This window comes from Macrotis lagotis, chromosome X (assembly GCF_037893015.1).
Source record: "Macrotis lagotis isolate mMagLag1 chromosome X, bilby.v1.9.chrom.fasta, whole genome shotgun sequence".
Taxonomy (NCBI): Eukaryota; Metazoa; Chordata; class Mammalia; order Peramelemorphia; family Peramelidae; genus Macrotis; species Macrotis lagotis.
Window position 1 is genome coordinate 85354195 of NC_133666.1, and position 144179 is coordinate 85498373.

Here is a 144179-nt window from a genome sequence, read left to right on the forward strand (position 1 = left end):
CTTTAAAAATTTGACTTTCAGTTTCTTTTTACTTATACCTTAGCCTTCCCTTTTATCAGTTCCTTCTTCCCTTTTCTTTCCTTTCCCCTGACCCATTTTCCCTGTAAAGTAGGATAAATTTCTAAATCCAAGTGGTAATGCATCTTATTCCCTCTCTGTGTCAAATCTATTGAATAAAATTTACTTAATGTTCACAGCTTCCCTTCCTTCCCTCTAAAATTATAGATCTTTGTGCTTCTTCACCTGATATTTATCAATCAAGTACTATTAATCAAGTACCATCAATCACAGCTAAATTAATTGATTGCTTGATAAACTCAAAGCTCTATGGAAGTACAATCACAGATCGATTGCTTGATTGTTTGATAAGCAGCATTGCCTCAAAGTCACTAAGTAAGCTCCCATTTTCTGTCTTCTTAGAAATATACTTCTCAAGAGTATTGAATTATAACAAATTATAATCATTTTTACCTTAACCCCTTTTCAAATACCCTCCACTGGCACACAATCCTCATGAACTCAAGTATCATCCAAAGTGAATCATTTCAAGAACCTTTGTACCCTTCTCCCCAAGCATACTTTCTCCCACAATCCTCCCTTTAGCTCCCCACTCAGAGTACTTAACCCCTTGTTAAATAAATTGTGGATTAAGTCCAACCCTGATTTAATTAACTATAGAGACTTAAGGTGCCCTAAGTACTGGTAAAATCTGAAGGTCCCTACTAAGAACTTTGCAATTGATTGTAAGATATGGGAGACACTGACTCAGGGCCACTCAACATATGATGCCCTCATCAGAGAAAATGTTAAGCTTTGTGAGCAAAGCATAATTAAAGTAGGTCAAAGGAAACTGAGACACTTACATTTAGAGTAAACACCCCTGCTTTTCATCAGGGATTTTTGTCCCAATCATAGTGATGAGGTTTCATTTAACTTTGGTAGGTAAAAACTTCTTGGAGCATGTTAGCTTCATGCCACCATCTTGGCAGCCCAGACTTCTTAATCTTCAACAAACCCTATCTATACATCTTGCCCAAAGGAGTGTGCACTTGAGCACAGTGATGTCCATCTGTCCTCCCTGCTCCTAAGGAAATAGATCCTCTCCTTTACAAGTTTTGAGCCACATTAGTATAAGCATTTTGGTGTTCATACCAAGTCTACCAGTAAGATAAAGTCCACTGGAGGTCCTGGTCACCAATTTCCTTAAAGATTCAAACCTCAGAAATATCTGTGTGGTGCAGTGGATAGAACACAGTCCCTGGAGTCAGTTAGACCTGAGTTTATATCCGGTCTAAGGCACTTACTATTTACTTAGCTGTTTGATCTTGGGCAAGTTAATTAATCCCATTTCCTTGCCAAAAACTAGATGAAAGCCCCAGCCCAAGTGGGGAATGGATCATGTAAAAATTCCCTTGTTGATCAACAATAGCACTGAGCCCATGAGTGGTGACTATACCTCAGCCTGGTTGAGTGAAAGAGCTTCAGACAAAACAAAGAACCAAAAAAGATGTGACCATTAGGTATGAAGTCTCATGCCTTAATACACTCTTCTGAAACACTAGGTTGTTTCATAATGATTTTTGGTATTTCTTTACCACCTTCATATTTTCACATTTTCCTCACAATTACTCTGTTATTATTGACTTTATCATTATTATTTTATACATAAGGGCACCCTCAAGTTGCTTAGCTACAGCTGCAAAGCTTGTGTCAGAGCCAAGATTTCTATACCCATTTCCCATTTCCACACCCATTTCTACAACCACCTTGCTACTTCTACCAGAGACCCAGCAAAAGGTGAATAAGTATTTATCAAGTGCCTACCAAGCACTAAGCACTGTAATAAGAGCTTCATACATATTATCTCATTGGATCTCCAGGACCAGCCAAGCTCAGTTAGTTTTTCCTTGACCATAGAAGGCTTTTCATTTCTAGAGCCACAATGAAACCAGTACTGCCATTATTTCCTGGAAGGATGTACTAATCAACTCATCTCGTAATATATTCATCATTTCTGTAATTTCCAAAACAAAATACCCTTCAACTTCATGCATGTTTTCTACCCTTATCACAATATAAACTTCTTGAAAATAACAACTGGGTTCCTTCTCTTTGTTTCCCCAGCTGCTCAGCTCAGTGCTTAGCCCATAGTAGATTCATTAATTGATCTCAGCATCAAACCCCCTCCTGGATCCTGTGACTGACTTTGCTTGATCCTCTTTCAAAGTCTTTTAGGCAATCTCACATTCGACATTCAAATAATGTGTCCAGAGCTGAGCTCTCTGCAGAAGAATCTGAATCCTTGACAGTTCAGTTTGGTAAAGAAACTCAATGTTTTGGTAACTTATCTTGCTGCCAACAACTCCAGGAAGAATGCCAGGAGCAGAGCAGATGTCTATTTGTAGACAACATTTGTAAATCTGGCCAAGTACTTTGATACTATCAGTTGTGAGGGTTTATAGAAAACTATGTCAAAATTTGGTTGCTAGGGCAAGTTTATCAGTACAGTATATCACTTTCATGATGGCATGCTTGCCTAAGTTTTAGATAGTGGATGATGCTCTCAACATTTACCAGTCGCCAATGGAGTAAAACAATTAGGTGTCCTTGCTCCTATGCTTTATATCATGATGTTTTCAGCCATGTTATCAAATGTGTTCACTGAGGATGAAGACAGCATCAAGATCAACTACAGCACTGATGGTAAATTCTTCAATTTGAAAAGACTGCAAGCCAAGTTCAAAGTAGAGGGATTGTTGGTGTATGATCTTCTGGTTGCAGATGATTGTGCTCTCAATGCAACCTCTGAAGCTGAGATGCAATAAAGTATGGATGAATTCTGTTGCTAGTGCTAATTTAGGTCTAACGATTAACACCAAGAAAACCCAGGTGTTCCATCATCCAGCACAACAGCATGCATATGTGGAACTATAGGTTACAGCAAATGGAGAAGTTTTGATCAATGTGGTCAAGTTCACTTACCTTGGCAGTGTCCTTTCCTTGGAGATATACATTGACAATGAACTTGTCACTCACATTGCCAGAGCTAGCTCAGTATTTTGGAGGTTTTAAAGTGTGGGAGAGAAGAGATAGTAGACTGTTTACCAAACTAAAGATCTACAGAGCTGTTGTATTGACCTCATTGCTACATGCCTGTAAAACCTGGACAGCCTACGAGCTCCATGTCAGGAAACTGAATCACTTCCATTTAAATTGTCTTAGGGAGATTCTGAAGATCACCTAACAGGAGAAGATATCAGACACTGAGTTCCATTCTCGGGATGAACTGCCAAACATCCAAATTCTGCTAAAGAGAGCACAATTCAAATCAACTAGCCTCATTCTCAAATGCCAACCTTATGCTTCCTTAAAAGACAATTTTATGGAGAATTTGCACAAATAAAGAACTCATGGGGGTGCAGAAAAAGGGCTACAGGGACAGTCTCTAGATCTACCCTATTAACTTTAGAATTGAATGTACAGCAGGACATACTGGCACAGGACTGCCAAGAAAGGCATGTCGTCATCAATGAGAGTGTTACACTCTGTGAGAAGGGCAGGATGAAAGCAGCTCAAAGGGAACATGAGATGCTTAAGTTTAGAGTACCCATCCCAATGCTTCACATGGATCATTTGTGCCCAACCTGTGGTAGAGTATTCTGAGTTCATATTGTTTTGATCACCCACAATGGAAATTTATTCTAACATAGTGATATCATTTTGCTGAAACAGCAGAAATGTTTGAGGAATCAGACTTCTGATGTGGACAGGGAGAGTGAGGAAACCTCTGCTGACAAGGGACACCTACCTCAGCTAGGCTGCACAGATGTATTTCAGCCAAGAAGAAATGAACACAAACCTGGTGAGTTTAGAATCAATGTCAGGTGACACTGTTGGTTATGGACACTTACAGAACAACTCAGTTCTAGCTTATAGTTTCAGGTCTGAAGCAAGAACTGAAGGTTATATAGGTCTTCAGGACTTTTCAGAGAACAAGAGAATTTCCAGTATAATGTGTCAAGGGACCCTGTCTATGCCTTAGAAGGAAAAAAGGAGTACAGAAATTGCACCCTAGATAAAGCTCAAAAAATGTTCATTGCATATCACTTGGCATGACTTCATGTAGGTCTTCTTAGGCTTCTCTGAATCTATTTCCTCCAATATTTCATTTTGGTAAAACAATATTCTATTATATTCATATGTTACATTTTGTCCAACCATTTTTTAAATTGATGGAAACTACTTTAAATACTGCAGGGCATATGGGTCCCTTTCTACTCTCTTTGATCTTCTTAGGGAAGATTCCTGTGTCAAAGGCACTTTGGTGCTTTTTGAAGCATTGTTTCAAATTAACTTCCAGAATGACTGAATCAATTTGCAGCCCCAGCAAACATAAGTAGTGTGTTTATTTTCCTGAGGCTTCTTCCAGCAACTATTATTCAACTTTGACCAATCTGATTATTTTGATGTTAAAACTATGACTTTATTTAATTTTTAATTAATTATTAGTGATTTTAAATTTTTTTAAAATTACAATTAATAGTTTGAATTTATTCATTTTGTAACTGCCTGTTTTTATTCACCAATTTCTATCGACTTATTTGTTTCATTTTATTCTTTTTTCTATTTTTTGTAAGTTTTTATTCATTTTAAAACTAAATATAAAGTGAAAAATATATAATGAACATTTCCAGTACAAAGAAGAACAAAAGAGAAAATTCAATATGAAACAATGAATTTCCATTTCATGAAAACCAAATAATAAATACTTCACAATGCTTTCAAAGCTACGCAACTTTGTTTCCTTCGGGATTTTCTTTGTTCTCTAACTGTGCACTTTTTCCTTTATTTTTTTCCTCTCCTTCCCTCTCCTCATCTCCTCAATAAGGATGTAATAATTAAATGCAGATATGTATACCTCTACCCAGAAACCTATAAACATATACTTATATACACTCATACCTATATATGCAAAACTTTACTATGTATATTCCCACCTATCATCTCTTTCTCTGGAGGTAAATACTATCTTTCTTCAAGACCTTCCTAGGCCATTCTTTGAGATAATGCCCTTTCAATAACTAAGAACTTAGTAAGAATTGAGTCAAATGGTGGCCCCATGAAAACTTCATAAATAATGATTATTGAATCAAGAACCTGATTAAGTAACTAGAAGTTCTGAGGTGAGTGACACCTGAAGGATTGTGGGTAGAGAGGGAACCATTTTTGTTGGAGGTATCAAGGAAGGTTTCATGGAGAAGATAGCACTGTTGTGCCAAACAAAGAAACAGGGTCATCAGTTTCACTCTCTCTTCCATAGTTAGTGGAATGCAATAGCAATAAAGAAGTCCCAATGAGTGACAATGGTCCACCTGGGATGCAGAGGGAAATGCTGTTTTTTCCTAAATAATGATCTTTCACAGATTTTAGTCACATTGTGAGATGATCAGTTATGATGGACCTGCTCATCTCAGCAGTTTAGTGATCAAGGACAATGCTGAAAGACCTGCTATGAAAAATGCTTCCCATATCCAGTGAAAAAATTATGGCTTCTGAATGCAGACAAAAGCATACTATGATCACTTTTAAAATTTTATGATTTTTCTTTCTTATGTTTTCCCTTTTAGTTCTAATTCTTCTTGTACAACATGACTAGTATGAAAATATGTTAAACATGACTGTACATGTACAATTTATTTCAGATTGCATGCAGTCATTGAGAGAGGAGATGAAAGATAAGGTGTTAGAAAAATGTGAAACTCAAAAGCTTTTAAAAGAATGAATATTGAGGGGCGGCTAGGTGGCACAGTGGATAAAGCACTGGCCCTGGAGTCAGGAGTACCTGGGTTCAAATCTGGTTTCAGACACTTAATAATTACCTAGCTGTGTGGCCTTGGGCAAGCCACTTAACCCCATTTGCCTTGCAAAAACTTAAAAATAAAGAATGAATGTTGAAATCTATCTTTGCATATAAAATTTTTAAATGCAATAATGTGAAGAATTAGTGTGAAATCATGTATATGTCACAGAATTGTTCACCATTATTTTTCATGTCTGGGAAATGGGTCTTTTCCTACCCTCAAAATACAAGGTAACACAATATGACAATAATTAGCTCATTTAAAATCTATTGAACTATTCATATGATGGTCACCAAGGAAGATTGCTGGGGAATTGAGTCACAAAAGAGGCACTGGTTACACTTGGTTACAACAAGGTTTCTCTTCCTCCACCATCTTTCAGGTTCTACATTCTCTTCTGTGATGGACCTATATTAGGGAACATCTTAGTTCCAATTAAAAATTGATGATTCCATCAGTGTGATTCTGGGCATGTCATTTAATCACTGATTACCTCAGTTATCTCAAGTGTAAAATTGGAATAATAATAATAACACCCACATCACAGGAATGAGTTAATATTTGCAGAGTGCTTAGCATAGGCTCTGGCATGTACAGACCCTTCCTAGAGGCTTGTTCCCTTTTCCTCTTCTCAATCACTCACAAGAGAGTCTGTTAATTACCAAGTTCCCAAATTCATCATTTGTTACAACTGAATTTAGTGGTGGTTGCTATTTAGTCATTTTTCAGTTGTCTCTGATGCTGTGATCTTTTGTATCTTTTTGTATCTTTGCCAAGAAGATACTATAGTGGTTTGTCAATTCCTTCTACGATTAATTTTTACAGATAAGAAAACAAAGGCAAGCAGGGTAAAATAATTTGCCTAGAGTCACACAGCTAGTAATTGTTTGAGGCCACATTTGAGTCTTCCTGCCTCCAGGCCCAACACTCTATCCATCAAATCACAGAGGAGCTCACCAAACCTAAGCTAAACCTGTCCAAAGGTAGGCAGTTTACTGGTTAGATAATATCCATGGACAATACATCAATCAGTCTCATGTCAGGTTTAACTGGTTTTCTCTTTCCAAGTATTGGAATTTAATAAATACTGGTTGCTTTAGTTGGTTGTTGCTCGTTTTCGACAAGGACCAATGATGTCAGAAGCTACTGAATTGACATAAAAATTAATTGGATTTAAGTGATGGAGGGCTATGCAAAGTGTGCAACCTTACTGTATTCTGCAATGTGAGCTTAGTCCACTGGCAAGACATAGATCAGGACCACTGCAGATGACCCTGAATGCAATTGGAAAGTTCTGTTCAAGGTTGCAATTTGTCTCAGGCAACAACCATTTAATGATTAAGTGTATTTAAGAATTGAGGCAAAAAAATGACTATTTATCTAGTCAAAAAAAATCAGGCTTAGAGTATATATCTGCTACTCTAGCTTTTCTTTAAGGCCCAGGTAGGCAGCTAGATGATATAATAGATAGAACACTGCCTTGGAATCAGGAGGATGGGAGTTAGAATCTGGTCTCACACATTTGTCACTTACTTGATCTTGGACAAGTCACTTCACCCTTATTGCCTCATATCCAGAGCTATCTCCAGTCATCGTGATTCATATCTGACCACTGGACCCAGATGACTCTGGAGGAGAAAGTGAGGCTGGTGACTTAGTACAGCCCCCTCACTCAAATCCAATCCATGTGCTTGTCATGGCATCACCTCCCTGATGCCATGGTCTCCTTCGAGAATTTAGGACAAATATCAAAAGACCCAAGTCATGAGCAAGCCAATTTCCATATGCTGTTTTAGGAGATAGCTGATGAATTGAATTGCATGAAATAGTACTGTTTGGGGAGACTAAGGCCCTGACTTGGGGTTTCAGTCCTACTGTTTACAAGCTATATCTTCTTGCATATCAGTCCAGGAGACCCTTTCAAACTTTGAGCAAGTTATCTATTTGAAAGACTCACTATCATGACTACAGTGAAGATCATAGGGAATGGATGCACAGGTGTCCAAGTCCCACAAACTAAAGAGCTACCTACAGGGCCCCGGAGAGAGCAATAATAGACTTTTTCTATCACCTTCTTGAGCAAAGTCCCTTTAAATCTGGCTAGCTTTGTTTGTTGATAATATATTTTCTGGTTTTATTAGAGAAAGACACAAGCATCAGCTCACGCCACAACCACTAGTTGCTATGGTGACTCATCAGTATCCAAGGGGTGTCCAATCCTGACTTGTTTATCTGCAAGTTAACCCTTGATCAGGATTGTGTGATGCTCCCTAGACCAATGGGAGGCGTGGCTTTTTTCCTCTCTTGTCGTTTACCAGCCAAGTGTACTAATACAAAGTAATAGGACAGGTACAAAGGATTTTTCCATAGACATATTTCCTTAAACATATTTTAACTGTGACTTGCTGTGCCCGGGCTTGTGATTTCATAAATATAGCATATCTTCAGCTGCGAAAATGTTCTTCCTTTTACTGCAACTCATAAGTGTTGGCATCTAATGCCTCAGGGCACTGAGAGGTCAAGTATCTTCGCAAGGTCACATTGGCAGAAAATGATAGAGACAGAATTTGATCCCAGATATTCTTGGTTCCAAGATTAGCTGTTGCAATTCCAATCCAAGAGCACTAGGACTAGAGCAGAAAGGGACCCCAGAGGTCATAAAATCCTTCCTCCTCATCTTACAGAGAGGGAAACTGAGGCACAGAGAATTTCATGACCCTCACACAATTAATGAGAAATATGTTAAATATATATATATATGGATATGTGCAGGTGTTAACATATATATATATATATATATATATATACATACGTATACATTATGTATTAGGCATATTACAGTTCCAAGATCAGCTGTTGCAATTCCAATCCAAGAGGACTAAGACTAGAGCAGAAAGGTACCTCAGAGGTCATAAAATCCTTCCTCCTTATCTTACAGAGAGGGAAACTGAGGCACAGTGAATTTAATGACTCTTACACAATTAATGAGAATATGAGGAAAGATTTGAATCTAGAGTTTTCTAACTCTAACCTCAGTGACCAAACATAGCCTCATGCATCTCTGACATAAACAGAAGGTACTTAGCAAGATATGAGAGTAGTGATCTCATCATTGCTTGTTTTACCAGTACCATATGCTATGCACTTGTGTGGGCTCTGGAGTAAAAAAAAGCTATGAAGTGGAGACTCAATACCCCCGGTTAGCACTACTCTATTTGCCCCTCCTCCCCCACAAAAATAAGACAAGAAATGGAAACCTATGACCAATACCATGGACAATTATTATACCAAATATTAATATAGATCTCTTTCCAACACACACTGACCTATATCAAACAAAGTTAATCATTAGATTTAACTAGATTAGACTGGATCAAGCTTTACCAATCCCCTCTCATTCACTCAATGAATATTGCCTCACCATAGCAGTATTACAGTGGAAGACTAAGGGAATAAAGTTATCACCAGAATGGAGAAATTATAATAATAACAGTAACAATAACAATGATAATAATAATAATAATAAATAACTGGTGTTTATATAGTGCTTTAAGTTTTGCAAAGTGTTTGATTTTTATTATCTCATCTTTTTCTTTATCTCATCTGAGTCTCACAAGAGCTATGATCATGGGTGTACACAAAAGACCTATTTTAAATTCAGCAGCAATCGATATATGAATAAACACTTTGAGATCCAAACCTGTTTCATAAGATTAACTCTTCTGCTTATTAATTTGTGGGAACTTGAATAACTTACCTCCCTCTTCTGGGCCTCAATTTCCTCATCCTAAAAATTGCCATTTTAAACAAGAAATAATCACATTAAAGAGACAAAAATAGAATCCATTATATATACAAATATATAGGAACCTGCTGAGTTACACAGCTATCTGGTTAAAAATGACAACTATACATCTCATTTTATCTCATAATAAATTCCAACTGGATAAATAATCTACTTATTTTTAAAATAAAAACAAAAAGAAAAAGAACAATAAATTTGCCTTTGTTATATAAAAGAAAAACATTTGTATTAATCAAATGAACATATGAAATTGTTTACATGAATTTGATCACTTTGATTATGGAATACAATAGAATAATCATTAATTAAACACCTAGGATTGCCAGGCAGTATGCTGAGCACTTTTCTTATCTCATTCGATCTTCATAACAATTCAGTTTTACAGTTAAGGAAACTCTGATGGAAAGATTAAATGACTTCCCCAGGGTCACACAATTGGTAAGTGTTTGTGGATGGATTTGAACTCAGGTCTTCCTGAATCTAGGCCCAGCTTCATTGTACCATTAGCCTTCTGTAATTGTTTTGATTATGACAAGATTAAAGTAAAAATTTGACAGAACAAAAAGCAATCTCTGTAAAAGAAAAGAAGTAGATCGAGAGAAGAGGCTTGAAGTAAGTAAATGTACTTCAAAGTCATGAACCAGAAGAAACTGAGGTAGCACAGGTATAGAGCACAAACCTTGAAATCAAGAGGATCTGAGTTCAGATCCAACCTCAGACACTTAATTATTACTAAATGTGTGACCTTGGACAAGCCACTTAACCCCATTGCCTTGCAAAATAGAAAGTTGATAGATAGTAGGGTAAGGTGACTGAGGATTTGCCTGTGTCCTGTATCTCCAACTGTATTCTGCAATTACCTAGTTTTGAAATCTCATTTAGCACTAAAATCATGAAAGCTGTTATTGTTGTTATTCATCCTTGTTTCTCAGAGATAATCAATGTCATCATTGGGGTGCCATCTTGATATTCAAGAAAACTGAATTTCAGTGAGACAGGGCCCTGCCAAGTTTTCAGCTCCACTATCTCCTTCGGAGTCATTGAAATTCATTTTTAATTATTAAGTCATTATATGTGGCAATGATCCAGTTGGGATGTAGTAGGTAACATTACTCTTTCTAAATTATGGTCTTTCCTGGGACTCTCTTTGTCTGAAGCAATGTCCTTTCAATGACTAAGGACTACATAAGAATGAGAGAAAAGTTGGTGCCATGGAAACTATGTAAATAAAGAATGATTATAGAAGCATGATCCTGTGAAGACCATGGCAAGTCATTGACACCTAAGGGATTGGGGGGCAAAAGCTGACCCTTCACATTAAATATGTGCAATCATGTTTGACACATTTCCATGCTAGTCATATTGTGAAAGAAGAATCAGAACAAAAGCAAAAAACATGAGAAAGAATAAAACATAAAAACACTTATAAAAAGTGAAAATAACATACTTTGGTCTACAGTCAGAATCCATAATTTTTACCTGGATGTGGATGGCATTTTCCATAATAAGTCTTTAAGAATTGAGGGAAGTTTCATGGAGAAGAAAGCATTGTATTGCCAAGCAAGAAAACACCTGGTCCCTTGGTTTCCTCAATATCTGTGAGACATTGAATAAATACTTTCCCATCATTAGTGCCTGGTTTCTTCACCTGTGAATTAAGTTAATTTCACAAGCATCCAGCTATTCTGCAAATTTAACAGACATGTAGGTAATGTCTATCTAAAATGCCAAATATGAAGAATTAGCATGAAATAATATGCATGTCACACAACTTTTCATAATCATTGTTCACCACTGGAAATTGGGGCATTAGCCACCATTTAATAGTTCATTAGGGCACCAAATCATAGAGTGGGCACTTATTATACCAAGGCTTCTCTTTCCCCACCATATTCCAAGTTCTACATTCTATTCTGTGATAGGTCTATATTAGCGAACATCTAAGTTCAAATCTATCCTCAATGTCTCCAGTCAGCGTGACTCCAGGCAAGTCACTTAATCTCTGACTGTCTAAGTTTTCTGCACTGTATAATGGAAATAATAAGATCCCTACAACCCAGGGTTGAGATAATATTTATACAGTATTTATCATAGGGCCTGGCATGTGTGGGCCATCATAGCTTGTTCCCTTTTCTCCTTCCCAAAAACTAAGAGGGAGACTTTGTTAATTGCCAGGTACCCAAATCCATTATCTGTCACAAACCAGTTATTACTGTTCAGTAATTTAACCATTGATTTATAGGGAAAAAATTTGCCTCAGAAAAGTACAATAAAGATAAGTAGAGAAACTAACCAGTTGTGTCTCCAAAGAAATGCAGGGAATTTGTTGGGGAGAGGGTCAAGGAAGATATATATTATTTTTGTACTTCTTTTGATAAATATTATTTAAAAATTCAAATTTGATCAATAAGACAGTCCAGAATTTTCTCCCACATCTAAGAAGACAGAAAAGACAACACCCTCTCAATGGAATTATTATCTTAGCAACTGACCTCATCATCAGTCACTTGTCTATTCCTTGGTCAACCATGGAATCCTGGGAAATATAATATAGGCCTAAGCATAATTCACAATCTGTATCCTTTGGGAGATTTAGCTGACTATTTGAGGGGGTGCAAGGCAGGGAGATAATGGAATGTGTGAATATATGCGTGTGATTTCGAACATTTTTATGATTATTACTAGTTTATATAACAAAGACCACTAGTTCCCTATTATAATTGTAATTATTTTTTTTTGAGAAAGGTTTATTTCTCTCTCAGTTTGTTTGTGTGTGTGTGTGTGTGTTGGTGTGTTTGTGTTTTGTGCGTGTATGTATGAGTGTGTGAAGGGGATAGAAAATCAACTAGGTTCGAGTTTATCTCTGAGGATGATTTTACAACCATGATTCTCTCTCCTGGGCTCTAATTTCACACCACAAACTACCTATTTAGAGACTTCTAATGGAAGGTCCTGTAGATATCTCTACTTTGAAATGTTTAAAATAGAACTCATTCTCTTCACATTTAACCCCTGAAACTACCCTTCCTTCAAGCTTTTTATTTTTCTGTAAGGGGCAACTTTCAATCACTTGGGTTTATAGCCTCCACAAAAATTTCTTACATTTGTCCTCTTCTCTCCAGTCACATGACCACTATCCTAGTTCAGATCATCCACACTTCTAACTTGGATTATTGCTAACTCACATTGGTCTCTCTGTTCAAATGTTTTCCTTCTATATTCCATCCTCCACAGTTGTCAAAGTTATATTCTTAAAGCATATGTTTCACCATATGACTTCTCTATGCAAGAAACTCTAATTTTTTTTTACCTTTAGGATAAAATATGAACTATTCAACTGGTATTTACATTTCTTTGCTATCTGGCTCCAGCACATCTTTCTAGGCTTATGGTATATTTCTACCCTCTTTGGTACATCCAAATAGTTATAGTTACTTATTCTTCACTCAAGGCAATAAACAGGACATTAAATTCTCTATTGAAGTGCCTTTGTCATGATTTTTCTTCATGTTTAAAATGTATCCCTTCTTTATCTTTGCTTCATTGGATTCTTAGATTTTTTAAAGGTCAGTTTAAATACCATCTCCTAGCAAATGGCTTTCTTGACACTCGCAGCTGTTAGTTTAGTGGACAACTTCTACTCCCCAAAATCTTACATTTATTTCATTTATATTTCATGTCTACTGATATAAGTACATTTCAAACTGGATGTTTCAAAGACATCTTAAAATCAACATGTCCAGAAGATAAGTCATGATCTTTCCCTCCCAAAACTTCCACTTTCTTAACTTCCACTTTGGTTTTTGTCCTTCATGATCAAAAAAGACCAAAATGACTTCACTATATTAGAGACAAATTACAGTGTGTCCTATCATGACTGATAATATCAATGCAAGCTTTGAAGGCTCTATAACAGGTTGGGCACAAATAGTCCTTGTGAACACCTGGGATATTTATTCTAAATTTAAGCATCTTATGTTTCCTTTGAGCTGCTTCAATTCCATCTTAATGCGGAGGGTACAACCCTTCTATCTCATTCACTCAGACTCATACATTTAGGTATCATCTTCAGCTCTTCATTCCCTTTCCCTAACCAATCTCATCTGCCACTGCCATCACCCAGTCGGAGTCCTTATCACCTCCAATCAGCACTATTCCAATATCCGGCATATTGATTTCTCTGCTACAAGCCCCTCTCCACTATGATCCATACTCTATAGCTCTTAAAGTTATCTTCTGAAAGAAAAGGTATGAATTACCATATCACTCATCTACTCAACAAACTAGTGGCCTCCACTTGCCTCCAGGAGCCCATATAAAATCATTTGTCTTTTAAAGCCCTTTATAACCTGACTCCTTATATTTCTATTCTTTTATTCATTTTAGACCCGCCTTCCCCCAACCTCACTGGCTCTCATTATGATGGTGATGATGATGATGATGATGATGATGATGATGATAATGATGATAATGTTTGTCTTTCATTCTAAAAGAAGACATGGCAATCAGGAAGGAGATGCCAGGACAAGGATATGGATTGGATTTGAGTGAGGAGGAACTGTGCTGTCACCAAACACACTTTCTCCTCTAGAATCATCTGCTTCCAGTGACCAGATATAAATCAGGATGTGAGGTAGTCATGGTTAAGTGACTTGTCTGAGGTCACACAGCTAATAAAAATCAAGTGTCTGAAGATGGATTTGAACTCCCTATCTTTTGACTCCAAGGCCAGTGCTCTATCTACCATCTATGTGCCATTTAGCTGCCCCAAACACCTTTTTCCTGACCAAGTATCTACCCCAGGCTGTAACCCTGAGAGTACTGAATCCTAGCCATCAGATCACGAGGGTTTGTCAATATATTCTGCAATCCAGAGACACTGTTTTCCCTACTTTTCCTTTTAGAAGAAAATTCATCTCCTGGAAAATAAGCATTTTCATTGACTAACACCCCATCCCTTGTATTCTCTCCTCATCTCCACTTCCTAGCTTACCTGTATTCTTTCAATTCTCAGTCAAGTTCCCACCATCCCAGTCCTCTTTAATCAAAGTTTTTCCTTTGAGACTAAACCCTTCCCCATTCACCCTGGTTATGCACTGGTCTTGGAGTCAGAAGGACAAGAGTCTGAATCTGGTCTCAGACACTGGAAACTTACTAGCTGTGTGATCTTAGATAAGTCACTTAAATTTGACTGCCTCATATCCAGGATCATCTCCAATCATCCTGATCATATCTAGCCAGTGAACTCAGATGGCTCCAGGAGAGAAAGTGAGGCTGTGACTTAGCACAGCCCCCTCACTCAAATCCAGTTCATGTGATTGTCATGGCATAACCTCATCTGATGTCATGGTCTTCTTTGAGAATGAAGGACAAACATCATCATTACCTCATTTGTAAAAAAAAAAAAATTGCTCACCTACTTTCTCCCTTATTCAACAATGAGCTTATTGAGAGTGCTGATTGTCTTTCATCTTTCTTCGTATAAACAGGGTTTAGCCCTCCTGCCACATGCTAGGCATTGAATACATGTTATTTGAAATGAAGATAGAAGTGATATGATTAATAAATGATTAAAAATGAAGTGTATAAGAGAGGAAAGAGTTGAATATTATTCTGTTTAAGAACCTTGATGACTGAGCAATGGTGTCAAACTCAAATAGAAATCCAGGCTGCTAAATGATACATACAGATCCCTGAGGTTGCAGATGAACTTTGTTTTTTTTTAATGTGAGATCATGTTTTGTTGTATTTTATTAATTTATTAAAATACTTCTAGTTTTTTTATGTAATTCTAGCTGCTTGGGAATATTATGGGTTGCATTCAACAATGGGCTGTGGGTTTGACAGCTCTGATTTGTAGAAGGGTAGTATCTTAACAAAAATCGGATAGTTTGGAGGGAGGAGATATATTAGGAAGATGATGAATTCTTTCTGTGCCATGTCAAATTTCATATAGTTATGGGCCCTACAGGAAATGGTGTGAACAGCTAGGTGCTCTATGGTAATGGATTCAAGAGAGTGATCAGTATTACATATTTTGTTTTGGAAAATATCTTTCTCGATTTTTGATCCCATTTCTCTTGATCTAGTACTACCATCTGTTTGAAGACTCGCCACATTTTGTCATGATTCACACAGTCAAAAGCTTTAATGTTGTCAATGAAGCAGTAGATATTTTTCTGGAACTCCCTTGGTTTCTCCATAATGCAGAAAATGTTAACATTTTGGTCTCTAGTTCTTCTGCCTCGACAAAAACCAGACTATTCTTCTGGTAATTCTCACTGACACCCAAGATGTAGATGTTTAATTTTTCCATCTTCTTTTTGATTGAATACAATTCATCCAACTTGTTCTCAAATACCAGATTCCTATGCAATACTGACCTTCTTTTCATTACATCTGCAGCTGAGCTTCCTTTTGGTTTTGGCTCAGTTGCTTCATTAACAGGAAATGCTTGTGGTTGTACTCTATTCTTACCTAGTAATGTATTGGACACTGTCCTAGTAGAGAGACTCATCTTATGATGCCATCTTTCTTTGCCATTTTAATACTGTTCATGGAGTTTCCCTGGAAAAGATACTAGGGTGATTTGCCATTTCCTTCTCCATTGGATCACCTTTTGTCAGAATGTTCCTCTCTGACCCATCTGTCTTAGGTAACCTTCATGGCATAACTCATTGTTTCAGTGAACTATACAAGCCCCTCTCTACCATAGCAAGGCATAGATGGGATGAGGGGAGGGTTGTATCTCTCTTACTATTTAGTCAGTTCTGATTTTTAGAAGTTATTTTAACATCTTCCAGCAAAGTGTGTCTTGGAGGGAATTGTAGCCATATCGAGAGCAGAAAATAGAGAACCAGCATACTAGCAGCAAGGAAAGGTGGAGGGACTAAGCTAAGACCTGGACTGGTGGAATAAAAGTCTTTGTGCTGGTACAGGTGGGGGAAGGGGGAGGCAACTTCACTGAGACTGGCAAGAATGCTTATTAGGCCAGTGGGGTTGGTCTGAACAACTAGACGCATGGTACCTGATGTTCCAGTCGGAAGACTTCACATTTCCCAGTGCAAACTGCACAGAAATAGCTTCAAGTGTTCTTTGCTGAGTCCTCTACTGTGGGCAGCCAACTTCTCCAGTACTGACTGTCCAAAGAGAACCTAAGTATTTCCAGATCTGGTAACCTTTCCCAGCAATTGGGTTCCTGGGAGTGTGGACAGTTCAGACACAGTCTCAAGTGTTCCAAGAGTTCCTAACAGCCCAGGGAGTGGACAGCTGACATCCCAGTGCAGATTGTCCAGGAAAATCTTTAGCATTTCCAGCCCTGATGGCCTAGTCCAACAACTAGTTTACCTGACTGGACAGCCTGGATATAGCCCTAGATATAGTAAGTGGGCAGGGCAGCTGATGTTCCCAGTTCAAACATTCCAGCGGGAGCCTCTGGTGTTCCTTACTGGTCCACAAAGTAAATTTCCACCCCTTCCACCTCCCTCCCCCAGAGTTCCTACCCTCTATGGCCTCAGAACAATGCAAAAGCCTCTAAGATTCACAACATGGAAAGTCTGTGAGCAAGAGCCTTGGGATAGACAACAAATCCTAAAATGAATAAAAAAGGCTACTCAAAGGAGGGTCTACTTAAAGTTACCTTAGAGATGAGGATACTATTTCAGAAAAGGAGAATCTGTTGCTATATGTGAAGTTTCAGATGATAGTATGAATTGGTCTCCAGCCCAGAAAGAATTCTCAGAAGAGATCAGAAATGCTTTTAAAAATAAATGGAAAAATTGGGAAAAGAAATGCTAGATAAAATTAACATCTTGCAACCAAAAATAACAGAAGAGAGTAAATCCTTTAAAAATACAATTGAACAAATAAAAATAATTCCCTCAAAAACACAATTGGGCAAATGGAAAAATATAACTTCTTTAAAAATAGAATTGATAAAATATAAAAGGAGATGGAGAAATTAAATGGAAAAAATACTTCCCTGAAAAATAGATCATGATGACATGAGACTATGACTACACTAATGACTACATGAGACACCAAGCATCTTTAAAACAAAATCAAAAAATGAAAAACTAGGAAAAATGTAAAATACCTCATTGGTAAAGCAGCTCACTTGGAAAATAGATCCAGGAAAGGTGATATAAGAATTATAACACTACTTGAAAATCTTGGTCAAAAAAAGAGCTTGAATAACACCCTTTAGGAAATAATTAAGGAGAACTGCCCTGATAGCTTGGAACCAGAGGACCAAAAACTGAAAGAATCCATCGTTCATCTCCTAAAGGGATCCCAAAAGGAAAATACTAAAGAATATTGAGGTCAACCTTCAAAATTATTAAAGCAAGGAGAAAAATCATACAGGAGGTCAGAAAGAAGCAACTCAAATACCATGGAGTCACAGTTAGGATTACACAAGACCTGGCTGTAACAGCTTTAAAAGGCCTGGGATATGATATTCTAGAGCGCAAGAAAGCTTGCATTGCATCTAAGAAGCAACTGTTCAGCAAAACTGAAGCTTCTCTTTTGGGAAAGATGCACATTTAATGGCATAGGCAACTTTCAAACTTTCCTGATGAAAAGACCAGAACTGAACAGAAAATTTGATCTTTAAACAGGAGATTTAGGAGATACATGAAAAGTAAAGAGAAGAAAAGAAAAAGATTGCTATTCAATAAAATTAAACTGATCATATCCCTACTTCAGAGGAAAATTTTCATAATTCTTGAGAATTGTAATTCTATTATAGGGAATATACTTGGCTGAAAGTATGGACATCTATTCTAATTCCATGACTAGGATGGAATGATTTAAAAAAAAATATATATTGACATTAAAAAGTGTGCAGATGGATTGTAAAAAAGATGGGAGGGAGACGGAATTAAAATAAGGTAAATTACATCAAATGAAGAGGCACAAAGGACAAATTGCAATAGAGGGAAAGAAAGGAGCGGGTGAGAACCACCTGAATATTACATTGGATGTGTCTCAAAGAGGGATCAACACACACACTCAGTTGGGTTTAGAAATTTATCTTACCCTTCAAGTATGAGGAGGGGAATGGGAGAGGATGAAGGGAAGGATGAGCTCTATGAAGGGAAGGAAGGAAGAAATGGAAAAAGGAAAGGGCATAAAAGACAAGGTATCAGAGGGGGACAGATTGAGGGAAGTGGCATTCAGAAGCAAAGCACTGGGGAAGAGGGATAAAATGAAAGTAGTGGACAAAGTTCAAATTAAGGGGAGATGGCATGGAGTGTAATAAAGAGTTAGTGATTATAATTGTGAATGGGATGAATTCCCCCATAAAACAGAAGCAGTTAGCAGAGTGGATTAAAATTATAATCCTACAACATCCAGCTTCCAAGAAACACATTTGAAGCAGAGAGACACACATGGAGTAAAGGTAAAAGGCTGGAGTAGAATATTATGCTTACTGAAGTGAAAAAAGTAGGGGTAGCAATCCTTATCTCAGACAAAGCAATTGCAAAACTAGATATCATTAAAAAAGATAAGGAAGGAAACTGCATCCTCCCAAAAGGTACTATAGACAATGATGTAATTTCGATACTAAACATGTATGCACCAAGTGCTATAGCATCCAACTTCTTAGAGGAGAAGCTAAATGAGTTACAGGAAGACATAGACAGGAAAACTCTACTGGTGGGGACCTCAACTTCTTCTGGCAGAATTAGATAACTCTAAACATAAAATAAACAAGAAGGAAGTTAAGGAGGTGATTAGAATATTATAAAACTTAGATATGATAGACTTCTGGAGAAAACTGAGTGGGGAGAGAAAGGAGTATACTTTTTTTCTGCACAAAAATTGGCCATGCATTTGTGCTTTAAAAAACTCATATTCAAATGCAGAAAGGCAGAAATATAGAATGAATCCTTTTCAGGTCATGATGCAATAAAAATCACATGGAATAAAGATAGACTTAAATTAATTTGAAACTAAATAACCTAATTTTAAAGAATGAGTTGATCAAACAATAAATCATAGAAATAATAAATAATTCATCCAAGATAATGACAATAATGAGACAACATATCAAAACTTATGGAATACAGCCAAATTAATTATTAGGGGAAATATTTTATATCTAAATGCTTACATGAATAGAATAGGGAAAGAGAACAATGAATTGAGCATGCAACTAAAAATGTTAGACAAAGAACAAATTAAAAAATTCCCAATTTAGGGGGCAGCTAGGTGGCACAGTGGAAAGAGCACCAGCCCTGGAGTAAGAGGGACCTGAGTTCAAATCCAGCCTCAGACACCAGCTGTCTTGCCTTGGGCAAGCCACTTTACCCCACTGCCTTGCCAAAACCTAAAAATAAAAGCCCAATTAAAAACCAAATTAGAAATTTGAAAATAAAAGGTGAAATTATTAAAATTGAAAGCAAGAAAATCATTGAACTAATAAAAAATAAGTGTTAATTTTATGAAAAAACAAATAAAATATGTAAACATTTGGTTAATTTGATTTTAAAAAAAGAATGAAGAAAACCAAATTAGCAGTATCAAAAATGAAAAAGCTGAGTTCACCACCAATAAGTAGTAATAATTTGGAGTTATTTTGCCCAACTGTATGCCAATAAATTTGACAATCTAAGTGAAATGAATGAATATTGACAAAAACTATAAATTGCCAATGTTAAAAGAAGAGGAAATTAAATACTTAAATAATCCCATCTCGGAAAAATAAATTGTACAAGCCATAAATGAACGCCTTAAGCAAAAATGTCTGGGGTCAGATGAATTCACAAGTGAATTCTACCAAACATTCAAGGAACAATTAGTTCTAATACTATATAAACTTTTTGAAAAAATAGTGAAGAGGTAGTTCTGCCAAATTCCTTTGATGACACCAATATGGTGTTGATACGTAAATCAGATGAATATGGATGCAAAATTATTTTTTCTTTTCAATTGATTTTTATTTTATTTTTCCAATTATATGTTATGAAAGTTTTTCAACCATAATCGATGTGCTTAAACATATTTTTTAAATTGCATAATTTTCTTCTACTCTCCTTTCCCAGCCCCCTTCCTTCAGCAGCATGCAGTCAGGTTTGCAGCATTGTACATACACATTTATGTTTAATACTTTTGCAGATTAGTCGTTTTTGGTGTGAGGAATTAGGATTAAGGGAAAAGAAGACATACATGAGACAGGAAAGAAATATATAAGGGAATGCAGATTATGTAGGCTTTTTGTTTTGTTTTGTTTTGTTTTGTTTTGTTTTTATTCCTCTGAATGTGGATAGAAAATTGTCCATAACAGGTCTCCCCAGGTTATTCTAAATCTCTGAATTGCTGAGAGGAGCTACATCTATCAAGGTTGATGAACTCAATATTGTTGTTATTGTGTACAATGTTCACTTCATTCTGCTCCCTTTGCTCAGCATCAGTTCCTGCAATTCATCTAATACTTTTCTAGAGTCTGACCATTCATGACTTCTTATAGAAGAATAGTATTACATAACATTAATATACTACAATTTGTTCAGCCATTCCACAATTGGTGTACATCCCCTCAATTTCCAATTCTTTGCCACCACAAAAAGATGTGCTATGAATATTTTTGAACATGTGGAACCTTTCCCATTTTTTTCTGATTTCTTCTGAATTTAATATAGTATTGGAATTGCTGGGTCAAGGGGTATGAACAGTTTTATTACTCTTTGAACATAGTTCAATATTGCTCTCCAGAATGGTTGAATCAGTTCACAAATCTACCAACAATGCATTAATGTCCCAGTACTCTTACAACATCTCCAACATTGAGAGTTTTCCTTTTTTTGTCATCTAAGCCCTTCTGATAGGTGTGAGGTGGAACCTCCTAACAGTTTTAATTTGAATTTCTCTAATCGGTAATGATTTGGAGCATTTTTTCACATGAATATTTACAGTTTTAATTTCTTCAGGATGCAAAATTTTTAAATAAAATAATAGCAAAGTGCTTACATCAAGTTATCACTTGAACAATATACTATTATCGATCAAGTTTTATACCAGCATTGCATGGTTAATTCAATATTAGGAATATTATCATTTTCAGATAATGTGAGTGATGAAGAGTAGGGATTGAATTAGGATGGAGACCATATTTTATGTAGAGAAAGAATGAAGGAATGACAGGTAAAAGTAACATGATTTGAAATTGAGTCATTATTTGGAAGGAGTGAGAATAAAAAGGAGAGGATGACACGAGGGTACAATTTCTGGAACCAGAAAGAGTGTGCCCTCTACAGAAAAAGGAAAGTTTGAAAGATGAAAAGGTTTGAAGGGGCAGACAGGAATAATGATAATGAGTTTTTTGTTAAACATTTTGAATTTGGAAGTTTTCCAACAGGTAGTTGATAATGTGGAACAGGAGTTCAGGAAGATCTGGAGTGCACCACTAGATCTGAGAGTTGTCTTCAAAGAGATGGTTATTGAACTCATAGGAGTTAATGAGGTAAATAAAAAGACTGTGGAGAGAAAATTGAACCCAGAACTAGATCTAGGAGTCTTTTGTGTAGAGAGGATTATTAAATCCATGGCAGTTGATGAGGTCAAAGAAAGAGAGTGTATAATGAAAGGAGAGAGCCCAGGAATGTGTTGCTATTATTGTTCAGTCCTGTTCAACTCTTCATGATCTGATGGATCATAGGCACATAAGGTCCTTCTATCCACTACTATCCCCTGAAGTCTGTCCAAGTTTATATTCATTGTTTCCATGACATGCTCCATCCCATCCTCAGCCATATCCTTTTTCTTTTGCCTTCAGTCTTTTCCAATCTCATTCTTTACCCAAGAATACCATCTTCTTATGTAGTCAAAGTATTTAAGCTTCTACTTCAATGGAGATCAAATACCTCCCTGAACAGCCTGAATTAATTTCTTTAAATATTGTTAAATTTGATCTTGCTCTCTATTAGACTCTCAAAAGTCTTCTCCAATACCACAATTTGAAAGCATCTATTTTGCAGAACTCAGTTCCCTTATAGACCACTTTTTACAACCATATGTTGCTACTCGAAAAAGCCATAGCTTTGACTTATGATGGACCTTTGTCAGCCAAAGTGATGTCTCTTCTTTTTAATATCCTATTCATATTTGCCATAGCTTTCCTTCCAAAAAGGAAGCATCTTTTAATTTCCTGGCTGCAATCACTATCTGCAATGATCTTTAAGCCCAAGAATATAAAATCTGATACTAATCCATTTCTTCTCCTATTTGCTAGAAAGTGATGTGACCAGTGATTGCCAAGAGCTTAGTTTTTTATGTTAAATTTCAAGTAAACTTTTGCCTTCTCCTTTCTCATCCTTATCAATAGGTGTCTTAACTCTTCTTCACTTACTGTCTTCAGAGTGATCTCATATAGATATAGATATAGATATAGATAAAGATAAAGATATAGATATAGATAAAGATATAGATAAAGAAATAGTTATAAATATAGATATAGATATAGATATAGATATAGATATAGATATAGATATAGATATAGATATGTGTGTGTGTATATATACATATATACCTTAACTTGTATCATAGATTCAAAGATTTAGAGTTTGAAAGTTCAGGAGGTACAACCGCCTCATACACACACACATGTATGTGTGTATATATATTATAGATTGTTGTCATCTCTCCCAGCAACCTTAATTCTGGTTTTTGATGAGGGATTGGGGTTGCAGAGTGTAAGTTGAAAAGAGCTGTGGGATGCTTGAGGAGAGTTGGGAAGTTTTAGAACACACCTCATGGAAAGCATAATAATTAGTCAAAAATGACAAAATGAAAGGAGTGCCTTGCATCTCTGAGAGTTCAAGTGAGTTTAGGTGACATTATTTGTATGACTTCCATCAACCGTCCATAAGAGTTCCCTAGTATGTGGTGTTTGGCAGGATTAGATTGAGATGATACAGGGTGGATATAATTGGAAATAAATAGGAAATGATGGGCAAGAGAGTGAGAAACTAAAAGAGAAAAAGACAGAAGATTGTTCAACTCTGTTAATTTATAATTTCAAGCCTGGGAAGGGAAGAACGTGAGGCCAGAGTAAGATAACTGAGATTAGGTAATGAATTCCCTTTCTTTTGACTTTTCCAGTTAGAGACAAAGTGGCTATTTTTCAGGTCGTCTGAATTCTCATTTCAAGTGGGTAAAGGAGATTATGTATGATACTAGTAATTAAGGATTTCTGAGTAGAAGTTCAAGACTTTTTCTTTCCTCTCTCCCAGGTGGGGGATTTAAATCTGCTCACCAGGTCTCCCCCCCCCCCCCAATCTTCCTTTAAAGGTGGAGTTCAGCAAGCAGAAGGTTAGCTAAGAATGCAGGGACAAATACAGAGTAGGTAAGATGGGGGCAGAAAGAGGGCCTAGTGATTCTTCTAGAATTCAGAAACTATTTGTAGAAGTGACTATCAAAGGTTAATCTATGGCTAGTACCCCAATGGAAGGGAACAGGAAGGGAAGGAAGCTCCACCTTGGATTACCAGGGTCAGCATATATTTATTGAATGGATGGCATGGATTCAGAATTGTGGTCCAGATGTGATCAAACTTGTATCACAGGTTCAAAGATCTAGAGTTTGAAAGGACATGATGAGATTCAACCCCCTCATATTATAAAGAAGGAAATAAGTCTAAGGAGGTAAAATGACTTGTCCAAGTTTCACCCACAAAATTTTGCATCCAGAACTGAAAAGGACTTTAGAATCTTTGAAATCCAAATTTTCCATTTTAAATTTGTAATTAGAATTTTTAAAAAGAATAAATTTAAAAGTGCTTAATATATAATTTTATTTACATATAAACAAATCTTAAAACATGAAAATGTAGCATGCATAGATGTTTTATAGCAATTATTATTAGGTTTTGCAAAGCATTATGCATATGTTAATTAATTTGAATTTTCTGTCAAACTTGTGAGAAACTTGCTGTTATTATCTCCATTTAGAAATGAAGAAACTGAGGCACAGAGAGATTAAGTGCCTTGCCCAGTATCATAAAGGTAGGCAGTGTTTGAGGCAGGATTTGAATCCACATCCTTCTAATTCCAAATTCTGTTTTCTAAATACTGTACCAACCATTTATCAGACAATCATAATAACATTAATGTTTTGGGAAGACATGTTTTTAGGTGTAAAATTTCTCAAGTTGTGATGTCATTGATGACATGGCTACTCATAATTGTTTTTCAATTACTTAATGTTTTAACTTTTATTAATTTGTCTGAGCCCAACAACCCCTACCCCAAATGAACAAACTAAAAAAAAAAACACAAAGGTATGGTTCAGCAATTAAAATTCCCACATTAGGCTTGTTCAAAATTGATTTTATAACCTTCTACTTTCTAAGGTCATCACCTCTCTGACAGGAGATGGGTATCATGTTTCATTGTCAATTTTTTAGATTTGTTGTTGGTTTGTCATTGTATTAAATGGAGTTCTAAAGGCTTTCAAAGTTGTTTTTATTTATAATGATGTTATCATTGTAGATTCGTGTCCTATTCTGCTCAATTCATAGAATTCTTCCCTTTTGAAACTATCCATAAATTTATGGCATAACAATATTCCACTGCATCAACAGAATGAAACTTAGTTTTGAATTTTTGTCACCACAGAAGGAACTGCTATAAATATTTTAATATTTTTATACATAGAGATTCTCTTCTACTTTTCTTTATTTCTTTGGGGGCACAAGCTGAACAGTAGTATAACTGGGGCTAAATTGATGCCCAAAATTTAATAGCTTTTGCAGCATAATTCCAAATTGCTTTTCAAAACAACTAGACATGCTTTTCAGCTGTGCAGAATGTTGTTGACTTTTTGACTTTCTCCTAATGGGAGAATTATTTTTTTAATTGCTTGAAGGGTGTTTTTTTTTTTTTATCAGAACTCTAAATGATAAGTGTTGCTGGCCAAAAGTACAAGAGTTGTGTATAGGGCTCAGAACATTGCCCAGGATATTTAACACCAAATCATATGCCATTCCTTATGGGTTGGTATTAAAAAGCCCCTTCACATTAACTGTAGAGAAAAAAGGAGGGAAAGGAAGTGGGTAATAAGGAGATTTTCCATCATATTTCCCATGATATTTCAACATAAAGGGGGGAACATCTTCATTGGAAATAAAAAAAATCAATATTCCATACACTGATGGGGAATAGTTGGTCCCAGAATTCTTCCTTAGTCTGTTGGGGCAGGTCCAAGTTTATGGCCTTTTCATAGGAAAGAAGTGGCCAAAGTGGAGAAGAATCTGTTTAGTTTATTAGAACAACAAAATAAGAGAATTGGCACAATTTCTTAGTTAGCCTGTGAAACAAGTAAGGCACTGCCTTCCCTCACAGTGATATTTCATGATTTCATGTCTATGTAGCGCTTAGGAAATACTTAGGAAAAAGATAAGTGAAGTGCAGCCTGTGCAAAGTCACTTCGCAAATAAGAGAACATCTGCTAGTCTTAGACTAAGCTGTAGAAATCTGCCTCAAAATGACTTCCACTCTGGTGGATGTCAGTGAATGAAGAGGATTACTGAATGACAAGTTTTATCATTTGTTTGGGGTAGAACCATCAATACCACTCTAATGGAGTATAGGGAAAACATGGAGATATTCAATCTACCAATAATCCACAAACCTCATTAAGCAGTGTTTTTATGGTCTTCACCTTAATAAAAAGGAATTACTACCAAGTCACAGAATGATTTATACTTCTCCTTACCCCATCACCTCTTGAAATAGGTGCTAATAAGCAGTGAAATACCTAAAAGCTAAGCAGTGGCGGGGGGGGGGGGGGGAGGGACAAGAATCAAAGAACCTGGAAAATCCATAATTAGGTAATCATATTTTGAACAAGACTAATAGTATGTTTAATCTTGTTCTCTGTCTATTGCAACTTTTCCCTACCTCATCAGAAAGATGACTATAACATTGCCAAGACAGCAAGTCACCTCAGTAACAGCCTCATCTTTTCTATGTGCCTATAGGTAAAATGTGCCTGAACAAATTCCTGAAATCTCATAATATAAGGTTTACTTTTGGAATCTATGCTATTTAAAGTCTATGTACTTTGTTTTTACTTTGTAGAAAACATTTAAGAATCAGTGATAATAAACAAAAATAATGATGAATAAAAAAAAGACTAGACAGGAATGGATATTCAACTTCATTTATATAGTGCATTAGTCTACTAGTTTTTGCACAGTCACTCTTGCATTTATTATTTTCCTCTTTTGTCTTTTTTACCAGTAGATAGTATGAAATGAAACCTTTAACATGCATTTCTTTGATTATTACAAATTTAGACCATTTTCTTTCATATGGTTGTTGATAACTTGAACTTCTTCCTTTGGAAACTACCTGCTAAATGTTCTTTGACCATTTATTTATTGGTTCTTAATCTTATGAATTTGAATCAGTTCCTACATATCTTGGATATGAAACCTTTGCAAGAGAAACTTGCTGCAAAGATTTTCTCCTTCCCCAAGTTATCTCTTTCCTTTCTAAATTTAACTACAATGAATTGTTTCTGAAAAAATAGAAAAATAATCTAAATTATCCACTTTATCTTATGTAATCTTTTTATTGCTTGTTTTGTCACAAACTCTTAACCAAATGGAAAATATAATATCTTCCTTGTTCCTCTAATTAATTTATGATATGATTTTTTAAAAAGAATCTAGTCATTTATCTGTTTAGAATTTATCTTGCTAAATGGTGTGAGATGTTTCTTTAAATTTAATCTATTCCTGACTGCTGTCCAGTTTCTCAGCAGTTTTATGTCAGATTGTGAGTACTTTCTTTAGCAACTAGTGTGCCTAAGTTTGTCAAAAATTACACCACTATATTTCTTTGTTTCTAGAATTAAGGGGGATTAGGAAAGACTTCCTGTAGAAGGCAAGATTTAAGCTGATCTTCAAGGAAGCTTGTAAAGTCAAGGAATTGGCTCAGATGAAGAGGGACAGAATTCTAGGCATGGGGAACAACCAGTGAAAATTCCTAGAGTTGGGAGACGGAATATCTTGTTTAAGGAATAGTGCTGGTTGATTGCAGAGCATGTGGGGAAGCATAAACTATAATTAAACTGGAATGAGGAGGTAGTGTATGAAAGTATTTAAACATCAAACAGGGATTTTACATACAATTTTGGAGGAGACAGGGAGCAATTGGATTGTATTGAGTGATAGTGGTAGCATAGATAGTTGGGTGATATTGTTGGGTTGAAAAAGATACCTTTGGTAGGTTATTGGAAGATGGACTGGAGTGGGGAGAGCCTTGTGACAGGCAGCTATTAAAATATTTCAAGTGTGAGGTAATGAGGGCTTGCACCAGAGTTGGAGCAGTGACAAAGGAGAGAAGGGATCATATTGAAGAGATGTTAGAGATGTTACCAAGCTAAAAACTCTGTAGTTTGACTACAATTTGAGCCAGGGTGAATAAAAAATGTAATTGGGGAGTTTGGAAGTGGAGAGGGCTTTGGGGAAAAGATAATGATTTAAATTTTGACCATTTTCAGTACAAGATATATACAGAAAGAGACAGAGTCATAATGGTGGAATAAAGGCAGGGACTCGTTTGAGTTCTCCCGCAAACCTCTCCAAATACCTTTAAATAATTGCTCTATAAAAATTGTAGTATAGAAGAACTCACAGAGTGAAACATTTTTCTACTACAAAACAGTTTTAAAGGTCAACAGGAAAGATGTTTTGCTTCAAAGAGAGGAGTACAATACATCCCAGGCAAGCACAGATCCCACTTCAGCAAACCAAGAACAGGAAGCAGGATGACTGAATCAGTGGCAGCAATGGCAGTTTCAAGACCTCCCAAGTCATGGATGCCAAAGACAACTCAGAAGTTTGGCAGGAAAGGGCTGGGAGCTTAGTCTAGTGCAGGCATCGGGAATCATCGAATCAGTGAAGCAACAGCTGCTTCCAGAGCTCTCAGCCCACCGAAAATAAGGGTATTGGAAGGATATTTCAGGGGACTCTTTTCTATTGCTTTGTCCATACTCGGATCTGGATCACTGCCCTGAATTGCAGCCACCGGAAGAAGAAGAGCAGTTGTACACTAGAGCTTACTGCTAAAGGGAAGTGGAAACACTCCTCACAATTTCAGGGTAGAAAGGAGTGCTTGTGGTCTCCCAGAGTTCAGAACACAGACCAGGAGAGTAGTAAAAAACCTCTCCTTTGATCATACTGCTTTAGAAGAACTGAAAACTTTTAGCTACCAGAAGTAACTCTGAAAACAGCTGCACAAAATCTCAGATACATGGGACAGGGCACACTCTATCCTCAAAGTAGAGCCCTACTTTAACAAAGACTTAAAATCAAGTCATAGTCAGAAAAAATGAGCAAATAACAGAAAAATATCTAACCATAGATTATTTCTATTGTAACATGGAAGATCATAACACACACTCAGAAGAGATAAGAAAGTCAAAAGTCTTATATTCAAAACCTCCAAGAATAATACGAATTTCCATGAAACAATTCAAAATAGATTTTGAAAATTAAGCAAGACAGGCAGAGTAAATATCAGGCAGAGAAATAAGAGTGATGCAAAAAAAAAATCATGAAAAATGAGTCAGCAGCTTGGAAAAGGAGATACTAACAAAACTGAAGAAAACAGCACATTCAAAACAGATTAGACCAAATTGTAAAAGTGGTCCTAAAAGCCAATGAGTTGAAGAATGCTGTACAAAGCCAAATTGGTCAATAGATAAAGAGATACAAAAATTCATTAAAGTAAAAAAAAACTTGAAAACAGAATTAGTCAAATGGAAAAGGAGGTAAAAGAGCTCATCAAAGAAAACAATTATTTACAAATTAGAACTGAGCAAATGGAAGCTATTGACTTTATGTGGAATCAAGAAACAATAAAACAAAACCAAAAGAATGAAAAAATAGAAGACAATGTAGAATATCTCATTGGAAAAACAACTAATTTGGAAAATAGATCCAGAAGAGACAATTTCAATATTATTGAACTATCCGAAAGACATGAGCAGAAAAAGAACTTAATATCATCTTTCATGACATTAGCAAGGGGCAGCCAGGTGGCACAGTAGATAGAGTACCAGCCCTGGAATCAGGAGGACCTGAATTCAAATCCAGCTCAGACACTTAATACTTACCTGGCTGTGTGACCTTGGGCAAATCACTTAACCCTGTTGGCTTGTAAAAACAAAAAAAAATTATCAAGGAAAATTGTCCTGATATTCTAGAACCAGATGATAAAATAGAAATTGAAATAATTCACTGATCGCCTCCTAAAAAGATTCCCAAATGAACCTTCCAGGAATAATATAACCAATTTCCAAAAAGGCAAAATACTGCAAGCAGCTAGAAAGAAACAATTCAAGTATCATTCAGTCACAGTCAGAATAACACAAGATTTGGCAGTTTCTACATTAAAGGATTGTGGGAATTGGAATATGATATTCTGGAAGGCAAAGGGGCTTTAATTATAACCAAGAATCAAATAGCCAGCTAAATTGAGCATACTCTTTAGGAGAAAATAAGAACATTCAATGAAATTGGGGGCTTTCAAACAATCCCGATATAAAGATCAGAGTTGAACAGAAAATTTGATCTTCTAATAGGAGAATCAAGTGAAGCATTAAAAAGGTAAACAGAAAAGAGAAATCATAAAGGACTTAATGATGTTGAACTGTTTATATTCCTACATGAGAAGATATTGATAACTCAGATGAATTTTTTCATTACCAGGGAATTTAGGCATATATATATATATATATATATATATATATATATATATATATATATATATATATATATATTGACAGAGGGCACAAATGTGGGTATGAAATTTTTTAAAAAGATTTCATTTATTTTGAATTTTACAATTTTTCCCCTAATCTTATTTCCCTCCCCCCACCCCCTGCAGAAGGAAATTTGTCAATATTTACAATGGTTCCATGCTATATATTGATATATTGATACAAATTGAATGCGATGAGAGAGAAATCATATCCTTAAAGAAGAGATAGCAAGATTAGACAATAAGATATCAGTTTTTGTCTAAATTAAAGGTAATAGTCCTTGGATTTTGTTCAAACTCCACAGTACTTTCTCCGGATACAGATGGTATTCTCCAATGCAGCGAACATAAAATTAAGGGATGAGAGGAATGTGCTGGGAGAAAGAGAAAGAGAGAGGTAGAATAGTGTAAATTTTCCACATAAAAGAGGCAAGAAAAAGCTTATGTTGAAGAGTGGAAGAGAGGGAAGGTTAAGGGAAGTGAGTGAACTTTACTCTCATCAGAATTGGATCAAAGAGAGAATAACACTCAGTTGAATATAGAACTCTGTCTATCCCTACAGCAAAGTAGGGATGTAAATGGGTAAGAGAAGAGATGGTGGTGAAGGATAGGAGAGCAGATTGGGGGAGGGTCTAGTCAAAAACAAAACACTTTTGAGGAGGGATAGGGTGGAAGGTAATGGAGAATAGAATAAACAGGGAGCAGGGGAATAGTATGGAGGGAAATAGAGTTATAGTAACTGGAAAAAAACTTTGAAGCAAGTTTCTCTGACAAAGACCTCATTTCTCAAACATATAGAACTTACTCAAATTGATAAAAAGGATCCATTCATTAATTCATAAATGATCAACAGACAAGAAATTTTCAGATGGCATTATCAATGCTATCTATAACCGTATTTTAAAAAAATGTTCTTTCTAATTATACATATATTAAAGAAACAAATTAAAGCAATGCTGAAGTACTATCTTATTCCTATTAGATTGGCTAATAGGACAGAAGAGGAAAATGACAACTGTTGAAGGGGATGTAGGGAAAATAAAATATGAATGCTTTGTTGGTGGAGCTGTAAACTGATTCAATCATTATGCAGATCAATTTGGAGTTATTCCCAAAGGGCTATAAAAACCATGTCTCCCCTTGACTTATCAATCCCATTACTAGTTCTGTTTTTCAATAGAGATGGAAAACAAAGAAGAAAAGAATATATAAGTACAAGAATATTTATAGCAACTCTTTTCTGATGTTACAGAACTGGATATTGAGGGGATGCCCATTAGTTGGGGTACAACTAAACAAATTGTGGTATGTGATTATGATGGAATGCAATATTGCTCTAAGAAATGATGAGCAGAATGCTCTCAGAATAACCTGGACAGTCTTACATGAGCTTTAGCAAAGTGAAATAAAGTGGGTACAAAGTAACAGCTATATTGTAGATCACTTGTCAATGACTTGGCTTTGCTCAGCAATATTTTAATCAAGACAACTTGCCCAGAGAAAGAACTGAAAATGTCTGAATACAGATTGAAGCATATTTTTAAGCTGTATTTTTCTTGAGCTTTCTTTTTATTGGGAGGAGGGAGGTTATGTTTTCTTTCATAGCATGACTATTATGGAAATGTTTTACATGACTAGATATTTATACCCTATAACAAATTGCCTGCTTTCTCAATGGGAGGTGGGGTGGGATGGGAGGAATGGGAAACATTTGGAATTCAATGTTTTAAAAACAAATATTGAAATTTTTGCATGTAATTGGGAAAAATAAAGTACTAAATAAATTATTTATTTATTTATTGTATTAGAATTTATTAAAATTTCATTTAATTTTTCCAATTACATGCAAAAGCAGTTTTCAACATACATCCATTTGAAAGTTTATGAGTTCTGCATTTTTCTACCAACCCCCATTTCCTTCACTTTCCCTAAGGTGGTGAACATTCTGGTAAAAAGTTGTCCATGTAAACTGGTATTTAATATATTTGCATATTAGTTATATTGTAAAAGCGGAATAAGAACTAAGGGGAATAAAAAAATCACAAGAAAGAAAGGGAAAACATAAATGAAGTTTTTAAAAAAGTGACTAGACTATTCTTCATTCTGCATTCAGACTCCATAGTTACTTTTTTCCTCTGCATGTCCATAGTAGGTCTCTCATAATTGTCCTTGATCTCTGCACTGATAAATGGAGCTATATCCATCACAATTGATCACTTCATAATGTTGCATTTAATATGGTTCTCTTGGTTCTACTCCCTTCACACAGCATCAGCTCATACACATCTTTCCATGCTCCAAGTTCATATGCTCATGATTTCTTAAGGAATAATGTGCTATATATAACATTTATATACTACAACTTGCTCAGCCATTCCCTAGTTCAGGGCTGTCAAAAATGTGATGCACAGGGTGATTTTTTGCAGTTGCCTATGGGTTTAATAAATGTTTTAGTAAATGAAGCTGAGCTGCCACAGAGCACTCAGTAAAATGAAAAAGCAAAATGTATTGTTTCAATAAAAACTTTTAAAAGTATGGTTGAACAGCCCTGCCCCAATTGTTATGCATCCTCTCAATTTCCAATTTTTGACACCACAAAATGCAGTTATAAATATTTTTGAACATGTGAATTTTTCCCTTTGTTATAATCTTTTTTGAATATAGAGTTGCTAGTGATATTGCAGAATCAAAGGATATGAACAGTTTTATTGTCTTTTTGGCATAGTTCCAAGCAGCACTCCGGAACAGCTGTATCAATTCACAACTCCACCAGCATTAGTGTCCCAGTTATCTATCCTCTCCAATACTGATCATTTGATTGTTTTGTCATAGCTGTTTTAATTTGCATTTCTCTAATCAATAATGATTTGGAGCATTTTGTCATATGACTATAGATAATATATTCTTTCACATGAAAACTTCCTGTTTATATCCTTTGCTCATTTATCAATTGTGAAATGACTTGTCATCTTATAAATTTGATTCAATTCTCTATGAGAAATGAGTCTCATTTCTAAAATATAGAGAGAACTGAGTCAAATTTTTTTAAAAAACTGCCATTCCCCAATTGACAAATGGTCAAAGGATATGCAAAGTCAATTTACAGATGAGGAGATCAAAGCAATCCATAGTCATTATGAAAAATTGCTCTAAATCATTACTTTTCAGAGAAATGCAAATTAAAGCTTCTCTGAGGTACCACCTCATACCTATCAGACTAATCAATATGATGAGAAAGGACAATGATAATTGTTAGAAGGCTTGTGGGAAATCTGGGACACTATTACATTGTTGGTGGAGCTGTGAACTCATCCGACATTTCTGGAGAGTAATTTGGAACTATGCCCAAATGGCAACAAAAATGTACATATCCTTTGATCCAGCAATACCACTACTGGGTCTATACTTTGAAGAGATAATGACAAAGGGTAAAAGCATCACTTGTAAAAAATATTCATAACAGGCCTGTTTGTGTGGTAAAGAATTGGAAATCAAGTAAATGCCCTTCAATTGGGGAATGAATTAGCAAGCTGTGGTATATGTATGTCATGGAAAACTATTGTTGTATTAGAAACCAGGAGGGCTAGGTATTCAGGGAAGCCTGGAGTGAACTTCATGAACTGATGCTGAGTGAGATGAGCAGAACGAGAAAAACACTGTACACCCTAACAGCAACATGGGAGTGATGTTCAACCTTGAAGGATTTGCTCATTCCATCAGTGCAGCAGTTAGGGACAATTTGGGTCTGTCTTCAATGGAGAATACCATTTGTATCCAGAGAAAAATCTGTGGAGTTTGAACAAAGACCAAGGACTATTACCTTCAATTTAGAAAAAAAAAACCTGATATCTTATTGTCTGATCTTGCTATTTCTTATACTTTATATTTCTTCCTTAAGGTTATGATTTCTCTCTCATTACATTCAATTTGCATCAATGTATACTATGGAACCAATGTAAAGACTGGCAAATTGCCTTCTGTGGGGGGGGTGGGGGAGGGAAGTAAGATTATGGGGAAAATTGTAAAACTCAAAATAAATAAAAACGTTTATAATTAAAAAAAAAACAGAAATGAGTTGTTTATCAGAAACACTAATGGTGAAAATCTTTTCCCAGCTTTCTACCTCCCTTCTAGTCTTGGTTACATTGGTTTTATTTGTGCAGAAACATTTTAATTAATATAGTCAAAATCATCTATTTTGTAATTTATAATGTTCTCTGTTTCTTGTTTGATCATAGATTTCTCCCCTTTCCATAGATTTGACAGATAGAGTATTTTTTTATCTTTTAATTGATCTATGGTATCACCCTTTATGTCTAAATGCTATACCCATTTTACTTGATTTTGATCTAGCTTGAGAGATGTAGATCTATACCTAGATTTGTCATACTAATTTCCAATTTTCCCAGCAGATATTTTTTAATAGTGACTTCTATCCCAGAACCTAATATCTTTGGGCTTGTCAAACAGTAGATTACTATAATCATTCATTTTCTTTTGGACTTAATGAAATCTACTGATGCATTACTCTTTTTCTAAGCCAGTACCAAGCAGTTTTGATGACTGATGGTTTATAATATAGTTTTAGATTTGTTAGAGCTAGTCCAGCTTCCATTGTATATTTCTCATCCATTCCCTTGACATTCTTGATTTTTATGTTGCTCCATATAAATTTTGTTGTTGATTTTTCTATTTCTATAAAATAGTTTTTTGGTACTTTGATTAGTATGGCATTAAATAAGTAATTTGATTTTGATTGAATTGTCATTTTTATTATATTTCCATGAGCAGTTGACATTTTTCCACTTATTTAGATCTGATTTTTTTGTGTAAAATATATTGTGTTCATATAGTTTCTAGGTTTGTCTTGGGAGACAGATCCCCAACAGGGTAGTTAGTTGGTACAATGGATAGAGCACTGACCTCAGTCAGGAGGACAGGAGTTAAAATTCAGTCTCAGACACTTGTCACTTGCTAGCTGTATGACCTTGGGCAAGTCATTTAACCCTAACTGCCTTGCATCCAGAGCATCTCCATTCATACTGATGATTTATGTGAGTTTATTTTATAATCCTGCTAGTTTGTTAAGTTGCTATTTGTTAGTTGGTTTTCTTGGGTTCTCCAAGTTTACTATCATATCATCTGCAAAGAGTGAAAGGTTTTTCCCCCTCATTGTATTCTAATTCCTTCAATTTCTTTTTCTTCTCTTATTGAAAAAGTTAAAATTTCTAATACAATACTGAATAGTAGTGATGATAATTGGCATTCTTGTTCATATATAATGCTTGCTGATGGTTTTACATAGCTACTTCTTATCATTTTCAAGAACAATTTCATTTATTCCTATGTTCTTTGGTGTTTTTAATAGGAATGAATACTGTATGTTGTTAAAGGTTTCTTCCAGAATTTATTGCGATTATCATATGATAATCAAATCCCACCTGATCCTGGTAATAATTCTAGTGATAACTTGCTGTAATATCTTTGTGTCTCACCTGACCATGTGTCTTCCATCTCACATTATACTTGTCTCCAGCATTGTCTGGGAAGAATAGAGGTGTCTTTCACTATATGATGAACATTTTCAAATCTGTTCATATGCTAATCACTTCAGGAATTTTGAATTCCTGTTGGTCGCCATCCAAACTCTATTTCCCAGTCCCTATCTCCGTATTCCTCATTCCCATTCCCTCCCACCCCAAAGTTCCAACTGAACAACTATGACCCTTTCACTGTACCCTCTGGAATTCCTGTTCCACAGACAACAACCTTCCCTTTTCTAGTCTTACCTTCATCTTCACTTATTCCTTTTAGCAGGGGAGTTGGAATATTCCTTGCTCCTCATTGCCCTTTTTAGGTTCTTCCCTACCTCTGTCACTCAGTAATCTCTCTCCTTCTTTGAGGTTTTTGAGGTTTATTTCTACCACTTATTCAAAATTTTGATAGTTATAAAAGTTATAAACCTCCTGGTCATCCTCCTTCTTTCCTTAGTGAATTTCCTTAGTAACTAGTTCACAATTTTTTTCTCCTCTCCAACTCCTGCCCTTATACTTGGGGACTTCAACATACTCTCCTTCAAATACCCTATCCACTCAACCTATTCACTGTCTGACCTTGATCTTACCATCATCCACAAATACCATTTCCAGGTTTGAGAATTCCAAAATTCTGTTATCCAACCACAGTCTATTACCTTCTACCTTCTGCCTTCCTTTTCCAAATTCTACTCTTTCTTCACACTGTGACTTCTAATCCCAAATGGTTTCTTTCCAGACCATCTCCTCTGCATTAGCCACTGTCTCTTTTCTTTATGGCTAGATCCCTCCTCCAGATCATGCCCTCTACCTTTAGACATCCCTTAGGGTCCTGGGCCAATTTTGCTTTTCCCTCTAAACTACTTCACTTGGTGATTTCATCAGCTTGCATGAAGTTAATTACCATCTCTATGCTAATGATTCTCAAATCTATGTATTCTAACACAACTTCTCAGCTAACTACAAATCTTGCATCTCTAATTACCCTTTTTTAGATATCTCAAACTGGATGCCCTAAAGATACTTTAAATTTCGACATGTCCATAAAGGATCTCATTTTTAAAAATTATTCATTTTGGACTAAACACAAAAACTCCCTTCTTCCTTGTAAAGAACATTTCCATGTACATAGCACAACATAAAAGATTCAATATAAAATCACATATTTCAATTTCAGACTGATTTTTTTTGAAAAATGATGCAATAAATATTGTATGTTGTTTTCAAAGCTACCTTGCTTTTCTGTGTCTCCTTCTAAGTTTTCTTTTATTCTCTGTAGTGTATACTTTATTTTTTTCTTCCTCTCTGCTCAACTTGTGATGGAGAATGCTACAATTGAATATAAAAGTGTATATATATATATATATATATATATATATGCATATATTGTAAAATCATATTATATATTTATCAGTGATTTCTTTGAAGGTGTATAGCATCTTCCTTCATAGGTCCTTTGTAATTAATTTGAATATTTATACTACTCAAGATGAATCAGTCATTCAAAATTCTTAAGACAAAATATAAATTACTGTGTATAACATTCTCTTGGTACAGTTCATTTCACTTTTCCTAATTGCATGCTAATATTTCCATATTTTTCTAAAATCAAACAGCTTATCACTCTTTACAATAAATTAGTATTAATTCAAAATTATAAGCCACCAGTTCTTTAATCATTCCCCATTTGAAGGGTATCTAATATTTTATTCAATCTTCTAGGTGTAAGATGATATCTCGAAGTTGTTTAAATTTACATTTCCCTAATTACTAAGGATTTAGAGTATTTTTATATGACTATATGTAACTCTGATTTCTTCATCCCACAACAATCTGTTTCTGTCATTTGAACATTTATCAGTAATTTTTCATCACACACCAGAGCCATCGGTAATAAAGTAGTTGTAATAAATAAATAAATATGTAATAAATAAATTAGACACAATGGGGATTGACTCATATTCTTATAAATTTGACAAAATTATTTATAAATTTGAGAAATGAAAACTTTATCTGGGAGATTGTCAATAAAGTTTTCCCCCAATTTTCTTCTTTCCTTCTGATCTTGGTTGCATTGGTTTTATTTGTGCAAACCCTTTTTAATTTAATGTAATCAAATTCATCTATTTTTATCCTATAATATTATGTTTATTCATAAAATATTTTCCTATCATAAGCAATATATTCCATGTTCTTCTAATTTTCTTGTGCCATCTCCTTTTTTATCTGGAGCATTTTGATCTTGTCTTGATAAATGGTTGGTTATATTAGTCTATGCCCAAAGCTTTCTAGCTTTCTCAACAACTGTTACCCAAAAAATGAATTATTCTAAAAACGTAAATGTTTACATTTGTCAAAGATTACTATCATAGTTTACTACTATGTATTTATATATTTACTCTGATATACTGATATACTTTTCTATTTCTTATATAGTACCAGATAGCTTTAATAATTTCTGCCTTATAATATAGTTTGGGATATGATATTAATAAACATCCTTCCTTTATATTTTTTCACTTGTTTCATTGAAATTCTTGGATTTTTCTTCTTTCTTCCAAATGAATTTTGTTATTATCTTTTAACTCAGTAAAATAAGTTCTTGATAATTTAATTGGGCTGGCATTGGATAAATAGATTAGTTAGGAAAATTGTCATTTGTATTATATTGACTTTGCCTACCTATAAATAATTAATATATTTCACCAATTATTTAAGCCTGACTTTGTATAAAAATAAGATTATGTGAATCTAATCCCTGGATCTGTTCTAGGAGGTATACTCTCAAGTATTTTATACTGTCTAAAATTATTTTAAATTCAGTATCTCTTATTTTATCTTCTTGTACGATTTTGTTGGTGGTATATATAAATATATGAATGCTAATGATTTATACAGATTTATTATTCTCCTCCCTATACCTTTCTACCCTTAATACGTTTCCTATTATTTTAGATGGCAACATCATCCTTCCAGTATTCAGGAACACAACCTGGAAGTTATCTAGGACTCCTTAGATACTCTCTCATCCTCCATATCCAAACTGCTGGCAAGGCTTATTGATTTCACATTTGTGACATCTTTCAAATCCAACCTCCACTTCTTTGACCCTGCCCCAATCCTGGTATGAACTCCTATCAGATCATATGTGAACTATCCCAATAGCTGCTGAGGGATCCTTCTACCTCAATTATCTCCCTATGCCAATCCATCCTTTTTTCAACGACCAATTTCCTAAAGCACAGGCCCAACCTCTATTCAATACACTCCACTTACTCTCTATTGCCTGCAGGATCCAAAACAAAATTCTCTATCTGGCCTCAAGGCCTTTTTTTAACTTAGCCCCTTCCTATATTTCCTGTATTTTTATATGTTGCTCACCCATTCTATACTCTTTTATCCAATTACACTGGCCTCCTTGTTGTTCCTTGAACAATACACTCCATCTCTTGACTAATTCTTCAGGTTGGATCTCATGCCTAGATAGCCCTCTCTCCTCATCTCTGCCTACTGACTTTCCTGTCTTACTTTAAGACATAACTAAAATCCTACCTTCTATAGGAAGCCTTACTCAACTCCTTTTAATTAATCCTAGTGCTTTCTTTCTGTTCATTATTTTCTATTTATTTGGAATACAGATTGTTTATTCTTGTTTGTTTGTTTTGTCCTCAATTAGTTTGAGAGCTCCCTGAGAACTCTGACTTTATTCTCTTTTTGTATTCCAGTACTTAACATAATATCTGGTGCTTAATAGCTTTTTATTGATTGACTAGGGTGGCCTTCAGAAATCCACCAATCTGAATTGTCCAGACTTCATGTGTGTAAGGCATTTTATGCCCTTGGACAATGAGGAAGCTGCTTCAGGGAAGCCAGGGTCAATGAAATCACATAGTTGGCTTTCTCCTAGGTCTACCCCATGCTGTCTGGGGTTTGAAGGACAGGGATGAGGAATGAAGCTTCATCAGGGAGCCTGTGGCAAGTCAGTACTTGAGGTAGCTCTTTTTTCTTTTGCATAAGATCTACTATACTAAGTATGGCTCTGAGGAAAAAATGGTGTCAAGGAAAGTCTGGCTAAATGCTTATAGAATTTTTATGAGACAGTCCTTCTGGCATAGGCAGTGCTAAGTAGTAAAGTGAAAAAAAAAACAAAAAGTAAGAAAAATGTGGAATAAGACAACATTCAGATCAAATTTACCCTCCCTCCCCTTGGAAGGACCCAGTCTTGTTTCCTTGTGTGATTCATGTGGTGGATGATTCAAAATATTTGCAGGTCACAGTGGGTCTCTTAATGCAAGATGATGACAATAATCCAGAGAAGTTCCAGAAATATCAGGACCCTAGAATGGACATTTCTGACCTAGTAAGTAATTTTTCATCACACACCAGAGCCAATGGTAATAAAGTAGTTGAGAGATGAGCCTTTTGCATGCAATCCATTCTGGATCTAAATTGATATTGAATGCCTCTCTGTACAGAAACCCACTCAATATTTCCATTCCTGATTGTCAAAACCTTTCCCCTCCCTAATATCTACATCTTTGGAGTGAGGCAGAATCTTTGGCTTCATAGAGGTCTTTGTGGAGGAGTTGCCCCTTTCTTCCACAGGGGTTAATTAGACCTCTTCCTCACTGACATCTAGTGACTCCAAATTGCCAACATGTCAACTGAAGGATTTCTTTTTATCCATGTCAATACAATCCCCTCATAGTTATATATAGTTATACTTTCTACATCTCAACTTTTACATTGGGATTTTGCTATATCACCCGTTGGCATAAAATAAATGGGAGTTTTTGAAGGAGCAGAAAAATTTTTAGAAACTCAGAAATGCATAAAATTTGCATATAGTATTGTATAATATCAACCCAGATTTTACAATAAGGTATTGTGAACACCCCATAAAAGAAAAAGAAAAAAAAATTCAAATTTCTTCTCTGGTATGAAAGGAGGGCCAAAATGTTTTATGTGGACTTTCCAGATCATGGGTGTCCCATGCCCCTAACCCCCGGCAAGGTGGAAGAGATAACTATTGTGACAATTTCACCCCCTCCATGCAATTAGAAAGGAAGATACACAATGCCATGACTAGCATAAAAAACATGGGCTGGAAAAGTTGGTCTTGTTCATCACAATCTCAATATCCAAGGTGGCATTAGACACACTCTACTCTTCAACTTATTCTGTTCTCGTCATAGCACTAACCTGCTCAGTTAGCACATGGTGTCTCTGATGGGCACTAATATGCCCCCACAAACAATTATATGGAGTAGAAATCATTGCCAAAATTTCTCCATTGGTATTGACCCCAAAGAAAAGAGTTCTTCTGTGGTTGGTCCTATGTTCTCAGGGTCCCAGATCACTTGGTCAAATTCATAGCCACTTCATCCAGGAATTACATGAAGCTAGCTTTCAAGGCTCTTTCACTTGCCAGGCATAAAAGCCTGGAGCTCATCCTACTGGGAAGATTTGACAGGATTCACATTCCATAGGATATTCATTTTTACTGGATTAATATGTTCAACTGTATGTGTCTGTCTTAGAGTGGAGGGAGCCATAGATCAGTCAGACAAAATGCTATTCTTTAAGAATCAGGCCCTTATAGATAGGGACATCTTGTATCAGCAGAGGAGGCAGCCTTCCAGTCTTTGATTACATGAGTATTTCAAAAGTATTCTAATGAGTGATTGCTCTGAGAAAAAGTATTCTAAAGAGTGAATGCTCTGAGATACATGTTCCTGTGCCTACCAAAGGCTACACTGAGTCTGGTCTTTATGGAGATAAACCTTCAATAGTTTCTCATAACTTTTAAGGTCATAAGTACCCAAGCAGAGAGACTTTTGTACATATCTTCTGGGCCTCATGTGAATGATGTATTCTTACACGTGACTTTGTATGTGGGTGGCATCAGAATACTCAGATGAGGAATATAGGTTCTCTAAAATCAGAAAAGTCCAATAAAACCTCTGTGTTACCTTCTCAGATCTTGGTAGAAGGAAGGGTGATTAGGGGCTGCTAGGTGGTGTAGTGGATTGTGTCCTGGGCTTTGAATCAGAAAGATGTCAGTTCAAATACTGCATTAGATGCTTTCTAGTTCTGGGACTCTGGGGAAATCATTTGATCTCTGTCTGCATCAGTTTTTCTTCAAATGTTAAATGAGAAAAATTACTTATCTTCTAGTGTCTTTGTGAGGATTAATTGAAATGGAATATTTTTAATATTATAGATGGCTGGTGCTTATTAAACTATTGTTTCATCTTCTGTCTTCCTTCTTCTAAACTATGCCTGGAATCTACTTGATTTTCTCTAGTCCCTCTATTTTTCAGAATTTGACTAAACAAGTTATGGCCTGGATTTTTATAGTGATGATTTCCAACCCCTTGTCCCTTATATGGACCATCATCTGATCTAGTGGCTTTGCCACCATGACCTCATCCATCTCAGTAAAAATTGCATCATCAATGTGGCAATATTCATAATTGTCTTCAGAAGAAAGGAGCCCTGTTTTAGATCTCTTCCCACTATGATGTGGCAGTAAGAGAGTCAGTTTAGGTAGTCCTGGGGAAAGATGGTGCTTTGGGTAGGCTGCCAAGTGAAACAAAACTGTTCCCAAATTATCCTGGCCCCAAGGATCAGGAGAAAAAAAGCATTGGTAAGACAAATAGCCCCATACCACTCACACTCAGCTTGGGCTGTCTGTTCTTCATTATTGAGGAGCTCAGACAGGAACAGCTGCAGAGATGAGAAACTATAGAGATGACTTTGTTCAGTTCCTTTTAATGAGCTGCCAGATCCCATCTGCTTTTCTGACAGGTGACACAGGGTTGTTGGGAGAATAATAGTATAATAAAGGACTCCAGTTTCCCTCATTTTCATCATCATTAGAGAAAAAAAATGTATTTTTTTTCTGACTTGATATTGTATGAAGTTAACTACCAGAAATAGTTTGGGTAACTCTAAGGGTTTCCATTTGGACTCATCCACAGTAACACATCTAGAGGTTGGTTGTTGTTCACCCTTTGTTTTGAAAGAGGACCCTGAAAGGGTCTGATGCTGAATAGCTATTGAACCTGTAATGCTCCTCTTCCCTCACTCCTCTGCTCTCTGTATGTACCTCAAGCACACAGAGTTGGCTATACAGCGCTTATTTTGGGGGTTGGGTTTTGAGGGCTTCAAAGCCAATCATTTCATCAGTCATCATTTATTAAGCTTCTGCTATGTGTTAAGCATGGTGAACATTGAACAAACAGAATACAGAAAGGACATGCAACAAGGCTACAGAGGCAATTGGCTTCCCTCTTTCCCCCTCCCCTATCTCCTCTTTCCTCCTCCCCCCCCCCCCCTTTGGAAAGCAGTCTAGACTGGTCAGCTAGGCACAATCACTTTAAAGACACTGAGGACTTAAGGGGCCAGGGGGGTTGGGAGTTTTCAAGCTCCTAGGTAACCAGGAGTCTGCATCTGGGAATTTAGGGGGGAGGGGGAAAGGAGGGGGTAGAAAATCTGTTGCCAGGGCCAGCTTTGGTCTGGGTACCCAAGATTGGAGGAGGGGGTGGGAAATGGAAGCTGAAGCGGGGAGACTGCAACCAATGAGATCCCAGGAGTGCTTTTGTTCTCAGCCTATCTCATGTTGACTGAGAAGGCGGGCGAGGGGGGGGGAGCATCAGAGAATCGGGGGCCAATCAGGTCCCAGAGGCAGCTTTGTCCTCAGCCGAGACAGTGTTGCCAAGGAAGGGAGGGAGGAAAGGAGGAGAGCAGGGAGCTGTTAGCTGACCAGGCGGGGAGCCAATCAGAGCCCAGAGTCAGCTTTGTCTTCTTGGAGGTACCAGCATCCTCTGATTGTGGTTGGGAGACGAGAAGCTGCGCTTGGGAAGCGGAGCTCCTCCGCCTCCGAAAGGACGTTAGGCTTTCTCTCTCTCTGTCTCTCTGTCTCTCTGTCTCTCTGTCTCTCTGTCTCTCTGTCTCTCTGTCTCTCTGTCTCTCTGTCTCTCTGTCTCTCTCTTCTTTTTTGGTTTTATTTGTGTTTTTAATGTGCTCAGTAGTATTGGGAAGGACAGGTTCATTTAGTGAGCGGTGACACATTGTCTTGATTCTTCTATAGACATCATTTATTTCAGCCTATTTAGATGAGCGCAAAGACATATTCCAAACTGCAAATTTAGCTCTGGAGCCGCACAGCCAAAAAGGAAAGGAGAAAATAGTCGGAGGTGTTGAGGGGTAGAATCCGAGGCCCAGGCGGAGGCGCAGGCGCAGGCGGAAGCAGAGGCGCAGGCGGAGGCCAATTCAGGACAGAACTATTGTACAGCCGGGAGCAGGTAAGACTGGTTGATATTCATGCTACTGAGAATGAATGGGGAACTTTGATGCGGGAAACAGTAAGAGACTGTTTTACATCATTGTAATACAGAGACACGTACAGTTTAATAAACTAATAGTGATTAATTGACGAGAAAAGAAAAAAAATCGTTGGGGGAAAAAGGGGTAAGATGGGGCTTTCAAGAGAACATCAGGGCTGCGCCGTTCCGTTCGTAGGCTCTTTGGTATGTGAGATGATTTTCAAGGGAGAATGTTGGAGACTGGGTAGGGTTTAGAAGGGAGAATTCTGCCCTGTGGTGGCAAATGTCTGAGCTTAGAGGACAATTAGACCCAAGACTGCCTAAGATGAATGGGGTTCAGGAACTTGGAATATCAGAAGTGAGATAGACTGCAGAACCCCCAAAATAGGAGACGGATTGATGCGTAATCTTTTCTGATTGTCTGAAGAATATTACGCTTTGGAGAAACCAAAGAGAAGAGAACATAGGAACTGGTCCATAGAACAAAGGCTTCTGAGAACTCAGCCAAAGTAGGAGTGGCTCTGAGAGGATAGATTGTTGGGGCTGGGGAAGGGCCTGAAAACACACCGCATTTAATATCATATCTTGGAAGGGGTTTGCATGTATGTTTATGTGTGTATTTAATGTGCTCAAGGGTCCAAGGTATGGGAAGGGGCAACTAAATTAAAAAAATAATAATTTACATCATGAAATGAGATATGTATATTTCACTACAGTTTATAGAAATAGAATGGTGAGTCTCTGAACTAAACCTCATTTCCTGAACCAGACAACCTAAGTAAAAAGGGGAAAATTCTGCATATTTGGCTCAAAAAACCCCACCCAAAATTCTAAAAGAAAAGGGAATTCTTTTCACTTATTGATATTCCTACCTTCTGTTACTGATGGAGAATGTTTATGGAAACAAATGAAGCATTAAGGATGCACTATTTAAAAGAATGGCTTAAAAATTTAAATTGAAATAGATTTCACTATTTTAAAGGATGTCTCTTTTTTATATTTAAATTCCCATATTGGTAAGTCACATTTACAATGTAATAAAATTTAAAAAAAACAAAAAAGAAAAAAATGCAGAATATCATAGAAAGTATGACCTTAGCATGTAGAATTACAGAGCTATGACAGTCCTCAGAACATAGAGTGTCTGGGCTGCATTGTATCTGTCAAAGGAAAATTTCGCAGGTGCCAGAGCTTAAAATGGAGAATTTCTAACCTGAGAGTGCAGTCAGTGACTCAGTGTCTGAACTAGGAGTGGATATAAAAGTCAAAATATCAGACCTGGAGAATACTTAGAATGTAGAATGTCTGAGATTGGAGGAAATTTAGAATCCAAAAGACCTGGTTTCAATGGGGCCCTAGAATTTATAATAACAGAATTGAAAGGAAACTCAAATATATAAACTGAGAGATATTTAGAACCTGTGAAAGCAAAAGTGAACCCTAGCATACAGAATATTTGAATGAAAATTCCTCTTAAAAACAAGAATTTCTGAACTGATAGGATGCTATAACAGGAAATTTCAGACATGAGAGGTATATTAGAACACAGATGGTGTGAGATTTTCAGAACCCCCAAAACTCAGATTGTTGGCACAATGGAGAGATTGCTAAATCTCGAGTCAGAAAGACAGAAGTTCAAATCTGCCTTCAGACACTTGCTGGTTTTGTGACCCCCCCCCAGATAAATTAATTAACCACTATTAGCCTCAGTTTCTTCATCTGTAAAAATGAAGAAAATCCTTCATTGGGATTCATCATATAACTGTTGTGAGAATCCAATTAGATAATATTTGTAAAGTGAAAAGAGCTTGGCATATAGTAACACTATATTAATGCTAATCCTTTTTTGTTTCCTTCCATTGAAATTAATGAGACCTTAAATCTTACAATGTCAACCTTGGGAATAGCTATAAAAATAAGAATGTCACTCTTTGAAGGGACTTCTAGAACACAGTTTTTCAGAGCTGGGAGGAACCTGAGAACACAAAATATAGCATAGAAGGTACTTTGTTGATGTACTCAGGAGTCTTAAGATGGGGAAGAACAGGTAAATTAAAAAACAACCTAACCACAAAAAAGCCCTTACTACAAAGAATACTTTTGGTATGAGATATAACATTATTAATTTCAATATGACTTTTATCAGCACAGTGGTGATGTCTTTGAATTAAAACTCCTGATTCACTCAACCAAAGGAAAAAGGCAAAAGTCCAACAATAATAACAAAAACATCAATAAAAGTCAAAATATGGAATATTGCCTTCATTGGGTTAGAATGCAGTGATTATCAATCTTAATAATGAATACTGATTATTTTTGGAAGAAAGAAAGTTCTTAAGCAGTCAGGATTTAAAAGGTCTGCCATTTGTGCTTTGAAATCATTGTAATATATATGCAGTGTGATAAATTAACTATAAATAAATGTCGGAAACAACAACGACCAGCACCATAAGGAGGTCCAGCAAGATGAGGCTGTAGAATATAGAATATCAGTGCTGTGGGGAATCTTAGCATATAACATAATATGTCGAGATCCTTTTTTTAAATCCATGCCTCCTGGTTTTGATGATTTAATATTTTTACTTCTTTCTTTAAGAAGCACTTGCAATTGAATTTATAGAAGGCTTTTGTTTGCTTTGGGAGATTTATTCCCAGATACTTTCTACATTTCCTTCATCATTTGAAATGGGAATTCCCTTTCCACTGTTACTTCTTGAATTTTGTTACGATTCTATTGAAATACAGTTGATTGTTGAGGAAACGTTTCCTGAGGATTTTTATTTTGTAAGCCTCTAAGTTTTGCTGGAGCTACTGTGTCAATTCCTATCCTTGTTGATTCCTTAGGATATTTCCTAATATATTGTTGTATCATGAACAGATATGGATAGTTTTTCATTTTATTAGCCTTAGGTCTTTAACTCCTTTCTCTCATATTATTGCTTTTGTTAATAGTTGCAGAACTATATTAAATAATAGTGGAGAGACAGAGAGAAAGAGCATTCTTGCTTTATTAATTAGAAAAAGATTTCATATGATGATTGCTTTTGCTTTTAGGAAGATGCCTATATTTTAAAGAGCTTTTGACATAAACAAGTTTTGTATTTTTAAAGGTTTTTTCCTGAGATCATGAAGCTGTTTCCTAAGTTTCATTTTTGGTATGATTATGTTGATTTCTTTCCGAATATTGAAGCATTCTTGCATCTATTTATAAATCTCCCTTATTAATAATGCATATTCTTGGATAAATCACTTGATCCACAGTATTTTGTTGAAAACTTTTGAATTGATAAGTTTTCATTTTGCATTTTGTCCTTTCCTGGGTTAGCTATTAGGTCTACATTTGTCTCATGAAAGGATTCTGGTATAGGGCTTTATCAATTGTAGAAATAAATCGCTTAGTATAAAATCTAATTATGTTTTAATCTAATTGAATTCTTCTGTGAATTCATCAGGATCAGGAGTTTTGTTTTGTACTTTTTTGTTAGTGCCATTATGGTTAAATTTATTTATTTTTCTTAAATTCAGTCTTTTTTTTAAAAAAATTAATCTCAAATAACAGAAGAGATATAATGCTCAGAGAAAGAGGAAAAATCATAATTTAAAAATAAATACAAGGAATTATACCTCTTTTGAGGTTTTAATTTTGTGAACAAATAACTACATAATAGGTTCTGATTATTCTTTTCTTATTTTGTTGTGATTACACCTTGTTCCATTGTTATTTTATTGATTCAACTTTCTGTGCTTTTAAAAATCACATTAGCTAAGGGTTTATTAATTATTATAGTCCTTTCAAACAGCCTGTTTCTAGTTTCATCTATAATTTCCATGGATTTTTTAGGGGTTCCTATTTCTCTTCTTATTTTTATATCGAGTTAGTGCTTATTTTAAGTTTATTTATTTGTTAGGTTTCCGATTTCTAGTTTTTTAACGCACATATTCAGTTCATTATTCCTTCCTTTTTCTGTTTTTTCAGTGTTTGTTTGTAAAGAAGTGATTTCCCCCCAAGATCTTTTTTTAACTGCATTCTAGAAATTTTAGCTTATTGTTAAGATTATCATTTTCTTTCACATAATTTCATTTATGATTTGCTTTTAGGTGCACTTAATATTAAGTATTTCATTGCTAAGTCTCTGTTTTGATCTCTTTGTGGTCCCCAAACCAGACACGTTTTATTACGTTATGGTCTAAAAAGGATATATTTACTATTTCTGCATTTTAAATTTCTTTGCAGAGATTTTGTGTGCTAAAACATGACCTATTTTAATAAAAAATCCATGCAGTACTGAGGAATACATATATTCTTTCACAGTCATTTTTAGAAGATGCCACAAGTGCTTTAGCTTTTATTTCTTTATTTTTATTTTTTTCCTTTTTATTTATCTTTTGTTAGTCTTAGCCAAACCCGAGAAGGAAATTGAATGGTCATACTACGTTTGTGTTTTTTCCTCTGTATTTTTGTAGATCAGTTGTTTTCTTTATGAATTTGTATTCTAAGGCATTGAGGTATATTAATTCAGTATTGATATTGCTTTGTTTTCTTTGATTCTTTTTAGTAAAAATGTAGTTTCCTTGTTGATGTTGTTTTCTATTTTGTGTGTGTGTGCATTTATATGTATATCTATGTTTATATATACATATATAGATCTTTGCTGATAGAATCATTGCAATTTCTGTTTTATTTAGATTCACCTGTTGCATAGTAAATTTTTTCCAACCTTTCATATGTTTACCTTTTGTTTTATTAGATTGTTTAAACTACATTTAAAGTTACAAGATTAAATTTCATTTTCCCCTTCATTTGTCACTACTATTGGTATTTATTTTTAAATTATGATTTTTTTGTCTTTCCCTGAGTATTATATCTCTTCTGTTATTTTAGATTAATTTTTTAACGTGTTTTCTCCCCCAATGGCTTTCTATCTCTCACCCCTGACCTCACCTCATCCTGTTATTTCCTTTCCTTTTTTACCAATTTCTTTTCTTACTTAATTCTTTTTGCCTTTATTAGTTTTATCTGGCTTGCTTTTTATCCCTTTTTTCCCTTTCAGATTATTTTGTTCATTTTTAATTGATTTTCTCTTCATTTTTTTTCTAGAAAGGATTTCTTTCCATCACTCTCTTTTCTTTCTTTCTTTCTTTCTTTCTTTCTTTCTTTCTTTCTTTCTTTCTTTCTTTCTTTCTTTCTTCCTTTCTTCCTTCCTTCCTTCCTTCCTTCCTTCCTTCCTTTCTTCCTTCCTTCTTCCTTCCTTCCTTTCTTCCTTTCTTCCTTTCTTCCCTTCTTCCCTTCTTCCTCCCTTCCTCTCTTTTCTTTTTGTTTTGTTCAGGCTTCCTTTTCTGTCTATTCTAATATTTCTTCTTTGGTTCATAACCCTAAAATTTATTTAATTCTTCATTATTCTCTATTTTCTCAGGAACTAGAAAAGTTAATTTCCTAATGTTATGTTCTCCATTTTTAACATTTCTTTTTATTACTCTGACCCTCTTTTTTCTCTTGTGCCTCACTCTTAGCAATGTACCAATTCCTCAAGTTTGGAAGGAAGATATTTCCCCATGATAGAATTCTTCTTATGTTCCTAATTATACAGTTTATTATTGATATTTGCCTCTGTTTTGTCATACCTCTACCCATTTCCCCTAAAAATCTTTTCCCTGGGTCCATACCTTGTCCCTCTTCTGAGTTTTTCAGTTGTCCCCAGGATCTATTTTTCTGTCTCCTGAGGCAGGTTGAGTGGTCTCTTTAAGTATGAAATTGTTCCAGATAATATCCTTTGAAATGCCCCCATCTCCCTTATAGAATATTTATTTTTTCAACCCATAGCAACATTATTAGTGAATTCCCTTTTATTAGTGAATTCCCTTCTACCACTAAAACATGATTTTCCTCTCTTTCCCTACACCTTTCTCAATCCCTCCTTTTCATCTCTCATTTTCTATACGTTCTTTTTTCCCCTGAAAAACTGCAGGAATTCCTTTTCCTTCATTGTTAAATTTTGACTTGATTTAGGGGGCACATATTTTCCTATGAGTTCTTACTCTCCTTCCCTTTCATTCACTCTCATTTTATAGCCTAGTCTGCAAAAAAAACCCAAAACAAAACCAAAAAATCCCCATTGATTCACCTGTTTTAGTCCCTGATGTTTCTCTATGATCACCTTTATTTGACTTTTGTTTTCTCCTTGTTTACATTTAGAAAGAAGTCTTAAAGATGTCTCTATTGTTTTATTGTCCTTTTTTGTTGCTATATTCATGTATCTTCCTTGCATTTCTGTTTCCTGGGGTATTTGTGAAGCAAAAAGTATGCTCCCCCCCCACTAAGAATGTTTCAATCATCTCTTTATTACTGAACATCTAGTCACTTTTCATTGATGGTTTTATTCTTATTTGCAGGGTGATTTTAATTTGTGGCACATCTTGTACTACTTTTGAATTTGAAAGATTTCATTCTGTTCCCTCCCATACTTTCTGGTGGGTGCAGAATAGTCATGTATTATGTGAATTCCCTTTCCTTCATATCTGAAGATCTTTCTCCTGTTCATCACAAAATTTGTTGTTTCTCCATGGAGTTGTTAAGTTTAAGCATTATGAAAAAAAGATAACACCAAAGGTCAGAACTGAGCATCCTCAAAACTTTTATAGGTAGAAATTGGGAGGGTTCTGAGAATAAAAATCAGGAGCTCTGGGAAGCACATTAGAATGGCAAGGATTTGTTTTCATATATATATTAGTATCCAAATTATTACCAATTTTCAATGAATTAAAAAAACAGGAAGAAAACATTTTTCATAAGAGACCAATAATTTATTTAAATTTATTATATACTAGCCCAGTGATATTACTTTAAAAAAACTCACATCCTCAACCACCTAGCTAGGAAGTGTATGGGGAAAATACTGTCCATTTTTTAGTCTAACCAATGTCTTCTATTGTTTCCTCCAAACCAAGCCATTAAATGACTGCACACCAAAATAAATGTAATTTCATAGTTTATTTTTTTTAAAGATTGTTACTGGTATTACTGGTAACATTAATAAATTTATTATATTTTTGGTCTCAAAAATGTGTTACCAACCTTGAATTGATGAGAGAAATCTTGTTTTTGACATTATTATATTAATATATTAAACACATTTGCGTCGTAATCCAATAAACCTAAAAGTGGAAAAAAAAGTATATAGACCCTTGGAAGATGTTTCTTTACTAGCAAAAATGTAGTATTTTCTAAGGTCCTTAGAATACCAAATGCCTAGCCTTTTGTGTTCCATTAAAATAATAATTGGATGGGACTGAGAGCTTAGAATGCAGAATTTCCTATTTAAGATTCAAGTCTTGGCTCTGAATGTCCCATTTAGAGACCTTTAAAACACACAAGGTGAGATCAGAGTGGGCTTAAAAGCAGAGAATATCTGGGATGGGGAACTGGTAAATTTTCAGATTTGAAACACAAAACATTTTTACTAGGAATAAACTTGCTTAGTTTTGTGCTCAGTGGACCAAAATATAGGAAAGAACCAGGTAATTTAAAAACAAAGGCACCATTATATTTTGGTGAAGAGTTTAATCATTCATATCAATATATTTTATATTAACACAGAGGTGATACTTTGAATGAAAACCCAGGTCTTCAAACAACCCAACCATCGTGGAAGGTACCAGGACAGTGTTTCATTTGCCTGACAACAAAAAGGAAAAAGTAAGAAAACAAAATCTTGTAACTACTGCTGTCTCTTCATCAGGTAAGACAGGCATTGATATCCCATAATGGGAAAAAAAAGCAGGAAAACAAAAACTTGTTGTACCCTGCAGTTCCTTCTTCTAGTAAGACGTACACTGATATTCCTTTAAAAGATTATGATTGTGGATTTATTGGGGTTAAGAGTAGATGTTAAGTTCTAGGAACTAAAAGGAACAGATTGCATGGTTTGAAGTCATCATCATCATCATCATCATCATCATCATCATAATATAGAAAGAAAGAAAGTTTACTGATATCAATAGAATTGAAAGCTAAATAAAAGGGCCATTTTAAGTTCTAAGAAGATGGTGCCCCAGAAAGTAGAACTTTTACTTCCCACAGACCTAGTCTGTATAGCCTTTAGGGTGATTTTGGAGGTAACAGAGAATATAGAAAATAGAATTTCCTAGCTTGAATGGAAATTTTGGATATGGATGTAGGAATTTAGATTTGACACAGAAGCAGAATATTAGATCTGCAAAGACATTTAGAACTGAGCATATCAGTTTAAAGAAATAGAATCTGGAGCTATATGAAGCTGTAGAAGCTTCAATGTCAGTATTTGGAGGATCTAGAACATAGAGAATGGGAAATGTTCAGAGAATGAGAATGGAAATTTTAGCACACAGTATATTAGGCTGTAGAGTAAGCAAAGAGAAAATAATTAGGAGAATACTTGGAAGAAGAGTTATCAGAGGAAGGAGAGACCTTAAGATACAAAAGATCAGACTTGTAGTGTCCAAAATATTCCCATATGCCATAGCTGGGAGGGCTTTGAGAAACAAATCATCTACTCCAGAAAGGACCTTAGAATGGAAAATGTCATAAATGTTAAGGATTTATATTTATGTATATTCTTAGTGGACCAAAATATTGGTCAGTTCTAGTTAATATTAAAAATAAGTAAAAAATTTATTTTAAGATAAAATCAGTAATTCATTTCAATTAAATATATTTTGCCCCAGGTTTGATGAAAATACTATTTTTTGACTAGCCAAAATAATCTAAAAACAATTCCAAATATATGCTCACCAAAACAAACAATTCCATAAAGTCATTTCTTTGGTTAAGACTGTCTTTGATATTACCATTAATAATAATGAATTTAACATTTTTTTGACTTTGAAAAGTGCCACATAAGGGAGAACTTTTTTGTGACTCATTTTATCAATACAATACATGAGAATTGTAATAATAATTCAATAAATCAAAAATTGGGGGAAATATGTAATGAAATGAGAAAAAAATATCAACTCAATGAAAATGCTTTCCAGTTACCATTAAAGGGGGAAAGTTGGAGATGGCTGAGAACATAAGATACTTCCTACTTAGGAAGTAAGTACCTCCTCTGAATGTCTCAATTTGGAGTGGAAAGTAAATCCAGAATGTTAGATAATGCAGGGTATTTCTAACGTGGGATGTCTTGAGCTTGTGAAGGAAATTTCAAATTCAGAATCTTGAGGTAGATGAGGCTGGAGAAGCTGGAAGAGAGACCAGAACAGAGACAATGGGAGAAATTTAGAGATTGAGAGTGGAAATTATCAAAAGGTATTTTATCCCATAGAATGTCAAGTCTGAAAGTGTCAGGAAGAAAAAGAATATCTATATTTGGGTGTCTCTCTATCTCTATCTCTATCTCTATCTCTATTTCTATCTCTATCTCTATCTCTATCTATCTCTCTATCTATCTCTCCATCTGTATGTATGTATATATATAAAGAAATATCTCTAGTAGCTTGCTATGTGATTACTGGGAGGTGGTGGAGAAGATAAATCTTCAGTCCTGAAGTGTCCCAAGAGTGGTAAATATACTAAAGTAGAAGGTTTTATTTTATTATATATATTCTCATTTGGCCAAAATGTTGGCCACTTTGAATCAAATTAAAGAACAATAAGAAAGTATATTTTTCCTATGAGATAAACATTTTTTTCCATTTTAATTGATGTTGGGGTTGCTAGGTAGCATAGTGGATAAAGCACCAGCCCTAGAGTCAGGAGTACCTGGGCTCAAATCTGGTCTCAGACACTTAATAATTACCTAGCTGTGTGGCCTTGGGCAAGCCACTTAACCCCAGTTGCCTTGCAAAAACCTAAGAAAACCCAAACAAACAAACAAACAAACAAAAAATAGTAATGTAATTTTAATTAATGTTAGCTGTGCTTAAAACAAAACCAAAAAATACACATCTTCCAAAACACCAGCAAAAGTGTATGGTGGAAGGACAATCTATTAGACAAAACACTATAAGAAAAAAAACAAACCTTCATACTTGAAGAAAATCAATTCTATGCATTTCCTTTGATAAATGCTGTTATCTTGGTTATTATTAATGTAATCAGTATAGTTTTTTGGGCAGATAAACTAGATATTCCATACAATAGAATTCAATGGGTCATATTTGAAAATCATTCTACTGAATAAATTTAAAATAAATTAAAAAAATGAAAAAAGAAAAACCTTTTAGTCCTTACCAAGGTTCTGACTTCAAATAAAATATATTAGAACTGGTAAAATCTTTAAAACATTGAGTGCTATGGAGTATTTCCAGCACATTTTTAAAGGTGAAGGTTTGAGGTTTTTGAGAATTTTGTTGTTATTCAGTAATTTAGTCCTATCTGACTCTCCTTGACCCCATAGAACATAACATGCCAGGTCTTTCTGTATTACACGATACACTACCTATCCATCTCATCCTTTGTTCTCAGGGCCTTTTCCAATGGGTCTTCTCATTTCATGGTCAAAATATTTAGACTTCAACTTTAGTATTTGACTGAATAATATAAGTTAATTTCTTGAGATATTGACTTATTTGATCTCCTTTCTATCCAAAGGACTATGGAAAGTCTTTGCCAAGAAACCCCATGGGCAGTATTGTAGTTCAAAAATATCAGTTCTGTAGTGCTCAGTTTTCCTTATAGTCCAACTCACAGCAATATATTTCTTCTGGAAAAACTATTCATACAAATTTTTTGGCAAGGTGATATTTCTGTTTTTAGTATGTTACACAGATTTGCCATAGGTTTCCCTCCAAGTACAAACTGGCTTTCAATTTTATGACTGCAATTTGCATCTGAAGTGATCTTTGAGCCCAAGAATATAAAATCTGATATTATTTCTATTTCTTGTACTTGTAGTTGCCCTTCATTATACCCAGTAATATGTTGGGCACCTTCTTATCCTGAGGAGTTCATCTTTTGGTGTTATACCTTTTATAATTTTAATACTATTCATGGGATATTCTTGGAAAAGATACTAGAGTGGTTTGCCATTTCCTTCTCCAGTATATCACCTTTTTGTCAGAACTCTCCACTATGACCTGTCTATCTTGATTAACCTTGCACAGCATAGCTCATAGTTTCATTGAGTGATGCAAGTTTCACTGCCAGGACCAGTCAGTAATCCAGAAGTGGGACCGAGAGCTTAGACTATAAAATATTCTAACTAAAAGGTAAGTCCTGCTTCTGTGTTTCTCACTATTGATTGGAAAGTAAATCCAGATAGCAGACAAGATAGGAATTTAGAATTAAGTTTTGCTGAGTGTGAAGAAATATTTTAATCCAGAATCTTGAATTGGGTGAAGCTGTAGAAACTGGGATTTTCATGTCGGGAGGGACTAGAACTGAGAGAGTGGAAAATGTTCAGAGACTGAGAAATTATCAGAACAGTGAGAGTTAAATGTATAGAATGTCAGGCCTGAGAATAGCCAAGAAGAAGAGAATGATAGAAAGAGGACATGACCTATCCTAGAAGAAAGGACAGCAGAGCAAGGACAGTTACTTAGAACGCAAAAAAATCGTACCTGGAAGCTCTTAAAAATTTCTCTTTGGGCATAGATAAAAATGGCTCCGAGAACATAAATCATCAGATCTGGAAATGGATTATATCACAAATGAAAAGGATTCATTTCCATATATATATTTTTAGGGAGCTAAAATATCAACCAGTTATAATTAATTCAAAAAACTATAAGAAAATAATTTTTCATGAAATCAATGATTTCTTCCAATTTAATATCTATTCGTGTATGCTTTAAAATTATCCCATCTCAGCTCTACTGCTGCTTTTTTGACTAGTGAAAAAAAAAAACAAAATTGTAAAAACACATACACACCAAAACAATTGCTATGCTATGCCATTTAGTTCCTTCTTTGGTAAAGACTATTATTTATATTGCTATTAATTGTAATGATTATAATATAGTTTTGGCTATAGAAAAAGTGTTACATATAGAGGACTTATAGGGGACATGAGTTAAAATTAAAACTCATAACAGTAAGACTCATGCATTTGAATAATAATCCAATTAAAAAAGACAACTTTAAAACACTCTTATAGGTCAAAGGAGAGTTTCTAGATCCCAAAGTGTCATGTCATGAAAGTCTTTATAACGTGGGAATATTTAGGCTTCTTTATACTATTCAAGGAGAAAGTTGGAGGTTGCTGAGAGTTTAGAATATAGAATTTCCTATATTGCTTAGTACTGCCTTTGAATGTTTAAATTTGGAGTGTAGAGTTAAAATCAGAATGTCAGGACAGTAATATGAGGTTGTAGAGAGAGTGGGAGATGTTTAGGGGCTAAGAATGGGAATTGTCAGAAGCAGGAGGATTTCAGCACAGAGGAATTCAGTCTTGGGTGTTGCCACGGAGAAGAGAATGAAAGAGGAGAGTATTTAGAACAAGAGAGAGATGAGAGCCCTTAGAAAACAAAATGTTAGATCATGGAGTCCTAAAACCACCATATCTGATAGTTGGGAGGACACTATGAACAAAAATCATCATCACTTGATGGGACTTTAGAAGGGAAAATATTCCATCTGACAAGGATTTATTTTTGTATATATTCTCAGTGGACCCAGATATTGGCCAGGTCTAGGCAATTTCAAAAATAAAAAAGATTTTTTTCATATGAGATCACTCATTTAAGTCAATTTAATTTACATTATACACTGATGGTAGTATTTTTTAAAATCTCTTATCTTCAACCATTATGCTAAAATGGTTTTGGTTAGAATACTATCCATTTTGTGACTAGCCAAAAAAACCTCTCCTAAACCCTTCAAGCCTGCACATCAAAAGCAAGTGCCATCTCTACAGTTCCTTTTTTTGGCCAGTGGCTATGGATATTGTTATTAGAGATAATCAGACAAAAATCGACACATTTTGAAATTGGTATATCAGTAAGACCTATATAGTAATAATCCAATTGGCAAAAAATGAAATATAAACTTTGTTCATCATAGGGCGTTGTGATTTTTAGAACCAAAAGTATCATATCCTGGAAAGGTCTTAGAACATTGAATTTCTGGGCTTCCAAGTTTGGGAGTTACTTGGAACTTAGAACACAGAATTTCCTAACTAAGAGATAAATCTTGCCTCTGAATGTCCCACTTTGAATTGAAAAGTGAAGCCAGAATGTCAGACCTGGGAAGGCACTTAGTACCTAAAATATCTTGAGCTTGAAAGAAATGTAAAATCCAGAATCCTGATCTGAATGAAATTGTAGAAGTGAGAACTTCAGTTTTGGTAGGGATTAGAACAGAGAAAGTGAAAGATATCCAGCAGCCCAGAATGGAAATTTTCCAAATCAGTAGCATTTTAGCACACAGAATGTTGTGTTTGTGAGTTGCTAATGGGAATAAAATGAGAGGGGTAGGGGATCACTTAGAAGCAAGGATATTAGAGCAAAGAAAATTCTTATTAACACAAAGGGTCAAATGTTGGAATGTGCTAAAAAATGGACCCTATGTGAAAGCTGGGAGTGTTCTGAGAACATGAATTGTGAGCACTGAAAGAAGTCTTTAGAATGGAAAAATCTCATAAATTACATAAATATCAATTTATTTACATATCTATATCTATATCTATATCTATATCTATATCTATATCTATATCTATATCTATATCTATATCTATATCTATATCTATATACATATACATATATATATATATATATATATATATATATATATATATATATATTCTTGGGTCAAAATATAGACCAATTGTAGTTAAGACAAAAAATAAGATCAAAGTAGATTAGAGTTTTACAAGATTTTATAAAGTTACTGCAATTTAACATGAGTTAGTCCAGTATTGATATTTAAAAATAAAGGCTCACATCTTCTACTACACAGCCAAAAAGATATGATCTAAATAATGTTCATTTTTTGGCTTGCTAAATTCCAATCCCCCATCCTCACTCCACCCCGTCCCTGCCCCCAAACTGAAAACACTCACATCTTAAACAATGCAGTTCATATAGTTATAACTGATATTAGTATAATTTTTTGCCTCAGCAAAAAACATTACATTCAGATTATTTTAAGAGATAAGACATATATTTAAAAATAATTTATTTTAAAAATATAGAATTTTCTACCTAAGTGGTAAGTCTCTAATCTAAATGCCATTATTTCTATTGGAAATTAAATCAGAATTTTAGATCAGGGAGGGAAGATAGAGCCTCAAATGCGTGAGCTTAAAGGAAATATGGAATCCAGAATCCAGAACTAGATAAGTTTTTTTATTAGCTAGAATGTCAGTGTTGGGAGGAAGTAGGTCAGAGAAAGAAGGTGATGTTCAGGGGCTAAGAAGGGAGTTTGTCAGGAAATAGTAGAAATTTAGTCCACAGAGTGTCAGAATTGGGACTAGCTATGGAGAAGAGAATGAGAGAGGTCAGAGGGCACTTAAATGAAATGTTGTAAGAGTGGATAGAGCCCTTAGAAACACAAAAGGACAGTATTGGAGTGTTCTACAAACAATTATATTTAATACCTGAGAGGGTTCTAGGAACTTAAACTAGAAGGGTAGTTAGAATGAAAAATAATACAAGGATTTTCAAGGATTTATTTAAACATGTAGTCTTAATGGGGCCGAATAAAACCAATTACAAGTTATTTAAAAATAAAATGGTATATTTATCATTATGAGAACATTCTTTTTTCTAATTTAATTTATATTATGCAATGATTATGCTTTAAAAAATCTCACATCTTCAACTTTACATCCAAAAGAATTTATTGAAAGTACTGCTTATGTTTTGGCTAGTTCAAAAATTCCCAAACTTCCACAACCTGCATACCAAAATCAAATGCAATTCCCTGTGGGTTCTTTTGTAAAAATTGCAACTGATTGCTAATTGCTATTAATGCTTATGAATGTAGAGTATTTTTTAAAAGCACAAACATAATGTTAAGTACCAGTGATTAATAAGTGATGCATGTATTTCAAAATTCTTGTATCAGTAAGACTCATTTGCATCATAATAATGCTTCAATTAATTTTTTAAAAGCCTTCATATATTACTGAATATTTTGGCTTTGGAACCAAAATGTTCATGTCTTGGAATGCCCTTAGAACATTAAATGTCTGGCTTCCATTAAAAGGGATAGTTGAAAGTGACTGAGAGTTTAGAATGTAGAGTTTCCTAGTTAAAAGTTATGTTCTGCTTCTGAATGTACTACTGTAGAGTGAAAAATGAAGCCAGACTATGGAATCAGGAATGACTTTTATGACATAGAATGAGTTTGAAGGAAATTTCCTGATGTGATATAGAAGGCAGAATAATGGTTTTAGGGTGCCATAAAACAATGAAAGTGGGATAGGTACAGGTATTGAGAATGGAAATTGTCAGAAGCAGTGAGGTTTTACCATACAGAATGACAGGACTTCTAGTAGTCTTGGAAAAGAGAAGAAGAATAAGTAGAAACATTGAGGGATAACAGAAAGAGGGTCATCTGTGTGATGCAGTGGATAAAGCATCAGTCCTGGAGTTAGGAATACTTGAGTTCAAATGTGACCTCAGACAAGTAATTTAACTCTGTTTACCTATGTTTCCTCAACTGTAAAACAAGTTGGAAATGGCAAACCATACTAGTATATTTTCCAAGAAAACCCCAAATGGGGTCACAAATAGTTGGACACAACTGAAATGACACAAGAACAACAACAGCAAAATATCAGAGTGAAGATATCTGTTAGAATACACAAGGTCAAAAACGAGTGTCTTAATAACTATCTGAGGTGATAAATGAAAATGGTCTAGCCACATAAATTCTCAGTTCTGGAAAGGACCTTAGAACGGAAAATATAAATGATAAGGACTTATTTTCATTTATGTTCTTAATGGGATAAAACATCAGCTAATTTAAATAAATTTTTTTTGAAATGAGAAAATAGATCTTACGAGATTAATATTTTTCCAGTTTAATATTGGTTTAGCCCAACTGTTGATGCTTTAAAAAATTCATATCTCAATAATAGAGACAAAAGAAGATAGTAAAAGTTCTCTTCATTTTTTGAGTTCCAATAAAATTCCAAAGGCACATTGAAAACAATACAATTCCATGAATTTGTCATTAATAAAAACTGCTCTTTATTTTAAATATAATCATAAAGATTATGATTTTTAAGAAAAATTATTATGCTCATAGGTTTGAAAAGGATACTTCTTTGGCTTTAAAAATAATTGAATTGATCAAGCACAAATGTAATGATATAAAAATGGAAAAAAACAAAAAACAATAGCAGTGTGAGATCTTCCAATTTAAAATGCTAGGATTGGGAGATTAGATTAGATTAGATTAGAATGTTGAGTTTTTGGGTTTTAGTCTCCCTTTAAAGGTGAGGTTTGGAAGTAGGAAAGAGCCTGAAATATAATAGAGTTGGTAAGGCCATGTGTGTTGTGGATGTCAGATCCTGGAATGTTTAACATGACAGAATAACAGTGGGAGGTCAGGGCAGTTAGATGATGCAGTGAATAGAGCACCAGCTTCAGGAGGACTTGAGTTCAAATGTGTTCTCAGTCACTTAATAATTACTTAGTTGTGTGACCATGGGCAAGTCACATAAGCCTATTATCTTGCAAAAAATCCCCCCAAAACAAAATGTGAGGTCATTTATAACAGATATTGTCGAAGTTTTATGGAATTTCCAAATTATGATAGAGCACATGAACATGCCCTAACAATATTGAGAGGGACATTAGAAAACAGCAAGTGAGAAATATCTGGAGTCTGAGAAAAAAAGAAATTTCTGGGGAAGACAAGGTGCCATAGTGGATAGAGCACTTGCCTTGGAGTTGGGAGGATTTGAATTCAAATCCAGTCTCTGACACTTAATAATTACCTAGCTGTGTGACCTTGGGCAAATCACTTAACCACATTGCCTTGCAAAAACAAAAAATAAAAAAGGACATTTCTGGAGTCTTTGGGACCTGAGAACAAAGAATGTCAGAATTAATAGGATTCACTGAGCAGAGAATGGCAGAAGTAAGAGAATAAGGGACTAAAAACTAGTATAGCCTTTAGAACAGTGTATTTCTCAAGGCAGTTGGGCCTTGAAGGCAGATAATATCAGAAGTGGGGCTGCTGGGAGATGATAAATTAACAGCTCTGCCACACAAAGCATTATAACAAGGAAGGATATTGCTTAGGTATGTGCTCAGTGGACCAAAGTATGGGGAAGGAACAGGTAATTTAAAAAATAAGAAGCCATTGTGTTTTGGTGAAGAATTTAATCATTCATATGAGTATATTTTCTATCAGGCACTTTGAATGAAAATTGAGGTCTTCAAACACCCACATAATTTTTCAAGGTGCCAGGACAGTGCCTCATTTACCTGAAAACTATAAGGATAAAAGGAAAAGAAAGAATTTTAACAGCCTGCAATCTCTTCTTCAGGTAAGACAGGTATGAATATTCTTCTTAAACATAATGATTATGGGGTGCATTTGAAAAAAATTAGTTCTTAAATCATTGTAATTAAAAGAAACATAATTCCTGCTTTGGAGTCACTGCAATACTAAGGCTGAGGGAGGTTACTGAAATGAATAGAGTTGGAAAAGTTAAAGGAATAAAAGAGCATTGGGGGTACCTAAGCAGCACAATGGATAGATCATTGGCTCTGGAGTCAGGAGGATCTGAGTTCAAATGTGACTTCACACACTTAATAATTGCTTTGCTGTGTGACCTTGGACAAGTCATCTAACCCCATTGTCTTAAATAAATTAATAAAAGAGAAAAGGAATAAAAGTACTCTTCTGGGTCCTAGGAAGTTAGATACTGTACTGGAAGTGCCCTTAGTCTAACATGTCTGACCTTCAAGGTGATTTTGGGGGAAGAATATCAGAGGTCTTAGGGAACATCAAGGACAGACTTTCCTAACTAGGAAGGAAAACATGACTCTGAATGTCAGAATTTGGATTGTACAAAGAAGTCATAATATCAGATATGGGAGGACACAGAACTAGGAATGACTGAGCATGAGGGAAATATCAAATTCAGAATCTTGAACTGGAGGACAACTTTGAATCTTCCATATCTGAGTTAAGAGGGATTTTGAAAAGAAGAAAATGAGAGAAATTCAATTGCTAAGAATGGAAAAGTGTCAGAAACTGTGAAATTTTTAGTATATTAATGGTCTGCTCTGTGAATGGTCATGAGGAAGAGAATGAGTGAGGGAGTACCCTTAGAAGAAGAGATATCAGAACAAAGGGAAACCTTGGAACAAAAACGATCAGAACTTGGAAAGTCTGAAAAAATACCTTATGTGATAGTAGAGGACATGGTTCTAAAATCATAAATAATGAGCCCTGGATGGACTTAAAAATGAAAAATTGCATAAATGGGAGTAATTTATTTAAATATGTACTGTTAGTACAAGAAAAAGATCAGCCACTTTGAGTTAATTAAAAAAATAAGTTGACTTTTCCTAAGAAATTAATAATTTATTTATTGCTATTTTTTAAATAGACTAGCTCAGTGGTGACGCTTTAAGAAAACTGTACAACCCTGACTAATTTTTGGTTACTTTCCCTCTCCCCCAGTCCTAAATACCAGAACACAGAAATGCAACTTCATGTTCTTTGATGAAGGCTTAATGATATTACTATTGATGATAATGAATAAGAGTCTTTATGGCCCCCCAGAAATGCTGTTATGTAAAGAGGAATTAAAAAGGGACTTAATTTCTGCTTCAAAATCATTTTGTCATAGCCCTATGTATACTGTAATTAAAATCCAATCAATAAAAAACAAAAACACCAACAAAACAACCTTATAAATCATGTGAGGATACAGTCTTCAAAACCCTAAGTTCCATGCTGGAAGGTCATCATAATTCAATTAAAATAAAATATATTGAAAAAAACCTTTATAGATCATAGTAGGTTGTTTCTTCCAGTTCTAAAATGTAATTTCTTGTAAGGTAGAGCAATGAACATCTAATTTTCCTGTTAACATTCAATGGAGAAAATTTGGAATAGCTTAGAATTAAGAATACAGAATTTTCTAGCTAAGACTTAAGTCCTCCCTTTAAAAGTTTCTATATGGAGGGATAAATGAGGCCAGAATTTTTAGTGAGGCCAGAATTTTAGAGCATGAAGGAAATTTCTATTCTAGGTGGAGTATCAATGTTGGGAAGGACTAGAACAGTGGACAATGTTCAGAGGCCAACATTGAAAAATATCAGGACAGTGAAATGTTTTGCAGAGAGAATGTGAAGTCTGGTGGAAGCCTTGAAGAAGACAATGATTTTTATAGAAGAGCATTTAGAACAAGAGATAATCAGATCATTGGGAGCCCACAAAATGTCAGACCTGAAATGTCCTCAAAACTTCCATATATTATAAATGTGTTATCCCTGAGAACATAATTCATTTGCTCTGAAATGGTCTTTGAAAGCAAAATGTCATAAATTTCAAGGATTGATTTAAATATAATTCTTAGTAGGAAAATATTTTAAAAAGTAGTATTTAGATTTTCTGTTGGAGACTAGACATTCAATTTAATTTATACTATACACTGGTAAAGCTTGAAAAAAATAATCTCACATACTTGACTTGGTGAAAGTACTGATTATTTTTTGACTAGCAAAAACAGTTCTCAGATAGCCTAATATACCAGCCCACTGAAACAAAAGCAGTGCCTTCTTTTGTAAATATTGATATTATTATTATTAATGTTAATGAATATTAAATAATGAATATAAAGTATTTTTCATGATAAAGGGCACAATTTTCGTTTCAAAATCGTTATACCAGTAAGATATTGTATGCCTTGCAATAATAATGATTTTAAAAATTAAAAAATCACAGTCTTATAGATCATAGGATGATGTTTCTTTAGAACAAAAAATGTTGTTTTGGAAGGACCTCAGCTCCTCAAATGTCTGAATTTCCAATTTGGGGAAAAGTTGGAGGTGACTGAGATCTTACTACTAGAAAATAGAATTTCCTGACTAGGAGATAAATGTTACCTCTGATTTTCCTAATTTGAAATGGAAAGGGAAACAACAATATTAGATCAGTGAGGTAACTTAGGGCCTAGAAAGTCTCAGCTTGAAGACAATTTCTAATTCAGCATCCTGAGTGTGGTGAGGTTATTAAAGTTGAAATGGCCCTGTTAGGACAGAATACAAAAGGAGGGTACTGAAATAAGAGAATGGAAATTGCCAGAACCAGTGGTATTGTTGTACAGGAATGTCAGGCCTGAGAGTAACCAAGAAGACCATGTGAGAATTAGGAGAGTGCTTAGAAAAAAAGGATTATCAGATCTAGGAAAGAACCAAGAAGAGAAAAGGTCAGATATTGAAGTGTCCTGAAAACTTATTTAATAGTTGGAAGAAGCTTTAGAAAGCCTAGCAATTAACAAGGATTTTTCATAAATATTATTTTTCATATATATATATATATTATTCATATATATTCTTAGTGGGACCACATTTTGACCAGGGCTAGTGGTCTGACAATTAAAAAAACACTAGAAGGAAATAGATTTTTCATATAATATAAAAATTTGTTTGAATTTATAACAGTGATGATAATTTAAAAAAACATATTCTAAACACTAAAGCCACTAAGATATCAAGAAAATGTTGTCTATTTTTTGGCTACACAAAAAAATCCCATAAAATAACAAAATTTGTGCACAGCAAAACAAATTCAATTTCCTTCTGTTCCTTCTTTAGGAAAGACTACTAGTGATGTTACTACTGTTGATAATGAATACAGACATTTTTGTTTACAAAAACAAGGTGTTAGGTACTTAAAATTTATGAGATAAGACAAATGTTTTGAAATAATTATATCAGTAATGTGAAAACATTTTATCAGTAATGACATGTGCACTGTAATATTAATACTATTTTTAAAAACTTCAAAAAGCTTCATTATCCATCAGAGCTGGATTATGCCCTTGCAACCAAAAATGTCAGAATGGTCCTTGAGACACTGAATGTCTGAACTTCAAGGTACCATTGAAAGAGGAAAGTTGGAAGTGGCTGATAGTTTACAATACAAAATTTGAAAACAAATAGAAGAGTTCCCTTTGCAAGTCAAATTTGGTTTAGGAAGTGAAGTCAACCTATTAGATTTAAGGAAGCCAGGTGGAGCCTAGGATATCTGAGATTGAAGAAAATTTCTAATCCAGAATCCTGAGTTGGATAAAGTTGTAGGATCTAGAATGTTAATGTTAGAGAATGTGAGATGTTCTTAGGCTGAGAATGGAAATTGTCAGAAGCAGGAGAATTGTAGTGCATAGAATATCAGTTCAGGCAGTAGCTCTGGAGAAGAAAATGAGGGAGTTAGGAGAACATGTGGAAGAATAAATATTTGAAGAACACCTAGAACACAAAAGGTAAGTCCTGAAATGTCTTAATGTCATTGCTTTGAGAATGCCAAGAACATGAATCAAGTGTCTAAGAGATCTCAGAATGGAAAATAAAAATGTCTAGATTGCAATTCATATATATATATATATATATATATATATATATATATATAAGAATATATATATATGTATATATATTCTTATATATATGTAAATATATATTCTTATATATATATGTAAATATATATTCTTATATATATATGTAAATATATATATTCTTAGCCATATTACCTCCATTTAGATAAATTAAAAAAGAAGATATTTTTGTATGAAATCAGTCAATTATTTTAATAATATTTATATCAAAGAGCTGTGAAGGTTAAAAAACAAACAAAAACAAATCTCATATTTACAACCATATAGCCAAATGGATATTATGAAAGTACTGACTATTTTTTGACTATCTAAAAAACAAAAACCCAAAAGTCAAAAACAAGGACATTGAAACAAATGAAATTCCCTGTATTTCCTCTTTGTGGTAAAGATTGCTATTGATACTACTATGATAATAATGAATATAGTTATTTTGGCTACAAATTAAGGTCGTACATAAAGAATATTTAATAATGAATACAGCTTTTATTTTGAAAATACTATATCAGTAAGTTCTAAGTATTTTAATAATGATCTAATCAAGAAAAAGTAGGGGATCTTATAATTTTGGTTCAAGGCAAAAATAGAAAACTAATAATAATAATCTTAAAGCAAAAATACATTATTGATCATAGGAAAGTACTTCTTTAGATCCTGAAATACCTTGGAAGAATGGATGCCTGGGCTTCCAGGTACCATTTAAGAGGGACGTTTGGAGGTGACTCAGAGCTGAGAATATAAAATTTCCTAGTGAGGCAATAAAGTTCTGTCTTTAAATGAACCCAATTTGAAGTAGAAAGTGGAAGCCAGATTTTTAGAACAAGGAGGACACTTAAAAACTAGCATGTCTGATGTAGAATGAAATTTTGATTCCAGAGTCCAGAGTTGAATGAAGTTGTAGAACTTGAAATATCAGTGCTGAAAAGAACTAGAACATGGACTGGGAGATATTCAGGGTCTGAGAGTGGAAAGTGTCAGAAGCAGGAAGATTTTTTCCCACATACTTGGTAAGGCTTGTGAGTAGTCATGAAAAAGAAAATGAAATAGGGAGGAAAGACCTTAAAACAAGAGATATCAGACCAAAGAAAAACTTAGAGCACAAAAGGTCAGAAGTTGAAGTGTCCTAAAAACTACCATTTGTGAGAGCTAGCAGGACTCTGAGAACATAAATCATAAGCCCTGGACAGGGCTTGTAATGGAAAATAGCAGCAATTTATTTCAATAAATATTCACATTTGCCAAAAATATTGGTCAGTTGTTGATAATTTAAAAAATAAAGGTAGCTTTTTCATATGAGGTCATTCAATTATTCTATTATTCTAATATATCATAGTATGCATCAGTGATGCTTAAAAAAATAAGACATTTCACATCTTCATCCACACTGCCAAAAGGTGAGAGTACTCTCTATTTTTTGTATAGTCAAACATACCCCAAGGAACCATAAAAACCTGTACACAGAAATTAATATCATTCCCTGCAAGTCCTTCTTTTGTAAAAATTATTGATATTGCTATTAATGATAATGAATGTAGCTTATTTTTGGACAAAAAATCAGTGTTACCTCCTATGTACTCACTTATGGTTTGAAATCAGTATAAAGGTAAGGCCTATGTGCACTGTAATGACCTAATTAAAAATAAACTTTTAAGGTAATAGTATGGTGTGGCTGTAGACCTAAGCTGTCATGTCTTGGAAGGCCTATAGAACACTGAATATCTGATCTTCCAAGTACCATTCAAGGGGAAATATTGAAAGATGCTGAGAATTTAGAATGTAGAATCTCTTATCTAAAAGTTCCTACCTCTGAACATACCCATCTACACTGGAAAGTATACTGGCTGTTTTTGACTAGTCAATAAAAACTACAGTTCTCCTAAAACACAACAAATCTGAATTTGAAACAAAGACAATTCCTTGCATTTCCTTCACTGGTAAAAATGCTGTTGATATTCCTATTAATGATAATAAACCTAGAGTATTTTTGGATCAAAAATAAGCTGTGTTCCAAATACTTAGAAGGCACTTGACTTAGGTTATGAACCTGTTTTATCTGTCAGATCCATGTGCATTGTAATTGTAATCCAATTAACAAAAAATAAAAAAAAACAACTTATATAAGGAGGGTATGACCTTAGAACAAAGTGTATCCAATCTTGTAGGGTCTTCAGAACGTTGAATGTCTGTGCTTCCAGGTACCATTCAAGGAAGTATGCTCCAAGGTGTCTAGAGTTTACCATATAGAATTTCCTTGCTAAGAATCAAGTCCCTCCTCAGAATGTATCAGTTTTGAGTGAAAAATGAAGTCAAACTATTAGAGTGAGTGCATAGAATTTAGAATGTCTAAGCTTAAAGCAAATTTCTTTTTTAAAATTTCTTTTTTGAATTTTACAATTTTTCCTCTAATCTTGCTTCCTTCCTCCCAGCCCCCACAGAAGACAGTCTGATAGTCTTTACATTGTTTTTATGCTATACATTAATCTAAATTGAATGTGTTGAGAGAAATTATATCCTATAATATATAATATAATATAATATATAATATCATATAATATAACATATGAGAGATAGCAAAATTACATAATAAGATTAGATATTTCTTTTTTTTTTTAAATTAAAGGTAATAGGGTTTGGTATTTGTTCCAACTGCACAATTCTTTCTTTGGATACAGATGGTATTCTCCATTGCAGATACCCCAAAATTGTCCCTAATTGTTGCACTGATGGAATGAACAAGTCCATTAAGACTGATCATTAACCCCATGTTGCTGTTATGGTGTACAGTGTTCTTTGGGTTCTGCTCATCTCGCTCAGTATCAGTTCACGCAAATCCATGAAGGAAATTTCTAATTTCAAGCTAGATGAATCTGTAGAAGATGGAACGTCAGTAAGTGGGAAGACCTAGAACAAAGAGTGGGAGATATTCGACTGAAGATGGAAATTGTAAGAACAATGGAATTTTAAGACTCAGAATGTCAGGCCTGGGATTAGCCATGGATAAGAGAATGAGAAAGGTACTAGAATACTTGAAAGAAGGATTGGCAGATCAAGGACATCCCTGAGAAATAGTGTATCATAAATAGGAATGTCCTCAAAAGCATACTGTATTTATCTGAGGAGTGTTCTAAGATGATAAATTGACAGTTCTGGAGGGTCTCTGGAATGGAAAATAGCATAAATTGGAAGATTTTATTATATAAACTTAGTGAGACAGAATGTTGGTCACTTCTAATTAAATATTTTAAAAACATTTTTGGGGATTAATACTTTGTTTCTGATTTAATCAGTAGTCAAATGGTGATAATTAAAAAAATAATTCAACCTCCTGGTTCATATCACCAAAAAGGTATGGTGAAAATTCTGTTTGATGCCTAGAATAAAAAAATAAGAAAAGCAAATAAACAAAAAATACTGCATAGCAAAACAATTCTAGTTTCTATCTTCTTTGATAAAAATTTCTATTGTTATTTTATTTTTGAAAAGCTATTTTTTTTTTTACCAAAAAGGTTTTCCACACTGAAAATTTCAAAGGAACATCATTTACAATTTGGAATCATTATACTAACAAAATATATATGCATTGTAATGATATCCAAATTATAAAAATGTTAGGAAATGCAACCTTAGAACAAAATATGATAGGGCTAGGAACGTCCCTAGAACCTTGAATGTTATGGAGTACTTTGTGGTACCTTTCAGGAGGGGACTGTTGCAGATAACTAGAATACAGAAATTACATAATTTCTCTCCTCTGTCCTAATTTGGAATAGAAAGTTGAAGGCAGAATATTAGATTGAAGGTGGAAGGTAGAACCTAGAATTTCTTAGCTTGAAATGAATGTTTTAATCTAGAATTCTGAATTAGATGAGGTTGTAGAAACTGTAATGTCGGAGTTGGGGGGACTAGAGCAGAGAGAGTGAGAGATATTCATGGGTGGAGAATGGAAATGATCAGAAACAGTGGGACTTTAGAACAAACCAAGTCAAGTTTTTGCATAGCCATGAGGAAAACAATGGGTTAGGAGAGTCATTAGAAAAGGGACTATGCAATTTGAAACTAAATCCAAAGGGTCATAAAACCATGTTTATCCTTTGACCAAATAATCCCACTACTCGACTGTACCCCAAAAGATATTTAAAAAAAAACAAAAAGGACAAGAAATTGTACAAAAATATTTTTTGTGGACACAAAGAATTGGAAATTGAAGGAATGTTCCCCAATCAGAGAATGATTGAATAAGTTGTATAGAATTACGATGGAGTATTATTGTGCTATAAGAAAGGAACAGGATGCTCTCAGAAAAAAAGCTGGAAAGACTTATGTGAACTGATGCAAAGAAGAGTCTCATACAATGTAACCAATACAATGATCCAAGACAACTCTGAAAAACATCATAAAAAAATGCAATCTATCTCCAGAGAAAGAATTGGTGGAATCTGAATATAGACTGAAGCATATTTTTTTACTTTCTTTGTTTTTCTTTTTTTGTCGCTGTTTTCTTTCAGAAAATGACTAGCATGGAAATATATTTTACATGATTGCACATGCATGACCTTAGCAAATTGCTTGCCTTTTCAATTGAGGAGAAGAGGAATCTTAGAACTCAAAAATTATAAATAACAAAAGTTAAATTTTTTCCAAGTAATTAGGAAAAATAAAAATATTAAAATTCAAAAAAGAAATGGACTATCAGAGTGAGGAAAGTACTTAAGCGTAATAGGTCAGATCTTGAATTGTCCTAAAAACCACCCTATGTGATAACTAGGAAGGGTTTGAGAACATGAACCACCTACTTCAAAAGGGGGAAATTTCATAAATGGCCAGGATATACTTATATACATACACACACACACACACACACACAAACACACACATAGTGGGCCAAATCTATTTAATTTAAAAATAAGAAAAAAGAAGGTTTTTTATATGGCATTAATAATTTATTTCAATTTAATATATATATATATATGTATATTTGTATATTATTATTATTATTATCCCAGTTGGGATACTTAATAATCTTCCACAGTCCCTCACATACTTCCTCACAGAGTCTAAAGGTTGTGGTTCAAGTCTTGTCTATTTTTTAGCTTTTCAAAAAAAAACCCAAACACCTGTGATTCAAAACAAGTAGAATTCCATGTAGTTCCTTCTTTGGTAAAGGCAACTATCAATGTTACTATTAACGATAATGAATATAAAATAGTTTTGGCCAAAAAATATTTACACACAAATAACATATAAAATATTGATAAAAATAGAATTATGTGTGTTTTGAAATCATTATATCAGAAATATGTGACATAATAACAATCTTATAAATTAAAATCTGAAAAACATTCCTTATAAATCAGAGGAGTGCATGGTCTTAGAAATAAAAGTGTAATAGCTGGCAAGGCCATTATGACACTGAAGTTCTGGCCTTCCAAATTTCATTCAAGAGGGAAAGTTGTAGTTAGTGGGACCTGAGAAGACAGAATTTCCCACCTTCGGAAGATCATTTCAGGATATTCCTATCTGGAATGCAAAATGAAGCCAGAATTGGGCAAAATTCAAGGAACCATAGTCTCTGAAATTGAAGAAAATGTCTATTCTAGCATTTGGAGCTAGATGAAGCTATAGAACCTGCATATCAGTGTTGGAAGGTACTAGAACTGAGACAGTGGGAAATATTAATGGAAATTGTTAGGAGAAGGAGAATTTTAAAACACAGAATGACAGTTCTGGGAATAACCATGGAGAAGCCAATAAGAGAGACAGGAAAACCTGAAGAAGAAGGAATGTCAAAGCAAAGAGAACTCTCAGAACACAAAAGGTCAGAACTGCACTATCATAAAAACTTCCATATATCAAAGCTGAGCAGCTTTTGATAACAAATCATTATGACTAGAAGGAATCTTAGAATGGAAAACAATGTAAATGACAAGGATTTGTTTTCATAAATATACTAAGCAGGTCAAATATTTGGTCAGTTCTAGGCAAATTAAAAAAATAAGGTAGATTATTTTGAAAGATCAGTAATTTATTCCAATTTGAATTATACTACATCATTGTGAGACTTAAAGAAAATATCTCACATCCTAAACACACTGCCAAAAGGATATGTTGAAAGTACTGTTTTTTTTTTGGCCAAATCAAAAAAACCTAAAGCCTGCTCATCTTAAAAAAAAAAAAACCTTAAAAGTTCTTTGTTAAAGACTGCTGTTGAAATTACTTTTAATAATAATCAGTACTGATTCTTTTTGACATACAAACAATATGTTCCATGTAGAGAATTTCAAATGCAAATAACTTAAAATTCTAAATCATGTATCTAAATAAATAAAAATTTTGGTGAACAAAGCAGATTAGAGCAGGACCCAACTTTTGAACAAAATATGTTAGATCTTAGATGGTCCTTAGAACATTGACTATTTATGGAGTATTTCCAGATACTTTTCAAGGGATAATTTTGGAAGAGGCTCAGAGTTTATTATATAGAATTTCATGGATAGAGGGTAAATCCTACTTGTGAATGTGCTAATTTGGAAAGCAAAATCAAGTTATAATATCAGATTAGATAGACAATTAGGAATTAAAATATCTGATCACAAAGAAAATTTTGAATCCAGAATTCTGAGCTGAATGAGTAATGTCAGTTTTTGGAGGAATAAGAATAGAGATAATTGGAGATAATTCAGAGACTGTGAATGAAAAATTATCAGAAAAAATCGAATTTTTCACACTTATGGCAGCTTTAGGAATGGCCAAGGAGACGAGAATAAGAGAGATAAGAGAACCTAAAGAAGAAAGCATTTCAGAGTAAGAGGAGCTGTCAGAACCCAATATATCTGAAATAGGAATTTTCTCAATACTATCAAATGGGACAGCTGAACAATCTTAGAAAAGATAAAACGCAGCTCTTTGAGGAATCTTAGAATTGAACCTAGCAAAGATTAGAAAGTTTTTATTTTGCTATAGATTCTTTGTAGCCTAAGATATGGGCCAGTTCAAATTAAGTTAATAAACAAGAAGAAAGTGCCTTTTTTTTAAATAATAGAGTGATACTTTTTTCCAATTGAATTTATCTTATCCCAGAGGTAATACTTTCAAAACTATCTTAATATTCAAAAATCACATCACTAAAAGGAAATGAAGATATTGTCAATTTAATGACTAACAAAAACTCTCCAGAAAAACAAAAGATCTCGAAGTCAAAACAGCTGGTATTCCATGCATATCTTTCTTTTGTTTTGTAGAGTATTTTTATAGAGTATTTTGACTAATAAACCAGGTATTTCAATAGGATATGAAATATACTTTGAAATACTTTTATCATCTAGATGTTGTAACAATGTCAAGTATATACAATCTAATAATAACAAAATAGATGGAAAATTGGGGAAAAAACCCTTGTAGATCACAGTAGTGTGTGGCCTTCAAATAAAGTTTTTCATGTTTGGGAAGGTCACTAGATAGATAAATGTTATGGCACCACCAGGTAACTGTAAAAAGGGAATTTTGGAGGTGGTAGAATGCTTAGAAAACAGAATATCCTGGCTAGCATGTAAGTCCCTCCTCTGAATTTCTCAATTTGGAGGGAAAGTGAATCTAGAATATCAAACTGGAGAGTGCACTTACAACCTGTAATATCTCAATTTAAATGAAATTTAGAATTCAGAATCCTGAGTTGAATGTGGCTTTATGAATAGCAATGTTAGAATTGTGAGGGACTAGATCAGAGAGAGTGGGAGATGTTTAGAGGTAGAGAATGGAAGTCATGTGAAGCAGTGGGATTTTCCACAAAGATTATCAGACCTGAGTGAAACCATGGACAAGAGAAAGAGAGAATTAGGATATCCTTTTGATGAAGGGATATTAGTGCAAGAAATCATTCCAGGAATTATCCTAAAAATTTCCATATGTTGTAACTGGGAGGACCCTGAGAACAAGAATCATCTGCTCTAGATGGGCTATTATAATGGAAAATATAAATTGAAAAGATTTACATATTTAGTTGATCTGTTTTATATAATTTTAAAAACAAATAGGTATTTTTAATTAGAGATCAATCATTCATTCTAATTTAGCTTATATTATGCAGAATGGTGCTTTTTGAAAAGTCAAATATTAAACCAGATAGACAAAAGGGTTTTGTGAAAGACTTGTGTAATTTTTTGCAAGACCAAAAAATCCTTCTGCAATCCCAAGAGACTGCAAAGAGAAATGCAGTTCCATGCATTTCCTTCTTTGGTAAAGATTGTCATCCATATTCCTGCCAAAAATAATGAATATAAAATCTTTTTGGCTATGAAAAGATATTACATAAAGAAGGATAAACAAACATGACTTATTTTTCAAAATCAGAATATTGGTTTTATCCAATTGCATTGTAATAATAATCCTGTTAATTAAAAGCAAAAGAAAAAAAACACTAACTTTGTACATTATAAAATGTCACAGCTGGCACCTTGTAATCAAACACTTCCACTTACTTTTCAAAGGGGAATGTGGCCTAGAGATTTAAAAACAAAATTTTCGGACTAGGAGTCAAGTCTGTTCCCTGAATAACCTAGTTTTAAGTGGAAATGGAAGCCAGAATATGAGATGAGGGAAGACACTTAGAATCTAGCATGACTGAGTTAGAAAGAAATGTCTAAGCCAGAGTTCTGGACTAGATAACACTCTAGAATCTTAAATGTAAGTGTTGGTAATAACTAGGACAGAGAATGTAGAAGAAAGTATAGGCCAAGAATGGAAATTGTTAGATTTTATTAATAAATATGAGATTTGGGAAGATGAAGAAAAAGATGAGAAAGGTAGGGAAGCCCTTAGAAAAAAAGAATATCAGAGAGAGAGGAGAGCCTTCAAGATAGTTAAGTACAGGAAAAAAGCTGCTGAGGTCTGCTAACATTCCTATTTAAACAATTAAAAATAGCAACTTAAATTGAATTCTGGAATGTTTGAGTAAACAAAAGTTCAAGGTGAGATTTTTTTGGGGGGTGTGGGGTGTGGATCAAGACAGCTTAATTGGAAACTGGTCCAGGGCAGAGGAAGCATCAACATTAGCTATAAGCTTTGTTGTTGATGATAGCAACAGCAGCAGTTCTAGGAGTTCTCAGTCCAGAGAAGGCAAGGGTATAGGGCAACTGGTCAAAAAGCGATTAGAAAAGACCCTTGTGCTAGCACTGAATAAGGTGTTATTTGGTAATTCCATTGGCTATACCTGGTCATAGTTGCAGGGTGAAGAGTAGCATTGTTGGTCACAAGAGAGCAGGGATTCTGAGAAGCAATGGGACAAGGAGATGTAATAGATCAACAGTCCATTCTATGTAAAAACCAGCATCAGCTAAACAACTGACCTGGAAAATAGATCATGAGGAACTAATTTAAGAATTACTGGACTGACAGAAACTCATGATCAAAAGGAACATCTTAGATATCATTAAATCAATCATAAGGAAAATTGCCCTGATATCTTACAACCAGAAATTAAAATTGAAATTAAAGAATCCACTGATGACCTCCTGAAAGAGATTCCCAAATGGAAAATTCCAGGAATATTATAGTCAAATGAAAGCAACCAGGTCAAAGAGAAAGTGTTGAAAGCAACTAAAAAGAAACTGTTCAAATACCATAGAGCAATAGTCAGGATTGCACATGAGTTAATATACACTATGTTAAAGGAACAGAGGGTTGGAATATTGTAGTCTAGAAGTCAAAGGAACTAAGATTGCCACCAAGAATAACCGGGAAATAGACAGATACTAAAATAGAGGACTTTCAAGCATTGCCAATGAAAAGATCAGAGTTCAATAGAAAATCTGTCTTTCAAACATAAGATTCAAGAAAAGGATAAAAGGAAAACAAAAAAGAGAAATCATAAGGGATTCAATGAGGTTAAATGGTTTATATTCCCATATAGGAAGATATATGTAAGTCCTAAGAACTTTATTATGATTAGGGCAAATAGAAGGGATATATAAAAAGAGAGGGCAGAAGTGTGCTGTGATCATCTAAAACAAGGAGGGATGCAAAAGAGGAATGCAGTGGGAGAAGGGGAAAGAGTGAAGAAGAATGGGAAAAATTATCTCACATAAAAGAGCCATGCAAGGAAACACATGCATGGAAGAGATTTTACAGTCAAGGGGAAAATAGAGGAAGGAGGGGAGTTGGCAATACTTGACTTTCACTTTCACCTGAACTGGTTCAAAGAGAACACTATAAACACATTTATTTGGATAGATAGCTATCTCACTGAGCACGGAGGAGGATGGCCGGTGATAAAAGATGGGGGGGGGGATTATAAGAAGGAAAGCAGATTAAGGGAGGCAGTGGTCAGAAGCAAAGAGACTTTTGAGGAGGAAGAGGCTAAAAAGAAAGAGGGGGCAGCTAGGTGGTGCAGTGGATAGAGCACCAGCCCTGGAGTCAGGAGTACCTGGGTTCAAATCTGGCCTCAGACACTTAAAAATTACCTAGCTGTGTGGCCTTGGGAAAGCCACTTAACCCCATTGCCTTGCAAAATCCTTAAAAAAACAAAAGAGAAGGTTAAACAGAAGAAAATAGAATATAGGGAAATGCACAGTTATTGTAACTGTGAATGAGAATGAGATGAACTTAATCACACAATAGAAATAAATAGCAGAATGAAGTAGAAGCCAGAGCCAACAATATGTTTTTATAAGAAACATATTTGAAATAGATGTAAACAAAGTTTAAATAATGGCTAGAGTAGAATCTATTATGCTTTTGCTAAAGTAAAAAATTAAGTCAGGGATTGCAATCACAATGTCAGACAAAGCAAAAGTGATTAAAATTAGAGATAATAGGGGGAACCAGTTTGCTAAAAAGATACCTTAGACAATTAAGTAATATCAATACTAAACATAAATGCACCAAAATGTCACAGCATCATAATTCTAAAGAAAAATTACATGAGTTATAGGAGAAAATCAACAGTAAAACCATAATAGTGGGATATCTCAATACCCCACTAACCATAAAATATAGCCATAAAATAAATAAGTAAGAAGTTAAGGAGATGAATAGAATTTTAGAGAAGTTAGATATGATAGACTTCTGGAAAAATGGAATGAGAAAAACTGGGTATGCTAACTTTGAAAACTCACCATTTTTTAGTGTATAAAATCTCACAATCACTTGTAGAGAAACAGAAATAGTAAATAAACCCTTATTACACTGTAAAACAATAAAAATTATATTCAATAAAAGTCTATGGAAACATAGTCTAAGAACAAATCTATAGTTACAATTAATAATCTCATGAAGGAGAATGAAAATGAGATGAAATTACAAGTGAATTCCATCAAACCTTCAAGGAATAATTAATTCCAATAATATATAAGCTGTTTGAACAAATATGTAGAGGAGTTCTATTAGTTTCTTTTAAGACACAAATATGATTTTGATGCCTAAATCAGGGAGAGAAAAATTGAAAGGAAAAAACAAATTATAGGCAAATTTCACTCATGAATATTGATAAAACATTCCAAATAAAACACAAGCAATGAGATTACAACACTCTATAATAAACATCATACATTATGATCAGATGGGTTTTATACCAAGAATGGAGGGCTGATTCAATCTCTAGGAAAATTTTGAGTATAATTGACCAGGTAAATAACAAAACCAGCAGAAATAACATTATTTCAACAGATGCAGAAAGAGCTTGTGATAAAATACTCCACACATTGCTATTAAAACACTAGAACTGTTAGAAATAAATGGAGCTATTCCTAGAATGGTAAGTAGTAACTATCTAAAACAGACAAAGCATTATCGGCCATGGGAATAAACTTGAAGTCTCATTATCACTACTCTTATTCATTATTTTAGTAGAAATAATAGCTAATGTGGTAAAGCTAGAAAAAGTAATTGTAGGAATAAAATAGGCAATGAGAAAATAAAAGTTTCCTTTTGCAGATGATATGATATAACAGTGGAGAACCTTAGAGAATTAACTACAAATGCAATTGAACAAATTAAACAAATCACAGCAATAAATGACTTCAGTAATCTGGTATTTGATAAATCCAAAGAGCTAAGTTTTGGGGCAAGAGTAAAAATACTTGAATCTTTGAGTATATGAAATATTGAATTGCCATAGCCATTTATTATTGTATGTTGTATATTTAATCTAATTCACTACTATACCAGTCTGTTTCTTAAGTCAGAATCTCATTATTTTGATGGTTATAATTTTGTAATATAGGTTGAAATCTGGTTCTACTAGATCATCTTCATTTGCAGTATTTTTTCATTGATTCCTTTGTTATTCTTCGCCTTTCAGATGATTTTCTTCCTAGTATTTTTAGTTCGGTAAAGTAATTATTTGGTGGTTTGATTGGAAGGACTCTGAATGAAATAGTTTAGATAAAATTGTCGTTTTTTATATTGGCATCACCTATCCACGATCAATTAATAATTCTCTAATTGTTTAAATATGTCTTATTTGAGTGAAAACTGTTTGTAATTGTACTCATATGGTCCCTGCTTTTTTTCTTGGTGTGTTGACTCCTAGATAGTTTATATTATCTGTAGTTGTTTTAAATGGAATTTTTCTTTCTATAATTTCCTGCTGAAATATGTAATAGTAATACATATTTGCATATGTATATACATATATAACATGATAATATACAAAATGATAATATTTAGAAATGGTAATATATATAAATACTGATGATTTATTTGAATTCATTCAATATACTACAACACTGTTAAAGTTGTTATTTATTTCAATTAGTTTTTAGTTGATTCTCTAGATCTCTCTACACATGCCATTATTTCATCCTCAAAGAATGATTGTTTTGCTTCCTCATAGACTATTCTTATTCTTCAAATTATTTTCCTTGTCTTCTTGCTATTGTTAGCATTTAAAGAAAAAGGCTGAATAATAGTGATAACAATAGATATTCTACCTTAATCCCTGTTGTTACTGAGAAGGCTTCTGGTTTATTCTCATTATAGATAATGCCTACTCTTGGTTTTAGATAGATACCATTTTAGGAAGGGCTCGATTTAGTCTTAGTCCTAAAATTTCTAGTGCTTTTAATAGTTCCATTCTTATTATCATATTTTGTCAAAAGCTTTTTCTTCATCTATTGAGATAATTCTATTCTTTTTAAGGGTTTTTTATTGACATGGCCAATTGTGCTTATTGTTTTCCTAACTGCAAATCAGCCCTCCATTCCTGGTATAGATCCCACTTGATCATAATTAATTAGTTGTCTTAGATAACTTTTTGCAAACTGTAGATTCCTTGATTATTTCTAATTTTCATTAGGTCTGTTTTCACTTATGCTCTTAAGATCATGATAGCTATCCTTTCCTTTTTATTTTCACTTCCGCTAAAGCAAACAGATTCTACTCCACCTCCTTATTTAAACTTGTTTTTTGTCAGTTTAAAGCATATTTCTCGTAAACAACATATTGTTGGCTCTGGTTACTACTCCATTTTGCTATTTGTTTCTGTTTTATGAGTGAGTTCATTTCATTCACATTCACAGTTATGATGTTATTTCCCTGTGTCCTATTTTCTTCTGTTTAGACATCTCTTTTTCTTTTTGCCCTGCACCTCCCTTCTGACCATTGCCTCGGTTAATCTGTCCTCCTTCTCAACATTCCTTCCCTTTCTGTTAACCCCTGCCATCCTCCTCCCTATTCAGTGAGATAGATTTCTACCCCATTAAGTGTGTCTATAGAATCTTCTCTCTTTGAACCTTTTTAGATGACAGTGAAATTGAAGCATTGCCAACTCCCCTTCTTCTTCTGTTTTATCTCAACTATAGAATCTCTCTCTTTCATGCATCTCCACGCATGCCTCTTTTATGTGTGATAGTTTTCTCCATTATCCTTTCTCATCCCTCTGTGTTTTAGATTATCACAATATAATTGACTCACCCTTTTGCCTTCTTTTTTTTAGAGTGCTTCTATTTGTCCTAAAAAATGATAAAGTTATTAAGAGTCACATATATCTTCTTCCTATATAGGAATGTAAACTACTTACCCTTATTGAATCACTTATGATTTCTCTTTTTTGTTTTCCTTTTTATCCTTATGTGGAGTCTTGTATTTGGAAGCGAAATTTTCTTTCTGACTATAGTCTTTCATCGGAAATGCTTGAAAAGTCCTCTATTTTAGTGTCTGTCTATTTCCCTTCGAAGTTTATTATACTCAGTTTGACTAGGCAGGTTACTCTTGGTGGTAATAATAAGTAATTTGCCTTCTGGACTACCTTATTCCAATCCTCTGCTCTTTTAACATAGTGTATGTTTAATCATTTGTGGTCCATCCTAGTACTCTATGGTACTTGAACAGTTTCTTTCCAGCTGGTTTCAACATTTTCTCTTTTACTTTATTGCTCTGGAATTTTACTAGAATATTCCCAGGAGGTTTCCATTTGGAAATCTTTCAGGATTGGGACAATCTTTCAATTTTTATTTTACCTGCAAAAGTTAGGTATTACATAGAGAGCACTTAAAAGACCACATGACTTTAATAGTTCAGTAAATAGAAAAGTCAAATATATTTGGAGTATGCAGACTTAAATCCAAAAAATGTCCAAATAATTAATGCCCTTAGAACATTAATTGTTATAGAGAACATCTAGGTACATTTCAAAGAGGAAAGTTGGATCAAACTATCCTTTGAATGTTTCCATTTTCAGTGGAAAGTGGAGTCAGAGTACTAGAGCAAAAATAGAGCTAATAATGTCTAAAATATCTGGGTTTGAAAGAAATTTCTAAACCAGCATCCTGAACTGAGGGACACAGTAGAAAATGGAATTTAAGTGTTGGGCGATTCTAGAACAGAGAGAGTGGGAGATGTTCAGGGAGTGAGAATGGAAATTATCAGAAGCTGGAGAGTTTTAGTATTGTACTCAAGAATGGAAATATCAGAGAGAAGAGGAGGAGAGACCTTAAAAGAAGGGATAGCAAAACAAGGAGGTACCTTAGAGCATAAATTGGTTAGATCTGGATTGTTCAAAAAACTTCATATTCCATAACTGGGAAGACTTTGAGAATATAAAACCATCTGCTCTCAAATAAGCCTTAGAATGAAAAATACTTATTTTCATATATATTCTTCTGTGGTAACAAATGCTTTTACCCTTATTGAAAATAAACAATATAGAGTTTGGGGCAAATAAAATATTCCCTACAGAGAATATATTCAATACATATATTTGAAATGATTTTATTGGCAAAATGCATGTAAATTTTAATAATATCCAACTAAATAAAAAAGAAAAAGAAAAAGCCAATATAGACAAGGAGCAAGGTACCGCAGTCTTAAAGAAAATTTGTATGAGCTGGAAAGCCCTTAGCATATTGCAGAGCACTACCAGATTTCTTTCAAGTGGGGATATTGAAGTCAGCTGAGAAACTTAAAATATGGAATTTTGTACAGAGGAGATAAGTATCACATCTGAATGCCCCAACTTGTAGCTGTAAATTAAGCCAGAATAATATTAGAACCCAGAATTTCACATTTTTGAGGAATTTCCTATCTAGAATCCTGAGATTATTGAGGCTGTTGAAGGTCTAATAACCAAATTATGAGAAAACGTAAGAGTATCAGTTAGAGATGCTCATGGGTTGAACATAGAAACTGTAATGTCAGGCACTCAGTGAGTAACCATGGCGAAGAGAAATGAGAAAATTAGTAGAGTTGTTATAAGAAGGGATATTGGAGTAGCTAGGTGACACAGGGCATAGAGCACCGCCCCTGGAATCAGGAGGACCTGAGTTCATATGTAGCCTCTGACACTTAATAATTACCTAGCTGTGTGACCTTGGGCATGTCAATTTACCCCATTCTCTTGCAAAACAGCCTAAAAAATAAAAGAATGAAAGGATATTTTTAAAATAATTTATTTTTGTTGAGTATTATAATTTTTCCCCCTAATCTTACTTCCCTCCCCCCCACCCCCCACAGAAGGCAATTTGTCAGTCTTTACATTGTTTCCATGGTATATGCATTGATCCAAATTGAATGTGATGAGAGAGAAATCATATCCTTAAGGAAGAAACATAAAAGCAAGATCAGACAGTAAGATATCAGTTTTCCCCCCTAAATTAAAAGTATTTGGTCTTTGTTCAAACTTCACAGTTCTTTATGTGGATACAGATGGTATTCTCCATTGCAGAGAGCCCCAAATTGTCCCTGATTGTTGTACTGTGGGAATGAACAAGTCCATCAAGGTTGATCATAGTCCCCATGTTGCTGTTAGGATGTATAAGTGTTTTTCTGGTTCTGCTCATCTCACTCAGCATCAGTTCACGAAAATCCCTCCTCCCTTCCCTGAATTCCCAGGCCTCCTGGTTTCTAATAGAACAATAGTGTTCCATGACATACATATACCACAGTTTGCTAAGCCATTCCCCAATTGAACGACATTTACTTGATTTCCAATTCTTTGCCACCACAAATAAGGCTGCTATGAATATTTTTGTACAAGTGATGCTTTTACCATTTTTCATCATTTCTTCAGGGTATAGACCCAGTAGTGGTATTGCTGGATCAAAGGGTATGCACATTTTTGTTGCCCTTTGGGTGTAGTTTCCAAATTTCTCTCCAGAAAGGATGGATGAGTTCACAGCTCCACCAACAATGTAATAGTGTCCCAGATTTCCCACAACCCTTCCAACAATGATCATTATCCTTTCTGGTCATATTGGCTAGTCTGAAAGGTGTGAGGTGGTACCTCAGAGAAGCTTTAATTTGCATTTCTCTAATGAGTATTGATTTAGAGCAAGTTTTCATATGACTGGATTGCTTCAATCTCCTCATCTCTGAATTGCCTATGCATATCCGTTGACCATTTGTCAATTGAGGAATGGCTTATTTTTTAAAATTTGACTCAGTTCTCTATATATTTTAGAAATGATTCCTTTGCCAGAAACAATTGTAGATTGTTTTCGAGTTTACTGCATTTCTTTTGATCTTGATTACAGTGGTTTTGTCCGTGCAAAAGCTCTTTAATGTAATCGAAATCATCTAGTTTGTTTTTACTGATATTCTCCATCTCTTCCTTAGTCATAAACTGCTTCCCCTTCAATAGATTTGACAGGTAAACTAGTCCTTGATCTTCTAGTTTGCTTATAGTATTGTATTTTTATGTCTAAATCCCGTATCCATTTGCATCTTATCTTGGTATAGGGTGTGAGGTGTTGGTCTAATCTAAGTTTCTTCCATACTAACTTCTAATTTTTTTTTTTTTTTTATCAAAGAGAGAGTTTTTTTCCCAATAGCTGGACTCTTTGGATTTATCAAACAGCAAATTACTATAATCATTTCCTCCTGTTGGACTTAGTTTATTCCACTGATCCACCACTCTATTTCTTACCTAATACCAGACAGTTTTGATGACTGATACTTTATAATATAATTTTATGTCAGGTAGCGCTAAGCCACCTTGTTTTGTACTTTTTTTTCATTAAATGCCTGGAAATTCTTGACTTTTTATTTCTCCATATAAATTTACTTACAGCTTTTTCTAACTCATTAAAGTAATTTTTTTTTTGGAATTTTGAATAGTAGGGCACTAATCAGGTAGTTTAATTTTGGTAGAATTATCATTTTTATTATATTAGCTCGACTTATCCATGAGCAGTTGATGTTTGCCCGGTTATTTAAATCTGATTTAATTTGTGTGAGAAGTGTTTTATAATGTTTCTCAAAAAGTTTCTGATTCTGCCTTGGCAAGTAGATTCCCAGGTATTTTATATTGTCTGAGATTACTTTGAATGGGATTTCTCTTTCTAGCACTTCTTGCTGTATCTTGCTAGTCATATATAGAAAAATTGATGATTTATGAGGGTTTATTTTATATCTTGCACCTTTGCTAAAATTGCTAATTGTTTCCAGTAGTTTTTATATGATTTCTTGGGAGTATCTAGGCAAAGAATGAGAGTTTTGTCTCTTCCTTCCCAATTCTAATTCCTTAAATTTCTTTTTCTTAGAAGAAGGGATATTACAGCAAGGGAGCTCTTGAAAAATAAAAGATCAGACTTGAACTATCCTAAATACTTATACGTGCCAGGGTAGGGAGGTCTTTGAGAATATAATCATTCAGTTTGGAAAAGGCTTTAGAAGGTAAAGTATCATGAATGACAAGGCTTTATTTCATTATATATATTTTTGGTGGGTCAAAACATCTGTCAATTCTACATGAATGAAAAAAGTTGATTTTTTTCTTGCATGGAATCAATACTTAATTCTTATTTAATATGTTTTTATCTAGTAGTGATGCTTTTGAAATATGTCTCAAATCCTCAACCACATGGCCAAAAGTATATGGGGAAAGTGCTGCATTTGGAAGATCCTCCCTCCCCCAAAGAAACCCAAACAAGTCACTAGCACAACAAAAGAAAAGCATTTCCTTGTTTTTTCTTTGATAAAAACTTTTGACATTATGATAAAGAATGTATATATCTTGGGCCATAAAATAATGATGCAATTTACTTCTTATAAGTGAGAAAACTTATATTCCAAAATAATTATATCAATAAGGCACATGTACATTTTAAATATCATCCAAAAAATAAAAAAAAAACAAATATAAATCACTAAAGAGGTTTTTAAGAACCAAAACTGTTGCACCTTGAAAGAACACTGAATGAGTGACCTTTCAAGTAACATTCAAGGAAGAAGTTGAAGGCAATTAAGAATACAGAATTTGCTGGTTAAAAATTATATCTTAGGATAGCTATATGGTGCAGTGCATAGAGTACTGGGCCTGGAGTCAGTTGGATCTCAGTTCAAATTTGAACTCAGACTTAATACTAGGCTATGTGACTTTGCACAAGTCACTTAACCCCATTGCCTTGCAAAAAAAAAATTATATATCTTGTCCCTGAATGTTCCAATGTGGAGTGGAAGCTAGGTTATTAGAATGGGGAGGGTATTTAGAATCTAAAATGACTGAGTGTGAAGGACATATCAGATCCAAAGTTCTAAAGCAGATGAGGCTATAGAAACTGATATGTCAGGTGTTAAGGTGAAACAGAGAATGTGAAATGCTCAATGGGTGAGAATGGAAATTATAAGGAGTTGGATTTTAGTTCACAGAATATAATGAGAGAGTAACAAGAAAACATATAAGACAAGATACCAGAGCAAGGTCAATTGTTAGAACCTGGAAGTTTAGATCTGAATTTTGCAAAAATTTTCCATATGTCATAGCTGGGAATATTGTGAGATAATTTATTTATTCCAATTTAATTTATATTAAATGGTGCTGAGGCTTTAAAAAAGTATCCCATCCTCACACATACAACTACAAGGATACGGTGAAAGTATTTTCTGCTTCATGGCAAGCCAAAAAAACCTCCAAAAATGAAAAACCTTCACACTGATACAAATAGTTTCATTCACTTCTTTCTCTGGTAAAATATGGCATTATTGTTATTAATGACCATCAATACAGAGTCCTACAGGCAAATGAATAAGGGTTTTCATACAGTAGATTACAAAGAAAATCCTATTTGAATGACAACAATATTCCCCCCAAATTAAAATATAAACTTCTATTAGATAGAGCCTTTAATTTGTCAGTTGGGAAGGTTCTTAGATCATTGATTATTAATGTAGTATTTCTTGGAATTTTTAGAGGGATACTTTGGAGGTGATTGAGAGCTTAGAATGCAGAATTTCCTTGTAAAGCGGAAATCTTATTCCTAAACTTGGAGGGGAAAGTGAATCCCCAGACTATTATAGCAGAGAGGGCATGTCTCAGTTTGAAGGAAATTTCAAAACCAAAATCCTAACTAAATGATGTAGAAGTTGCAATGTCATTGTTGAGAGGGACTAGAAAAAAGAGATGGAGATGTTGAGTAACTGAGAATAGAGACTGTCTGAAGCCATTACCTTTTAGAAGACAGTGTGTCAGGTTTGGGAATAGCCATGAAAAAGGGAATGAGAGACATAGGAGAGCCCTTAGAAGAAGAACATCAGAACAAAGACTCTACTGACACTATGATAAAAACCACCCTAATATGATAGCATCTTAGAGGGGAAAATATCACAAATAGCAAGGGTTTATTTTTTATATGTTCTTAGTCGGACAATATTTATTAACCAATTCTAATTAAGATAAAAACAAGAAGAAAATAGAATTTGGGGTAACATTAATAATTTATTCTAATTTAATGTATACTAGTCCAGAGGCAATGGTTTAAAAGAAAAATTAATGTATTTAACTCCAAAATGTAAAAGGTACAGTGGAAGTTCTGTCTACTTTTAGATAGTCAACCCCCACCCCAAACCTCTGTTGTCTGCACACTAAAAAATGCAATTCCACACACTTACTTCTTTTCTTAAGACTGCTAATGATATTAAAATGAATGATAATGAATGCACCTTAATTTTGTACAAAACCAATGGTGTTATGTATGAAATATTTAGAAGAGCTATGATTTATATTTGAAAATCAGTATAACACTAAGACCCATATGCTTTGTAGTAATAATCCAGTAATTATAAATCTATAAAAAATCCCAAAACCTTATACATGACATGAGCATGTTTCCTTATCTTCAAAAAAGGTCATATCTTGGAAGATCCTTAGAATACTTTATTTCTGGGCTTCCAGTAGCAAATCAAGGGACAAAGTTTTCTTTAGAAGGGACTGATAGTAAAAACTAAAGGATATACTAGCCTGGAAGTTGTCTCATCTCTGAATGTACCAATTTGGAGTGAACAGTGAAGCCAGAATATTAGATTAAAGTGGAAAATTGGAACCTAGGATAACTGAGTTTAAAGGAAATTCAGACTCTCAAATTGGATGAGACTGTAGAACATGGAATTGGCAGTATTGAGAGGAACTAGAAGAAAGAGAGAGTGGGAGATGTTCAGAGGTCGAGAATGAACATTTTCAGAAGCAGTAGTATTTTAACTTACAGAATTTCAGATTTGAGTTTAACCATGGAGGTGAGAATGAATAAGTAAAGGAACCTTTAATAGAAGGAAAGCCTTCAGAACACAAAAGGTCTGATCTTGGTGTGTCTTCAAAATGATCATATGTGATATCTGGGAGAACTCTGAGAATATAAATCATCAGCTCTGTAAGAGGCCTTATAAATGTTGAAAATATCATTACTACATAAATATATAAATATATATATTAGGATTAGTTTTCACATAATTTTAGTGGGCCAATAATAATTAATAAGTAACAAAAATGTAGTTTTTTGTAAGAAATTAATCAATTTTTTCATTTTAATTTGTTAGTCAAATGGTCATATTTTTAAAAATAAATCTCATATCCTCAGTCACACCACCAAAAGAATCAGTTGAAAGAATGGTCTCTTTAATGGCAAGCCAAAAAACTTCAGAAAACCAACAAATGCAGTTGTTATTATATTAAACCATAAGAAATATAGCATCATTTTGACAAAGTTTTCTGTGATGAGCCCTTCAAAGGAATAGGACTTAAACTTCAAAATCATTATATTGGGAATATATATATTCAATGTAAAAATATCCAAGGAAAGAGAGGGCAGCTTGGTCGGCAGTGGATAAGGCACCTGCCCTGGCGTCAGGAGGACCTGAATTCAATTACAGCCTCAGACACTTAATAATTACCTAGCTGTATGGCTTTGGGCAAGCCACTTAACCCCATTGCCTTGCAAAAACCTAAAAACCAAGCAAACAAACAAAATATCCAAAGAAACAATAAAAGCCCTTTGGATCACAGAAGACTGTGACCTTCAAACAAAATATGTTAGACCTGGGAAAGTTCTTAGAACATTAAACGGTATGGGGTACTTCTATATGCCTTTAAGTGGGGAAAGTGGACAAAGTTGAAAACTTAGAATGCAGAATTTCTCAACTATGTGGTAAATCCTATCTCTGAATGTCCCAATTTGGATTGCAAAATAAAGCCAAAATATCAGGTGGGGGAAGGTACTTGGAACCTAAAATGTCTGAGTTTGAAGGAAATTTTATTTTCAGAATTCCGAGTTGAGGTTATAGAAGCTACAAAATTGAAACTGTGAGGTACTAGAGGAGAGATAGAGTGAGAAATGTTCAAAGGATTGTAATCACAATTGGCAGAATCAGTGGGATATAAGGTCTGGGAGTAGCCATTGAAAAGAGAATCAGAGAATTAGGAGAAAATTTAAATGAAAGGATCTGGAAGCAGGAATCACTCAGAATACAAAAGTGCAGACTTGTAAAGTCCTAAAAACTTCCATATGTCTTATCTTGGGTGACTTTAAGGATATTTCTTCTGGAAAGGGTATTAGAATGAAAAATACTAGAAAGGGCAAAGATTTATATTATATATATACATATATATATATATACATATATCTATATACATACATATATATGGGCAAAAAATGGGCATTCTTGTAAATTGAAAAACAAGAAGGTAGATTTTTCATGTAATAAATCATTTATTTCAATTTAATTTATATTTTGCATTGGGGACACTGCAAAAGAAAAAATAATCACATCACTGATGACACAGTCTGAAGGATATAGTGAAAATGTTGTCTATTTTTTGGCAGGTCAACAAAAAAACCTCAAACTCAATTCCATGTAATTATTTTTGGTAATACTGCAATAGATGTTATTATTATAATTAATGTTGACTATTTTTCAATTAAAAAAGAAAAGCAAAGTGCTATATACTGAGGAATTTTAATGAAAATTCCTTAGGATTTGAAATCATGATATCAGGGAGACCCATGTGCATTGTAATAATATAAAAATTTTAAACAGTAGCTAGAGATCATTAGAGTCTTTACCTCCAAAAATATCATATTTTGCTTGTAAAGTTCTTAGAACCCTAAATGTCAAAAATTCCACGCACCATTTAAAGGAGAAAATGGAAAGTGGCTGAGAGCTTAGTCTATAGAATTTTCTAGCTAGAGAGTATGTTTCACATTTGAATTTTCCAATTTGGAGTATAAAGTGAAACTCCCATAATAAATTGAGGTGGAAGGACACTTAGAACACAGAAGTATGAAATTGAAGGAAATTTTGAAGCCAAAATCCTGAACTGGATGAGGTTGTATGACCTGGAATGTCAGTGTTAGCAGGGATTAGAATACAGAGAGATGGAGATGTTCGAGACTGACAGTGGTAATGGAATCTTTAGTATACTGGGAGTTGTAAGAAAGAAGAAAATGATAGCTAGGAAAATACTTAGAAAAATCAAATACAAAGAGAGGAGAGCCCTTAGAATACAAAAGGGCAATTCTTGGAAGTGTCCTGAAAATCACCACAGTAACTAAAGGGTATGGTTAAAGTACTGAATCTTTGCTAGCAAACAAACCCCACTACATTTACATGGAAAAAAAAATCTAATTCCAGGAAGTTTCTTCTTTGGTAAAGACTACTATTGATATTACTAGTAATGAATCATATTTTTAGCCTCAGAATTGTGGTATTATGGACTTAAATGGGTAGGAGACATGAAGAAATCATTACATCAGTCAGATTCATGTGCATTGTAATAATAATATAAAAAATAAAAAATATTGAAAATACATTAGATATCACAGGAGGTAAATCAAAAATGTAATAACTTGGGAGGTCCTTAGTACACTGAATGCATGGGATTCCAGTTAATATCAAGAGAGGAAAACTTGGGGCAGCTAGGTAACACAGTGGATAGAGAACCAGCCTGGAGTCAGTACCTGAGTTCAAATTGGCCTCAGACACTTAATAATTACCTAGCTGTGTGGCCTTGGGCAAGCCATTTAACCCCATTTGTCTTGCAAAGTCCTGAAAAAGAGGGGGAAACTGCAAGTAATTGAGAGTTTAGAATACAGAATTTTCCAGATAAGAGCTAAGGGAACCCTTTAGAACCAGCATATCAGAAACGGATATCCTCAATACCTCTGATTCCTGGGATGGATCTGAGAAGATAAATCGTCACATTTAGTGGGTCTCAGAATGGAAAATCTTGTAAATATGTTTTTATATACATTTTTAATGAGCCAAAATCTTGACCAGTTTTCATGATTTGAAAAAGAAGGCATATTTTTCTTATGAGAACACTCATTTATTTCAATTTAATTTATATTCCAGTGTTGATAGTTTAAAACTATCAAAACTCACATCCTCAACCAAAGTTCCAAAAATATAAAGCATAGGTACTATTTATATTTTGGCTAATTAAAAATAGCCCTTCAAAAAAGCCCACCCCTTTCCTTCTCTAGCTCATTTTAAAGACATGGAAATGAGGTAAACAGGATTAAGTAGTTCAGCTAGTCACACAACTAGTGTCTGAGGCTGTATTTGCACTCAAGAAAATGAGTTTTCCTTACCTTAAGGCCCAGTGCTCAATTCACCTAGCTGGCCTGATATTTCTTTATTTTTATTTTTATTTTTTTAGGTTTTTGCAAGGTAAATGGGGTTAAGTGGCTTGCCCAAGGACACACAGCTAGGTAATTATTAACTATCTGAGGCCGGATTTGAACTCAGGTACTCCTGACTCCAGGGATGGTATTCTATCCATTGTACCACCTAGCCACCCCTTCCTTGATATTTCTAATAATATTAATGAATATAGTGTATAATAGGGAAAATTGACTTGCTATATATACAGATTTAAAGGGATAGCATTTGTACTTTGATATCATTATGTTGGAATTGCACAAGTATATTGTTATAAAAAGGGAAAAAAATGAAAGAAGCCTAACATTTCACTATATAGGGGGAAGCCTTAAAACAGAAAATGTCCCAGGTTCCTGGAACACTGTTATCATATCTTAGAGTTACCCTTTAAGGGAAAAGCTTGGAGGAGGGAGAGAGGTTACAATATATTATTTAAGACGTGATCTCTATGTGGGTTCTGTAATCAGAACATGGATTGTACCTAGAAGTCAGAATATCAAAATTTAGAATAGGGACTGTCTGAGATTTGAGTAGTTTTGAAATACAGCATCATATGTTGTGACTGGGATCCTAGAGCCTGTGCTAACAGTTCTGAGAGGGAACTTAGATGTGAAAGATGTTTAGAGTCTATGATTACAGATTTCCAGAGCTAGTGACAGCCCAGGAGAGAGAAGGTCAGGACTGGAGGTACCCCAGAGTAGAGATAAGCAGAGATAGAAGTGTCCTTAGAAGAAGAGACATTAAAGCCAAGAGAGCCCTTAGAACACAGACTGTCAGAAGTCAGAACTGACTTAAAGGCAGTAAATATAGTGCTGGGGATATCAGGAGATGGTAAACCCTCAGCCCTGGGAAAAAAAGTTATCTCTGCTAAGGAATTTTCCGAGTTATGTGATTATTGAGACAGATTATTGAGAAGAAGTAGATATTTTAAAAAAATCAAGAAAAAAGGTTTATTTTTGAGAAGAGGTAATTTATATCAGCATAGCACTGAAGAGCTTGAAGGAATTTTGGAATCAAGTCCTAATCTGGATGACAAACTGTGACAGACTAGAAAAAAGAGTGGGAGATGTTCATGGGTTGAGAATTGGAAGTAAATAATTTCCCATCATGGCTCTGTGCCCCAACTCTGATTGAAATAATTTGTAGTGGAATGTGAAGTCAGAATAGTTGAAGAGTGAGGTGACACAGAAGTTGGTATATTTGAGATGGATAGAAATTTGCAATCTAAAATTCTGAACTGAATGAGGCTCTAGAAACAGAAATGCCAGTGTTAGGAGAAACTGGAATATAGAAAGTGGGATATATTCAGAGAACAGAAATTGCTAGAAACAGGATTTTTACCCATAGAATGTGAGCCTTTCACAGTAGCTATGGTGAAGAGAATGGAAAGAGTTGAATCAGAACATAGAAGAAGGGATATGAGAGCCAAAAAATCTTTTACAGTTCTAAAGGTCAGATATTAGAAAATCTTAAAAATCATCATATGTTATTCCTAGGAATTCACATATTGTGGCCTCAGGCATGAAACTTAGAATTGAAAATTCTGTAAATGGTATCTATATATTCTCATAAAAATTCTTAAACAACCCAAATATAGACCTCTTCTGGGTAATTTTAATAACAAGAAGAGGATCTATTTTTATATGATGTCAATCACCTATTTAAATTTAAATTTTAATATTTATTGGTGTTGCAATCCCTTTTCCAAAACAACCTTAACATTCTTCTTTTTAGTTTTTTTTGCAAGGCAATGGGGTTAAATGACTTGCTCAAGGCCACACATCTAGGCAATTATTAAGTGTCTGAGGCCAAATTTGAACTCAGGTACTCTTGACTCCGTGGCTGGTGCTTTATCTACTGTGCCCCTAGCCACCCCAACATTCTTAAGCACACAGACAAAATGTAATCATCAAAACAGATTATTTTTCTGGCCAGTGCTAAAAGTCTCATCAAAAACTCCAAAATCTTTTCAGGAAATCCAATAAAATTCTAATCTGTTCTGTCATTGAGAAACACTGCTATTGAAATTATTGATAATGAAAATTGAGCATTTTTCACCATTAAAATATGATGTTTACTTTTGTAGATATTTATATGGGAACTAAATTTATATTTGGGAAGCAATATATGAAGAATACCAAAGTGATTTAAAAAATAAAATACACTTAACCCCCCCCAAAAAAAACAAACCACAAACTCCACATATCTTGGAATTATGTTCCTTTATCTATGAAAAGGTCATATCTATGAAGATCTTAAGTGAATCTTTGGACTTACAGGTACCATTAAATTTGATGATTTGGTAGTGGATGAGAGCTTTAGAATCCAGAATTTCCCAGGATTTTGATGAGCATGGTGAAGCCCAAATTCTTCAATAGATATTTGATTTAGAACCTAGAATATCTGACTTGATGGAAATTTATAATTTAGAAATCTGAATGAGCTTTTAAAAACAGAAATGCCAGTATTGCTAGAGACTAGAAAAGCAAGAGTGGAAGATGTTCAGGGACTGAGATGGAGATTTTGAGAAGGCAGGATTATTTTACATCATAACATTTTAACTTTTCAGAGTAACCATTGTGAAGAAAATGAGAGAAATAGGAGAATGATTAGAAGAAGGAATATCAGAGCAAATAAACCTCCACATCTCCTTAAATCAGTTCTTAAAATGTACTACAGTTCATTGATCATGTTTCAGGGAGATTGAAAAATCACATAAATGGCATCATTGTGTTTTCATACATATTCTTAGTTTGCCAAATATTAACCTCTTCTAGGTAATTTCAATAACTAGAAAGTAATTTTTTCTTGTGAGATCAATTATATATTACAATTTAACTTTTAATTGTTATTGGCTATTCAAAAAATATCCCCAACAGAAATATTTAAGCATACTGCCAAAATGAAACCATGAAAACTATTTTTTGGTCAGGACTCCTCCCCAAATTTCATAAAACTCTAAAAATCTTTACATGAAAATCAGGGTAATTTCATGGAGATATGTTATTGAAACAGATTAATTATCAATTAAACACCATTTTTAAAAGGAATAGACTCATAATTTGAAATCAGCATATGAGCAATACTCAAGTGCCATTTAAAATAAAACAGAACAATCTTCAGCAGATAAAATCATATAGGTCTAAGGAGTGTGTTTTTTAGTTCTAAAAATGTCATATTTGCAGATATTTAATAGAAAACTGAATTTCTGGTCATTCAGGTACTCTTCAAGGTAACAAGGTGAGGCTTAAAATCCAGAAATTCCCAGCTTTTTTTCTAACTCATACTTCTAATTAAAACATTTTGGTGTGGTAGGTGAAGTAAGAATTTTTGGAAAGATAATTTCATTAGAATTTCATTGATTGAGCTTGATGGAAATACATAATCTTGAATTCTGATCTGAATTAGAGTTTAGAAATAAAAATGTCAGTGTTGGGAGAGACTAGAAGAAGAATTGAATATGTTCAGGGGCTGAGAGTAGAAATTGTTAGAAATAAGAATATTTTATCACATAGAATGTGAGACATTTGGAGTGGTCATAATGAAGGAAATGGGAAGGTAAAAGAATTCTTAGAACAAGAGATACTAGAGCCAAAAGAATCCTTAGACCTTCGAAGGTCAGAACTTGGGATGTACTGAAACTAACCATGTGTGATACTTTAGTTATGTCCCTTAGAAATGTAAATCACATAAAGGGCATAGATATATGTTCCTATGTATTCTTATCTGGCCCAACTGTTGATCTATTCTTAGGAATTTAAATACAAAGGTCATTTATTTTTGGATGAGATCAAACAATATTCCAATTTATTATAAATTATGCATTGATAATGACATAAATGAAGCTTCCACCTTAACCACAAAATCATAATGGTCTCAGGAAAACACTATTTTGGGGGCAGTCAAACAATGCCCATAAAGCCAATGCACTTTTTTTGCAGTTCAGTCATTGATAAAGACTTCTGCTTTATACTGGTATTAAGGATGATGAATATTGAATGTTTTTGTCATGAAAGCATGGTGCTGTAAAATGTGAGCCTTGGGGGGTAGCCATGGTGAAGAGAACAGGAGATATAGGAGAGTGCTTCAAAACAAAACATCAGAGTCAAAAGATCACTTAAACCTCTAAAGGTCAAATCTTAAAATGTTCTAAAATCAACATGTGGTTACTAATAGTTAATAAGTCATGGTCTCAGGCATCAACTTTCATATTTAAAATTCCATATTTGATATTGATATGTTCTCATATACTAGTTCATGGGTTGACCTTTTCTAGTTAATTTAAATAAGAAGCCAGATGTTTTGTTAAAGAGTCATTATATATACCAATTTAATTTTTAATATACATTGGTGAGGTGAACCTACCCCACTTGCCAAGTCTCACACTCTTAACCAGAGTCAAAATAGTTTCTTGAAAATAACTTATTTTTTATTCAGCTAAATCTTTTTTTTCAGTTAAATCTTTACAGAAAACTAATGTGGATCTCTCATTGAGGAAGATTGATACATAGTGATAATGAAAACAGTATTGTAGTAATACTGAAGTGTCTTTTAAAAATTAAATAACAATTTAAGCAGCCCCTCCCCCCCAGACACCAGTATTGATCTTAGGAGTGTGTTCCTTTAGATATGAAAATATCATATCTGTGAAGTTTCTTAGAACATTGAATGTCTTAGTTTCCAGGTAGTATTCAAGTAGCTGCCTTCATGGTAGGCAAGAGCTTAGAATCCAGAATTTTCCAGTCTTGCTCTAACTAACATTTCTGATTTAAATGAAAATATGAAAACACTTGCATTTTGAGGCCAGTTCAAAAAACCCCTGAAAGCCCCCCCCAAATTTGCACAGAAAAACCAATGTCAGTGGAAAGATAAGAACAGGACTGGTAGGATCCTTAGAACAGAGAATGGTAGGGCAAAGGGCATTAGAACTAGGAGAATAACTTTAGAACGCTGAATGTCAGAAGGCAAAGGGACCTTGAAGGCAGAAAATGTCAGAGCTGGGAATGCTGTAAGATGGTAAATAATCAGCTCTGGAATGCAAAATATTGTTGCTGGTCACTAAGTAGAAACTAATGCAGATGTGCTCAATGAGCCAAAGTATCAGAAAGGAATAGGAAATTTATAAAAAAAAGAAATTATTGTGTTTGGGGGAAGAGTTTAATCATTCATGTCAATATATTTTGTATTAGCACAGCACTGATGCTTTGAATGAAAACCCAGGTCTTCAAACACCCATACAATCTTGCAAGGTGAAAGATCGTGCCTCATTTACCTGAAATAATAAGGACATAAAAGAAGGAAAAGAAAAAGTTGTAATACTCTGCAGACCGTTTATCAGGTAAGACAACTATTAATATTCCTTTTAATGATAATTGTGTAATATTTTTTCAAAAGAAAATTCCTAAGTACTTATGATGGAAAATGTGATTTAGCTCCAGAGAAAGGACTAATGAATTCTGAGTACAAGTATAGTTTTCTCACTTTCTTTTTTTTACTTTTTTGCTATGATATAGATAATATGAAAATATATTTTGCAAGATTTCATACATATGAATCATATAGCATTGCTTGCTGTATCAATGAGTAAGGGAGAGATGTGAGAGAGGGAAAGAATTTGGAACTCGAATTTATTTTAAAATGATAAAGCTAAATGAATAATAAATATTATTTCATGCAAAATGTGGGTTTTAAAACCTTATAATTAAAAGTAACATGATTTGTGTTTTAAAGTCACTGTAATGATGAAACAAAAGGGAAAAGTATTGAAATGAATAGAATTGAAAAAGTTAAAGGAATAAAAGAACCATCATATATCTAAGGGAAGATATATGAGAAACTAGAACTCCAAGTCTGGAAGTTTCCTTAAAACCTAGCATGTCTGGGCTTCAAGATGATGTCGGGGGAAGAATACTGGTTATTGGCAAGAGTACAGACTTTCCTAGTTGGGATTGAATTTGCAGTCTGAATGTCAGAACCTAGTTTGGACAAAGAAACAGAATATCAGATCTGAGAGGACACTTCGAAGCAACAATATCTGAGCTAAACGTAAATATTGATGGAAAAATCCTGCTCTGGAGAAGACTTTAAAACTTCAATATCAGAACTAGAAAAGATTTTAGATTGGAGGAAGTGAGAAAAATTCAGAGCCTGAGCATGAAAATGATCAGAAGCGGTTGAATTTTAGGACACAAAATGTCAGGCATGGGAGTAGCCAGGGAGAAGAGAAGGAGAGAAGTAAAAGAGACTGTAGAAGAAAGGATCTGAGAGCAAAGAGAGACCTTCGAAAACAAAAGGTCAGAACTTGGAGTGTCCTAAAAATTACAATGTGATAGCATGGAGTGCTCTGAGAAGATAAGTCATCATTTCTGGAAGAGCTCTCAGAATGGAAAATATCAGTAATAATGATTAATTTCTATAGATAAACATGCATATGATTCATGTGTTGGTCAAAATAATGGCCAATTCAAGTTACAAAAAACTCAAGAAAATAGATTTTTCATATAATATCAGTCATTTATTCCAATTTGACAGAGGTGATGCTTTTAAATTAAAAAAAAACCCACATTCTCAACCACACAAGTCAAAAGATTATGATAGAAATATTGATTATTTTTTGGCTAGCTTAAAAAAAACCCTAAAGTCCCAAAATAACAGCTCAATCATTCATTCTTTGGTGAAGTCTATTACTTTTAGGGATAATTTAGAGTATTTTTATCAAAAAAAAAAACAAAAGAAAAACTTATTATATAAAGAGGATTTAAAAATACATACTACTCATATGTATTTCTCCAGAAGGATGCTTAGAATAGAAAATACCATAAATTCTTAGTTGTTCTTAGTTTAATCATTCCTAGGTAACTGAAAAAGACAAAATGAAGGTTAATTTTCCATGTGATATCAATCATTTATTCCCATTTAATTCATATTGCATAGAGGTGATATTTTAAAAAACTCATATCCTCAGTCACACAGCCAAAAGTGTACAATTGAAGACCAGTTAGGAGAAAGGATATCAAAGGGAGGTAGCCACTTAGAACACAAAAAGTCAGATCCCAAGGTGACTTATGAAAACACTATGAAAGCTGATAGAGCTCTGAAAGCATAAATCACCATCTCTTAATAGGTTAAAATGTTTGTCATTTCTTTTTATTCCAAAAATAAGAAGGTAATTTATTTCATTTGATATTAATCATTTATTTCAATTTACTTTACAATACACATTGCTGCTGCTTAAAATTTGCATATCTTTAAACATATTGACAAATGGTTATTGAGAGTACTTTGTCTATATTTTGGCTAGCCAAAAGAACCATCATCAACCCTCAAACCCTGCACATTGAAACAAATACAATTCCCTAGAGGTCCTTAAGTTTGTTATTGATATTGCTGTTGAAAATGGCCATAGAGTAGTTGCTATTGTTTGTTGCTGTTGTCATGGTTGCACATCCTTCTTTCACCAAGAGGAACAATAGACAAAAAGCAAATAGTTATTTAAAGATGCAAAAGGAATAAGGCTTATGTTTCAACATCAGAGTATGAGTAAGTTCCACATGCATTGCAATAATTAATTAATTAATAACATTTTTTAAAATAACCTTTGAGTATCCCTTTAGAAACCAAAATGTTCAGTCTATGAACAATCATTGAAATAATGTATGTCTGCCCCCCAGTTACTATTCTAGAGACAATATTTAAGGTCCTAGAATATAGAATGAAAGATTCCTTAGCTACACTTGGTCATCCTTCTAAATGTCCTGATATTGAGTGTAAAGTAAGGACACAATTATTGATCAGGCCGAGACCATGGAACTTGCAATATCTGAGGTTGAAAGATGTTCAATTCCAGCAACTTAGATGAGACTTTAGAAGCTGGAATGTCAGTGTTGGTAGGGACTGGAACAGTCAGGATCAGAGATATTAGGGGCTAAGAATGGAAATGGTCAGAAGCAGTGGGATTTTAGCACATATGTCAGTCCTGGGAGAAGAGCATGAGAAAGAGTTAAGAGAGTTCTTAGAAGGGATATCAAACAAAGAGAGACTAAAGGATGTGAAAGATCAAATTCTGAAGTTTCTAAAAAAATATCTGTGAGAACTATGAGAATATAGATTATCACTCTTTTGGAAGGAATCTTAGAATGGAAAATATCCAAGTAGCAAGGATTTATTTCCATACATATTCTTAATGCCCCTAAATATTAGACAGTTCTTAAAACTCAAGAAGTGGATTTTTCATATGACATTAAAACATTGTTACAATTTAACATATATTAGCCCTATGGTCATACTTATAAAATATAAAAAGCTCTCTTATGCTCTCTTATGCTCAGCCTAAAGGGTATGAAGAAAGTACTAATTATTTTCATCCCCCTCCTCCCATAAAAACCCTTTATATCAAATCAAAGGCAGTAACAGGGATTTTCATATTTGGTAAACCTTGCTAATGATATTACTATTAATGATAATGTATGCAGAATATTTTTGGACAAAATAAAGTGTTTCTTTCTGTGTACTTATAAGATATATGACTGATAATTCAAAATCATTATATCAGTAAGAAAAGCCAAATGTATTATAACCAAAATCCAATTTAAAAAACTTAAAAAAGCCCTCATAGATCACCGGAAGGTGTTTCTTTGACTGAAAAAGTCATGTCATGAAAGTATATTAGAAGACTAGGCCTCTGAGTACCATTTAAAGGATTAAGTAGGAAGTGGATGAGAGATTAGAATACCAGTTTTTTCTTTCCAGTAGGGAAGTTTCACTTAAAGTGTCCAAATTTGTAGTAGATATTGAAATAGTTGTTATTCAGTCATTTCAGTCATGTCTAACCCTTTATGACCCAATTTGGAATTTTCTTGGCAATAGTGCTGGAATTATTTGGCATTTCTATCTGTAGGCGATACACTTGGTCAGACAATCAGAAGTCAAGTGATATGTCAAGGGTCACACAGCTAGAAAGTATCTGAGGTTCTGATTCCAGACCCAATGCTCTGTCTCTTGAGCTATCAACTACTTATGGACAGGAAATACAGAATGTTAATAGGGAGAGTACCGTGAACTGAATAAGGTTTAGAAGCACTGGAAAAAATCAGAATGGTAGACATTCAGAAGATGACAGTGACATTTTCACAAGTAGTAGGATTTTATTTCATCAAATGTGAAATTTTGGAGTATTCATGTAGAAGTGGTTGAAAGAGATAGGAGAAGACCAAGAAGATGGAACATTAAAGACAAAGAAAATACTTAGAACATAAAATGTTAGATTTTGGAATGTTCTAAAAAATACTGTATAAGATAACTAGCTCAGAGTACTGTGAGAATGTAAATATATATGAATATAAATATGCATGAGTATAAATCAGCTGCTTTTGAAGTTGCCAGTAAATGTAAAATATTATAAATGGCAAGGATTCATATTCATAAATAATTTTAGGGGGCCAAAATATTGACTAGTTCTAGGTAATTAAAAAGAACAGGGTACATTTTTGTTTTGAGATGAAACATTTATTTCAATTTAATTTGTATTATATAAATGTGATGCTTATAAAATATTCTCACATCCAAAACCACACAACAAACAGGGTACAGTGAAAGTACTGTTTATTTTTTTATGTACAAATAAAACACCAAAGGCATATCCCAAACCTTGTAATTACATACATTTTTCCATCGATTAAAGATTTATCTTGATATCAATAACAATCATGTTGAATTATAATCTACATAGGTTGTAAAGGGCCATAACTTCTACTTTGAAGTCATTGACTTGGTTAAACATGTGTGTGTTATTATAAAATGGGGAAAGAAATTAACCTGATTGGTGAGGTCTTTTAATGTAAATGTTAGAACTGGGAGACTCCTTAGAATCTGGGCTTCAAGATAACCTTTAAAGTACACATTTGGAATTGGGGGGGAAAGTTTAGAATATAGACTGGGAGAGATGCTGGGTAAGTGTGGATATTGAATGTTAGAAGTTGGAATGAACATAGAAGTCGTAACATCAGAAATGGGAAGTGATTAAGAACAAGTATTGTCTGAGTTGTGTGGAATTTCCAAATCAAGATAGGGCAACATCATTTTGCCTAACAACATTGGGGGAGCCATAGAAGACAAGTAAGAGACATCTAGAACATAAGAATAGAAATTTCTAGAGCCAGTGGCACCTGGGGACACAGAAGGTTAGGAATGGTAGGATATATAGACTAGAGAATGGCAGAAGTTAGAGAATAAGGAACATTAGAACTAGGAGAGTCTTTAGAACACAGAATGTCAGAAGACTTAAGGCCTCAAAGGCAGACAGTGTCAGAACTAGGGTTGCAGGGAAGTGGAAAATAGTTCCGGCAAACCAAACAATTTGACTAGGAAGGAAGTTGCTTGGGTATGTGCTCAGTGAACCAAAGTATGGGAAAGAATCAGATAATTTAAAGACCAAGAAATTGTTGTATTTTTTGGAAGTTTATTTATTCATATCAGTAAATTTTATATCAGACACGGTAATGGTACTTTAAATGAAAACAAAAGTCTTCAAATATACACAATCTTGCAAGGTGTCAGTTAAATGCCTCATCTGACTGAAAACAAGTGAAAAAATTTGTAATACCATGTCAACTAAGACAGATATTAAAATTCCTCTTTATGATAATGATTGTGGAGTCATTTTTTGAAAAAAGTAAATTGAAATTAAAAGTAGAATGAATTAAAATGAATTTTACATGTGCTATGTAGTCACCGTAAAGAAAAAGCAGAAGGAAATTGTGCTACAAGAAATAGAATTCAAAAAAAAGTTAAAGGAATAAGAGGATCCTTATACATTTGAGGAAGTTGTGGCCTAAGAAATTACAACACCAAGATTGATAATGTCCTTAGGACCTATATGTCAGGCCTTCAAAATGATATTTAGGGAAGAGTATTTGAGGATGCAGGGAACATGAAATCCAATCTTTCTTAGCTAGGATGGCAAACACAATCTCAATGGCAGAATTTGGAAGTACAGAGAAGTCAGAATATTAGAAAACACTTAGAACTGAGATTGTCTGAGCATAAGGGAAAAATTAAATCCAGATTTCTTGACTAGAGGAGGCCTTAGAACCTCATAATCAGTTAGTAGGAATTTTGGTACTTACAAAGGTGACAGAGATTTAGAGTTCACAAGCTATGGAATTTGAGCACATAAAATAGAAGGCCTAGAAGGAGTCTTGGAGAAGTGGATGAGAGAGGTAAGAGAGCCCTTCAAGACAGGCTTATCAAAGCAAAACAAAAAAACAATCAAACAGAAAAGGTCAGAAGTGTTATTACATCAAAAACCACTATATGTGATAGCTGGGAGTGCTCTAGGAATGCAAATCATCAGTTCTGGAAGGAGCTTTAGAATGGAACATACTAAAAATGATAAGGATTTGTTTCTATGTATATGTTTAGTGAAAATAAGTATTGTACAGTTCTAGTTAAATATAAAGTAAGAAGGTAGACTTGGATTTGATACCAGTCATTCCAAATTAATTTGGATTACACAGTGGTAAAGTATAAAAGAAAACAAAAGAATAATTTCAATAACAAAACCTGAACAATGAAATCAAAAGACTGTATAAGTACTCAAAATATGGAATTTTTGATTTTTTTGGATAGCAAAAAAAGCCTCCTAAAATACAAAATCTTATATACCCAAACAGATGCAATTTGTTGCAGTTCCTTCTTTGGTAAAGACTGTTATTGATATAATTATTATCAGTAATAATGATTAAAGAGAATTTTTATATAAAATAAACCAAGTGTTATTATTATTTAACAAGAAACATTAAGAAATAAATATATTGGTAATACATGCGTTGTAATAGTAATTTATAAAATAAAAAATGAAAAAATATATTTTGTGCATCATAAAATGGTGTAACTTTGGGACCTCTCTAAAATGCCATATCTTTCAAGGTCCATAGCACATTGAATATCTATTCATCTTTGTGTCATTTATACAGAAATGCTGGAGGAAACTGAGAGCTTAGGATACAGAATTTCCTAAATATGAGTTGAGTTCTGTCCCTGTATATAACAGTGTGAAATGAAAAGTGATGCCAGAATATTAATTCAGGTTTTTCAAGACCAGAATATTAGATCAGGTAGGCTGCTTAGAATCTAGATTGTTTAGGCTGAAGGAAAATTCTAAACCAAAATTCTATACTAGATGAGATTATAGAAGTTTTAATGTCAATGTTGGGAGAGATGAGAGAAAAGGTGTAAAAGATTTTCAAGGGTTCAGGGGGATTTTGGCACATAGAATGTGAACCTTTGGTATAGTCATTGAGAAAAGAATGAGAAGTAGAAGAGAAGGTACAAGAAGGCATATCAGAGCAAAGAGAGTCTTTCAAATTGCAAAAATCAGATCTTAGAATGTTCTAAAAAAAGCAATATATTTGAGTGATGCTCTTAGAATGTAAATCATCTGCTCTGCAATGTACCTTAGGATAGAAAATGTCTTAAATGACAAAAATGTATTCTTATTTATATTTTCAGTTGGCCAAAATATTTATCTATTCTAGTTTTAAAAAGGAGGTAGATATTTTCATATGAAATCAATTACATATTCCAACTTAATTTTTATTATGTATTGATAATTCTTAGAAAAAAATCCCATAGCCTCAATTACAGAATTAAAAAGATATGGTAAAAATATTATCTATTTTTTTTACTAGCTGATAAAACCCCTAGCCATAAAAATCTGCACACAAAAGGTAATGGAAGTCTGTGTGGTTTCTTCTTTGACAAAGACTTCTATTGATATTAGTATTAGAGAATTGAATATTTTTGGCCATTTAAAATCTGATTTTATGTAACAAGGGCTTAAAGGGGAGAAGACTTGTTTGGAATCCAACACTTTGTGTAAGAATCAAATGCATTGTTATAATAAAATAGTAAAATAATTAAGAAAAGAAATCTTATAGATCTTAGGAAGGTATTCATTTAGATTTGGAAATGTCTAATCTATGAAGATCCTCCAAAAATTGAATGTCCTGGTACCATTAAAGCAAGCAAATTATTGGCAGACTAAAACTTAAAATATAGAATTTCTCAGCTTAGCAATAAGTTCCACTTCTGAATGACAAAATTTGGAATGGAATGTGAAGTCATAATTCTAGAATGTGTGACTAACTTAGAATCTAGACTATCTGAGATTGATGTAAATTTCTAATTTATAATATCCTGCACTGGATGAAGCAATAGAAACAGGAATGTCAGTGTTGAGAGAGACTTGAACAGAGAGAGGGAAATTTTTTGAAGCTGATATATGACACTGTGAGAAATAGTTGGATTTTGGAACATAAAATGTCAGTACTGGAAGTAATCAAATAAAAGCATTTTGGATAGCATTTAGAATAAGAATCATCAGATCAAGGAGCCAACCCAGAAGATGAACCTCACAGATCCTCAAAACTCCAATAGTCAGTATTCTGAGAACATAAATATTCTGTGCATGAAGTAGCCTAAGAAAAGAAATTATCATTAATTGCAATGAATTAATTTCAATTATATGCTTAATGATTGAAAATATGAAGCAGCAAATTAAAGAAAAAGAATTCAGTATTTTCACATATCACTCCTTCATTCCAAGTTAATTTATATTGCACAGTGATGAACCTTTAAAATAGTATGTGACATTCTGAATCATATAGACTTAAGAATTTGAAGAAAATACTGACAATTATTTAGCTAGTTAAAAACAACTGAAAAACCCAAAACACCACTACTATTACAATGAAACAAATGTAATTATCATGAAGTTACTGCTATTGAGATTTCTATTAATAATAATTTCTGCCAAAAATTAACCCAAGATGTTATGTTCTAAGTACTCACAGGGAACAGGATTATGCTATGAAATCATTGTATTCATATGCATTGTTATATAAGTTAATTTAAAAAAACTTTTAAATTCTAAGAAAGTGTTCTTTAGATAAAGCAATGTCATATCTTGGATGGTTCTTAGCATACAGCATGTCTCGGCTTCTGGGTACCATTTAAGGGGGAAAGTTAGGGGTTGCCTGGAGGTTAGAATACAGAATTTCCTAGCTGGTCTATAAGCCCTAGCTCTCAGTGTTTTATTTTGTAGGGAAGTTTGAAGCCATAGTTTTAGGTCTGTGAGGACACTGAGAACCTAGAATGTCTAAACTTAAAGGAAATTTCTAATGCAGAATCTTTAGCTCAATGAGATTGTAGAAGGAGGAATGTCATTGTTGTTTCCAAACAAATGTCTAGAACAGTGAGAAAGGGAAATGTTCAGAGACTGATTAGGGAAGTTATCTAAAGCAGTGGAATTTGAGCACAAGAACTATCAGGCCTGGGCATAATCATGAGGAAAGAATTCGACATTTAGGAGAACATTTAGAATACTGGATATCAGAACAAAGAGCAGTTAGGTGATGAAGTGAATGAGTGGCCAGGATTGAAGTCAGAAAAACTTCATGGGTTCAAATCTGGCTTCAGATACTTATTAGTTTTGTGTCCTTGGGCAAATCACTTCACTCTGTTTGCCTCAGTTTCCTCATCTGTAAAATGAGCTGTATAAGGAAATGGCAAACCACTTCATTATCTTTGCCAGGAAAATCTCAAATATGATTGCAGAGAGTCAAACACAACAGAAAAAGAGCAACAAATATAAGATTGAAGAAAGAACACAAGAAGTCGGGACTGGAGTGTCCTTACATTTTCTATATGTCATAATTTGAGAACTCTGAGACCAAAATTCATTTGCATTGGCATTGGCCATCAAATTCAAGAAGTTATAAATTTCAAAAATCAATTTTAAGTTTATTCTTAGTGAAGAAAAATATTGGCCAGATCTAGTATATAAAGAAAGTAAGAGAATTTACATTTTTTTTGTTTGAGATCAGTCTTTTATTTCAGTTTAATTTATGATTAAGATTAGAGAAAAAAATACAAACATTGAATATATCTATCACTTTAGGAAAAGAGATTTGGTTTTGGAACTTGACTATTTTTTGTCACGTCTTGGAAATCCATAGCAAATTGAATATCTGTACTTTCAAGTACCATTAAAAAGAGACAGTTGAAAGTGATTTAAATTATAGAATGTACTAATTAGATAGGAATGTCACCTCTGAATGGGAATATGAGAATAAAGGAAAAACCTTAGAACACAAAAGTTCAGACCTTTGAATGTGAACAAATCATCTCACATGATAGCTGTAGGAGTGCATAGAGTATAAAATACCAAAAAAGGCAGGGACTTATTTTCATATTTGTTCTATTTAAGACAAAATATTGACTAGTTCTAGGTAATTTCAAAAATAAGATGAGGTGTTTTACACCAGAGATTAATCTTTTCCTTTCATTTAATTTCTATACCACAGTGACAATACTTTTAAAAACATCCATCATTAACAATACAGTTCAAATGGCCTTATGAATGTCTATTTTTTGGTAAACTCCCATAATTCACTCACAAATAGAAAGCACTTTGACACAAAAACAAATGTAATTCTCTTTAGGTCCTTGTTTGGTCAAGACTGCGATTTATATTACTATTAATGAAAAATGAATGCAGTCTATATTTGAACCAAAAAAAACCAAGGGCAACAGAAGCAACCCAGATGAGTTTTGGAAATATGTGTATAGTTAAGGTCTATGTGCATTATAATAATTATCCAGTTAAAATTAAAAAGAATAATCCTTATGAAGCATAAGATGGTGTGGGTTTATAAACAAAATCATCTGGTTTGGAACACTGAATATTAGAACTTCCCTGGACATTTCAAGGATATATGTTGGAGGGTTACTGGAGCTGAGAATCAGAATTTCCTGACTAGGGCATAAGTTCTGCTTTTGAATTTCCAGATTTTGAATGAAAATCTTAAGAGAAACAATTAGATGAGGGAATGGCTTATGGAGTATAGAATATATGGACTTAAAGGAAATTTGCAAATCAGGGTCATCAGCTGGATGAAACTGAAGAAAAATGCAAGGTCAGAATTGGGAATGGAGAGAATTGGTCAGAGATGGAGAAGATGTATGCTGTCTGGGATTGGACAGTTTCAGAAACAAGAGGATTTGAGCATACAGAGTGTCGGAATTGAGAGTTGCACTGGAGATGAAAATGGGTGAGCTAGCAGTGCTCATAGAAGAGAGGACCTCAGAGCAAAGGGAGTCCTTAGGGGGAAAAGGTCAGACCTTGCAGTGTTCTGGAAAACAACATATGCTTTAGGTGGGAGGCTTCAGAGAACAGAAATCATCTGCTGGGGAAGGGATCATAAAGTGGAAAACTCTCACAAATGACAAGTATTTGACTATATATATATATATATATATATATATATATATATATATATAGTGGATCCAAATATTGGCCAATTTTAACTTATTTAAAAATAAGATGTATTTTTTGTATGAGATCATTCATTCCAATATGTTTTATTTTATGCATCAGTAATGCATAAAAATGCAAACAACAAAACAAGCAAAATACAAACTTCTCATCTTCAACCATATTGTCAAAAGAGTTTAGTGAGATTAATGTATATTTTGACTAGCCAAAAAATCAATCCTCAAAACCACAAAAACTGTTTTCCAAACAAATGTAATTCCATGCAGTTCCTTCTTTACTAAAGGCTTCTTGAGTTATTAATATGAATGAAAATGAAGATTGAGTAATTTTGAAAAAAAACCAAAAAAGGTGTTAAACATAGAGAGCTTGCAAGGGAGAAGATTTATATTTCAAAATCAGTCAATTGGTAAAAACTCATGTACCTTGTAATAATCTAATGAGTAAACCATAAATATAACTTTACCTATCCCTAGAGATCTAAAGATCTATGCTTCCAGTGACTATTCATATGTTAATATTGAATGTATTTGAAATACCAGACACAGAATGGTCTAGTTAAATGTTAAATTATGCCTCTGAATGGACCAATTGGTTATAGTGAACCCAAAATATTCATTCAGGGAAGCCACGTGTAACCAAAACTGTGTGGAATTGACATAAAATTTGAATCCAGAATCCTGAGCTGGATTCAGTTGTCAAATGTATAATATCAATCCTGGTAGAGACTAGATCAGAGATAATGGAAGATGTTCAGTGACTGAGAATATGTACTATCAGAAATAGGAATATTTTAGTACATCACATGGTTTGGCTATAGTGAAAAATCAAAGTATTAGAAGAAAGGATATTGGAGCAAAAAATGTCCGGAGAACTCCAAAGGTCATGTCTTGGAATGTCCTGAAAATCACCATGTTTAATTGCTAAGAGTTCTCTGGGAATGTAATTCATTAACTCTTGCATATGTCTTAAAATGGAATATTTCATGAACAGCAAATATATATTTTCATACAGATTCTTAGTTGGCCCAAATATAAATCTGTTGTAGATCATTTAAAAGACAAGAAGACGAGAGATTTTTCTTATGAGTTCAATCACATATTTCAATTTACCTTTTAGTATGGACGGAACCAAGATGGCGGATTAGGGGCAGCCACCCAACTGAACTTTCCCATCATTCCCCTCCAATCAACTTTAAAATAACGCCTCAAATCAAATTTTGGAGCAGCAGAGCAACAAAAGGTCGGGGTGAGACATTTTTCAGGACTAAGAAAACCTAAGTGGTCAGAAGAAGTTTGGGACACTGGGTTGGAGGTCCACTTGAAGTCCCCACAAGTGGTGACGGTAACAGTGTCCATAATAATAGTTTCAGAAGCTCTTAGCCAAAAGACAATAAAGGGGTCGGGAAACTGGTGAGAAAGAGATTATAGTGGGCACTTTGCTGGCACTGAGTACAGCTGGACTAATTGGTAGCTCTATTATTTATACTTAGATCTGGGTCTCAATTCCAGGGTGGAGAGGAACCCTGTTGATTGGTTATAACCCTAGTCACAGTTCCAAAGCAAAGAAGAGTGCTAGCTCTTGTGACTAAAGGGGACAAGAGGTACTTCCTGGATAAGGGTAAGGGTGTAAACTAGGAGATCAGTGACCACACTTTTCTCAACATCACTCCATCTTGGAAGTACCAAAAACTTGCAGATCCCCAGAACTGGGTCTGCAACCAGCAGTATAAAAAAGTCTGAACCTTGGCCCTGTGTTTCTCCACTGTGGCAAAAAATCCACATTCAAGAAATAGGATAAGGGAATGAACAAACAGGAAAAGAGTTTTACCATAAGAAGTTCTTAAATTGGAAAAGAAGACTACAACAAAAAAGGAAGAGAAGAAGAACACTACAATATGAAATCTGCTTCAAAAAAAGGCTCGAAGAAAAATGCTAACTGGACCCACCCCGACCAAGATTTTATGGATGAGTTAAAAAAGGAGGTAAGAGTAGTAGAGGAAAAATTAGGGAAAGAAATGAGAGTGATGCAAGAAAATTATGAAAAGAAAGTTAGCAGTTTGGTGCGAGAAGCACAAAAAAATACTGAAGAAAATAGCACCTTAAAAAACAAACTAGGTCAAATGGTAAAAGAGGCACAGAAATCAACTGAAGAGAAGAATTCCTTAAAAATCAAAATTGGAATAATGGAAAAGGATGTACGAAAATTCACTGATGAAAAGAATTTCTTAAAAAGCAGAATTGGGCAAATGGAAAAAGAGGTGCAACATCTCACTGAAGAAAATAGATCCTTAAAAATTAGGATGGTACAGGTGGAAGCTAATGACTCCATGAGGAATCAAGAAACAATGAAACAGAAACAAAAGAGTGAAAAAATAGAACAAAATGTGAAATACCTCATGAGAAAAACAACTGACCTGGAAAATAGATCAAGGAGAGAAAATTTAAGAATTATTGGACTACCTGAAAGCCATGATCAAAAAAAGGGCCTGGAAGTCATGCTGCAAGAAATTATCAGAGAAAACTGCCCGGGTGTCTTAGATCCAGATGGCAAAATAGAAATTGAAAAAATCGGCCGATCACCTCCTGAACGAGATCCCAAGAACAAATCTCCCAGAGATATTATTGCCAAATTCCAGAACACCCAGCTCAAGGAGAGAATACTTCTAGCAGCCAGGAAGAAACAATTCAAATATCGTGGAGTCACAGTCAGGATCACACAAGATTTAGTGTCTTCCACTTTGAAGGAGCGTAGGGCTTGGAATATAATATTCCGGAAGGCAAAGGATCTAGGATTTCAACCAAGAATAACCTATCCAGCTGTACTGAGTGTAATCATTCAGGGGAAGAAATGGTCATTTAATGACATAGAAGAATTCCAAGCATTCCTGATGAAAAGGCCAGATCTAAATAGAAAATTTGACCTTCAAAGAGAAGAGCCAAGGAGATATAACAACCCAAGGAGGCCATTCATGAGAAAGTAATCATAAGGGACTCAATAAAGCTAAACTCCTGACATTCCTATATGAGAAGATGATATGTGTAACTCCTAATCACTTTTATCATTCTATTTTCAAAAATCATTTATATAGAAAGAGGACATGGATAAATATGTTGGAATGATCTCCCAAAAACTGAAGGCTTAAGAAAGAGGGATGTACTGAGAGAAGTAGGCAGAAATAAGTTTAATGGGGAAATTTTTCTCAAAACAGTTTCACATGGAAGAAATTTTACAGTTAATCGGAAAATGAGGAGATAGCAGACAATGTTGAACCTCAGTCTCTTCAGAATTTCTTCAAAAAGGGAAGACTGTATAGGCACTCAACTGCATATAGAATTGCAACTTACCCAATAGGGACCTAGGAAAGGAAGGGGATCTTAGAAAGGGGAGATGATAAAAGGGAGGGCATATTAAGGGAGGTACTGTTTAGCAGCAAAATAGATTTTTGAGGAGGGTGTATTAAAAGAGAAACAGAACAAAATGGGATGGAAGAAAATACACAGCTTGTAATCATAACTCTGACAATGAATGAGATGAGGTTACCCATAAAATGTAAACTGATAGTAGAAAATATTAGAAACCTGATCCAACAATATATTCTTTACAAAAGACATTTGAAATGGAAACACAAACACATGATGTTAAAATAAAGAGTTGAAGCAGAATATGTTATGCTTCAGCTGAATTAAAAAAAAAAAAAACAGAGCCAGCAATCATGATCTCAGACAAATCAAAAACAAAATCAGAACCAATTCAAAAAGATAACCAGAGAATTTGCATTTTACTTAAAAGGTACCTAATCATTGAAGTCATATAAAACATTTTACATCAAGTGTCTCTGATAAAGATCTCATTCTCACATATATACTGGATGTAGAGCTGAATCAACCTTACAAAAATAAGAGCCATTCCCCAATTGATAAATGGTCAAAGGATATGAATAGGCAGTTTTTAGAAGAAAAAGTCAAAGAAATCTATAGTCAAATGAAAAATTCCTCCAAATCATTATTGATTCAAAAATGCAAATTAAATGAACTCTGATGTACCACCTCATACTTCTCAGAAATGACACATGCTGAAGAGGATGAGGGAATAATCGAGCTACTGGTGGAGTAGTGAACCATTCTGGAGAACAATTTGGAACCACGTCTAAAGGGTTATAAGACTGGACATAACATTTGACCCAACAATATTACTACTAGATCTGTATCCCAAAGAGATAAAGGAAATGAAAAAAGACCTATATGTATAAAAATATTTATAATAAACCTTTTTTTGTATGACAAAGCACTAGAAATAATGGAGATGTAAATCATTTGGGGAATGGCTGAATAGAGTTGTGGCATGTCTTTGTGTTGGAGTATTATTTTGCTTTAAGAAATGACAAAGGGAGCAGTTTGAGAAAAACAATCCCAACAACACAGCAGGGAGATCATTGTAACATAGTGATAACAATGCTGTAATGGTGACCAACTGTGAAAGTCTTGTCTACTGTGATCAATTCACCAATCCACAATTCCAAAGGACTCATGATGAAAAATTGCTATCCATGTCCAGAGAGAGAACTGATGAACAGAGGGCAAATTGAAGTATAATTTTGTCATTTTCCTTATTTTTCTTGCTTTTAATGTAAATATGGCTTATATGGAAATATGTTTAGTGTGATTTCACATGTATAATTGATATTGTCATTGCTTGTCTCCTCCATGGGTGTGGGAGGGCCTGGGAGGGAGGGTGATAATTTGGAACTAAAAATTTAAAAAGAAAAGAATGTTAAAAACAAAAAACAAATTAAAATGTTAAGAAATTTTTTTTTTTTAGTTTGCATTGGTGATGAAAAAAATCTCACATCCTTAACCACATAGCCTTAAGGGTATAGTGAAAAAAACTGTCTATTTTTTGGCCACTGAACAAAACACCAAAAAGTCCAAATATTTGTATATGAAAACCAATGCAATTCTATGCATTTCCTTTATTGATAAAGATAGCTATTGGTAGTAGTATTAGTGATAATTAATATTGAGTATTTTTGGTCATTAAAATATGTTGTTATGTAATAAGGACTTAAAAGTGGAGAAGTTTCATGTTTTGAAATCAGTATATAGAGTCTCATGTTTTGAAATCAGTATATAGATAAGACTCAAGTGTGTAGTTAAAATTATAAAATAAATTTCAGTTAAAAAAGTTCTTATAGATTTTAGGAGTGTGTTCCTTTAGATAACAGAATGTTATATCTGTGAAGGTCCTTAGAACACAGAATGTCTGGGTTTCCAGCTATCACTGAAGGGGGCAAGCTGGTGGTAGATTAGAAATTAGAATACAAAATTTCCAAGCATGGCTTTAAAACTCACCTCTGAATAGAACAATTTGGAATTGAATATGAAGCCAGAATTCTTAAACAAGTAGGCAACATAGAACCTACAATATCTGAACTTGGAGATAATATAGAATCCAGAATCCTGAGACTGTAGAAATAGGAATGTCAGTTTGGGAACTGACAGAGAACAGAATAGAGTGAGTGGGAGATGTTCAAAGGTTGAGAAGGGAGACTGAAGAAATAGGATTTTAGAATAGGCAATGTCAACTCTGGGAGAAACCATAGAAGAGTGAGATTGAGAAGAGCCTTTAGATGAAGGAATATCTGATCAAGGAAAGAACTCTCAAAGGTCAGTACTGGAGTATTCTCAAATTTTTCATGTTCCATAATTGTGAGGACTCTGAGAACCTACCTCAATTTGCCTTCAGATGCAAAATGAAACAAATTACAGTGATTAAACATATTCTGGTGGACAAAAATATTTCCAGTTCTAGATAATCAAAGAAATCAGCAGAATTTAGAATTTCTGAATGAGAAAACATTTATTTCAATTTACTTTATATTGAACCTCTGTGAAGCTCAAAACAATTTCAAATCTTCCACCATATAGCCAAAAGGTTTTAGAGAAAGTACTGATAATTATTGTCTGGGTAAAAAAATCCCCAGATGAGATAATATGGCAGCACCAAGAAATAAATGCAATTCCATAAAGATATTTCTTTGATAAAGACAGCTATTGTTATGATTATTAATGATAATCAATATGTGGTGTTTGTGGAAACAAAAAACCAAGGTGTTAGTTTCCAAAGTCTCATATGATACAGAATTAATGTTTCTAGATCATGATATCTGTATGCTACATTGTAATAAATATACATTTAAAAATCTTTGAAAAATCAACTTTATAGTTGATCATAGGATAGTGTTTCTTTGGAACCAAAAATGTCTTGTCTTAGAATTTTTTAGTACACTGAAAGTCTGGGCTGTTAGGTCCCATTTAAGGGTAATTGTTTGAAGTGGCTGAGAGTTAGCATACCAAATTGCCTAGGTAGGCGTAAGTCCCACCTCTATCTTTGGAGGGGGGGGAATAGGAAAATAAAAACAAAAACCTTAGAGTAGAAAAGTACAGAACTTTGAATTGACAGCAAATCATTCTATGTGATAAATGGAATCTTTCATAATCTGCTCTGTTAAAGGCCTTAGTATGGAAAGTATCACAAAAGGCAAGGATTTATTTTCATATATATTCTAAGTGAGCCAAAATATTGGCCACGTCTAGGGAATTTCAGTAACAAGAAAGGAAGTTTTATTAATGAATTCAGTCCTTTCTTCTAATTTAATTTATGTTCTTCAGTAAGACTGCTTTGATATTAAAGGACCATTATCAACTACATAGGTGAAAGAATCTGGTGGCATAATTATCGGTTTTTTGGCAAGCCAAAAACATGCCCCCGAAGTGAAAACTTGGACAGCAAAACAATTATAATTCCCTCTAGGATCTCATTTTGTCAAGATTACCACTGACATCAGTGTTAATGAAAATGAATACAAAAGGCTCAGAGCCAAGATGGCTGAGTAAAAAGCAGGGATTCACCTTATCTCTCACAAATGCCTCTCTAAACCATTTTAAAATAATGCCTCAAAATAAATTCTGGAACAGTCAAACCAATAAAAGACCTGGGGAGTGAGGCAATTTTCTAGTCAACAACTGAAAAAATCACCTGGGAGTGTCTGTTTCACTGGGGTGAGAACGCATTCTAGTCTAGTGCAGGCCATGACCAGGCAAGCCAGGGCAAGCCTTGGAGTGATTGAATAAATTCATGCTGAAACATGGTAAGGGAGTTTGACAACTGGTTAGAAGGAGACAACAGGGCACTTTTTGTTGACACTGAGGGTATGATACAGTTGTCTTGCCCATAAGTGGTTCTGGGATACAGTCATAGGGCAAGGTGGAACATTAGCACATTAGAACAATTGACTTTAGGAGAGCAGGGATCCTGGTCACAGTTCAGGAAGGGAAAAAGTGCTTTTGATCACTCACAGATAAGAGAATAGGCCAGCAGAGCAGCAATCATACATGTTCTTAGATCATACCACCTTGGAAGAAACAGTAACATAAAAACATTAAGCTTGGAACTGTGCCCCCTCTTCCCCTAGGGCAAATTTCAGCTTTAACATAAAGTCAAGAAATGGTTTGGAAATATGAATGAACAGCAACATATAATGGAGGCAGGAAAGAGCTATTATAATAGAGAGAAAGAGAGAAGGGGTGGCAGACAATGCTTGAACCTTACTCTGGTCAGAATTGGTTCAAAGAGGGAATAATACAAACATTCCATTAGGTATAATCTATATTACCCTATAGGGAAATAGGTGGGAAAAGGGATAAAAAACGGAAGGGAGGGACTGATAGAAGATAGGGAAGAGTCTGGGAGTGGGTACTCAAAAACAAAACACTTTAGAGGAGGAACAGGGTAAAAGGAGAGAGAGAGAGAGAGAGAGAGAGAGAGAGAGAGAGAGAGAGAGAGGATAAATAAGGGAAAAATAGGATGGAGGGAACTACATGGTTACAATCATTGTGAAAATATATTTACAGGAAATTTTTCTGATAAAAGCCTCATTTGTCAAATGTATAGAGAAGCAAATCAAATTTATAAGATTACCCATCATTTCCCAATTGATAATTGGTCAAAGGGTATGATCAGGCAGTTTTCAGATGAAAAAATCAAAGTTATCTATAGTCATATAAAATGCTCTAAATTATTATTGACTAGATATAACCAAAAACAAATAAGAGGTACCAACAAATTGACTAAAATGACAACAAAGGAAAATTGTGAATATTGAAGGGGATGTGGCAAAACTTGGATACTAATGCTTTTGGTGGAGTTGTGAGCTAATCTAACTATTCTGGAGAATAAATTGGAATTATGCCCAAAGGGCAATCCAACTCTGCATACCCTTTGATCCATCAATATCATTGCAAGGCCTTTCTTCCAAAAGATAAAAAAAAGAGAGATCAACATATACAACAATATTCATGTGCAATGGCAAATAATTGGAAATTAACAGAATGCCCATCAATTGGGGAATGATTGAACAATTTGTGTTATATGATTGTGATGAAATACAATTGTGCTATAAAAAAAATTACTAGCAGGATGTTTTCACAAAAACATGGAAATACATGAACGGATGCAAAGTGATGTGAGCAGAACCAGGAGAACACTACATAGTAACAACACTATTATACAGTGATCAACTATGAATGACTTAGCCATTCTCAGAATGATTCAAGATGCTTCCAAAGGACTTATGATGGAAAATCCTATCCACCTCCAGAGAAAGAACTGATGAAGTGCGAAAGCTAATCAAGGCATACTTACATTTACCTTCCTTAATTTTCTGGGTTTGTTTATTGTTGTTATTGTTATTGTTGTTGCTGCTGTTGTTTTGGTCTGTGTTCTGTTTCACAAAATACTTAATATGGAAATAAGTTTCGCATGGTGGCACAAGTATAGCCTATATAAAATAGCTTGCCTTCTCAGTGAAGGGGGAGGGGAGGAAAGGATGGAGAGAATTTGGAAATCAAAACTTTAAAAATGAAATGTTAAACTTGTTCTTATGTGTAATTGGAAAATAAATAAAATATTTAAAAAAGAAAATGAAATAGAGTGTGATTGGATGGAAATATCAAGGGGTAACATCAAAAAGAATAGAAAATTCAAGAGTAATTTTTGTAAATCTGTATATAGGTAAGATCAATGTGCATTGTAATAATTATCTGAGAAAAATAAAAATAAAAATGCTTTGCATCATAGGGAAGGATATAATCATCTACTGGTGAATGGGCCTTAGATTAGAAAACTGTCACAAACGATTAAGATTTATTTTATTTATATATTGAGTTGACCCAGTATTGATCATTTTTAAATAATTTAAAAATACATTTGAAGATTTTTTCTTAGGAAATCATTGATTTTAATGCAATTTTTAATGACTATCATTGATGGTTTAGGAAAACACACTTAAAACTAAAAATCTCCCCATTGGCAATCACAGTACATAAAAGTTTTGGCCAAAGAGTCAGTTTTTTGATTAGTAAAATAGAAATCCCCAAAACACAACATAAACACACCAAAACAAATGCAGTTCAATGCATTTCTTTAGTAAAGACTGCTGTTTCTATTACTATCAATAAAAATTAATATCAAGTAATATTTAAAAATCATGATATTTAATAAAAATTGAGAAGCGACTGCAACAACAACAACAAAAATGCCCCAAATAAAAACCTCTTGTCTTCAACCACTACCGAAGTGGTTTGGTGAAATTGCTGGCAATTTTTTGTCTAACTAATAAACGCTTCAAAAGCACAATACATATACATCATAAAAATGTGATTGCATATATTTCTTTAACAAAGACTGTTCCTTCTATTACTATTAATAAAAATCAAGTTTGAGAAATTCTGGACAAAAATTTAGGGGTTCAGGAAAGAGAGATTATTAGGAAGAAGACTTCTTTCCCACATCATCATATAGGTAAGCCCCCTGTACATTGTGAAAAAAATAAATAAGAAAAAATAAAAATAATCATTTAGCAGAATTTAGCATGAAACAGCTTTAACACCAAAATGTCATAGTCCCTAGAACATCAAAGGTCTAGGCTTCCAGATACTTTCAAATGGGAATGATGGAAATAGTTGAAAATAGTGATTGAGAATGTCTGAGCTAGGAATTAAATCCTGCCTCTGAATATTTCAATGTAGAGGGGATAGTGAAGCCAGAATTATGAGATCTGGAGGGCACCTGTAACCAAAACTGAATGGGTTTCATGAAAACTTTGAATACAGAAACCTGAACTTGATTCAATTGTAGAATGGATAATATCAGTGTTGGGAGGGCCTAGAAGTGGGAGAAGTGAGAGAGGGTCAGGGGGTCAGAATTAACATTATCAGAAAAGGAGGATTTAGCATGTAGTCTGGTGTAGCCATAGTCAAGAGAACAAAGGAGGTAGGAAAACACTTAGAAAAAGAGATATCAGAGCAGAGAGTGCCCTCAGGCTATGAAAGGCAGATCTTGGAATGTCCTAAAAATCATTTTTTTTTTCCTAGGAGGTATCTGAGAATGTAATTCATTGATTCTGAAATATGCCTTAAAATGGAGTATTTCATAAATGGCAAGGTTATATTCCTATATATACTTTTAGTTGGCCCAAATATTGACTTGTTAAAAAAGAAGGCAGATTGTTCTTAAGAGATCAAACATATATTTCAATTTAATTTTTATTCTACATTGTTGATGCAAAAAAAAACCCTTATCCTTTACCAAACAGTTTTAAGGTTCCGGTGAAAATACTGTCTATTTTGTGACCAAACAAAATACATCATAAACCTCAAATATGTGGAAACAAAACCAGGGAAAATCCTCTCCACTATCTTCATTGATAAAGATAGCTAGTAATTGATAGTAATATTAATGATAATAAATAATCAGTATTTTGGACCACTAAAACATGATGCTATGTAATTCTGACTTAGAAGGAGAAACTTCTATTTGTAAGTCAGTACGTGGGTAAGACTCAATGTGCATTGTTCAAATAAAATAATAAAATACACGAGAAAAAACCCAGACATCTTAGAAGAGTGACCTTTTAGATAGGAGTATCTCATACCTGAAGTTCCTTAGAAAAGGTCTGAGCTTCCAGTACCAAAAAAATTGAGTATTGTGAAACCAGAACTCTTGAGCAGGTTTTTGACTTGGAATCTACAATATCTGAACTTGATGGCAATATACAATCTTAAAATCCAGAGTTAGATGAAGGTGTAGAAACAGAAAAGCCAGTTGGAGAACTTGTTAGTAGAGAGAGAACGGGAGATGTTCAGAGACTGATGAGGGAAATTTTCTGAAACAATAGGATTTTAGAACAGAGAATGTTAGGTCAAGGAGGATTCACAGCCTATGAGAGATTGAGCAGAGTTTTTAGAAAAAGGGATATCTGTTCCAGGAGAGAATACCACAGATCAGGAGTGGCATGTCCTCAGATTTTCCATATGCAATAGCTGTGAGGGTTCTGAGAATTACCTACATTATCTGATGTGGAGTGGAACTTCTAATGCAAAATAGCTTATATTTCTATAATTACTCTAAATGTATATATATATATATATATGTATATATATATACATATATATATATATATATATATATATATATATATATATATATGCATCTTCCACTTCTAGGTAAATAAAGTAGACAATTTAGAATTTCTGGTGAAATCAACAATTAATTAATTTGATTAATCTTAAATTTTCTGAAGCTCAAAAAGAAAATAAAATCAATCTTCCAAAAATGTTTTGGGAAATACTGATAATTTTTGGCTAGCTCGGGAATCCCTAGACAAGATAGTAAACAAGCACCAGAAAACAATTGCAATTCTCTGAAGATCCTCCTTTGACTGCCATGGATATGATTATTGATAACTTATTTAAAGTATTTTTGAACAACAATAAATAACCTAAGTGGTAATTCCCAGAGTTTTATTAGATAGAACTACTCTTTTTGTCTCATGCTATCTTTAAGTCACTAGATATAGTTTAATAAAAATCAATCAAAGAGTTTTAAAAATCAACCTTGCTGTTCATGAGATGGTGTTTCTTTAGAACCAATAATGTCATATTTGGAATTTCCTTAGCACAGTGAACACCTGGGTTATCAGTTTCCATTTGGGGGAAATTCTTGGAGGTGAATGAGAGCATAACAAATTTCCTAATTATGCATAGGACCAACCTCTGAATGCCTCAATTTGAAGTGGAGATATGAGAGGAAAGTAAAACCTTAGAACACAAAATGCCAGCCCTTGGAATGAGTTATAAAATACCCCATATGATAGGTGAAAATTCTCTCAAAACATGAATCAGAATATGTCTTAGAATGAAAAATGTAAATATCAAAGATTGATATGAACTAAAATGAACTAAAAATAATATTGTCCAGCGCCAGGGATTTTGAAGAACAAAGAGCGACATTTTTACCAAGCATTTCAATCATTTCCAGCAATTTAATTGGCATTCTGTCAAAGAGAGGCACAACTTCAACTAAAGTCTAATGAAATTACTGTTTATTTTTGCCAAGCCAAAAAATAAGGACATCTCTACCAAACTGAAAACAATTAACTAGACATCAAAATAAAAAAAGTCCTCCTTTTTTCAAGAATGTTATTGATATTATTATTAAAGAGATTGAGTGCAGAGTATGACCTTAGATTCCAAATTATCAACTCTTGGTGGCCCCTCGAAACATTGAACATCCTCTCTGCTTCTGGGACCTTGAAAGGATACATGTTGGTGGGGTCCTGGAGCTAAGAGTACAGAATTTCCCATATTTAAAAGTTCACATTTTAAGTGAGATGCTTAGAGTGAGTATTAATTGAGGGGCATGGCTCATGCAACATAAAATGTATGAGCTTGAAGGAATTTTAGAATTCAGGATCATGAACTTGATGGAAATATAGAAGGTGCAAGGTAAGAATTGTGAGGGTCTAGAGAAGAGTGAGTCAGAGACATAGGTTGTCTGGGAATGGACATTTTCATAAAAGGGTTGATTTGAGCAGACCAAGTGTCAGGCTTGAGAGCTGCCCTGGAGATGAAAATATCAGTTAGTAGTACTGTTAGTACTTCAAATATCAGAACAAGAGATCCCTTAGTGCAGAAAAGCTCAAATTTTGTTCTAAATCTCTATGTGTTAAAAGTGGAAGGGTTCAGAGAAGAGAAATCATCTTTTGGGGAAGTGGAAAATCTCACAAATGACAAGAAAATATTTTCATATATGGGTTCAAATGTTGGTCTTTGTTAAAGAACTGAAAAATAAGAATGTATCTACATTCTTCTTTGAAGAAAATCATTCATCTATTCCAGTATAATTTTTATGGGGCACTAATGATGAATAAGAAAGACAAAGAAGGGTGACTGGGTGTCACAGTGGTTAGAGCACCGGCCCTGGAGTCAGGAGTAAATGAGTTCAAATCTGGCCTCAGACACTTAATATTTACCTAGCTGTGTGTCCCTGAGCAAGCCACTTAACCCCATTGCCTTGCAAAAAAATAAAAAAAAAGACAAAGAAACTTAAAAACCACAAAATCACCTATCTTCAACCACACATTCAAAAGAGTTTGGTGAGATTACTGTTTTTTCATTAGTTATATAGACCACTCAGAAGCTTAATACTTGCACATCAAATGCACTTCCAAGAAATTTCATTATTTAGTAAAGCCTGTTGTTTCTGTTACTGTTTTTTTAATTATTTTTTATTTTTTTATTTTTTTTTTTTGTTACTGTTAATAAAACTGAATATTGAGTAATTTTGAGCACCAAAACAAGAGAGTTTATTAGGTAGAAGACATCTATGTACAAAACATTATATTGGTAAGACCACTGTACATTGTAATAAGAATCTAATTAATAAAAAAATAGGGTATCCAGGTGGTGCAGTGGATAGAACTGCCCTGAAATGAGGAGAACCTCAGTTCAAATCCAACTTCAAACACTTAATACCTACTTAGCTGATCATTGGACCCAGATGGTTCTGGAGGAGAAGGTGAGACTGGTGACTTTACACAGCATTCCCTCACTCAAATACAATTCATGTTCTTGTCATGGCATCACCTCCCTGACATCATGGTCTTCTTCGAAAATGAAGGACAAGCAACAACAACAGCTTAGCTATGTGATCACAGGCATGTCACTTAACCCCATTGCCTTGTAAGAACAAAATAAAACAAACAAATAAACAAACAAAATCAAAAATAATAGCTTGAACAATTTAGCATGATATGACTTTAGAACTAAAAATGCCATGTCTTAGATCGTCCTTATAACACTAAAAGTCTAGTATTTAGGTCTTATTCCTGGGGAATTATTGGAAGTAATTGAGATCAAAGAGACAAAATGTTAGAACTAAGAGTTAAATCCTGTCTCTGATTGTACTATATTAGATAGGAAACTAGTTAGTATAAGTGATCATGAAGACCACCTGGAATCCAAATTGAGTGGGCTTGAAAAAGGCTTTTAATCCAGAATTTTGAGCTTGATTCAGATGGAGAATCTATAATGTATATTTTGGGAGGGACCAGAAAAGGAGAGTGGGAAATATTCAGGGATTAAGAATGGAAATTCTCAGAAACAGAAAGATTTTAAGACAAAAATAAATCTTGTAATGTAGTAAAACTCTCCATGAGCTTGGAGGTCTCTGAAAACAAAAATGATTGGTTTTAAGACGCCCTTAGAATGGGAAATGTCATAAATTTCAAGGATGTATTCTAATATATATTCTTAGTTGACTCCTATGTTGACCTGCTGTAGGTTATTTAAAAAAAAAGAAGGCAGATTGCTCTTCTGGGCTCAAATATAAATTCAAATTCAATGTTTTAGGATACATTGGAGATGTATAAAAGAAAAAAATATGACATCCTTAGCTGCAGAACATTAAGGGTTTGATAAGAATACTAATCAATTTTATGACCATTCAAAGTAACACTGCAATCCCCCAAAACGTGTACAGGAAAATCAATATAATCTTCATTTACTTCATTCATAAAGATAGCTAGATTTGTGATAATGAATATTCAGTAATTTTGGCATTACAACATGGTGTTTTTTATATACATACATATACATATATATATATATATATATATATATATATATATATATGAAGACCTCTGTTCAGAAATCAGCATAAGGTTAAGACTCAAGTGCTTTGCTAAAATAAAACAATAAAAATATCAAATAATTAAATAAGCCCACAAATAGACCTTTTATAGAGATTAGGGTCTCAAATCTGTAAAAAGTCCTTAGAAAAATGAAAATCTAGTCTTCCAGGTACCATTAAAACAAGCAAGTTGATGTTTGACTGGAAAACAGACAGAATTTCTCAGCATGACAGTAAATCCCACCTCAGAATGAAAGAATAAGAACTGGATTGGTAAGCCAGAATTCTTGAACAGATATTCTATTTGGAGTCTGGAATCTCTGAGCTTAATGAAAGTATATGATTCTAAATATATCCTAAATGTAATCCTGAAATATAAAATTGTGAAATCTTGAGCAGGATAAGAGTGTAAAAAATGGAATGTCAGTTTGGGGATGGACTGGGAGAGAGAGACTGGGAGATGTTCAGTGAATGATGAGGGAAATTGTCTGAAGAAATGGGATTTTAGAAGGGACAATGTTAGGCCTGGGAGGAACTATGGAGAAGAGAATGAGAGACTGAAAAGCAACTTAGAGAAAGGGATATCTGAACTGGAGAATTTTGAATTTCTGGATGATATAAATCATTTATTACAAATGATTTTATGTTAAGCCTATTGTATCTCAAAAGAAATTTTTTTTCACATCTTCCAACACATGGCCAAAATGATTTCATCAATATATTGATAACTTTTTGGCTAGCTAAAAAATTCCCAGAGAAGTTAATAAACCAGCACTATAAACCAAAGGAAATTCATTAAAGATTCTTCATTGATAAAGGCTGTCATTTATGGGATTATTTTTCATAATGGGTATAGAGTATTTGGGGGTTTGGTTCATTTTTACAAGGCAAATGGGGTTACGTAGCTTGCCCAAGGCCACACAGCTAGGTAATTATTAAGTGTCTGAGGCTGGATTTGAACTCAGGTACTCCTGACTCTAGGGCTGGTGCTCTATCCACTGCGCCACCTAGCTGCCCCTAGAGTATTTTTGAAAAACAAGAAAAACTATGTATCAATTTCCAAAATCACATTAGAAACAGAACTTATGTTTCCAGATGATAATATATACATACATACATACATACATACATATATATATATATATATATATATATGTATATATGTATATAAGCTAATAGGTACAATGGGATAAAATACATTAGAAAAGCTTTAGCAAATCAACTATATAGATAGTATGATGGTGTTTCCTTGGAACAATAAATTTCATGTCCTCAAATGTCCTTAGTACATTGTTAGTCCCCATTGAAAGGCAATTGAGAATTAACTTGATCTATCTGAGAACATTATTCAGAATATTCTCTGGCAGGGGCCTTAGAATGAAACATATAAAAGACATAGATTTATTTTCATATATACCTTAAATGAGTAAAAATATTGGTTAATTCTATATAATTTCAAAAACAAAAGATTTTGTCTAGAGATCTGATCCTTTTTAGCAAGTTAATTGATATTCTGCCATATGATACTGTTTTGCAAAGCAGTGGAGTTAAGTGACTTGCCCCAGGTCACACAGGTAATTATTAAGTGTCTAAGGCCAGATTTTAACTGTTTCTCCTGACTCCAGGGCCATTGCTCTATTCACTGCACCACCTAGCTGCCCCCCCCATATGATTCTTTGAAACGAATCATTCATGTACAACTACAGAGCTAAAAGAACCTAGTGAAAGTACTATTATTTTTGGCAAGTCAAAAAAAATGCCCCCAAACTGAAAATAATTGAACAGCAAAATAGATGTAAATATCTATAGGTCCTGTTTTGTTCAAGTATGCTAAAGATAGTATTGTTAAGGAAAATGAATGCAGAATATGTTTGAGCAACAAAATGAAACTATTACATGCAAAGAACTTTGAAGAGATATGAGTAAGTTTTGGAAATTTGTATACAGGTAAGATTAGTAATTTTCTAAGAAAAAATCAAAAGAAAAATTCTAATAAATCTTACAAGGATGTGACCACACTCTCAGTTCTTAGTAGCTCATTAGAACAATGAATATTGGGGCTTTCAATGATCTTACAGGGATATAAGGTGCAGGGTTCCTGGTGATTAGAATATAATATAGAATAATAATAGAATATAGAATTACCAAAAAGATAAGATCTGCCTCTCAATATCCATATTTTAAGTAAAAGGCTTAGAGAAAGTGTTAGATAGAGGATGCCTTTTGGGACATAGAATGTGTGAAATTAACAAAAATTTGGAATTCAGGATAATCAGCTGGATGAGACTGTAGGAGGTGCAATGTCAGAGTTATGAGAGCCCAGAGAAGATAAAGCATCTATACTGAACACCTTGTCTTTTTTGTCCAAAATTGCCAGATAGTGATTTTTATCAATAGTAATAGAAATAAAAAACAGGTCAACATAGGAGGCAACTAAGAATATATATTAGAATACATTCTTGAGATTTATGACATTTCCCATTCTAAGGGCCACTTAAAACCAATCATTTTTGTTTTCAGAGACCTCCAAGCTCATGGAGAGTTTTACTACATTACAAGATTTATTTTTGTCTTAAAATCTTTCTGTTTCTGAGAATTTCCATTCTTAATCCCTGAATATTTCCCACTCTCCTTTTCTGGTCCCTCCCAAAATATACATTATAGATTCTCCATCTGAATCAAGCTCAAAATTCTGGATTAAAAACCTTTTTCAAGCCCACTCAATTTGGATTCCAGGTGGTCTTCATGATCACATATTCTAACTGCAGTTTCCTATCTAATATAGTACAATCAGAGACAGGATTTAACTCTTAGTTCTAACATTTTGTCTCTTTGATCTCAATTACTTCCAATAGTTCCCCAGGAATAATACCTAAATACTAGACTTTTAGTGTTATAAGGATGATCTAAGACATAGCATTTTTAGTTGTTGAAATCATCATATTATTTGAACCATGTATTGTAATAAGAATCAAAATAATAAAATTGCAAAAAAATAACTTGACATAAGTTTTCATGATGTGACTATAGAATCCCTAATAGCATATCTCGGATGGTCAATAGAACACTGAAGATCCATGCTTCTAGGCACTTTTCTTTTTGCTTTTTGTTTTATTTTTGCAGGGCAATGGGGTTAAGTGACTTGTCTAAGGTCACACAACTAAGGAATTATTAAGTGCCTGTGGCTAGATTTGAACTCAGGTCCTCCTGACTCCAGGGCTGGTGTTCTATCCACTGTACCACCTAGCTACCCTTCTATACACTCTTCATGCGGGAATATTGGAAGGAGCTGAGAACAGAAAGATTGAATTTTCATTGTAGGAACTAAATCATACCTGTGAATGTACCAAAGAAGGGTGGAAAGTAAAACCAGAATATGTGATCATGGAGTTCACTAAAATCAAGGTTATGCAGGCTTCATGGTAATTTTGAATCCAGATTCCAGTACTTTATTAAGATAGAGAATCTATAATGTATTTATTAAGAGGGACTAAAAGAGGAAGAGTGTGAGATGTTCAGGGATTGATAATGGAAATTCTCAGAAACAGGAATATATTAGGACATTATATATCTTGGAATGTCCTGAAAATCACCATGTTTGATTGCTAGGCAGTCTCTGAGAACAGAAATGATTGGCCATGAATGTTCCTTGGAATGGAAAAATGTCATAAAAGGCAAGAATTTATTCCCATATATAAGTTGACCTAAATTTTAACATTTCTAGATAATTTATCAAACAAGGCCAATGTAGATTTCTATTATGTGATCATATATAAACTTTAATTTGCATTTTAGTATGCATTGGTAAAAGGAAAATTAAAAAATCTTGCATCTTAACCACAGAGCTCTGAGAGTAAGATGAAAACACAATTTTATGAGCGCTTCAAATAATACCACAAATTCTAATTATTTGTACATAAAAACAATGCAATCCTCTTCAATAACTTGATTTACTTATTTATTTATTTAGTTAGTTTTTGCAAGGCAATGGGGTTAAGTGACTTGCCCGACGTCACACAGCTGGGTAACTAGTAAGTGTCTGAGGCCAATTTTGAACTCGGGCCCTTCTGATTCCAGGGATGGTGCTCTATATACTGTACCACCTAGCTGACCCTGCAATAACTTGATTAATAAAGACACTTATTGATAGTTGTACTTGTGATAATTAATATTCAGCATTTTAGAGTATTACTACATGGTGTTAGGTAATAAAGACATAAAGGGATAAAACTCTTTGGAAATCAGTATTTGATTATGACTCCAGTGCATTTTTAAAATAACAGCAAAAATTAATTAAATAAAACTAATCAGATCTCCAAAAGATATTCCTTTACTTAATGAAATCTCATAGCTGTGAATGTTCTTAGAAAACTGAATATTTTGGCTTCCAGGTACCATCAAAGGTGGCAAGTATTTGGTATATTAGAGCTTACAACAGAGAATTTTCTAACACGGTATTAAGTTTCCCCTTTGAATGGAACAATTTGGAATGGATTGTGAAGCCAGAATTCTTGATCAGCTCTTTTACTTGCAACCTAGACTATTTGAGGTTGATGGGATTATACAATGCAGAGTCTTGAGCTCTATGAACTTAAAGAAATAGGTGTGTCAGTTTAGGAAGGACTAGAACAAACATAGGGGTAGATGTTTAGAGGCTGTTGAAGGAAATTGTTTGAAAAATGGGATTTTAGAAGAAACACTTTGGATTTGCTAGAAGCCTTGGAAAAGAGAAGAAGAGATTGAAGAGAGGCTCTAGAAGGAGGGATGCAGATAACCTCCAGTGTTCCAGATACCATAACTGTGAGGGCTCTGAGAAGCTATATGATCATTTGTGGATTAGTTCTTTAAATGCTATAAGTCCTAAATTTCAAAGATTACTTGAAATGTATTCTCAGTACCTTTCAGTTCTAAGAAACTAGGTACATTTTGAATCTCTGGTTGACATCAATCATTTATTTCAATTTACTTCATATTGTACCCTACCCTTTTGAAGCTCAAAAAATTTGTGTATTCTACAACAAAGTCAAACGTGTTTTGTGAAAGTATTGATAATCTGTTGTCTAGCTTAAAAAAGCTCAAACAAGGTGATGCAAAAGCAACACAAAACAAATGCAATTCCATGAAGGTTCTTCTTTGTTAAATATTGTAAATTGATCATATAATAACTGATAATGATTATAGAGTAATTTTGAACAAAAGGAAAACCTAGGTATTAATTCCCAAAGACTCAAGTGAAAAAGAACTAATATTTCTAGATCATGATGTCTGTAAGCCATTAGTTATCATTGAATAAAAATTGATTAAAACACTTTTAAAAATCACCCTTTTTTTTTGAACCAACCATGTCATGTCCTGAAATGTCCTTAGTAGTCTGAATACATGTGGCTGTGAGATTTGGTTTAAGGGTGATTGTTAGAGGTGGCTAAGACTTAGTGTACCAAATTTCCTAGCTGAACACAAGTCCCATTTCTGAATGTCCCACTTTGGAGTGGAGACATGAGAAAAAGAAAGCCTTATGAAAAGAAAGGTCAGACCTTTGAATAGGCCATAAACTTTGATATGTGGTAGCCTGAAGCTCTTTCAGAACCTGTATCAGAATCTACTCTAGTAGAGGAGTTATAATAAAAAAAAATGGGAAAGATTTATTTTCAACTATATCCTAAGTGAACCAACATATTCTCCAGTTCTAGGGATTTTTTATAAACAAGAAGGAGAGAGATTTTGCCTAGCATTTTAAACGTATCTGGCAACTTAATTGATATTCCTCTGTGGGGATGCTTTGAAACAAATCTCTTCTTCACAACCAAATCTACATTTAAAAATGGTCTGGTGAAAGCAGCATCTATTTTTTTAGTAAGTGTACAAACACCTCCAAATTAAAAAAAATATCTTGAGAACCTGAAACAAATATAATTCCCTGTAGGTCCTTCTTTGATCAAGACTACTATTAATATTTCTATTGAGGATAATGGAGAGTGTGTTTGGGCTACCAAAGGAAGGTATAGCCTGCTAAGGATTTAGAAGAGACATGGTGGGGGGGATGGTTAGGTGGCACAGAGCACTGCCCCTGGAGTCAGTAGTACCTGAGTTCAAATCCGGCCTCAGACATTTTCTAATTACCTTGCTGTGAGGCCTTGGGCAAGCCACTTAACCCCATTTGCCTTGTAAAAAAAAGAAGAGACATAGATTAATTTTAGAAATTTATATATACATTTGAGGCATGTAATAATTAGTCAATAAATGGTAAAAAGAAAAATCCTTATAGATCATAGGTCTTAAAATCCTGAATATCAGATCATTGTTAGCCCTTTGTATCACTGAAAAGAGTGACTACTCCTGGGCCTTATAATGGTTGCTAGAGCTGAGAATATAGAATTTTCTACAGGGGATAAGTTCTATCTCTGAGTGTCTGAATTTTGAATAAGAAATGATTGAAAAAGTATTAAGTGGGGGGCTGGTTCATGGAACAGAGAGAATATGAGCTTGAAGGAAATTTGGAATTCAGAATTTTGCTGCAAGGTCAAAATTGAGAATATCTACAGCAGAGATTGTGGGAGATGCACAGGGTCTGAGAATGGACAATATTAGAAACAGGAGTATTTTAGCACACAGAATGTCAGACCTGGGAGCTGCTATAGAGAAGAAATTGAGAGAGCCTAGCATTGTCCAAAGAAGAGTGGACCTCAGAGCAAAGAGAGCCCTTTGGGAAGCAAAAGTGCAGTGTTCTGGAAAATTAAATAGACTGTAGATGGGAAGGTTCAGAGGACAGAAATCATCTCTTGGCGAAGGGAACTTGGAGTGGAAAAGTTTGCAAATGAAAAAGGTCTTTTATATATTGAGTAGGCCCAAATATTGACCATTTTAAACTAATTTAGAAATAAGAAGGCAGTTTTTGATGCAGGAGATCATTCATCATTCCTATATAATTTATATTAGACATAAATGATGTATATAGAAATAAATGCTCTTATCTTCAACAATAACAAAGGGATATGATGAGATTTCCCACTATTTTTGGTGAGTCAAAAAATATGTCAAAACCACCACAGCATACCAAAACAAATGCATATGCATGTATTTCTGTCCTTAGTAAAGACTGACATTTCTTTCACTATTAATAAAAAAGAATATTGAGCAATTTGGGACAAAAAAACAGATGCTCAGTATAGAGAGTTCTTTAGAGAGAAGACCTCTATTTCACAGTTGTGATATCAATATGACAAATGTACATTGTAATATTAATACAGTTAATAATGTTAGATATAATAACTTGATCAAGTTATCTAGGCATGGCTTTAGAACATGTTCCCTAGAACACTAAACGTTTAGACTTCTAGGTACCTTTCATGTGGGAATGATGGAAGTAGTGAAAAGAATAGAGATTGTCTGAGATAGGAGTTGAATCCTGCTGAATGTAGAAATAGAAAGTGGAAATTGAAACTAGACTAGGTGATGATGGAGGGCACTGGAACCCAGACCATGTGCACTTGTCACAAGTTTTGAATCCTGAATCCTGAACAAGATTCAGGTATAAAATCTATCATATCAATATTCAAAAGGACTAGAAGAGAGAGAATGGGAAATATCTGGGGTTTTAAAATGAAAATTTTCAGAAACTGGAGAATTTTAATTCATAGCATGGTGTAGTTATAATTAAGAGAATGAATGAGGTAAAAGTTTGAAGACGTGATTATCAGAACAGAGGGTGCCCAGGGATTTCTTAGGGAAGATCTTGGAATAGTCTGAAAATCACCATGTTTGATTGTCAGGTAATCACATAGAATAAAAATAACTGAATCTCATTAGGTTTAAGAATGGAAAATGTAATAAATTACAAGAATGCATTTTCAGATATATAGTAAGGCATTTAATAAACAAGATGAAATAGATTGTTCTTCTGTGATCAAACTGTTAGGAAAAAATAATCTAACCTCTTTAACCACAGAGACTTGAGGGGAAGGTGAAAATACAATTAAATCCTATGACTTTCCAAATGAATACCTCAATCCCTGACTATCTATACATCAAAAAGTAAAATCCTCCACAATTGCTTCATTGATATAGTTATTGATAGTAGTATTTGTCATAATGAATACTCAACTTTTTGAGACATTACAACATGGTGTTATTTATAAAGGGAAAAGACTTCTGTTTCGTTATCAGTATATGTGTTTTATGTTGTTAACATAAAACAATAAAGGAAATAAATGTAAGTAAAAAATCCTAACAGATCTTAGGACAGTATTCCCTATCTGTGAAGATTCTTAGAAAAATGAACATGTTAGCATCTAGGTACCATTAAAACTTCCAAGTTGGTACTAAGCTAGAACTCAGAAGACAGAATTTCTCAGCATGACAGTACCTCCCATCTTTGAATGTGAATTAAGAATTCTTGAACAGTTCTTGAAATAAACTTGGAATTCAGAACGTCCAAGTTTAACTGACATAGAAAGTAGAATCTTGAGCTGCATGAAGTTGTTGAAGCAGGAATGTCAGTTTGGAGAAGGATGACAACAGAGAGAGTGGGAGATGTGCAGAAATTGATGAGGGAAATAGTCTGAAGAAAGGGGATTTTAGAAGAGATAATGTCAGTTCTGAGAGGAGTCTTAGAGAAGACAATAGGATATTGAGGATGGACTTTAGAATAAGGGATATCTGATCCAGGAGAGAACAGAAAAGATCAGGGTTGTTGTGACTTTCAGTTTTCTATATATTACAGATTTGAAAGTTCTGAGTATCTACTTCATAATGGAAAAAGTATTTTCATGAAAAAGGCTTTAGAATGCAAAATGGGATGAATTTCAAGGATTGCCTCATATATTCTTAATGGATAAAATATCTTCCAGTTCTAATTAAATAAAATAGGATAATTTAGAATTTCTAGATGAGATCAGTCATTCATTCCAATATACATTGTACTTATCCATGTAAATCTCAAAAAAGTTTATATCTTCCTTCACATTCCTAACAATATTTGTTGGAAGTAGTGATGAAATTTGTCCTTCATTCTAAAATAAGATCACAATATCAGGGAGATGATGCCATGACAAGGACATGAATTGATTTAATTGGGGGGGGGTTGAAGGATAGGGGGGGCTTTGCTCAATCACCAGCTTCACTTTCTTCTCCAGCATCATCTCAGACCAGAGGCCAGATGTGGATCAGGACAACTGGAGATGACCCTGGATAAAAGGCACCAGGGTTAAATGCCATGTCCACGGTCACACAGCTAGTTAGTGTTATGTGTCCTTGGGAATTCCAAGGTTAATGCTCTATCCACTGCATCATTTAGCTGCCTGTTCCAGTTCTAATTAAATAAAATAGATAAATTTAGGATTTCTAGATGAAATCAGTCATTTATTTGTTGAAAGTGGTAGTAAATTTTGGCTAGCTAAATATTTTCCAAGCAAAGTAGTATGCAAGTTCCAAGAAACAAATGCAATTTCATGAAAATCTTTATCCAATAAAGACTGCCATTAATATGATTATTATTGTTAATGAATGCAGAATGTTTCTCAAATAAAAGAATGTCTAGGTTTTAATTCCTGAAGTTTCATAAGAGAAAGAACTAATAATTCTAGTTCATGATATCTGTTAAGTCATTAGTTAAAATTTTGGTTACAATTTTGAAAAATGAAAATTTATAGATGATAGGATGATGTTTCCCTAGTAAACCCCAATTTCACATTTTAGGATGCCCTTAGTACACGTGATGTCTGAGCCATCAGTTAAGAATCAATGAGGATTTTTGGAGGTGATTTAAATTAGGCTTATCGAATTTCCCAGCTAGGTATAAGTCCAACTGTCAAATGTCCCTCACTGTAGGGGGAAACAGGAAAGCAAAGCAAAACTTTATCAAACAAAAGGTCAGACCTTTGAATGACCTAGAGACCATCCTATATAATCTGTGGAAGCACTGTGAGATCTTCTGAAGACTCTGAGAAGGTAGGAGCCTTAAATTGGAAAATATCATAAATGGCAAAGATTTATTTTCATATATATTTTAAAGTGACAAAATAGTGACCAATTGTTTAGAAATTTCAAAAGTCAAATGGAGAAAAATTTCTCCTAGGATTTCAATCCTTTATTCAAATATAATTAACAAACCATGGATTCACAACTATACAACTAAAAGTCTAGTTAAAGTGCTGTCTATTTTTTTGGCAAGCCAAAAACTGCCCCCAAACTGAATACACTTGGACACCAAAGCCAGTCTAATCCCTATAATGCTCTCTTTTAGTCCAGATGGCTACTGTTATTACTAAGAAGGAAAAATGAATGCAAAGTATCTTTGAGCAATAAAATTTCTGCGTTGAATGGTGTGGACTAATAAAAGACATGGGTTAGATTTGCCAATTTGCTATATAGGGATTATGCATGTGCTTTGTAATAATTTTCAAACAAAAATCAAACAAAAAAATCTTTATAGGTCCTTTTAAGTATTACAAACTGCATGAGGCTATAGAAGGGGAATGGTCAGAATTTTGAAGAGAGATAGGCAGAAGTATAGGGCTTGGGAATGGCAATTTTTAGAAACAGGAGTTTCCCAGCACAAATTAGTATCAGACCTGGGAGCTGCCATGGAGATGAAAATAAAACAGCTACCAGTACTCAAAGAAGAGGGGACCTTTGAATAAAAAGAGTGCTTAGAGAAGAAAATGTCAGATCTTACAGTGTATTCCAAAATTGTATATGCTACAGGTAGAAAGTTGCAGAGAAAAGGAACCATCTGGTAGAGAAGGGGCCTTGTGGTGAAAAATTGCACAAATCACTGGGCTTTGTTTTATTGTATATACTCAATGGGTACAAAATTTTGGGATTTTAAACTTATTAAAAAAAAATAAGAAAGTAGATTTTTATGAGATCCTTTATTTTTTCCAATATAATTTTTATTAGGCATCGGTGATGAATAAGAATAATTAAGAAATAAATTTAAAAAACAGTGCAAAAACCTCATGCTTATAATAAGCAAAACAACTAAAATGTTTGGTGAGATTATTATCATTTTTTTTGTCTGACTTTATAAATGTCTAAAAACCACAACACCTACAAACCAAAACAAACGCAGTTGCATGTATTCCTTTCAATAGGAAACACTGTTGTTTCTATTTCTATGAATAAAAGTGAATATCAAATAATTTTTGACCAAAAAACCTCAAATGTTAAGTATGGAGATCTTTTTAGAGAGATGACTTTTATTTTAAGTCATCATATTGAATTGAATATATACTGTAATATTTCAAATGCTAAGTTAAAAGTAATAACTTTGTTACAATTTATCATGATATGACCTCAGAACCAAAAACTAATGTCTTAAGTAGTTGCTAGAATTCTAACTATCTAGGTTTCCTGGTACTTTTCATGTGGGAATATTGGAAGGATTTGAGAGCACAGAGATAAAATGTCCAAACTAGAACTTAAGTTCAGTTTATTTTGTCTAAAAAGGAGTGGAAAATGAAACTAGAAGAGGTGATCATGGATAGCACTGGAATCCAGACTGTGTGGGCTTGATGGAAACTTTCAATCCTGAATCCTGAACCTGATTCTACTACAAATTTAATTTTTCAAAGGGACTAGAAAGGGGAGAGTGGGGAATGTTAAGGACTGGTCTTGGAATATCTTAAAAATCACCATGTTTCATTGCTAGTTGATTCATGAGAACAGAATGACCAATTCTGCATGGGTTTAAGAATGGAAATTATCAAAAACACTAAAAATGTATTCTGAGAAATAATCTTATTTGTCCCAAATATTCATCTATTGTAGGTCTTTTAAAGAAGAAAGAGAAGATGGGTTATCCATATAACATTAATAAAATTTGAATTTATTGTTGAGGATTCATTATAATGCAAAAAAATAAAAAAATATGACATTCAGATCCAGGGTTAACACAGAGGATCAGGGGATGGTGAAAATATAAATTTTATGGCTCATCCCAACCTAAACTGCATACTCCAAATATCTCTGTAGAAAAACATAAAACAGGAAAAATCCCACACATATTGAAATAAACTGATGAACCATTGTGTTGTTATTTCTATATATTTTTGGCTAGAAAGATAAATAATTCCACAAAACATTTATACCAAAATAGTGCAGTTACAAGCATTTCTTTCTTGTAAAGACTGTTACTGCTATTGCTATTAGTAAAAAAAAAATATTGAGCATCTTTGGACAAAAAAACCCAGATTTTCAGTTTAAAGAGCTTTTTTAGGGAGTGACTTCTATTTCAGTCTTATTATGCAATGTATATTGTATTATTATTCCAATTAATAAAATAAAACATTATAAATTTGGTACAATTATTATGGTATGGCTTTAAATGCAAAAATGTCATACCTTCTATGATTCAATGAACACTTATGATTAGGCTTCCATGTACCTTTCAAGTGAGAATCTTTGGAATGTCAGAGATCAGAGATCAGAGGCAAGAACTGCCTCTGAATGTCCCAATGGGAATGATGTAGCAGAATATGTATGATGGAAGGCACTGAAACCCAGACTGGAGATACTTGATGGAAACTTTGAATCCTTAACTTGATTCAGCTGAAGATTATATTATTGTCAATATTGGAAGGAAATCGAAGAGAAAAATTTGGAGATATTCAAGAACTAAGAAGAGAAATTATAATAAACAGATGGCTTGGAATACCTAGTATTGTGCAGTCATCGTTTAAACATTACAAGAAGTAGAAGGTTAATTACAATAAGGGATATCAGAGCAAAGAGTGCTTATCAGGGCACTCCAAATGGTAGAGTTTGGAATGTAATGAAAATCATCATGTTTGATGGCTAGTAATTCTCTGAGAACAAAAATGATTGACTCTCAATGGATCTTTGAATGAAAATCATAAAAAATGCCAATTTTATTTTCAAATATATTCCTATTTGACTATAATAGTGACCTGTCATAGATCTTTTACAAAGCAAGAACAAGGTTGATTATTATTATAAGATCAAATACCACTTCATTTCATTGTGATTATTCATTGGTGATGCAAAAAAGAAAGTTAATATCCATTATAATAGAGTATTTAAAAAGTATGAGGAAAACACTATCTAATGTGCTACCAAAAAATCTGTAAACCACAAATATCTGTAAACAAAAATCCAAACAATACAATTCATTTTTGTAAAGAAGACTATGGTAGTATTAGTGGTAATGGATATTTGGCATTTTTTGCCATTACAAATGGTGTTATATGGATAGAGCTTCAGCCCTGGAATCAGGAGAACCTGAGTTCAAATCCAGCCTCAGACATTTAATACATACTTTACTGTGTGACCTTGGTCAAGACACTTAACCCCATTGCCTTGCAATAATCCAAAAAAAGAACATGGCATTATATAATAAAGTCTATTAACAGGAGATAATTTAAGTTTGGTAAACTATAAATAAATAAGACTCAGATATAATAATCTCACTTATTTATATGTACTTAGAAATATTAATGTCTTGACTTTTAAGTACAATTAAAGTGGCAAGTTAGTTGTGGGCAGGAACATATAATGATGAATTTACCAGAATAACAGTAAGTCCCTCCAAATGGAATAGTTAGGAATGGATTGTGAAGACTGAATTTTTGAATAGCATTTTTTCACCTAGGATCTTGACTATCCTGAATATATCCTGAATATAATTCTGAAATATTCAGTTCATGAGTCCTGAATTGGATGAGACTGTAGAAAGAGGGATGTCACTTTGAGGAAAGACTAGAAGAGAGAGATTGGGAGATAATCAGTCTGATGAGGGAAATTGAAGAAATGGGATTTTAGAACAAACAATACCAAGTCTGGAAGGAGTCTTGGATAAGAGAAGGAGAGACTGGGAATTGACTTAGAAGAAGGGATATCTGATCCAGGAGAGAAAATAAAGTCAGGACAAGAGCATCCTCAACATTTTCATATGCCATAGCTGTGAAACCTTTGAGAACCTACATGATCAAATGTGCCTTCCAATGTAAAAATATTATGAATTTCCAGAATGACTTCAAATATATTCTTATGGTAAAAAATATTTTCTCGTTTGAGGAACACAAACACCAAATACACCTTCACAAAAAAAAAAACATAAACAGAAAACCCACGCAAATTGAAATAAAATGCCAAAAATTTATGGTGATATTACTGTGTATTCTTTGACTAACCAATCCCCCCAAATAAATCCAAATTCCAAAAAATGTATATGCCATAACAAGTGAATTTTCATGTATACCTTTCTTTACTAAAGTCTGTTGTTTCTTTTATTATTAATAAAAACAAATACTGAATAATTTGGGGCAAGAAAAGGATGTTCAGTAAAGAGAACTTTCTGGGGAGAATACTAATTGAAAGCAAGCATATCTGGGCAAGCTAGTTGGCACAGCGGATAGAGTACTGGCCCTAGAGTCAGGAGGATCTCAGTTCAAACCCAGGCTCAGACACTTAATAATTACCAAGCTGTGTGACCCTGGGCAAGTCACTTAACTCCACCATTTTACAAAAGACAAAATAAAGGCAAAGTGAGCATATCTATAAGATCAATGCATGAAGTAAAAATAATAATTTTGCACAATTTACCATGGTATGACATTAGAATCAAAAACATCTTATTTTTGATATCTTGGAGGGTTTTTAGAACACCAAATTTAAGACTGCTAGATACCTTTCAAGGGGAGTTTTAGGAGTAACTGAGAAATGCAGAATGTCCAAGGAAAGAGTTAGGTTCTGCCTCTGAATGTTCCAATAAGGAAAGTAAAGGTAAATCATTTAGGGAACCTGGAACACAGACTAGGTTGACTTGATGGAAAACATTCGATCCAAAATCCTGAGCTTGATTCAGCTGAAGATTGCATAATGTCAATATTGGGAGGGAATTGAAGAGAAATTATGGGAGTTTACAGTGAATAAGAATGGAAATTGAAAGGAACAAGATTTTAATAGCTAAGTGTGTGTATCCATGTTATAGAAGACTAAAGGAGGCAGGAGATCACATTGAAGATGAGATATCAGAACAAGGAATGCCCTTGATACTCCAAAGAGAAGATATTGGAATGTCCTTAAAATCACTGTGTATGACTGCTAGGCATTCTCTGAGAACAGAAATGATTAGCTTCCAATGGGCCTTAGAATAGAAAATATGAAAAAAGTCAAACTTCTTATAGCAATACTTGGCTCATATATTGACCGGTTGTAGAACATTTATAAAACAAGAATAAGATTGATTATTCTTAAGAGCTCAGATTTGAGTTTCATTCTTAGTATGTATTACAGATACAAAAAAGAAAATTCTCACATCTTTAACTACAGAACCTGAAAAAAATGGGAAAAATACCATCACTCTTAAAAAAACTCATATCAACCCTGAAATATCTGCATAAATGTCCAATGTAATGCTCCGCAATTCCTTCATTGATAAAGATAACAATTTGTAATAGTATTAGTGATAATGTATATTCAGTATTTTGGGTCATGAAAAATTCGACTTTTAGGAGATACAATTTATCTTTTAGAATCAGTAAGTATGCAAGACTCAAATGCATTGATAAAATTTAAAGAAAACACTGAAATTAGCTAAAGAAGAAAAAATCAAACAAGTCTTATACATCTCAGGAGGACTTTCCTCTATACATGAAAATCTCACGTTCTTAAAGGTCCTTAGAAAATGCAATATCTAGATATTCCAATAGCATTAAAGCGGGCAAGTATGTCATAAGTTGGAACTTAGAATACAGGATTTCCTAGCATTTCAGTTAGCCCATCTACAGGGAAAAAAATAATAATGGATTATGAATACAGAATACTTGATTCAAAGTCCTTGGAATATCAGCTATCTGAGCTTGATAGGGATATATAATCCTGATTACAATCCTAAAATATATAGTCCAAGAATCCCGAACTGTATGAGGCTGTAGGAAAAGAAATGTCAATTTGGTAGTGAACTAGAGTAGAGACTGAGAGATGTTCAGAGGCTGAAGAGGAAAATTATCTGAAGAAATGGGATTTGGAGAGTCACAATATAAGGTGTGGGAGATGCCTTAGAGGGAAGAATGAGCAACTGAGGAGAACCTTTAGTTTAGAAGAAGGGATATCTTTTTTTAATTTAAATTTACTTTTTATTAAAGATATTATTTGAGTTTTACATTTTTCCCCCAATCTTGCTTCCCTCCCCCCTCTCCCCCACAGAATGCACTCTGTCAGTCTTTACTTTGTTTCCATGCTGTACCTTGATCCAAATTGGGTGTGATGAAAGAGAAATCATGCCCTTAAAGAGAAGTCTAAGAGGTAACAAGATCAGACAATAAGCTATCTGATTTTTTCTAAATTAAAGGGAATAGTCCTTGTACTTTGTTCAAATTCCACAGCTCCTTATCTGGATACAGATGGTACTTTCCTTTGCAGACAGCCCAAAATTGTTGCCGATTGTTGCACTGATGGAATGATCAAGTCCTTCAAGCTTGAACATCATTCCCATGTTGCTGTTAGGATGTACAGTGTTTTTCTGGTTCTGCTCATCTCACTCAGCATCAGTTCATGCAAATCCCTCCACGTTTCCCTGAAATACCATCCCTCCTGGTTTCTAATAGAACAATAGTGTTCCATGACATAGATATACCACAGTTTGCTGAGCCATTTCCCAATTAAAGGACATTTACTAGATTTCTAATTCTTTGCCACCACAAACAGGGCTGCTAAAAATATTTTTGTACAAGTAATGTTTTTACCCTTTTTCCTCATCTCTTCAGGGTATAGACCCAGTAGTGGTATTCCTGGGTCAAAGGGTATGTACATTTTTGTTGCCCTTTGGGCATAGTTCCAAAAAGCCCTCCAGAAAGGTTGGATGAGTTCATAGCTATACCAACAGTGTAATAGTGTCCCAGATTTCCCACATCCCTTCCAACAATGATCATTATCCTTCCTGGTCATACTGGCCAATCTGAGAGGTGTGAGGTGGTACCTCAGGGAAGCTTTAATTTGCATTTCTCTAATATTTAATGATTTAGAGCATTTTTTCATATGGCTATGGATTACTTTGATCTCCTCTTCTGTAAATTGCCTTTGCATATCCTTTGACCATTTGTCAATTAGGGAATGGCTTTTTGTTTTAAAAATATGACTCAGTTCTCTGTATGTTTTAGAAATGAGGCCTTTGTCAGAATCATTAGTTGTAAAGATCATTTCCCAATTTACTACATTTCTTTTGATCTTGGTTACATTGGTTTTATCTGTGCAAAAGCTTTTTAATTTAATGTAATCGAAATCTTCTAATTGGTTTTTGGTGATGTTCTCCAACACTTCTTTGGTCATGAAATGTTCCCCTTTCCATAGATCTGACAGGTAGACTAGTCCTTGATCTTCTAATTTGCTTACAGTATTGTTTTTTATGTCTATGTCCTGTAACCATTTGGATCTTATCTTGGTAAAGGGTGTGAGGTGTTGGTCTAATCTAAGTTTCTTCCATACTAAATTCCAATTTTCCCAGCAATTTTTATCAAAGAGGGAGTTTTTATCCCAATGGCCAGACTCTTTGGGTTTATCAAACAGCAGATTACTATAATCATCTCCTGCTTTTATACCTAGTCTATTCCACTGGTCCACCACTCTATTTCTTAGCCAATACCAAAGTTTTGATGACTAATGCTTTATAATATAATTTTAGATCTGGTAGGGCTAAGCCACTTTCTTTTGGACTTTTTTTCATTAAGCTCCTGGCAATTCTTGACTTTTTATTTCTCCATATGAATTTACTTACAATGTTTTCTAACTTGTTAAAGTAATTTTTTGTATTTGATTGGTAGGGCACTGAACAGATAGTTAAGTTTTGGTAGAATTGTCATTTTTATTATATTAGCTCTACCTATCCATGAGCAGTTGATATTTGCCCAGTTATTTAAATGTAATTTAATTTGTGTGAAAAAGTGTTTTATAATTGTTCTCAAAAAAATTCTGAGTCTGTCTTGGCAAATAGACTCCCAAATATTTTATATTGTCTGAGGTTACTTTGAATGGGATTTCTCTTTCTAGCTCTTCCTGCTGTTTCTTGCTAGATATATATAGAAAAGTTGAGGATTTATGAGGGTTTATTTTATAACCTGCAACTTTGCTAAAATTGCTAATTGTTTCCAGTAGTTTTTTAGATGATTTCTTGGGATTCTCTAGGTAGACCATCATGTCATCTGCAAAGAGTGAGGGTTTTGTCTCTTCCTTCCCAATTTTAATTCCTTCAATTTCTTTTTCTTCTCTAATTGCTGATGCTAACATTTCTAATACAATATTGAATAGTAGTGGTGATAATGGCCACCATTGTTTTACCCCTGAGTTTATTGGGAATGCCTCTAGCCTCTCGCCATTGAATATAATGCTTGTTGATGTTTTCAGATAGATACTGCTAATTATTTTATGGAATATTCCATTTATTACTATACTCTCTTGTGTTTTTAATGGGAATGGATGCTGTATAGGTTTGTTGTTGATATAATTGAATATACAAACAGTTTTCCTAATATTGAACCAACCCTGCATTCCTGGAATAAATCCTACTTTATCATAATCTATTATCCTATTGATGACTTGTTGTAATCGTTTTGCTAAGATTTTATTTAGGATTTTTGCATCAATATTCATCAGGGAGATAGGTCTATAATTTTCTTTCTCTGGTTTAACTCTTCCTGGTTTAGGTAGCAGTACCATATTGGTTTCATAGAAAGAGTTAGGCAGAGTTCCATCTTTCCCTATTTCTCCAAAGAGTTTATATAGGATTGGAACGAATTTTTCCTTAAATGTTTGGTAGAATTCACTTGTGAATCCATCAGGCCCTGGAGATTTTTTTTAGGGAGTTCAGTAATGGGTGTTGAATTTCTTTTTCTGAGATAGGGTTGTTTATGTATTTAATCTCTTCTTCATTTCACCTGTGCAACTTATATTTTTGTAAATATTCATCCATTTCACTTAGATTATCAAATTTATTGGCATAGAGTTGGGCAAAATAATTTCAAATTATTACTTTAATTTCCTTCTCATTGGTGGTAAATTCACCTTTTTTCATTTATGATACTACCTCTTTGGTTTTCTTCTTTCTTTTTTTAATGAAATTGACCAGAGTTTTATCAATTTTATTGGTTTTTTCATAATACCAACTTTTGGTTTTAGTTATTAATTCAATAGTTTTTTTTGCTTTCAATTTTATTAATTTTTCCTTTAATTTTTAGAATTTATAATTTGGTATTTAATTGGGGATTTTTCATTTGTTCTTTCTCTAATTTTTTAGTTGCATGTTTAGTTCATTGATTTCCTCATTCTCCAATTTATTCATGTATGCATTTAGAGCTCTAATATATCCCCTGAGAGTTGCTTTGAATGAATCCCATAGGTTTTGGTATGTTTCATTATTATCATTATCTAGGATAAAATGGTTAATTCTTCCTATAATTTGTTTTTTGGTCCACTCATTTTTTAAAATGAGGTTATTCAGTTTCCAATTTGTTCTGGATCTATATCTCCTTGGCCCAGTATTACATATGACTTTTATTGCATTGTGATCTGAGAAAGATGTATTCACTATTTCTGCCTTTCTGCAGTTGATGATTAGGTTTATATGTCCTAGTACATGGTCAATTTTTGTATAAGTTCCATGTACTGCAGAGAAAAAGCTATATTCCTTTCTATCCCCATTCAGTTTCCTCCATAAGTCTACCATATCTAATTTTTCTAACAATCTATTTACCTCCCTAATTTCTTTCTTGTTTGTTCTATCATTCGATTTATCTAGATCTGATAGTGGGAAGTTGAGGTCTCCCACTAGTAGAGTTTTGCTGTCTATGTCTTCCTGTAATTCTTTCAGCTTCTCCTCTAAGAATTTGGGTGCTGTCCCACTGGGTGCATATATATTCAATATTGAAATGACTTTATTGTCTATGGTACCTTTTAGAAGGATAAAGTTTCCTTCCTTATCTCCTTTGAAGCTATCTGTTTTTGCTGCTGCTTTGTCTGAGATAAGGATTGCTACCCCTGCTTTTTTTACTTCAACTGAAGCAAAATATATTTTGCTCCAGCGTTTTACCTTTACTCTAAATGTATCTCCATGCTTCAACTGAGTTTCTTGTAAGCAGCATATTGTAGGATTCTGGTTTTTAATCCACTCTGCTATTTGCTTAGGTTTTAAGGGAGAGTTCATCACATTCACATTCAAGGTTATGATTACTAATTCTTTATTGCCCTCCATGCTATCTTCCCTCTGTTTGTATTTTCCCCCTTTTCCCCCTTTTATCCATATTCCCCAGTCTTTTGTTTCTGAAAACCACTCACTTCAGTGTGTTTGTCCTCCTATAACACCCCCCCCCTTTCTTTCCCCTTTCCCTTTTTCCCTTTTCCCTTCCCTTCCTTTTGCTGTTTCCCCTTATTTCCCCCACTCCCCTTCCCTTTCTCTGTCCCCCCTCCCCTTTTCCCCTTTTGATACTTGAAAGGTTAGATGTTTTCTAAGTTAACTGAGTATGTGTAGGTTGACTTTAAGCTAAGTCTGATGAGAAGAAGATTCAGGTGTTTCTCCTCTGCTCCCTTCTTCCCCACTATTACCATAGGTTTTTTGTACCTCTTAGTGTATTGAGATTTAGCCCATTCAATCTCCTCCCTCCTCCCATCTCTTTCCTGTCCCCTTTTTAGGGCAGTAGTGGTTTTTTTTAGATCATTCTATCTAAGTCATAGAAAATTCTAAGTGTTTGTCCCTTTTAGGTCTGTATATTCTATCGAATAGAGTCAAAATTCCTGACAGTTATTAGAGTCTTTCTCCCAAGTGGGGTTAAAGCCAGTTACATCCCATTAGATAGTAGACTCATGGATAGGTCATGAATGTCCATCATTTCTGGCTAGGTGTATTCTCTCTGTTAGAGTTACATTTCTCAAGGTTTATGAGAATCTTTTTTTTTTTACCCCCATGCTTGAATATAGCCAGTTTCAACTTACTGGATTGTAATTTTTTTTTTTCATTTACCGCCCCCCCCCTCCTTTTTTTTACCTTTTCATGTGTCTCTTGAACCTCCTGTTTGATGCCCAATTTTCTGTTTAGCTCTGGTCTTTTCATCAGAAATTTTTGGAATTCTTCCATTTCATTAAATGTCCATCTTTTTCCCTGGAAGAGAAAGCTCAGCTTTTCAGGAAAGTAGATTCTTGGCTGCATTCCAAGCTCCCATGCTCTTCAAAATATCTCATTCCAGGCCCTTTGATCCCTTAAAGTTGATGACTTCTGGCCAAGATGGTGGAGAGAGGACAGGCACAGTTCTAAAGTCTCCTGATCTCTTCCCCATCTATCACATGAAACAAACCTCTTAAAAGAAATCCAACTCAAAAAAAAAAAAAAAAACCCAGAAAGAAAAGCCAGGAGAGAGACCATCTACCTTGGGATTTGTCTCCAGCAGGAGCTGTGGTTGAATTCAGGCTGGTGAGTCTGGGCCCAGAGGGAAGATCAGTCCATATCAACCAGTCTAGCAGCTGAATTGGAACCGAGATTCTGAGGGCCCCAGAGCCAGGCCTGCTGGATCAGAGATGGGGCTGGACCGCAGAGGCGTGAGTCTGCAGGGGGGAGCAGAGGCACTGGTGTTGGAGCTGTCCCCCTGGAGATCCCGGACAGGGCTGGGGGGAGAATTCTGGAGCAGGGGAGCTGTGGATACCATCCCTGGGCTCCTCTGGTCTGAGTCCCATTACAACTCAGACTTTTCCCCTAACAAACAAATGCAAACTACTTCTGCCTCAGGCCCGGTGTGTGAGCAGAAGAACCAGCCCAGCTGAGGAATGAACTCAGGCCAGGGTAAAGTCCACCATTGATTGAAGGCAAAAGAATTCAATACTTCCAACTCCTCCCTTCTAGGAAAAGGAGAGGGCCTCAACCAAGGTCACAGACACTCCAGCGAAAGCAACCTCCTACTGGCCAGCCAGAGAAAGTGCACTCAGTGAGTAAAGCCTTTAGGGATCCCAAGCCCCTGTGAACCAGCCCCCCCAAAACTCAAGTCTCAGTAAAATGAACACGGGTCAGCGGAAAGATGGATCCATAGAAAAATTCTTTGAAGGGAAAGACACTAACTCAGAGAGACCTGGAACCTCTGAGGAGAATACAATCTGGTCTTCAGCACAGAAAGACTTCCTTGAAGAAATAAGGAAGGAGTTTAAAAATCAACTAGAAAATTTGGGGGAGACAATTAATACCTTGCAACAAGAAAACAATTCTCTCAGATCTTCAAAAGGGCAAATGCAAAAAGAAATTAATTCTCTCAAAACCTCAATTGGTCAAATGGAAAGCTCTTTCAAAAGTAGAATTGACCAATTAGAAAAGGAGTTGCAAAAGGTTAAGGAAGAAAACTCCTCCCCCCAAAAAAGAATGGAGTCTACAGAAATTAATGACTCCCTGAGACAGCAAGAGTCAGCTAAACAAAATCAAAAAATAGAAAAAATAGAAGCAAATGTAAAATACCTCATCAGGGATATTTTTTCCAGGAGAGAACAAAAAAGGTCATGACTTGGAATGTCTTCCTTTTTTATGCTAAGGGTTCTGAGGGCTCTGAGAACCTATTTCATCACTTATGGAATGGACTTTAGAATGAAAAATGACAAATTTCAAGGACTACTTCAAGTATATTCTTAGTGAAAAAAAATATTTTCAAGGTCAAAGTAAATAAAGAAAATTGAAGAATTTA

The 144179-nt window shown here is 34.1% G+C and overlaps 1 protein-coding gene across 2 annotated transcripts; it reads left to right on the forward strand.

Annotated features, from left to right (window-relative positions):
- Positions 1 to 43824: 43824 nt before the first annotated feature.
- Positions 43825 to 115418, forward strand: LOC141499858 (uncharacterized). Of its 2 annotated transcripts, none has more exons than XM_074202636.1 (5): positions 43825 to 44283; positions 51899 to 52040; positions 61586 to 61721; positions 95348 to 95496; positions 107608 to 115418. In XM_074202636.1, the coding sequence occupies exon 5, from the start codon at positions 108386 to 108388 to the stop codon at positions 109469 to 109471; it is 1086 nt and encodes a 361-aa protein (XP_074058737.1). In that variant the 5' UTR covers positions 43825 to 44283; positions 51899 to 52040; positions 61586 to 61721; positions 95348 to 95496; positions 107608 to 108385; the 3' UTR covers positions 109472 to 115418. The 2 variants fall into 2 exon arrangements, with proteins under 2 accessions (XP_074058737.1, XP_074058738.1); XM_074202637.1 differs by having other exon boundaries at positions 51899 to 51997.
- The last annotated feature ends 28761 nt before the right edge of the window (positions 115419 to 144179 follow it).

Coding starts and splice junctions, on each gene's coding strand:
- LOC141499858 (XM_074202636.1), top strand. CDS start 108,386: ATGAAATCTGCTTCAAAAAAAGGCTCGAAGAAAAATGCTAACTGGACC.